The following is a 105,514-nucleotide window of genomic DNA, read 5'->3' as shown; positions in this document are numbered from 1 at the left end:
AGGAGACTACAGACCAAAGCTTTTTAAACATGGACCTCAATTATATGGTCTTTATGTGCTCAGAGAGCTTCTGATCTGGTTTCCAAGCTTCTGTGTTAAAAGGCATACAGACTCTGTGCTCATGTAGCAAAGACATTGTTCTACCAAACCAAGAGGGACCCATCACACATAAAAGCAACTAATTTGAAACTGCCACCTCCTGGGCATCCCTTCCATTCCCCACCTGCTCCAACACACACAGACATATCCCTGGGCTAGACTCTCATGCCTTTTAGGCCTGAAAACAATGCCAGTGCCCATTCAGTCTCTACTTCACAACACTGATGCTTCTCCTGGCATCACAGATGGATTACTGAGTCCATGTGTTTCAGATAACACAGGAGATGGACATGTGACCAGATGTGAACAATGAATCACATGTTCTCCTTGGGTCACAATGGTTCATACTGAGCATATAACCCAAAGCAAACCATCCAAAAATAATCTCTGTGGATGGGAATAGTGAGGAAAATTCTCTCTTTTCTGGGTTTACTAAGCAGGAATACCTGCAGATGGTAATGACCACTTTTGCCTCCATATGGAAAGAACTTTTTTTTTTTTTAATTTTTTTTGGTCATTTTTTATTTATTATTTGAGAGCGACAGACACAGAGAGAAAGACAGATAAAGGGAGAGAGAGAGAATGGGCGCGCCAGGGCTTCCAGCCTCTGCAAACGAACTCCAGACGCGTGCGCCCCCTTGTGCATCTGGCTAACGTGGGACCTGGGGAACCGAGCCTCGAACTGGGGTCCTTAGGCTTCACAGGCAAGCACTTAACCACTAAGCCATCTCTCCAGCCCAAGAACTTTCTTTAGAAGGAATTACCTACCAAAGACCAGCAGGGCTGAGATGGGAATCGGCCCTAGTTTAGCACTTCCACTCAGCTAGGCTCTAGTCTGTCCAACTCTATTCCTGAGCTTTTCAAACATTCTGAACCTCCCTCTCCACCCTCTTTCCAGTGAAATGAAACACGACCTGCCCAAATCAGAATTAGTATTCAGAAGTATTTTCCAACAGGGAAAAGACACAATGGAAGGGTAGCTAATTAAAATGATTTGAGAACCCAGCATTGGACTGCTTTTCTTGTTGTTGCACACTGGTTTTTGTAGTACCGGGGATCCAGCCCAGGGTCTTTGTGCTGCTAGGGACATGTTCTACCACTGAGCTACATACCCAGTCCTAGATAACATGTTGAAGACTTCCACAAATCTTCAGAGCCTTCAACTTTCTGATATGCACTATAAAGTTCTCAGAAGAGTTCGCACAGCAAATAGACTTTTCAAACAATCATTTGACACCTTGAGATCAGTTTACTGAAAGTATTTGGAGTACATTCAGAGCTTTGTCTCTGGGTCCAGGGTTTTATAAAGAAACAGACCATGTTCACAGAACAACCTAAGCATAGGATAACCAACCCCCGCAAAAGGAATAAAATGAAGTAAAACAACAAAAAAACTTGCATACTCTGTCTTGAACTCAGCTAAATTTATTCCAAGAGGCAGTGCTTTTTACAGTAATACTAAGTCTGGAGGTTCAGAGGAAAACCTTAAGTTTCAATTGTGGTCATTAACCTTTGTAGCCCAAATTCACAGCTCAAACTCACTGAAGAGATAAAAATCAAAGGAAAATTTCTCCAGCTAACTGTTCTTAGCAAATCTGCTCCATTTACTTATCAATTCATTACAATTTTGACACAGTAGGTGAAATGGCGCATGATACAGTGAAAGACCAGAGAATGAGGCTGGTAATTTTATAGTTATTTTAATAACCAGGTTTACATTAACAGTCACATCATGAGCTTGTTTTCTTTAATCTCAGCTAACTTAATACACAGTTTTCTTCACGGTTCAAACCAAACAGCTCTTCAGTGTACAAAGCTGCCTCACAGCGAACACAGGTCACAGGGGGACTTACTGTCTGTCCATTTCCACCAGACACAGGACTGAACACCCACACACCACATCTCAAAAGGGGTTACAAGGAATGCTGGCTGCCCAGGCCAGCCCACAACTGCATCGGAACTCATGCTGGGGTTGTCCAGGGGGAAGCCCTGGGAGGCCTGTGGCAGCCATTTGGAAGGGGCTCATCAGGATGACCAAAATGGAGTCAGAGCTAGGATCCAGGCCGTGGGAGAAGGGACTGGCTCTCCAGGGAGTCATTAAGAAAGAGCCAAAGGCTGACTGGACTTTGAAGGAAAACAAAAGCCATTTTTGGAGATGACTATGACTCTATTCATTTTGGAAAATCTAGAAGTGAGGAGGCTGAGGTAATAGCTCCACTGCCCAGCTGCCCAAGCCTGTGGCCCTCTGGGTTTAGAAATAACCTAAAGTGGTGAAAGATGGTAGGACATTGTCAGAGGGGGCCAGGCAGAGAGGTGAGATGGCAAAACCAACACTGGGGATGAGGCAACATCTCTCATGCCCTCCCACATGGAGTGGAGGCCAGTGAACTTAGAGAAGGCCACAATTGACTGCCATTTCCTAGCCCTTCATGCTCTGTATGCTTTGTATGGGCTGTTTGGTAAACACATTTTAACTCAAGTAACATGTTACTTAAAAAAGTTTCTCATATAAGACTATAGTGAGGGAGTTCTCTAGGAGTGATCAGGCATGTCTGTGCTATAATGTTCCTAATGGTGAGGGAGGAAAGGGAGGCACCCTACGATAGTGTTATCCACCCTGAGGGTACTCAGCTTTCTCTACTGAGTAGAATTCTTGGTAGAATCTAGAGTTCCTGTTGAACACTGCACTTTGGAAGTCCCAAGTGCATTGCAGGTGACCACCATTGGCCATGGAAGACTTGCTGTCATGGCACAAACAGGCCATGGAGGAAGGCGTTGGTAACCTCTTAGGTTACCACAGAGCAGAGGGTACAGACTACTTTGTGTGCATGTCTTTTCCTCCTCCATCTGGTGGTCGAGGTTGGTACTACAACTACACTGAAGCCTAGCCAGGCTGTTGAGGTATATGTATGCTTCTGACCTGTTAAACTCCCTTTGTATATCAAATTCATCTCAGTTCCTTGATAAGCCCTCAAATTTTTAAATTTAAATTAAAACCACAATCTATTTCCTTCTTTCTTTTTGTATTAAGTGTTTTCTTAAAATGAAAGCACCATGAGAGCTTTAATATAGCAAGATTCCCTAGTGTGAGGTGAGAGCCTGTTTGATGATGAAAACAGAAGCCACTAGCTGGGGAACATCTTCTTCCATTGCTATTCCTAAATTCCTTTGTAGGTAAGTGTTCATTTTTCTTTTGTTTTCAGGCTATTAAAAATTGCAGTCAGGGCTGGGACATAGCACAGTGGTACAGCATTTGCCTAGTATGTGAAGCCATGAATTAAATTGTCCAGCTCCACTAAATAAAAAACAATCACTAACAAACCAGGTACCACTACAGAAAACCAAAACCTGAAGCTAGAGATAATGGTTTATCCTAAGTACTTAAAAGGTGAATGAGGCCTGCTCTTCTCTTCAAAGTACTTAGTACACAGGGGTGTGTTCTACCAACTGAGTTCTTCAGAGTACAGAAGTATGACCTAAAGTCTATTTTTCTGCATGAGGGAGTGTGGCATGGTTCTATGGGTCACTATCTTGTTCACACAGTTTGCTCCAAAATTGTTTGAGGAAGGGGTGGATCAAGAAATGGGCACTCAGCTCTAACACACAAAGGAAATGCAGACACCCCTCGCTTGTTTCCTTAATGTGCCCATCATGAAGGCTGCACCACATCACCTCATGTGTCTCACCTTTTAGTACCAAAATAAAAAGTTTATTCCTGCCCAAAATCTAATAGAAGAGTAAACACATAACTTAGAATTTTTTTTAAAAAGGCTATGTAATGTGTTCTGGCAGTTCAAGACAGCCTTCTGCAAAACCCTGACTAGTAACAGTGAGGGAACAACTAACAAAGTCAATTTAAACACATTATTTGATCATGGATGTGCCTAGAACTGAGATAGAGAGAATCAGGCACTCACCACTGGCAAGGGAAGCCCTAGACTCTGCCCATCTCAGCGGAGGTCCTCACTTGCCTGGGCAGGCACCAAGGAAGCAGAGGGGAAGATAAGTACCACTGATGGCTCTCCTCGGGTGGTTTCCCAACCCAGAAGACAGAAGGCTATAAAACAGCACTGAGACAGATGCCAAGTCAACACTGGCACCATCAAGCAGGTGGAAAAGAATGGCTTGATTCCAGCATTTAATAAATGTTCAAAATAAAATCTAGTAAGAAGAGATAAGACAAAGCCCAGAATCCAAAGACAGCCTGCCTTCTTAGATCCCAGAAGACAGTAATGTACTGTTGGCTGCCACAGAGGCCATCTTCCATGGGAATTAATGTACATCATCAACACAACACATAAATCCCTTCTGCTCGCCCAGTCCACCACCTCCCTCTTCCATACCCCACCCCAGCCCTTCCGTGCCCTCTATCCCGCTCTGGGCTCCCACCACCCAATCACCCAATTTACCTGTGTGCCTTTTGTTAATTTCCCTGGCCTCCCAGCTTTGTCTGTCCCCTTGTCATTAGATGCAGCACTACACACACTCTCAACACTAAATATAGCAGACTCTTTACCTCAGTGGCCTGTCTGATTGCATGCATGTAAGTGGAGGAGAGGGTCAAATCAAAGCTATGCATAAACAGAAAACAAAGCAATCTTCATAAAGCTAGGCAAGCGAGCATATTGTTGAGAAACATAAGGCTTGAGGCTTATTGATTCTTTAGATCGCAACCATTTGGATTCCTTTTCCTTCTTAAATATCGCTGTACCATTTTGGCTTCAAAAAAATCTCTTCTTGCTTCTGCCCCTCACCCCCTTGGAGAGGCTTTTCTTAACTCAGTGATGTGATATTAGAACGGCCTCCAGGGGGCGCGACGATGCGCTTGCTAGCTGAGCGGATGCCCTCATCCACTTGGGTTCCTATAGGTGGAGAGAAATTCCCAGAGACAAACAAGGAAAGGAGAGGGGTGTAAAAGAGAGTGTAATTAATTTTAAGAGTGGTAGATATTAAGTGTCTCCTGACTTCAGTATTCAAGAAATTAACACTGTGCTTTGACCTTTGCATTTTCACCCCATCTGCTCTGGAAAATCAGTTTCTTGGTAGAAGAACCTGTTTCTCTCTACATTTAACCTGCTCCTGAATATGTCAGTAGTACTTGAAAAGAACACTGATAAGGATACAGAAGATGGCTGCTTACATTGATTGTGGCTGGCCACACATTTTGAGTTCTGTTTGGTTCTCACCAGTGCAGCTTAGGAGCGGCATTACCATGCTCCCTGCTTAGTGGAGTGGGAGGGGCCCGGTCACCAGTCTAAGGCCTCTAAGCTGGAAGTGAGGCACAAGAAAATATCGATTTTTTTTTTTTTTGCCTCTAAACAAAAGGTTCTGGTCTCTCTTATATTTTCCTATTTCTACAATTCCTTACATTTCTGCTTTTTTTCTATATGCCATGGTTTTCTCTTTAAGTATAAGTTTTCTTTCTTCTATGCATCTCTCACATTTAAATTTTTAGTCAAAGGGGCACAAGTCTGCATTTATTGTTTCCATTTGAAGACTTGGCAACGGGGAAAGTGACCAATAATTTCCTACTTCTAGAAGAGTGTTCTTAAATAATAGATAAGATTAATAATATGGGAAAGTCACAGTAATGGTTCAGACCATGGAACTTTTGCTGGCATCATTTTTATTAGGAAAAGAAGAATATACAATATTGCAATATGAACAAAAAATATTCTGAGCTTTCACTTAACAGACATTAAAAGTATTTATACTGCATAGTTCTCATAAGTTGATGTAGAAAATCATTATCAATTCACAGTGGAAACTAGCTGTCTGCCCTGATCACAACCAACTCTGGCTTCTAGGTAGAATTTTGCTATCATTTGAACTTTACCTTAAACTCCACTATGCCCTGTCTCACTTTCCCATGAGGGCCACTGGCTGATTTAGCAAACCTTCCTGCTTGTCCCCTTGCTCTTTTCTCTAAAAGAGACACCACAGCGGGTCATGGAAATGCATTGAAGTCAAGATTACAGAAGTGTTCTCTAGCCTTAGGTTGCTGATCTTCCCCCTTCCCCCCTCTCCTCTCTTGATCACTTGTACCACTCACCTGAAAGGCTAAACCCAGACTGATGGAGGTTCCTCACTGGTGGGTTTGGCCGTGTGGGAGAGCCCCTGGTAGAGCCTGCAGGGGTGCCACCTTTGGGGGTAGTGGTCAAGTCAAACACAGGTCCGTCATACATGCCCCTTGGAACTGCATGCAGGTCTGCCATCTGCAACGAGAGACATGCATGTCACCTTTTGTTCATGCATTCAACAGTTTAGAGTGTGCTCTGGGTAGTGGAATTGTGTCAGTAAATAAGAGTATGTGTAAGGGAAGGCAGGTAGTAACAGTAACGAATGTAAAATAAAGAATAATGTCACAGCAGTTTGAAGATGAAGAGGTATGTTGAAGGCCTGTATAAACATAGAGATGAGATTCCATCAGAGGCTCCAGGACTCCTGTCATGGGGTTGAGCCCGGGGGATGGAGAAGACACAGGGATGCAGCCAAAGGGACCAGCAAGTGTGGAGAGCCAAAGGGACACATGGAATGGGAAAACACACAGTACAGCGAGAAGAGCACCAGCAGGAAGGGCAGGAATCTAAGACGAGGTCATACACGTTGCTAGGGTAACATCACAAGGGGCTCCACCCTCAGACTTCTTAGCACACATCAGGGTTGCCAGGCTCTAAAATGAGAGTCTGTGGTTTGATCCACTGACCTCTAGCTGTGAACTTGCCCAGGGCCTGCGAAGCCAGCCAGCCATGTCAACCAAATGCGTGCTCTGTACTAGTCTTATACAAAGGGCTGGAGTTTCAAGTTCTATGTAACATGGTGCCTCTCCCAAAGACGTCTAGTGTCTACTAGACACATCCCAGGGAGACCACCCAAGACTGCAGTAGTGCTAGCACACAATGTCCCCACCATGTTGTGTCACAGGCCACGATGAGGCAATGTGGACTGGCTACACTTCTGATAGTCAGGATGGGCCACGGTCGACCTCCAAGGGAGCCTGCCCCTGTCTTGTATGTCATGACCAGGCAGGGGCCCAGAAGCCAAGCTCAGCTGGAATGCAGATGCTAATGTTCATGGGATGACGGTGCATTTGCACTCCCCCACCAGTCTCATCAGTCTCTGTCTCAGAGGCTGGCCTAACCTTGCTTTGTGTAGTCCTGAGATTAAAAGAAGTTTACCTGAAACTTGGAAAGGGGAGGAAAAGGAATCTGAAAAGGAATTTCTGGGTCCCATGCCTAAACTAACCCGAACTACTCTGGGTGTGTGTGTGTGTGTGTGTGTGTGTGTGTGTGTGTGTGAATTGAGAAAGCTGGGATAAGGATGGCTGCGTGTATTTTGGTCCTTGTTTTACGACTTTAGGGATACTTTATTTTTATAACATTATTAATATTGTTACATTGAATTATTCAAATTTCAAATTATTTTAAATAAGAGTACTAGAAAATATGGGAAAATTATTTTTAAAAAACTTCCTTTGATCAAAAGGTTTCCAAACACCCTTTTATAGCAATAGCTTCTGTGCACTTTATACACACAGAAGCATGGGCTCTCTGAGGTCCAGCAGATTATTCTCTCTCTCTCTCTCTCTCTCTCTCTCTCTCTCTCTCTCTGTGTGTGTGTGTGTGTGTGTGTGTGTGTGTGTGTGAGAGAGAGAGAGAGAGAGAGAGAGAGAGAGAGAGAGAGAGAGAGAGGGAGGGAGAGAAAGAGAGAGATAGGGAGACAGAGAATGAGAAGAATACAGCTGCTGTGTAGGGTTTTACTGTGAGGTCCAGGGAGTGTAGATTCTCCAGATCTCAGAGCCTGAGACAGACTCAACAGCCTTTCCTTACCTTTAGGCCCCACGGGCTGCCTACCTTTCTCCTGGCTTTAATGCGTTTGTAGACATAGTCAGAGAATGGGCTGCAGGGTATGAAGCGGCCAGCCCCCTGTGTTACATGCAGGTTGCTATCTTCCAGCATGATCTTGCCCTGGCAGATAACCACCAGAGGAGCTCCACGCAGCTCCATCCCTTCAAAGATGTTATACTCTGCAGCCTGGAATCACAGGTCGGGGCAAAACCAGGGAATGGGGCCAGGAAAAACAAAACAACGATCAATGTTAGCTGCTGTGTTTGGGACCCTGCCTTAGTGTCTCTAGAAACTGAATCATTAGTAAGTGAGGCAAAAAACTGGGCACATCTGTTAGCTTTTAGAGGGCATCAGGAGGCTGACACTGCCTAAATTAAATAAAAGTGGCTTCAAGCAGAGACAAGTGTTCCATCTTGCTATGGAGATAGCTCTGTCAGTAAAGTGGTTGCCTCACAAGGATGAAGGCTTGAGTTCAGATCCCTAGCACCCAAATAAATATCAGGAATGGTGCTTGTGCTCTACTTCCAGGACTGAACAGGAGGATCCTTAGAGCTTGCTGACTACTTTGTCCAGCTAAGTCAGTGAGCTCCAGGTTCAGTGAGTGACTCTGTCTCCAAAAATAGGGCCGACAGCTACTGAGGCAAACACTCAATGTCCTCCTCTGGTTTCCACACACATGTAACACATGTATGTGTCCCCTCCACACAAACACAGACACACATGCAACAAAATGTGCCAATCTTTATTAAAATCAATTGGAAGCCTATTTCTATTGCTTGCAGTATTCCAAAAGCAGCTGCATGATCATCAGGGATGCTGTACATGTAGCCTATGTTGAGTAGGTGGGTGGATGGACATATGACCCTGTGGTCCCTACCAACTAAAGATTACATAGTACACAGTGTGGCTCAATGTTTAAGAAAAGGCCAATACAGCTCAAAACAGGATTTCTACCTACCTCCTTTACTTATTCAACAAGGAGATATAGTACAACAGGGCTGAGAACTTCACGTTGGAGCTGATGTATTTGAGTTTGAATACTTATGCCACCACTGACTTTCTGCCTAAGTTATTTAATTCCTCTGCACTCTAGAAGTTAGGGAAATGTATAAAATAGAGAAAATAGAACCTACCTGTGGAAGACTGTTGAAGAGAATTATTTGGTAAACTAAAAACAGTGCCTAACACATATGTGCCTTAAAATGTTAATTACTTTTTACTACTGAGCATTAACTAATTTTTATTATCTTGATGAACAGGAACATACAGTAAAAATACTTAAGCTGGGCTTGGTGGCTCACGCCTTTAATCCCAGCACTCGGGAGGCAGAGGTAGGAGGATCACCAAGAGTTCGAGGCCACCCTGAGACTACAGAGTTAATTCCAGGTCAGCCTGAACCAGAGTGAGACCCTACCTCGAAAAACAAAAACAAAACAAAACAAAAACTTAAACTTTCCCTCCTTTCAAATCATAAAGGTGTCTAGTTTATGCAATCCTGGAAGCTTGAGTAGAGGTATAGCCTCTTTCTCAGGTCCTAGATGGCTAGGAAGGGCAGAACTCCTCTGCAGATCCACCCATGTTGGAATGCAGCACTGAGAAATAAAAAGCTTAGGTTGTAAGCCATTAAGACTCAGGGGAAAGCTGAGTGTGGTGGCACACTCTAGCACTTGGGAGATAGGGGCAGGAAGATCAGGAGTTCAAGGTCATCCTCAGCTAAATAAGGAATTCAAAGCCAGTTTAGCCTCCATGAGACTCTCTTAAGTAAATAGACAAAACCAAATCAAAACAAACAAGTAAAAGCGCTAACAAACTCTCAGAATTGGGTCACTCGTCACAAATATATTCTCCTGAGCCAGCCCCAGCCTCACCGACTGGTGATTCTTGGCAGACACGATCTTCACAGTATCTGGATCCCAGATGACCAGGTCACTGTCGGAACCCACAGATATTCTTCCCTTCCGTGGATACAGGTTGAAGATCTTGGCAGCATTTGTGCTTGTCACAGCCACAAACTGGTTTTCATCCATTTTCCCCGTGGCCTATTGAAATACAAAGATTACACATCTGCCTGCATCTCTATCTCTATAGCATGTCTATCTACCAGTGTAAGGCTTCTTTGCTCAGATGAGAATAACCTGAGATGCTCCAGGCAGTGGTGAGCATGGCAGCCAGACTAGCCAGCTTCAGCAGAGGACTGAGTTTTCTTAGGCAAAGTGGGTAAAAATGGAAGTTATTGTTCTTGAAGTTATCTTTTTTTCTGGATATCTCCATATACTACTTACTTACCTCTTGTAATTACAAGAGGAATTAGAAAGATTTCACAGTAAAAGCAAATTCAACAATGAGCACATTCTTTAGATATGTGTAATTATAAGTGTTCATAATATAAATATATGAAACCCTTATCCAAATGTTGACAATGACTGTCCCTGTGTTGGAGAATCACTAGGAATTGTTTTTTTCATATGTGTAGTTGTCTGAGGTTTCCAAGTGTTCTTTATGACTATGCATCATGATGTCAATTTAAAAGAAAAGATACAGTTATGCATCATGTAATGATGGGGTTATGTTCTGAGAAATTTGTTGGTGATGACTTTTTTCTTGTGTGACCGCCATCAAGTGCTCTTACACAGCAAGACAGCTATGATATCATTAGGTGACATAATCCTATGGGACCCGTATTGATTTTAATATCATATGCAGCATATGAGTGTATGTATGTATGTATTCAGATAGTTCCAGGATACACAGATAGATACACTGGAAAATACAGAACCCTGTAAAAAAGCTTGACTATGAGTGAGAAAAAACACCCCCCCCAAAAAAAGGTAAAGGGGTACACTTTCTATTTTCTCAAACTAAGTGGCCCGAGTATGGAAAGAATGAAGCTTAAAGCCTAGTATTGTGCATCTTGGGATCCAGGAACAAAAGGGTGAATTAACTGCCCCAATAAGAGGAATGGGACACTAGTTCCTATACAATGAGCTGTGGCACTGGACCTAATGAAGTGTTCAAATTAGCCATGAATTTATTATTAGTTTTATTAAGATATTTGAAAAAGTCTTCATATACTTGACTATTTCTTTTATCAATATTTGTGGTAATAAACAAGAAAAATTAATAGAAGTCACTCTGTTAGAAGTCACTGCCAGACCATCTCTGCGTAGCCTTGAGGATGACTACCCTCAGTGTGAGGCATCCTTGATGATCATGGTGACTCTAGGCACAGTCTCATTTCTTTTCACTTTGAAGTGTCATATTCAGCCCTTTCAAAAGCATTCGTAAAATGCTAAACAAAAAGAATTCACCATTTTAAGCACAGATCGCTCATGCAATCAGATGAAAGAGCTGTATGACTCCTAGCTCTTAGCATTTTAAGCGAGGAAGCCTTTGGAAACAGAGACCTCAGGAGTCGTCCTGAAGGATGAATTCCAAAGCCACCTAATTCCTTAGCCATCTAAGTAGATACAGACCTCCTCTGCACCAGGGCTGCCTCACCAGGGTATCTTGGAGGTGTACTGTCCTGGCTTAGGTGGTGCCAGAGGCTCTGATCTGGATATTTTGGCCTTCACCATCCTCCCATGACCTCAGTGCCTTACCACAGCCTTGTCCCAGATGACAGACATCCGCTCTTCTACGCCATTGGTGCCCTCAGGAATGGCCGTGAAGTTGTCCTTTCCGATGGCTTTCTGGGCAGTGCTGAAGGTACAGTGGGCACTGCCAGAGAGCTGTAGGTCCCCACTGGAAAGAACAAAGCTCCATGTGAGCAGGAGAGGTTGCTGGAGCACACTGGGGACCAGAATCCAACATCAGTGCCAGTTTGGAGTCTGATTGCTTCACTTTGGAAACCCTCTGCCTCTTACTTTCAGTGAGAGCTCAGGTAGCTTTTCCCCTTCTCTTTGCTTAGACACCCATCACAAAAATAAGGATATGGGATTAGATCAAGTCTTTTGTAACAAATAAAAGGACTGGTGTGATCATGTGTCTGCAAGGGAAAGCAGCAAATGAGTCTCCCATTGGTCATCATGATTATAGACAACAAAAGTTTTCTGATCTTTAGCTGCCTAATCTGTAGAATGGTGACAGGATCATCTCATAAGTTGTGAGGAACAAAGGATATATATTATAGGGTCTATATAACCTGGCAAGTAACAGGCACTGACTATCATGACCACTGTCAGTCCTACACTATGTCATTGTTTAAAGTGTGATGCGAAACACCAGGCTTTTGCACTCAACACTGCAGAAGAATTTGATGCCTCAGACTGTAGCCTGCCTGACAGATGAGACTACTCCAGCCCCACCCCAGTTGGCCCATGATGATTCCAGAAAAACATCTGTTGTACCAACCTGGCCAGCAAGGAGTTGATGTAGTCAGGAGTGGTTGGGTCAGGGCTCAGAGGTGGGGATGTCACAAATGCGGCTGCCTTGGCCCAGTTTTTGCTCCAGTAATGGGTTCCATCTATTCCAAGGCTGGCAGTGATTGGCTCGCCAAATACCACGTTGCCTGGAAGAACAGGAAATGGCAGTGGATTTGCATCAGGTAAAGACTGCATGAGTTCAGCCTATTTCCTCAGTGTTCTATGCCTATGCAAGGCTGTGGTCCTGAAATGAAACAGGCTTGCATTCAAGTGTATGTTGCCACCTTTATAAGGCCTCTGCTTCTCTATCACATAAATGTGAACAATTTTGTATTCCTGACGTAAAAATAAGTCATTAGTTATAATAGCAGTGTTTATCATCAAATTTCAATGAAAATTAAAATGTGATATGAAGAAATACATGTTCTGATTGTAAGATCACCCATATTTCTAAAACATTAAAATGTGAAATAGATACTTTTTAGAATTGATAAAATAAGATGGTATTTTGACCTCTCAAGCTTGTGAAATGGAAGTACTTAGCATAAGTGAAGGATCTGGAACACAGAAGATCTCTGGAAGTACTGATTACTTCACTGTCTGTTCTTTCCTACTGTAAAGATCCAAAGCCCCTGGTATGCCTCATATCACCAGGAGCTGTTAGCACCTCCTCCTACAAGGTCAGCTTTGATCGTGCAAAGCAAATTCCATGCCAGGGAATCAGAGGCTCTCAGGAAGTTTTTTAAAAATTATTAATAATCATGTCTTTGTGACCTAAGGCAAAAGATAAATTGCTAGTGGAGATCCACCAACATGGGACACATCAACATGAGGCTAGGTTCTTGCATTCTGTGTCAGGATTCAGGTGCTTAACTAAAAAGTGGTATGAAAGGATACTGGAAAATACCCTGATCTGGGATTTTGTTGGGCTTCTTAAAGAAGAGATAGTGATTCAGAAGTCACATGTTATGTCACAGAAAGTTGGTTGGTAACAAGTTTCTCTACACCAACATTCTGGGCAAAGGATCCTCTGAGCAACCTTGGGGCTTTTTAAAGTTTGGTCCTCTGTTTCTTACCATCAAAGTTTGTACTAGGTCACAGTCCAGGAGGTTCCATAGAGAGGTTTGTCTTTGTTTCCACTACAATCAAATGGTAATGAATACTTACAATTCCAGGTAGGGAAGAGTTCCAATAATGCTTCTGGGTCATCAGGAAAGATCCAGGACTGATGCATGTGGTCTCCCACAAGCAGAAGGAGGTGACACTAGTAATGATTTACATATGCTCCTTTGATTTATGAGATGGCAGTGACAAAGATTGACAAAATTATTCACTCAAGTATATGGGACTTCAAGAAAATGAGATTGAAGGCAAGCTCTCAATCATTGCAAGAAATACAACCTTAAGAGTAGACAAACTGTTCATTGGGACTATGTTTAAGATGAAACAGAAGAAAGGAAAGCTTATCATTTCCTGAATTTGAATACTCCCATTTAGGAGATCCTCAACAGGTTGTACCAATTTCTTTATTCAAAATAGAGTGGTAATAATGGCCATTTCACATGCATCAGGGTTGGGCATTTTTTTCACAACAATACATTTTAAAATATTTATCTCAGTGGTGGGCAGAGTTGGTTGTCATTGTATTACAGCTTGCATGCATACATGCATGTATGTGTGTGTGTGTGTGTGTGTGTGTGTGTGTGCGCACGCGCGCGTGTGCGCGCACTTTATTAGATATCAATGCAGGGCCTTGATCATGCTAGGCAAGTGCTTCAGCACAGAGAAAAGACACTGAAGCCTTATGTTGTAGCTTTCTAATATTAAAGCTGAGTAGCAAAGTGCTGAGAAGCAGTAGTGGTGGGTAATTAAACTTGCAGGGACTTGAACAGAAACATGGTCAGCAGTCCCTTGGCCACTGAAACTGTATCTCACTAGGGAATCATAAGCCAGATATCTGACGTGCGACCAGCAGTATCTGAAGCGCCCAAGTTTGGGGAATCCCAATTTATCCTGAATACAGGCCTTAGGCACGATGCAGCCCCTAGCAGAAGGCATGAGAGAGGTGAGGAGAGCCAGAAATGTGTGTGAGCAGGGAGAGTCTGGGGTATTTCCTTCCTACCCCAGTGAAATCACTGAGCTGCTCTCCCAGTTTTCCTTAACACCTCACATCCACTGGCAGCAGCATTAACTAAGAGAAGACAAAAGCAGGCTATCATGACTGTGGGGTGACAGGAGATACTCTAGTACCTGCCAGCTAGAAAGAGCCTTCACACACCATGGCAGATTCTGAGAGGAGTCATTGTTTTCCACAAGCCAGACAGCTAACAATTCACTACAGCTCAGCTTGACTCCTCTTAGCTACTCCCATCACCCACATGCCGTGATCCACAGACCTGTTTGGCAGATGAATCACTCATCTTGGGTCTCTCCACTTCCAGATGGCCACTGACACACAGCAATAGTGAGTGGTGACTAGCCTGGGGAAGCTTCTTTCACAATCCAAAACAGCCCACATCTCCAGTTTCTCAATCACACTGTTCATTTACCCAGCTTTACAACTGAGCCCATGCATCTGCCACCAAGGACAAAACCTGAGAGGACAACTTTGAAATGGGAGTCACTTTAACCAAGCATAAGTTCAAGTTGGCAGAAGTGGAGAATGAAGCAGAGGGAAGAAAGGCGGTGGGGACAGTTTCCTGGGCTATAAAGACCATCAGATCCATAAACTAGGGCTCAGGTGGGGTGAACCGATCCTGCATTCTGCCCTCAAACCTGGCCAAATGATACCATCCTCAGATACATCTGATTCAGAGATAAGCTCAGTACACAAGCCAAAACATTCACAATGCTTCTGGAGACTTCTGCTTTAGTGGTTTCTCTATTATGTCTTCAATCAAGAATTGAAGTTGTCTATACATACATACATACACACACACACACACACACACAGAGAGAGAGAGAGAGAGAGAGAGAGAGAGAGAGAGAGAGAGAGAGAGGGAGGGAGGGAGGGAGGGAGGGAGGGAGGGAGGGAGGGACGGACGGACGGACGGGGAGGCAAATATAGGTAAAACATAATGGTAGAATAGTAAATCAAGAACGAGTAAGGAGAGATGAATGGTAGGAGTGTTAGGGGAAATGGGAAAGGGCACATGACAAGTAAACAGAAGGAGTGAGGGCACTTGGAGGAGTATTGGGAAGAAGAGGGGGAGACAGGAGTAGAATGTATGAAAACAAGTTGTATTTGAAAATGCCAGAATGTATGATACCTACATCTCTTTGTGCTATCTAAAAAAATAAAAATACAAATAAATAAATAAAAGAATTGAGGGCTTCTGTTCTTGTCAGTCTTTGTTCATACTGATTATAAAGCCACAGGGAAGAAAGAAAGCTAAGAAACCAGTGAGAGCAGTACAGTACTGCTGTCACCACTGAAGCCCTTCAATCTACACATGACTGAAGCTTGTGCATCCAGCACAATCTGGATTAGAAGCTCATTTATGAAGCTCAGATAATGAGGACTGAAAATGACATGGAAAGAGGAAGGAAGATGTCACCAAGTCTCAGAGGAACTGAATCAAGTTGTGCCACTGTGAGTAAAATGCTTAATATTCCTAAGCCTCAGTTTACACAGATGTAAGATGAAAGAAACCTCTAGTTCTTAGGCATGGGCAAAAACCTTTTAGAGAGCAAGGCAATGGCCAAAATTGGTGCTGTTTATATTACAGTGGCCATCATGGTAGGGGAGAGGCCATATAGTTGTCCAGGGGCTTTGTGGTCCTGGGAGGACAACCCACCTTTCTTCCTGGCCTGTGAGATGAGATCAGCTGCACTCTTGCTCATGACCTTTGTGACGTAAAGGGGGCAGTTTGTCTGGCTGGCAATGGTGATGGCTCGAAACACAGCCTCAGCCTCCAGCTGCAAAAGCAAGACACCAGGAGTCAATAAGAGAATGAGCCTCTCACCCTTGTCACTTCCTGCCTCCATATGTGACAGTTGAGTGCTGTGCAGTGGCTGAAAACCACCCAGAGGTGTTGGAATTAGATGGCCTGTGTTTGCATCTCTGATTTTCCCTGTCTGCGCTACATCACTTCCATGAGACTCTTGGTGTCCCCTCCCTCCCTCTACAGAAAACAAGAGCAGTATCGCATATGACTATGTATTGGACAATGCCTGGTACACAGTAGGTACCAATTCACTGTCAGCTATGCTTTTCCTTAGCCTCCTCTCTCCTCTCCCATGCTTATCACAAAGGCTAAACTGGAATCAAAGGCTCTTCTCCCCAGTCTTCTTCAGAAAGATTCTCCAGATAAATAAGTCACAGCATGCTCAGATCTAGGAGCAGCAGAGAAGGCAACTGGGCATCCCCGTTCTTCAGGTTCTTCAAATCATTTCCTGTGGCCACGTGGTCAGCAAAGAGTTAATTCCAGGAGGATTTCTTGTACAAACAACTCTCAGGCTTCCTAGCACAAAGACTTCTTTTTCAAAATCATCTCTTCTGTCTTGCCCCAAAGTAGAGTTCACATTTGCAAATATCCAATTCATGCATATTCTTGCATTTTATGAGCAAGAAATAATGTTTCCCCTTATTTGATTAACCATGAAAGGTCAGGTTCCCTGCATGGCTCGAGTCTGAATCCTGGTTCTACTATTTACAAAGCTGATGACCTCATTATGTGACACAACTTCCCAATGCTTCTGTTTTCTTACCTAAGTGGTGGTGTGAATGACACCTTGTACTCAGGACTGTTGAAAAATTAATTAATCCTTGAAATAATTTAGTCTACTCATGAAACTTGCAAAAAAGGGTGGCTATTGGTGTGACAGGTGATCAGTTTCTGAGCAGTGTAAACTATTTCTTCCCAAAGCCGCACTTCAATTCAGCACAGAGTAGAGATACTGGAATTTTTTCCAGCCAACAGCAGCCATTCCTTTTTGTATGGATAGGAATTTTGATTTTTTTCTTTTGATCATCCTGTGTAGACCAATAAAAAAAATAAACACCCTCCAAAATTAGTTTGTGGATACCCAGTGGCTATTGATCCAAACCAGTTACTGTCACGGGTATTGTTACACAGAGATAGGTTTGAAAAACTCCTCAGAAGACCTCAGAGGTCAGTGATCAGTGGTCAATCACCCCCTGGAGCCCCTCACTGGTGTACCATGGAGGCTGATTTGTGCCTTGTGCTCCAGACTGTGCTTTGGACTTAAGAGGAGTGCCTTCTCCTGTGCTTGCTCTGCCCTTCCACATTCTTGCTGACCACTTCAGCTCCCCGTGACCTCAGTCCTGGCCTCTTTGATCTCAGTCCCTCCTAACACTGCAGGTTTTTCTGCACTTCAACATGACTATCTTTGGAAAGTGACATCATCCTCCAACTTCACCCCAAAGGGCTTCCAAGTTGTACAGATTTGCAGCTGGGATGCCTTTTTACTAAAAAGGACACTGGACTGGGAAAGGTTGAGGTGGTGAGGGTAGGGTGAGGTTGAAAAAACAAACCGAGGAACAAAAATAGACTTCGCTCTGAAATGGCCCGGCTGCTGCTGAAGAAGCCTGTCTTGCCAACACATCCCCCAGTGACCAGTATTTATAGTTTCACCAACAGTGCTGCTCATCCAGGCTGCTAACAAGGTGTAAATAATCTTATGGTCAGCCAGCATCTGACCTTCTCTGAGATCTGCACAATAGTGCTAACTACCCAGAGTGGTCTACCCAGGGTGGTGGCAAGGACAACCAAGACAGTGCATGCAATGAGCAGGGTGCCAGGAAAAATGGCCCTTAGGAAGGCCCTGGTATTATTAAGGGGACAAACTTTTCAGGAATGTTGTGTGAGTCGAATTCAAGTGTATCACACACATACCCAATCAACAACCAGGGAATTTCTGGGAAGCTGAAAGTATTCTGTGTCTGCACCCAGGTGCAACTGTTGTGAGTGCATTCGGCTTGTGAAAATGAATAGCATCCTTATGATGGGAACACTTTTTCTCTCTTTGTGTTTCCCTTGAATTTCTTACAATTAAAGTGAAAAACAACACAATGTTATCTTTTCTGGTTCTGATTCTCTCTTCCACCTATTGTAGAGTCTGGCATGACAGGTTAAGAACAAGATTCAGCTCACTGACATGTGGAGCCTCACTCCGAGTGTCAAAACCTAGTTGCTCACCCACAGCCAACTTAGTCTCAACGAGATGGGCAGCCAATGCCCAGCTCTGAGCCCAGTTTTGGCAGAAGTAGCCATCACAGACATGGAATCAGCCACTGAGAATGTTTTACTGTTTCTGCAGTGGTTACACACATGTGCATATCCTCATTTATTTCATGTGTGGGAAACGTCTACATTGGGGTATCACCATCACCTTATGAAAACTGATGGGCATAATGCTTATGAAGAATCCATTCAACTTCCTGCCCACATGGACTTCTATCCATTTTGCAAGAATCAAAATGGTGTAAAATAAGAAGGTAAGTAGGAATGCCTCCATGATGGATGATGATTAAGAAGAGAATGAGAATCGTGGCATCACTGCAACTTGTGCTACTTTTAGAGTAATCACAGGTCAGAAGAAGAAAAGCATCTCCTTCACCCGTCCTTCTAATTTTTCACAAGCCCTTAAGCTAGGGTCGGCAGAAGTGGCTCTTCAAAAGACAAGTTACAATAGTGTATCTGGTACCCATGGAATCTCACAAAATATCTATCGGCAATGCTTATCCCAAAGTAAGCCAAACATAGACACTCTAAATGTACAATGAATTGTAGTCTAGGGCTGTGACAATCAAGTCTCCCAGACGATTCTGGTGAGAACAGGCCCCCACTATGGTGGCTTCTCTCTTTTCTAACCTACCCTGCTCCTCCAACCCTGAGACTCACCTCCTCTGGTCTGCTCAGAACATGGCCTTCTGGGCCAGTTATCCCTATTTCCAGCATCCGTGTCTGCTCCTAAAATGAGGGGAAAAATAGAAAACACTCTTAAGTGAAGTCAGCCAGCCAAGATTTAGAAAAATTATATTGGTATGTTCTGTTTAACAGTTCAGTCAAGGGAGCAGGAAGAATAAAATGTTCATGTTGAAAAACTATATTAATTTTACTTTAGGAATTATAACATAGGGCAAAATTACTTTAAAAAGTTAACTGTGGCTTCCTTTTATTAAAAGGAAGACAGTCTGTTTGTGTCTGACGTGTGGAGCCTCACTCCAAGTGTCAAAGCCTAGTTGCACATCCAGAACCACTTGCTCTCAGCGGGTACTCTCTCGCGTGGGTATTTACTCTTCATCCTTTTCACACTTGCTGATCTGTTGATTTCCTCAATGATGTACTTTAATCTTACATATTCAACAAAATGTATTGACCATCTACTTACTGCTAGGCTTGGCTAAGTGCCTGAGTTAAGTCAATGTGACCTCTGATCTCAGGGAACTTACAGTTTGGTGCCACTTTCTCTAAGTGTGGTCATCCGCCACCTACATCAATTACCTGAGCTGCTTTGTCAGGATGCCAATTTCTAGCCCTATTATGGCTTGGTCAGAATTTAGGAGACTGAATCTTGATAATTCACATTTTAATAACCATCTCTGGATTTGTGCATTATAAATCATAAAGCTACAGATTAAATTAATGGACTAAGTATCTAAGCAGACAAAAATCATACCTGTAGACAGGATTACTTGAGTTAATGTTTTGGTCAAATTTGGTTTAAGGGGCTGGACGTGTTGGTGCATGCCTTTAGTCCTAGCATTTGAGAGGCAGGGGTAGGAGAATTACTGTGAGTTTGAGGTCAGCCTGAGCTACAGTGAGACCCTATCTTGACAATACAAAAAAGAAAAAAATAATAATAATTGGTTTAAGTTGTAGATATTGCAGAGCCACCTGCCTCTGTGGCTGAATGTTAGTTTCCTCAAACTTCTGGGTAGCTGGCATGGAGAAGCAGTCCCTATCCAGTGAACACACACAGAAGCTAATTGGGACTGGAAGAAATCTTCAACCACCAAATCTGCAAGTTTTGCTGGCATCTACCTTGAGATTATTAAGGTTAGTTTCTAAGAACCTCTACTCCAGCAATCTTCAGCCTCATAGCCAGAAGAGATAGCATCTGGAACAAGCCTGTCTCACCTTGCAACTATGAGACAGATGGTTCCCAAAAATGATACCTACCACCTAAAAAGAAGAACCTTTTCAGTTGTTGCCATTGCTGTTAATAATCCAAATGTTTAACAGAGGAATGAAATGGAAAATGCACATTTACTTTCAACTAGACTGAATTTAGAATTACCTAAGAGATTGGTGAGGTACACCTCGGGTATGTCTCTGTGGATTTACTGAACAAGGAGACCCGCTCTGGATGTGGGCAGCTCCATTTCATGGATCCTGAGCAGAATAACACTGGATAAAGCAAAGCAAAGCAGCAGAGCACAGGATTCACTCCCTGTTTCCTGGCCCACCTGCCACAGGGAGAATCACTCTGATCTGCCCTATCTGAAGTCTCTGGAAACTTAAGCCCAAGTAAATCCTTGCTCCTTTAAGCTGTTTCTGTCAATGTTGGGTCATAGTGATGAGAAAACTAACAAATACAATCTAGTGTAGAAAACATTTTTTTTTAATGCAAAGGCTATTATTTTCAGCAAAGCACTGTGAATTGACTTTCTTTTTCTTGTTTTTTTGAGGCAATCACAATAGACTGGCTTTTTTTTTTTCCTATTCAAGACAGGAGAAAGAGAGAAAGAGGGAGAACTGGCATGTCAGGGCCTCCAGCCACTGTAATCAAATTCCAGATCTGTGCACGACCTAGTGTGATGTGTGACCTTGCACACTTGCATCACCTTGTGTCTGGCTTACGTGGGTCCTGGAGAGTTGAACATGGGTCCTTAGGCTTTACAGGCAAGCACCTTACCCACTAAGACACCTCTCCAGCCCTGACGGAGCTTTCTTTATTTAAACCTGAACTGAATACAGTTTCTTCTACAAGTGTCCACTTTGACTTTCCTTGTCACACAAGGGCTAAGGTTTACAACTACAGCAGCCTCTGCCTTATATGACCCTCATCTCTCTTGTGTCCTGTACTGGATTAACACACCAGGATGACGCTGGCTGGCAGTGCTTCCCAAACACATGCTCAACAGTCACATTTTGTAAACATGTGAACTCTACTACTAATCCACTGAGTCAGACTATAAGGAATCAGGAAAATTCACTGGTTGCAATGCATTGCTCATATTGAGAAGCCCTGTCCTAAACCCCACGTGGCATGTAAGGCAGCTAGAAAATTAAGAGTGGCATGTAAAGACCCATGAATACCACCTTACAGGAGGGCCGGGGTTGCCTCAGGTTACTCATCAGAGTTAAAATGATATCATAGTTCTGGTCATAGCATCACTGTGGCTTGCTCCAGTGAAGAAAGAGACCCTGATTTGCTGCATCTTCCTTTTCTGAGGCCTGGCACATGGTAGGTACACAATAAATTTTTCTTAATGAATAGCTAAAGATGCTATCTTTTCAAACTACCTTGCTCAGATGAAATTTTTGAAAGTTGCCTTTGTACATAGAAGAGAAGACTTCTTTTGGTAATTAATTGTTGGTGTTGTTGTTTTAAGGAAGTGTAGCACAAAACTCTGAGGATAGTAGCTGCATTCATTTAGACAGCATGATACAATCTTTTAGCTCAAGCTGAATTTAATAAACAGACATAGGAAAGTAATCCAAATGGAAAAATGCCTTGATTTTTTTTATTACCGAGAACAGATTTTCCCAAGGTAGAGAGAGGGTGGGGATGGAGGGAACAAGAGAACTGACTGTGCTAAGAGCCCTAAGGGGAAAAATGCAGCTATGGGCTCTTACTGAAGCACAATTTCAGCTACAGGGCTAGAACCAAAGCACGGGGTTTGTTTCTAGGGTAGCTGAGGGAGGGCTGGGACCTATGGCAAGTGGACTGAAACAGTGAGAGTTCCAGCACAAGTGGGTGCCTCTCTTGGGAGCAAGGCGATTGGGTCCTCTGTGGAAAATGATCTCATCATGTTTGGATGTGGAGGAGAAATGGGGAGAAGCCACATTGGGGCCTGGCTAATTATGCTTCTTGGTCATTTGTGAGAGGAAACTGTGCGCTTAGTTTGCATCTTCCACCAGCAACACAACACTGAGTCTGAAACAGCAGCACTGTGATGGAGTAGTAGAGGCTGAAGGTCCTACAATGTGGGGCATGAGGAGCAGGGAATACCAGACACAAATCTCAGGGCAACAATGCTCAATGGAGCATATCACCCTAGGAGCTACATTCTAGTTCTTTGTGATCCTTAAGCCAGTGATATCATCCATATAGCCTTGATGCTATCACTTATAAAACAGGGCAATGGCATTTTAAAGGGCTGGAAAAAAGAGAAATGAAAAATAAATAAGAACATATCAAAGCCGGTACCTGGTGCATAGTTGTAAGTAGCTCACCAAGCAGTACCTGCTGTTAAGCTAATGGGTCTGAGACAAGGGCCAGCCTATCCACTGCTCCCACATCTCTGCTGATCATATCCACAACGTCCTAGGCATCTTCTGAAGAGAAGGTCCAAAAAGAGTGGAATAAGCTATAGAAGGCCTCCATTAGGGCTCATATCTATAGCCTAATGCAAGGCACAAAGTGCTCAGACTACACTCTGAAAGAATGAATAGTAGTACTCATAGTTGAAATCATCAAATGGCCTTATAGCCCTTCTTTTCTGACTTTCTCCTCAAAGAAGAGGCACTGTGGAGTTTGTCTAAGAGAAATGAAGCTCTGCATAGGCCATATCTGTATGTTGGATCTAATAAGCAGCCCAGGATATGGAAAGGGACTTCCCTGGTTCTTTAAATTATCCATTTGGGCCACAAGGTCCTTTCTGTTATCAAGTTTCTCAAATATGATTTCTAGGAAACCGCTGGATGCTTGATCCCCACAAGACCTAAATTCATTACCTAAGGCTATGAGCTCTACAGTCCTGGGTAAGATTGTTGGTTTCTCAGAAATGCTGCCTTAAGGTGTTGTTGTTTTTTTTTTTTTTTTGGATATGGAATGTCATGTAGTTTGAGCTAATTTCATTAAAGAATCAGTATATAACAGAAAACTCAAAAATCCTCTCTTCCAAATTGCCCTGATTATCCAGGGCAGCCAGACCTCTTCCTGCCCTATAGCACATTCTATTTTCTCCTTGCTTGACCACAATGCACTTTTATTTCTCCACATAGACTGTGAGGTTGTATTGATTTGCTTGGTTGGTTGGTTGATGTCTGTCTGAGTCAGTCTCCCTATGTAACCCTGTTTTGCCTCAAACTTACTGTAGAGACTAGGCCTGTTTTGAAGTTTTGATGTTCCCCCTTCCTCTATCTCCTGAGTGCTATGATTTTTAAACAAGTGCCACAAAGTCTGGCTGACTGAAGTTTTTAGGATGGCTTTTGTCTTGCAATCCACTGATGGCTGAGCCTTTTCAAGTAATGTAGAAATGAAGAAGCAGATGGGACATGGGTTCAAGCTTGCTCTGTGTTATTACCTGAGCAATGATATCCCCGTTCTCTGCATGAACTTGAGCAATGGCTCCTAGTTCTCCCAAGCATGTGAAAATCTCATACAGCTGAAATGGAAATACATCTTTGTCACCTTCACAGACACTTTCAGCAGTCTCACCAAGAGGTCAATAACTAAAACCAGAGTCTATATGAAGAACATGCCATGGTTCCTCGATAGGTATGACCAGTATATAATGAGCTCTGCCATTGGAAGACATCTTTAACAGAGTAATTTCTCATTGAACTGAGTCATTACTTCAGAATTCTTCCCAACAAGTACTCCAAAGGCCCCTGACAGTTTGGAGAAAACTAACACAAAAACTGAGACTTCTGCTCTGAACCCCTTAAGACAGATCTACTTTTACCTCCTCTCCACAGGGAATGGGTACTACTTTCTTGTGTGTCTTCTGATAATTTTAGATCTACATAAAACAGACACCTGTCATTACTTCCCAGAGAAAGAGTCAGAGGCAAGCTTGTAAAATTGCTACTAATATCGGGATACTTTTCTGATCTTGGGACAAGGAACCCCACATTTTTACTACTTACAGGGGTTTGGCACTTGCTCAGTATTTATAGATTGACATATCATATACCCTTCCTCTTTTCCTTTAAGATAACTGATGCTCAATGGAAATTCTAGATCCACATCTGCCTTACCATAGACACCCTACCCATTAACTTATTTTAAATGAAGTGATGACTACATGGGCTTCAAGACATAGTCTGACACAATGGTCAACCACAGTAACCACAGTGACTCATGCTCTAAGGGCCAAGGTAACAACAAGAGGAACCCAATCCAGATACCCCAAACCACATAACAAATGGGCTGTTACCTCTGTGTTGGATACTTGATACAAATCTTTGTAAGCCATGTAAACCATGAAGGAGTTAACACCTGCAAGACAAATAATGGGGAGAAATCAGGAGAAATAAAATATCACCACCATTCTCCATCCTCTGATACCATTTCTGTCACCCATGGAACCTAATATAAGATAAGTATTTCAAATTCCCAAGAGCATTTTACTATGCCCTCTCCTACCCTAAAAAGTCATAGTTCCCAAATGATGTAACCGAATGGCCTCTTTTTGCTTTGGTATCTTTTGTTGTCCCCACCAATATTTCAGCTCAAAGCAATAAACTTTGATATTTCTTAAGGCAGTGGATGGCACCAGGAATCATTGTAGCATCCAGCTGTATAGAGACATTAGAGGTTGGACCACCTGGACTCACCACACACTACAGTGAGCTCGGAATACTTCCCTTTGGGCCTTAATTTCCTCACCTGAATACTGGAAAAATAATAGCACCCTACTTCATGAGGTGGTTACACCACTGAAGAAGGTAACACGTTGCTGGAGGGATCTTTAAAGGAGGGCTGATGTCTGAAGTGGAGAATGACTACAGAAAAATGAAGCTTCTTAAAAACTGCTTCTGACCTAGACCTGGAAGAACAAGCCTATAACTGCAGCACTAGAAAGGTGGAAGCCAGGAGATGATTGTGAGTTTAGACCTGGCTTAGCCATCCAGGGCTGTATTGTAAAACTCAAAAACAACAACAACAAAATACAACCTTCTCCCCTAACGCCCACAAAAATGTATACTTCTGAAGTGCAGCACGTGATGACATATCTTGTCTTTCACCAAAAATGTTCTTTTGAATACATACATATATGTTTCCTGTAATTCATTTTCCTTCATTCTCTACAATTTTTTAAAGAATATACTCCAAAGTCAAACCTAGTTTTGTTTACCTGAAATATTCTTGATATTTTACAATAAAAGGGTATTAAGTTTAAATTCAGTTTTAAGAATGATTCTTCAATTTAAAAAGTTATGTAAACTTCAATTGTAAAGATAAGACATAAAACTGAACTTCAGGGAATTAGTGAAACAAAAGTGTGGGGGCAGAAAGTAAACTGTGCCTTGTGCTTAAATGCCTAAGTATCAACATTATAAAAAACAGGACTATTTAATTTTCACCCAAAATAAATAGGTGGGACTGGGGAACAGAAAATTATTTTGAGGAAGGAAGATAATTTTGGTCTCTGACCATTGGGGTCATCTTAGCCCACAGTCTCCCCAGCCAAAAGTGGATTATAGTTTGAGAATGTCCCTACCCAGATGGTTCAACTCAGGGCAGTTTTCCCCAAGACTACCCTTCCCAAAAGCCTCAAAGTCATCTATGCATGACTGTTGAACTCCTACTGAAATACCATGTGTGAAAGGAGCAGAAGAAGAGGGAGGGACTGGGTTTGTGGGGTGAAGCATGAGCTGGAAAGAAAACCTGAAGAGGAAAGCTCGGAGGGAGCACCCACTTTCCTCCTCCACCCCAGACACACAATGTGTACCCAACCCCCAAAATTTGTATTTGAACTCCTAACATAACCTCAGGTTTTTGTCTTGTGGCATTCATTCTGATTTCTTCTATGGGACTGCTTCTTTTCACATTGGATGTCCAGGAGTGCCCACTGTTTACATTTATCTGAGTTTTCCAGGTTACCTTACCATGGTACATATTCATGTACAAATGAGTGTATGCATGTGGGAGTTAGGCAGTGACCAAAACAGGAAAAAGAACAGAAGAATCTGATATGATAACAGAACCAAAATCATATTCTTAGAAAATGGATCTCTCTACTTTATGAACATATTTTCACCCTACCGTAAGCTCCTAGCTTGAGTACCAAAACATCCTTCCTTACTCCTGGGCATGACTTAGCCTTCCCTGAGGATGACATTGTTATATAAAGTGACAGTTGGATCTCGAGAAAAACCATAGAGGTTAAAAACAGCTGTTATCAGACATGCTAGTCATGTGACCTCACAGAGGATAAGTTACCTCTCCTCAATTTCTTACTCTGCAAAATGAGCAATATTGCATGGGGGTAAAGAGTCAGTAGCTTTGGAAAAATCTACTGCTTACTTAATGTGATCTTAGGCAGTCTCTGACCCTCACTCAGCTCATTCATCTACAAAGTGGGACTATCAATTTCTATCTCCTAAGGATTCTATAAGAGGTAAGCATAAAGTTTCTGCCCTAAAGTAGAACCCCTACATGCATCACTCATGCCCAAGCTATCAGACTGCAAGCAAGGGGAGTAACTCACATGGGTGGGAAAATGGGAAGGACAGGCACCATGGTCAACCAAGGGCAGCAGGGAAGGAGCATGCTACAGCTCACCTTTGTCCTTGATGAGGCTCTGTACTTCCTGCTTGACACTGTCATTCCAGTGGGTGATGTCCACATGCAAGGCATAGTCACAGCAGCTCTTCCCATCAGCCCACTCACGCCACTTTTCATAGGCCTCAGTCAGGCTGGACTCAGGGTCAGGTAGCACATGGTCAACTAAAAGACAGAGGTGAGAGTGACTCACCTCTTTTATGGCTTTGTTTCTCCTTCTGTGGCCTGCTCCCACTTGCTTAGGTATTGTAATATACCTTAGTATACCTTAACATACCTTAGTATAAGTGTTCCTGGTGGCTTTAAGAATGGTAATGATTTAAATCTCTCAGTTTCTCTACACATCAGTTTTCTTTGAGTGCCACATGGGCTAAGAACAGGGTGTAATAGTACTTTCCTTCTGCATTTGAAATGGAATTAAGTGGGAAAAAGCATGATATGTGTCTTATCTGATGCCTAGCACCTAGCAAGTGTTCAGTAATGCTAGCTGACAATCATTTATGAGCACCTGTTATGCATTGTAATCACTAGGGCTGAGTTCCTTTATAGAGTATTTTATTAGATTAAGGGAGGGAAAAAGGAGAAAATATAAAGAGCTCCTGCCTATGAGAAGGCAAGAGGGGTTCAAGACCCCTGAGTAATTTTTAGCTGTAAAAGTTTTGTTTTTTTTTAAGTTGTATACTCTTGAGCTGGAGAGATGGCTAAAGTGTGTGCCTTGCACACATGAGGGGGTGAGTTTGATCCCCAGGATCTGTTAAAGTGCTGGCCATGGTGGTATGTACTTGAGCTTGTAATCCTAACACTGGTGAAATGACATAAGTGGATCCGTGACCCACCAGTCTAGTCTACTGGCAAGCTCTAAGGCAATGGAGGACCCTGTCTCAAAAAAAAAAAAATGTGGCAAATCCATGAGAAGAACAACCCCAAGGCTGTCCTATGGTCTCCACATGCACATGACCACACACATACACACACACACACACACAGCTGTTCTCTCTTCCGTGATGGAGAAGGAATTTCATAGATATGTCAGGCACAAGTGACCAAGGCCCCTGAACTTCCTTGCAAGACTGGTTTCTCTGAAGCCAAATATACTCTTTCCCTTGCAACTATGGATGACAGAAAGATAGATAGATAGCAAGATAGATAGCAAGATAGATAGCAAGATAGATAGATAGATAGATAGATAGATAGATAGATAGATAGATAGATAATTTAAAGTGAATGTCATTGAGCTATGTATCAAGAACCTAGAGTTTTTCATACTAATTCTAAACTAATTCCATGATTATAAATAAAAACTGAAAACAAAATTGAACAAATAGAAATATTTACTTAAACACATAAGTTGCAATGCCTTCATAAATGATTAGGCATCTACTTTCAATGCTGTGCAGAATAAAAATAAATGAGTAGAATATGTGTGTGTGTGTGTGTGTGTGTGTGTGTGTGTGTGTGTGTGTTTATATCTCCATGATATATAATTTAGTGAAAATGGCAGATTAGGTACAGTAAAAATATGGCAATTTCTATTCTTAAGTGGAGAAAATATGTGTATAAATATGCATAACATTCCACCGGCTTTAACAAAGATTGCTGGCTTTCTGCATATCTAGTGTTTTTAAGTTATCTGTGAAGGGCAAGAATATATTTGTGGTTCCTTGTGTGCTTTACACTTGTACCCTACCTTTGACATTTCTCTTTTCCTTCATTAATTCAGATGACCAGGAACAAAGCACATTGCAAGCACACTATACAGGCCCAAGTCCTATGCCAGAAGGCAGACAGCCAAGTCAAGGTCATGTAGTTCCTCAACCTTCCATCAAAAGAAGCCAGCCCAAGTGTATATACTGGAAAGCAAATGCACTCAGCTACATTATTAATGCCTGTAAGTATGCTAGCTAGGGCTTTTGTGGCCAGGCAACTACCAAGAAGTCAGCTGGCTTCCTCTCCTCAACTGGAGGAGAATTCAGTCCTCCATGATTGCATCTTCTATGGCCTCTGCAGTTTTCTTGGGCTTCCTTACCAAGTTGCTGAAGCTGCACTCTGCTAGTGATTCCATCCAAAGGAATACAAGTAGACAGCAATTCTGGCCCAGGTTCCTCTGTGTCTGCATGTAGATGTATATAATACTAAATAAACTATGGCTCTGACTGCTCAAGTTTGGGGTCAGCTCTAGACTAGGTTTTAATTCAGCAAGAAAACTTCAGGAGAGGAAGGGCTGCCCTGGAATGCTACAGGTTCAGCAAGTCAATGGCATGCCAACTCCCTAGGTTTCTCTGGAATTATGAATTACCAGAAAGAAAACAAAATAAATAAATAAGGGAAATCACTCTCACTGTTTGCCTAATTTTAAAGATGCCACTTGGTCAAAACACGGCATCAATCAAACAGCACAAAATCTGAAGCCAGCTAATGTCCATGAGCAGCCCACTTCCATGGTCATTCTCTATGGGAATTATGGGACTTGTCTTTCTGGTGCTGCTTTCATGGTCATGAGCTTTGGAGGGGTCTCCTCTGTGTAGTCACAGAGAGCTGCCAAATTCCTCACTGTAATCTGTCCCTGTGGTGGTTTGAATGTAAGGCCCCATAGACTCACATCGCCTTGTAACTGAAGTCTCTAGCAGCCTGGCTGGTGCCAGTTGGGGCAGTTCTTTGAATCTAGCCCTAAGGTGTGTTGAGAACCAGTATGGAAGGAAGTGAGCTACCTTTTTCTGCCACTGATGGATTTCCCCTGGAATTATTTAAGCTTGAAATAAACCTTTTCCTCCTATAAGCTGCTTTTGGTCAGGTGTTTATCCAGCAACAAGAAGCTGACGGTAACAGTCCCCAAAGACACAGTATACACAGTACCATCTGGGGGCACTGTGGTCAACACCTTTGTCAATCACCTCTGAGCATCATGAGAACATATAATCTGAGCACTTACTGATCATGGTGGTGCCTCCCGCTAATGCAGCCTTTGTCCCTTGGAAGAAGTCATCCACTGTGGTCATTCCCTTGTATGGCATTTGGAAGTGAGTGTGGACATCAATGCCTCCGGGGATCACCATCTTTCCATTGGCCTCAATGGTCTTAACTCCTCCAGGGACGATTAAATTGTCTCCAATTTGCCTGGCAAGACAGTGCACAACTGACAGTTCACAAGAGCAATTCTCAAGACAAGCACAGAACCATAAGGATTTTAAACAGTGAAATGTATGTATCAACATAGTCTTTGCAAGTAGCACATATATGATACACAATACATATTTATGTATATACATACATATATATATATATATATATATAGACTGTAATTTATTGCCACAAAATGATTTGATATAGGATTGGGTTTATACTTTAACTGGAGATTATATTTATACTGACATTATGATCAGTATCTACACTACAGTATGTGATTAAGATTTTTAAATAAGCATTTCATTATTCCTTTCATTTTGTTTTTTTATTTAAAGATGAAGAATAGGGCTGGAGAGATGGCTTAGTGGTTAAGCGCTTGCCTGTGAAGCCTAAGGACCCTGGTTCGAGGCTCGGTTCCCCAGGTCCCACGTTAGCCAGATGCACAAGGGGGCACACGCGTCTGGAGTACGTTTGCAGAGGCTGGAAGCCCTGGTGCGCCCATTCTCTCTCTCTTCCTTTATCTGTCTTTCTCTCTGTGTCTGTCGCTCTCAAATAAATAAATAAATAAATAAATAAATAAATAAATAAATAAATTTTAAAGATGAAGAATGACACTGACTCAAGCTATGAAGTGTGAGAGATATGAGACTGTTATTAGAGACAAAAGAAGGTAACAATCATGGCAACAACAGGTGTGGGGAGTTAGTTATCTTCTAAGCACATCATCTGGACCAACAAAAGGGTTCTGCTTTGGATCATTTTCCACCTCAGATTTCATTCCCTTCCCTGACAGATGAGAAGCCACCTGTGTCTGACTGTAGATCCACATGGAAGAAGTCAAGGACACAGAAACCTCCAGCACAAGATGCTCTTGTAAGGTAAGCATCTCAGTACAGGTGGCAGACCAAAGAAATGATTGTGACAACCTCCCCAAACTATAGTGTGGCCAAGAAAACTTCATAGCCACAGCATCCCAGGGAGGTAGTGCAGTCAGTCAGAGAGCAACCGAACAACCATCTCAAAAGCACACATCCCTAAGAAAGTAGAAGCAAAACTTCTCCCTGAGCAGTGTTTCTTGCAGATCATCTAGTGTTGCCCAATTTTTATGTGATTTCAAAGCTTTGAGTTAGACAACTCGTTAAATATGTCCTTGAAATACACCTAAGATGTGTAGTTTCTACACTGTCACTAAATATCTCTTACTTTGGGTATAGATTCTCTATGGTGTGAGCACTTTCCCTTCCTGACATAGCCTGCTATAAAAGATTTTCTTAGGGTAGTAAGAAGTCCAGCACAAGCCTGTAAACTATACATTCTGTAATGAAAGTATTCCTGACATCTCTAAGAGTTCAACCTTGCCACATCACCACAAGGCCATTCCAGAGCCACCACAATTCAAAACACACTGTAGAAAAATTGCAGCCTTTGATTGTAATTCTGCCTAGTCCAGACACTGGCCAGTCCTGTTCCCGTTTTTCTTACTAATTTTCCTCCAGGGGAAATTGAAGCCAAAGAAATGAAGAAATGTTGGACCTGTGTGTGTGTGAGTGTGTTTATGTATGTACATTTTCATCCTTTTCCTGGTTAGCCTGAAATTAAGTCTGAAACAGAAATGCCTTCCCTCCCTTTTCCCTATCAAACCCAACAAGATCACATAATCCTTGAATGTTCACCTTTCAAGTTGCTGCCGACAGCCAGGTCGAATAAGCATAGTCGTGCTCTGGATGTAGGCTACCAGTATTGACTCTCTCGGTTACTAGCTCTATGGTCATGTTGTGTAACCTTAACATGCCTCAGTTCTCATCTTTAAAATGCAATAAATATCTTCTCTAAGGAGTTGTATTAATGAATTATTAGTAATTGCTGGTCCCACAGAATAGTGCTAGGCACATTAGGGCTCAGTAAACATCAGCTGTTGTAATTAATAATGAGCCTTCTTCCTTCTTTTTTATTGTATGTATTTATGGAATTTATTTATTTAGAGAGGGAGATAAAGAGAGAGAATGGGTGCACCAGGGCGTCTAGCCACTATAAACAAACTCCAGATGCATGCACCCCATTGTGCATCTGGCTTATGTGGGTACGGGGGAATCAAACCTGGATCCTTAGGCTTCTCAGGCACATACTTTAACTGCTAAGCCATCTTTCCAGCCCCCTTCCTTCTCTGAATTTCACTGGATTTACTAATTTAATGCTTGATATTGCTATTGTTGATAATGGTAGGTCATTAGCGTATGTATGTATTCAACATACAAAAAGATGATAAAAACTAATTGGAAAGAAGCAGGATTTCTGTGGAAAGGGTTTAGGGAAGTGAGGACAAAGGAGGGTGATGGAGGAGAATTATGGTAAGAGATAGACTATGCTGATAGATAGATAGATAGGTAATAGAAAAGTTGTCAATAAAAAGGTATTTGTTTTTTAGTATGATAAGGACCCTGGGAGAAAATCATGTTGGTTTGAACCCCTGAGGCACCTAACTACTATAGCATGTACTAACAGAACAGTACTCAGCACTGGTTTGCATATAGCAAGGTCTCCAATAACCCCATACAGGCAAACAACTGTGCAACAACTGGAAGACATCATTTCTGTTCTTATATTCCATTACTTACAAACCTTGGAGTTATACCAAATTTCAATATCCTCTCTACCACCAGCACAAACAACTGACAGTAATTCCCTTCTACAGCATTATTGGCAAGTGGCCTTGCAGTCATTCTAATAAACACTGCAAAACTGGGCTCATAACTGCTAGTGGATGACTGGAGTGTTATGGATAAAAAGATTCTGAACCTGTTTCCAATTCAACTGTAGAATGTTTCATGGTCAGTTAGTGATGACCACCATGAGGTCTGAAATGAGAAAGCATTAGGTAACAAGTTTTTTTTTTTTCTTCACTTGTACCAGCCTCTGAGTGAAGGAACTGATACCATAATAAAATACATCAGAATTTTAGCACTAGAAATATACATACATATATATAATTACATATACATTATACCACTTTGGCTTGTAGATTAAAGAAATAATTATACCAGTTGGCTTCCTTCTTCTTTCTGCTTCTACTCTGAATATGCAAAGTAATGATGCAGTTGGGAGAAATAATGCTGAATCTTTGTTCTTGCATTCATTCTTTCATTTACCCAAAATTTCAATGTATTTGACTAATTTGCTGGTCTTTCGCACAGTATTTACTGGCTGTATGCCCATTCTTCCTTATTTTAGCAAAGAGGGTAATAGAATACATACCGCATGGCATTTCTGGGAAATTGAATGAGATAAAACACATACAATGTTGATATGGTATTTTGCATATACTATACTCACCATAAAATGAAGCTTTTATTAGACCTCTGTGTGCTAGACTCTTTGGGACACAGAGCTGTGCAAGGTATGGTCTTTGTTCTTAAGGGTGACTGTCACAATTGCTGTGATTCATAAAACATAGGATGTTTTGAGAACATGGGAGAGGAAACATCGACTTGTGACTTGGTAAAGAATATCTGCTCACATAAAGTCATGTTGGAGCCAAGCATTCAAAGGTAAGATGTTTTCTACAACAAAAATATTAAACTATCCAATGAAGTCAAACAAAGTAAATATAAAACTACATGAGATCAAGGGTAGTCAATGGGACTTACTGGTAACTCTTGGCTCACACATTGTATGTATTAATGTAGTGGTGGTTCATGCTATACATGATGAAAGACTATGTGAATAAACTCCTGTTGTGAAAATCACTATTTAAGACACTACACATAAACCTTAACTGGACATGCTTCTTCCTTGGAAAGCCATTCCATATGGAAATTAGACATGTGAGGTGAACACCTGGAGAACATGTGGAAACAGAATGAAATGCATGTCCTGTCTGTACTTTGCCCTTCAATGTCCTGCCATTTTTGTCAAGTTTATTTTAAATACTTCTCTGCCTAAGTCTTTACCTGTCAATAAATTTCCTTTGTTATACTTCTAAATCACTTATCCTCACTTCACCTCTCTTGACACATATTACATAGGCATTCATATTTTTTTGGTATTGGAACTCATGCATATTTCTGAATACCTCAGGGCAGTGGGCATATTGTCCAATATTTTATGAGCCACAGCATGCTCATCAACATACAAAGGGTCTCTCAGAATTATGCTATTAACCAAATACAGATTTGTCAAAGCTTTTATGAAATTCAGGCTTCTTCTGAGGCCTCTCATTCAGATAGGAAGAAAACAAATAGAAGAGCTCTGTATACATACTTTATCAAGCCATCCTCCATGTAAATGTCAGCATAAAAAGACTGGTCATCGTTGACAATCCTGCCTCCCTTGATTAGGAGACGGTCACTCTAGGAAAGAAGGAAGACATGAGTCACTGTCACAGCTACGACTTCAGAGAACAGTGCTTCTCCAGAGTGTTCCCCACTCATTTCTATAGACATTTAGCAGGAACTCAGTTAATACAGTTATCTGTATGCTCAATTCAATCCATATTTGAATGTGATGTAGTTGTTGAGAACTAGCCTGTCTTTTTTGCCCCTAATCCAAATTATCCCAGCACTTCACTTCTTGATTAAGCTTTTAGAAGTATTTTTAATGCCATAAGCACATACTCAGGATATACTCAGCTATGGTAAAATTTTGTCACATACACACATACACATAAACACACACACACACATAGACACATACCATGCAAAGTTGTGAAATTTATAAGAAAACCACTGATGGGAAAAAGACAAAATACCTATAGAGAAATTATGTAGAAATTATATTTACTTCATTATATTTGATATCTCTCATATTTTCTGAATGCTTTTCTCTTCTTATTTTAGTTGGTATATAGTCACTGGAAATAGCCCTATTTCATAGAATATATTTGTTTATTTATTTATGAGAGAAAGAGGGGGGGAGAGAGGGAAAGAATGGGTACATCAGGACCTCTAGCCACTGTAAAATAAAACCCCATATGCATGTACTACCTTGTACAACTGGCTTACATGGGTCTTGGGGAATCAAACCTGGGTTCTTTGGCTCTGTAGTCAAGCACTCTCTCAGCTAAGCCATCTCTCCAGCCTTCATAGAAAATTTTCATACAAGTACCCAATGTACTTTGAACATGAATGAATGCATCTCTATTGCTCTAATCATGAGAAAAGAGAGTCTTTTCTTTCTAAAAGTTATAACTTAGATGAAGTTTAGATAATCAAATGTGATGCAATACAAATATGCTCCACGGTTGCTAAAAATAAATATAAATGTAGTGTATATAAGTCAGAAGAAGTAAAAATCAGTGTCAGTTCTAAGTCACAGATTAAATTGAATGAATGAAGCCTAGACTGGAGTGTAGCCTTATAAGATGGCTTTGCTGGGCACAGGGCAGAACAGTATTCTGAGGAGACTGGATGGAGCTACAGCATGGGTGAAGAATAGGCTGGATTTTGGGAAGAACTCAACTTAGAAACCGCAACTATATTTGTCCGTCCATCCACCCATCCATCCTCCCAATACCTCATGAAATAATTACCTAATGTTTAGCATTAAATTGGGAAAGGCAGCATTGTGGAAAAGGCATACTATATCACTGTCTTGATGAAATGTAAAGGGAAAGTCTAGCAATAAAGAAATAACAAAACCACACTAATGTAAAATTGTATTGTCACAGAATAAAAGGGAGTGTTGCTAATATAAATGGAAGCTATAAAAGATCTTTTCCAGAGGAAACAATTTACGTGCAGTTTGGGATGTAGAACTTCTGCAGAAGGAAAAGCATATATAGAAGCACTAAAGTATGAGTGAGAAAATTTTTCACTGAAAAGCTGAAAACAAATCCATTGTGAGTGAGCTGAGGGTTCAAGGAGAAGGGTGGTAGGAGGTTAAGTGAGCAGGGAGCTAGGCAGGCAGAGTTAGGTTTGAATGAGGATACAGTGCACTGCACGGAGGACTGTGAGCAAGATGTGAAGACCGGTGAGGACAAAGCAGTTCAGGGTTGCAATGGTCAAGGATGATTTTCTTCATGGCTATAAACTTTAGGACAGGAAGTCCTCATATTCAAAACTATTTAATATCCCCATTCCTTTAACGCTCATTCCCTGGCTCCTGTTTGAGAATGAAAGCTTTCAAAGAGGATGTAGATCCAGAGAAGGAAACCCTACTGACAAGTGATGTCTGTTTTTAAAAATGAAAAGTATGTGATCAGGGCTAGAAAATGGGAGGTGACATTTGATCCCCATATGGGATACAGAAAATTACCACTTAGCTTCTCTTGCTGCCAAGGAATTCCATGAGAATACAAAGTTTCATCATGTTATATTGCCAGGGGAAACAATTTTTAAAAGATCATTTAAGTGTTTAGAAAAACACTAGTTATGGGACAAGAAAGATGTGATATGGGGGATGGAGAAATGGTTCAGTGGTTAAAGGCACTTGTTTTCAAAGCCTGATGTTCCAGGTATGATACTTTAGTATCCACATAAAGCAAGATGCATGAAATGGCACTTGTGTCTAGAGTTCATTTACAGAGACAAAAGGACCTGTGGTGCCCATACTTTCTTCTTCCCCCCCACCTCTCTAACTCACTCACTCTCAAATATATATTTTTTCAAATATTTTATTTTTATTTATTTGAGACATACACACACAGAGAAAGAGGCAGATAGAGAAAGAATGGGCATGCTAGGGCCTCTAGCCACTGCAAATGAACTCCAGACACATGCCACCATATGCATTTGGCTTATGTGGGTATTGGGGAATTTAACCTGGGTTCTTAGTCTTTGCAGGGAAGCACTTTAGTGATGGCTAAGCCATCTCTTCAGCCCTAAAATATTTTTAAAATAAAATAAAGATATGATATGGATACCAAATACAAACACAACACACATGATCTATATCACCTTATGTTCTGGGCTCTGCCAAATATCTATCCTCATTCTTGTTATATACCGCCTCATATTCTGTATAGTGATGAAACTATAAACATGTAGTTTTTATCAGACACCAGGATTTGTGACTACCAAGCCTTTGTAAAAATGCTATTTCTACCTTCTTGCAAGTTCAACTAACACCTAGCAACCATCTCCCCTTTCACCAAGCCTCCAACTAAAAGGATTCTCCCCCAGGAGGCATTGCCTGGCTCTCCTGCAAAATTCACCTGCTCCCACTTTAATTAATTTGGAACAATTATAATGTTCTACAGTAGTTATTTACCTCTTGATCAACCCTTGGCCATGCTAAGGACTCATTTGGTCCTGGGACCATGTGCCTTTTGATTTCTAGGATGTCATTTCTGAAGTCCATTTTAGACAGCTGTTAGATGTTGGTCAAGTGAATGAGAGAAGAAAGCATAAGGTTGCATTATACTGGCATAGTAAAAAGGCATCTAAGTTAGAAAATTATAAAAAGTGGCAACATAATTGGACTTTAAGAAGAAGAAAATGGAAGAGTTTTGTAATTTACTGCTATTTATTTATTTTAGAGAAAGAGAGAAAGAAAGAGACACACAGAGAGAATGAATATATGCATCAGGGCTTCTAGCCACTACAAACCAACTCCAGATGCCTGCACCACCTTGTGCAGCTAGCTTCATATGGGTACTAAGGAATCAAACCTGGGTCTTTAGGCTTCTCAAGCAAGCATCTTAACCACTAAGCCATCTCTCCAGCCCATAATTTACTGTTTTGATAGTATGACAAAAGTATGACATAGCCTGAGGCCTGTGTTTCCAAACTTTTGTTCACATTAGAATAATATGTCTTCTCTTGTCATATACATATGTACATTATGTAACAAAGATAGCTCTTACACAGCCACCAGCTAGCCTTTCACCAAATTATAGGATGGTACTAGGACCCACTGCTACATATCCAGGTTTCCAGGCCTGCATGTGTGTTAGGGCAACCACATTCAATGGCAGCTTCTTAATGAACTAATCTTGGGAACTGTATGTGTTCCCTCTCCTAGCTCATTTCTTTACTAATCTTTCTAGCAAAGAGCTGGACTAAACTGCTTTTTCTTTTTTTTAGAAAAGGGTCTGTTTATATCTGAACGAAAACCAGTTACAAAATATGAACAGTCTAAGGGTCCTCAGCCCTGAAGCAATGGTGTGATCTTCACTTTTTGTAACAAGCATCAAATTTACAAAGGGAAAATTCTCTTTGAGGTGCTATGTGCATCATACGAGCTACCTCAAGAGGAATTAACACTACTGAGAGAGTGTCATTGGACACTTTTCAAAAGACAATTAAATAAACCCTTTTGGGACTAATAATGACAGGCCTGGTATAGATTTGAGGGAGGAAAGCAATAGGATCCCTGCTCCATGGGCCATTATTATCATTTATCTTATTTTTGTTTGTTTCCGTTGTATGAAAACCTGAACTCATAGATTTCAAATGTATACTTTCTCCTAAAGGTCTTTAGCTTGCTTTCCACCCTTTCTTCCTCAAACAACCCACATGGTCAATTTTAACTCTCCCCATGCATGAGGGCTCCACTACAGAAGGCAGCCTAAGCAAACACACACCAAAGCCTCATACACAGAAGAATCTGAAAGGAAAATCTTTCTTAATTAAAAAAGTAAAAAAGGGGGCTGGAGAGATGGCTTAGTGGTTAAGCGCTTGCCTGTGAAGCCTAAGGACTCCGGTTCGAGGCTCGGTTCCCCAGGTCCCACGTTAGCCAGATGCACAAGGGGGCGCACGTGTCTGGAGTTCGTTTGCAGAGGCTGGAGGCCCTGGCGTGCCCATTCTCTCTCTCTCCCTCTATCTGTCTTTCTCTCTGTGTCTGTCGCTCTCAAAAAAAAAAAAAAAAAAGTAAAAAAGGGCTGGAGGAATGGCTTAGTGGTTAAGGCATTTGCCTACAAAGCCAAAGGACCCAGGTTCAATTCCTCAGGACCCACGTTAGCCAGATGCACAAGGGGTGCACACATCTGGAGTTTGTTTGCAGTGGCTGGATGCCCTGGCATGCCCATTCTTCTTTCTTTCTCTCTCTCTCCCTATTTCTCTGTCGAATAAATAAATAAATAAATAAATAAATAAATAAATAAATAAATAAAGTAAAATAAATCAGCATCTACAGTATTACATATCATTATGAAGTTTTGAAACAAAAATTATTTTTGTTGTTCTTCCTTCTTCTCTCTTCTCCCCCACCCCTACCTTGTATACAGACACCCCATAATTTCCTTAAAGGCAACACCTGAGCTTGACCCTGAGGGAAGGGATAGCTATAAATGGCAGAACTATTGATTACTCCCAAACCCAATAAAAACAAACTCCATTGTACACAAAATAACACTTGTCTATGAACTCTTGGTTGATCCTTACAGATGTATACATTAGAAGCAAAAACTGGCAGGATGAAGAAACCCAACATCTGTGATAAAGGGCTCTCTTCAACAAAGACTATAGCTTTTATTTTGTAGTCTTAGTACTCAGGCAACCAAGACTCCATGGTCTAGTTTGGAGCCTAATTTGTCATGTAATTATAAAGCTGAATAAAGAGGATATATCTGGAGCATTCTGGAATAATCTGAAAGGTATTTATATTCAAAATGAAGCTTGATATGAGCAACTGGAGACTTTGGGTCTTGCATAGACACCAAGGTCTCAGTGCTTCACCCCCCTCAATGACCAGCAGGATGCCATGTCCCCTGCTGGCTAGCTTGGGTCTGGCTCCTTTTGTCCTCACCCCAACTACTGGGAGAATCACGCCCCTTACATTGGCATGTGATCTTGGGTTAGATTTTACCTTCTTAGATTCCCAGTTTTTTCAGGCATATCATAATACTGAATTTTTCTTCCAAGGCAGCTGCCAGGGGATGGGGATTAAGAAGAGGGAGGGAGAGGTAGAGTGAATAGAGATGGAGGGAAGGAGAGAGAGGGAGGAAGACTGACAGGGAGGGAGAGAAAGAGGGAGGGAGGGAGAAAGTGGAAGCAGAGGCAGCAGAGAGCTAGTACACAGTACTATACCTAACAAGCATCAATTATATTTATTCTACTAATATGATCTGTGGTACAATATATTCTTTAGAAATACAGTATATTGGAGACAAGAGTGTTCGTCTCAGTTTCCAAATAGGGAGATATGTATAGATGTGATTTCCTCCAAATGTCAGAGTCAGTCAGTTATATACAAGCACATCCGGGGCTTCTCCCTTGTGGCAGCACGTGGATCTCCCAGGCTAGTGTCCTAAGAGCATCTATATCTGATTTCAGGAGTTCTTTGTGGCAGGATCCTCTTTTGTGTTAGATTCTGGACCTAATTGTTCTAGTGCTTATGCTGCTGACAAGTTCTCTGCAATAGGTCACTTTAGGAGTCTATTAACTTGCAGACTCTACTTGTAAATCAGTGCATGAAATCTACCCCTTATGCCCCAAATGTGCTAATGCATCTTATAAAAGGCAGTAATTTATAATCCAGGGTCATATGGCTTGAAAAGTATAGTAAAATTCTAACCTTTTCCTTCACTAAGGAATAAAAATGCTTAGGAAAATTAAAAATTATAAGTTTGTGAGGGAAATAGGGAATGAGGGAAAGTAAGGAGAAAGAAGACTGGGAGGGAAGGAGGAAGAAGGGAAAAAGAATAGAAAAGAAACCATTTATGGATGTTGGAACAACAAAATGTTTTATGACTAATTCAAAGTATATTGGGGAAGGAAACACAGAATTTGGAATTCAAGCTGAATGGGTATGTTGGTTCTCATGTTAATTTCCCTCCTCTAAAGAATGCAACTTTCTACTTCTGTCTATCTGAGGTGATGTGGGCAAGCTTCCAGGAGGAAACAGAGCTGTCCACAGACTGGCAGTAAAGTCACCCTAAGAAGTGAACTTAACACACGTCTGTTTTATACTCTGTGGACATTCCAGCAGCTCAGGATGAATAAATCAATCCCATAAAGAGAAGGAAAAAAGTTATAAAAAGAAAAATTTGTCTTCCAAAACCAAGTATTTTGTTACCTGCATTCAAATCACAAAGTACATACTCCAACCCTTGGTGGCAATGGATGTTCTTTTAAAATCTAGAGGAAGGTGCAGGTGACTATTCTAAATAAACTCCTATATGGGTAATTAATGGAAATGCTGTCACTATTAAGAATATGCTATGATGGGTAGACTGAATGCATGGGATCTTGTTGATATTTTTCTTCAAAGTAGAATCATTTAAAGGAGACAGAAAAAAATCAGCTAAGCTAGTTTACTTAAGTTGGCATTCAGGATAAGGTACTGTAAGGCTCTGAGCAGTCCAGGGTGCTCATCTTGGTTCTGCTAACAAATAAAGACCCTTGGTAGAGACTCAACAGTACCTTAACTTTGTTTGGATAAGTGATGTTACTTCTCTAGGCTTCAAGCAAGCCATATGTAAAATAACGGACAATGATGCCATATTCTTAGGGGCTGGTAAGGATTATGGAGTATACTATATATATTATTACACTATATATAAAGGTACACTAAATGCTGAAGTGTATATGAGCAATTATCATTGGCATCATTATCTACACTGAAAAGCTCCTCTCATAAATAATTGCTGAATGAACACTCTGTTACTCAAAATATAAATAACAGACTTTGCTATAAAGGGAATTTAAGAGTCACCATTCCCCAGCTAACCCTCAGCAACTGTTCCGTGTTTCTGCCAAGGTCAACCAAGACTTCTCCTTTTAAGCCTATCCCCAAAGGACATGTTCCCATGGCCCCTCCACATCATTCTTCTTCTACAAATAAGCCCTTATGGAAAGATTACAATCTATTCTCTTCTTGAAGGAGTAAAGAATAGGTGACTGGGTCTAAAAAGTGCCCCCACACCTGCCTTCCCGCTGCCTAGCATTTGGATATATTTCTAGGACCATCAGTGACAAGCATGGCTTTGAGACAGAGAGTAAGGTCTGACACAAGGCAGACTCTAAGAAGCAATGCAGTTTCTTAGGCTCTCAGTCCCTGTTCAAATAGGGCAGTTTGACAAGGTAGACTATTCCAAACCCCTGAACTAGTACTGATGAGAGTCTCAAACACACTCTTCCTCTTATCTTGTAAACACACTTATGACTACCAAGGTATGTTGGATGCAAGTAAACTTGGGTAGCTCCTTTCAAAACACAACCCACCATACAGAATGTACGAGAAGTGCTGTTTTCACTTACCTTTGGTTTGGCCCTGAAAGAATGAAAAATGGAAGAACAACATAAAGATGAAGAAAGCAGTAGCTAAGGGAAGTATTAGCTTGGACAGAGTGAGAGGCTGTTCATCCTTCTGGCCGAGAACATCAAAGCCATCCCTTGCATTCTTCCCTCTCCAAAACTTCATGCTTGCCATTTTAAAGTGGTAATTATCAAAGGGCCTGATGAATGATGTGGTCAGGTCTGGATCACAGTGGATAGGGGAATGAACTATGGATGGCACCTTAATCCTAGTTCCCTGATAACAGCCTGTCAGTCTTCAACCGTGGTCCAGACATGGATAAGCTCAAGTGGATAGCAAGGCCACGGGGAAGAGGACAGGAGGAAGTGACACCTAGCACTGCACAGACGAGTTGCAAAGACATTCCGTTCTTACAGGAAAGTCAGCTGCATCAGACAAACCCAAACTATAGTCACGTACACACGTCTCTCATGACATTTGACATATCCTAGTGCAAACTTTGCTTTTAATTGCTTAATATCCTCAAATGCATGCATTTAAAATGTAAAAACTGGGGCTGGAGAGGTAGCTTAGTGGTTAAGGTACTTGCCTGTGAAGCCTGAAGATCCAGCTTCAGTTCTCCAGGTCCCACATAAAACCAATGCACATGGTGACACATGTGTTTGGAGTTTGTTTGCAGTGGGCAGAAGTGCTGGTGCACCCATTCTCTCTCTCTCTCTTCCTCTTTCCTTCCCTCTCTCTCTCAAATAAATAAAAATAAAAAAATAAAAATTAAGAGTAAACACCGTCTTACTTCTATAAATTCCAAGCTCAAAATAGTAAACCTAGGAATGCATGCAACAAAAACATTACTAAATTTTATCTGTAGTCTACTATCTTTAGAAAAATTTATACTATTTTATTAAGAAGATTATCAAATGCCAGGAAAGTATTTAAAAGATTAAAAATCATCATCAGACTAAGACATTTTTCTTGATCTAATCAGATTTCACAAAGAATTTGTGCAACTCAAAATTATTTTTTTATTTTTTGTTTATTTTTACTTATTTATTTGAGAATGACAGAGAGAGAAAGAGGCAGAGAGAAAGGGAGAATGGGAGCACAAGAGTCTCCAGTCACTGCAAACAAACTCCAGATGTGTGCGCCCACTTGTGCATCTGGCTAACGTGGGTCCTGGTGAATCGAGCCTTGAACCAGAGTCCTTAGGTTTCACAGGCAAGCGCTTAACTGCCAAGCTATCTCTCAGGCCTCAATTCAATATTACTTAATGCTGTCTTCCTGCACCACCTAATGGGACCTGATGTAACAGCAGGAAGCACCTTGACTGAAGCAGGGGCTGAGTCAGCACAGGTTCACATGAGCCACGATGGGCCAATATGAGCCTATCTTGACCTGGGCCAGCAAGGGCCTTCTAAAAGCAAGAGCAGAGTCAAGAGGAACATGGCAAGGACTTCCCAAATATTAGGTGGCACATTAGAGTGGTTAAGTTGTTGGGGAATCACAATAAGAAGTGTGTGTGGTAGGGAGTGGAGAATTATAGGAAGAGACAGGGTCGAGAACAAACATACCTCACAAGAAATTAAGATGGGTCAAATCTGGGTGAAGAAATAGGGCCTGTTTTTAGTTGGTTGAAAAAAAAATGGGAAAGTTGCTATTTGGGGCATAAGCAATGTGAATAGCAGTTTGCAGAGCTACACAGAACTAAGGAGCCAGAGCTGCATTAGCTTCCTGGTCACCACCTTGCTGTGTGAGTTTAAGAAAGGGACTTGCTCTCTCCCTGGTCCTTTGGCCTCCTTGTCTAAGTGAAGTACATCACTCTAAAAAGGCATGCCTATATAAAGCACAGACAAGAATGCTTACTTCATAGACTACTGTGAGAACCAATAACAGGATGCAGTTTTGGACACACAAAAGGCCTATATGTAAAAGACATTACAAATATGACTACAGCTACTGTTATAATTTCTACTTTATTACTCTTATTATGTAAATGTCAGAGGATATGAATCAAAGCTACACCACAGATGTAAAATAGTTATTGCAATGATATGTAAAGTGCCTCATAAGGACTGTGCTCTTGGAGCGTGGTATGAAATCCAGTATGGACTAAAGAAAAAGTCAAGAATCAATGCTTTAGAGAAGTAATTCATACCCATCTTTGGTTTAGCTTCCTGTGATAATTGTGTGTTTCATTACTTTTTGTTTTGTTTTACAATGCTTCTTCTTATTCCTTGTGATATTTTATTTTGATTGTTAATTTGACAGGATTAGGATGTGGAAACAATGAAGACATGCCTCTGAGCAGGTCTTGAGGGAATTTCCAGAAAGGAGCCCCTGAGGAGAGAAGATGCTCCCTAGGGCAGATGGATGAGAGGAAAAGCACAGCTGTTGCCCGCCACCTTCATGTCTTACCGAGGTGTGTCCACTCCTATTGCTGCCAATGCTAGACTCCAGCTTCTTTGCCCTTCCTATGTAGACTAAAGACCAGAAACTTTCCAGGAATTTTCTAGGCCTTCAATGCTACATTGGGACTGCTGAGGCATTCCAGTTCATGGACTGAGCAGCTACCAGGTTCTCTGTCTCTCTAGAATGCATATGACCATTATTGGCTTACCCAGTCCTTTTTATGTAAACCGTAATAATATACCTATCTTATAAATTCTGTTCCTCTAGAGAAGCATGCCCAATATTGACCCTAAATCCATGTCTGGCAGGTGGAAGCTCTCTATATGCGGAAGTAGGATCCATACACATATATCTTATCAGTTCTGCTCCTCTAGAGAATCTTGCCTAATGTAGACCCCAAATCCATGTGGGGTGGGTGAGCACTCTCTATATACAGCCTAGAGAAGCAGGATACAGCTTCTACCAAAGCAGATTCCATGTTCTGTTAGCTCTCTGCGTACTGCATCATGAAAATATGCCTGAAGTTTCCACTCAGGCTTTGATTCTCAGGATAAACGAGTTTAATAATTCATTTCTGAAACATCTGATTGCATGAAAACTAGTTATGTTGTTTTGTGTTAGATGTTTTCAGAAACAAAGATGAAACAGTATAAGCGTAAGTCAGGAACACAAATAAGAATGTGAAGCAGGAATAAAACTATAGCAACAGTAAAATGATTAGTGTTTACCAGCAATGGGGATGGGGCGTAACAGGGAGATGAATTGTTAAAAAAGCAAATACTGAGGATTTTCAGGGTAGGCATATTATTACAGATGATGCTTTAATGGTAGATAAATGACATTGTGGGGCTGGAGAGTTGGCTTAGTGGTTAAGTGCTTCCCTGCAAAGCCAAAGGACCCAGGTTTGATTCCCCAGGACCCACATAAGCCAGATGCTCATGGTGGCACATGCATATGGAATTCATTTGCAGTGGCTAAAAGTCATGATGTGCCCATTCTGTCTCCTTTTTGCTCTCAAATAAATAAATAAAAGAATTTTTAAAATGGCATTATGCATTCAGCATAGAAATTCCTAATGGAAACTATGGACTTTTGTCAACAATAGTATCAGTATTGGTTCATCATTTGTAACAAATATGCCTAACTGTAGTAGGAACCCTCTGACCTCCACACATAAATTTTCTATAAACCCCCAAATACTCTAACAACCAGGCTATATTAACTGAGAGATACGGAGAAATCTACTGTCTGGTGAAAATCAAAAAGGAGTTCACAGAGGCCTTGTCTGATATGGTTCTATAGGAAAAAATAGTGGATTTAAACAGGTATATGGTTAAAAAAGTTAATCAGGGTAGGGAAACTAATATATAAAGTTTAAGTATATATGTATATATAGAAATACACACACACACACAGATTGAGAGAGAGAAAGAATAAGAAGTTGTTTTCCAAAGTGTTACAGATATACGTACCTTTTGTTCAATTAATCCTCAAGAGAATGCTAAGGATGACATACATGCTTCTTCATCCCTAATGAACTGAGGTTAGTTCACAGTCTGATGTCACATGACCAGTCACTGGAATGCCAAGGCAAGATATACACTTCTGTGACACTGAGGAACTAGGTGGGATCCCTAATAACTAGGACTGGAATGGGTGTGGATGTGAAAAGCAGTCAATTGGAAGTTCAACTTTTATACTACGTCTACTAGAAAGCTTCTAGAAGCCATCTCAAGAAAATGAATGATTTTAACCTCAGATGTCAAAATATAATAAGAATCAACTTGGCATATTGGCCATGCTGGAGGTAAAGGAAAGACCCTGACATAGAATAAGAACAAGTGACAGTTTAAAAGACAAGTAAGAAACACCATTCATACTCCCGGTCACCCACAAGAACTAAATTACTGTATGTTAATAAATTACTATATGTTTGGTGTGTGTGTGTATGTGTGTGGTTTATGCATGTCAATGTGTGGGTGCACATGTGTGTGCATCCCTATGAAGGCCAGCAGTCAATGCCAGGTGACCTCCTCAGCAACATTCCACATTATTTTTTGACATTTTCTATCATGGAACCTAGCATTCACCTATTCAGCTTGACTAGTCAGTAAGTCTTAGGGATGCCCGGCCTCCATTTCCCCAGCACTGGGATTGCAGGTTTGTGCCACTGATAAGAGACAAAAATTAACTAGGCAGTCAGGGTAACAAAATCCCAAAAGTGAGTAGGTTTTTATTCCTTGACTAAAAGCAGGAAATGTCACTAAGCTTATAGAAACCTCCAGGGAAGATTTCTAGATTAAGCTTTCACCTTTCCTAAAGGACAGAAACTCTGATTCTTACCTAAGATTACTGGCAAAGCTGTAAAATTTGGTCAGTGTAAATAGGAATCCACCAACCTGGTCTTTCTCATGTAGCCACTCTCCATGAAAACCCAGAATTGGGTCTTGAGGTGGGCTTCTCAAACCCCTTCTTGTCTCTCTAGAAAAGAGCTCTGCCCTCTTCCCTCAGGGTACTTCTCAAACCGCCCTTGTCTCCCTGGGCAAGAGCTGCGCCTTGCTTCCTTCTCTTATGTTCTAGGATCAAGCACCCTTCTCTTTGTCCTCCGCCTTTAAGCTATAATAAAATCTTTCTGAACCTTATTCTTTGGTCCATGGATTTCATTCTTCGAATTTATAGGACAAGGATCTGGAAACACCCCAAATTATTGATGCACTGGTATACAAGGAACCCCAAATTTCTGTATCATCACTACACCTGACAATTTATATGAATACTGGGGATCCAAACTCAGCATCTCATGCTTGTGTGGGTACTCTGCCCACTATGTTTGCCCCCAGCCCCCAAATGAACTATTAAGAAGAGTTTAACAAAGTGATTACTGGACCAAGGGCAGGCAGGGTTTAGAGAAAGTCAATAGATATGCAGTATACATATCCTAGCAAGAGCAGGGAGCTACTGCCACCCAGGCCAGAAGGAGACTGGAGTAAGAAGGGCTGTAGTTCCCAAAACTGGAAAGGGTAGATATATTCAGAAGCTGTGTGGTGGGGAGATGCTCCCATTCCCTAGATGCATGCAACCAGGCCCAGCCAGCAGAAAGGATCAGGGAAAGAATAACCTGATTTCACTGTTCACCATCATCAGCCTATGACTAGAACCACAGAAACTAAACACAGGCCGAGTCCAGAGGCAATGGTGCATACAAGCCATGGAGTCCAAGATGTGGCACAAGGGCCATGATGATGAAACAAGAAATACAAATGGAGAAAATGCCCCACCCAGCTTAAAATCAGCAGTGGGTCATAGTTTAGCAAGTTCTGTTAAAGCCACATTATGGGTTACTACAGTGAGTATTTTCTAAAGGAGTTTATACCTTCATCTTGAGCTAAGAAATATACAAAACAAGTATATTGCAGACCAAAGAGTAAAACAGGATACACTTCCTGAAAAAGCAAACAAGAAGCACTAAATGCACATTTGTTTATCATGTTTTTGTGTCAAGAGGAGAAAGATCTGGACAAACATACATCAGATTATTAACACTGCTGACAGGATTAGGAAAGGATGAATAAGGAATCCCTGTGGGGAACATTTTCCTCTATTTACCTATTTATACTATTCCTTTAGTTGTGAAAGCCATATGATACTCTATAACTTTTCAAAGAAAGTTAGTAAGGAAAAGTACTAAATGGAAAGAGATAAAAGGATTACTATGGTCTGAGGTGACAGAAAGAATATGGGTTAGAAAATGCATGGCATTCTGTTGGGGAAAGTATGAATCACTGTGGAACTGTAGAAGGGATTGTATATCCAAGCTCAGGGCAGCTTCACAGCAGGATGTCCAGGAAGGACCCCTTAATGAAAATGCAGAATAGAAAAAACAGAAGTGACAAAATTGAGGTACATGACAATGAGTGGTTGTTCAGGCACATAGCAGATAGGGAGTCTGGGATTTAGGGGAATGGTGCTAATGGATGAACCCGAGTTAATACTTCACTGAAAATGGCTGTGTCCATGTAGAAGCAACTAAGGGTGGTCAAAAGATCACTGGAACAGCATTAGGCAGCCATAGACTGTGGTCACAGATCTGTGGCTCCTGCACATGATTGGCTCTGTGCTGCTGTGCACATGAATGGTACCCAGCTTGTCTTAAGGAGAAGTTCTCCTCTTTGATCAGTTCTGATTGACAGCTGGTATTAATGAGGTCTTTACAATAAAGAGGGAGTCTAGTAAATTCCCACCCTGTTGCTTTTCAGAAACAAGAAGCCCTTTCACTACATCTGAAAGCCAGCCAAAATGTAATTCCCAGAAGTGGTATGCGGGCTCAAGCCTTTGAATATGTTAGTGGCACCTTCAAATGACAGGCAACTGTTTCTATCTATTTGTACAGACCACAGGGATACTTATCCAAGTCTGACATAGTTTGAAAGTTGGTAGGGACTTCTTGGGGATTGTGGTTAAATGCACAAAATCACTGGTTTATTCAACTTGCTAAAACTGGCCTGTGGTGGGCTAGAGCAGCCTGGCAGAGGGAGGCAGAAGGGCCTTGGAAAGTGAGAACTGCCTCCAGAGGACTTCAGCAAGCTCAGATTCTGGACACAGTCAATGCTTGATAAATGCAGATTCATTGGAGATAGAAACCATAATGACTCAGGACAAAACCATTCACCTGGCTGCCTACTGATGGTCTAGATTTTCCATTATCCTCAGAAGGCAGACTGATTTGTCACTAGTATTTGGTTTAGTTTAGTTAATAAATAGACCTTAACTCATTTGCAGGAAGGATCCCAAAAGAGGAACATGGGGTTAAGAGGGAAGGAGGCCATTGCTTTCTTTAGTTCTCTGACACACAAAGCAGATGTTGGTCATGAGTCATCCTCTTTATCAGGTCCTCCATCTGGCTGAAAACCTCTATATCCACAGCACTGCTTGCACTCGACAGATATAGTGCCTACTATAATGAGAGGTTTCTTCACCTTCAACATACTTCTAAGGCTTTACACATCACAGTCACCTTCCAGACTGTATTCCAGACTGGTTCCTATTTGACAGGACCATGCTGACATCACAGGAACATGCTCTCTGTACTTAGAAGCTAACAGACTCCATCCCAAAGCGCCATCAAGTTATGTTCTCTTCCTTACCATCTCTTAACAGTATGTGTTTCTAATACCAGGATAATAACTTTTTGAGTTGGTCTGAAATAGGCTTTTGTGACATGCATCTGCTCAGAAATGTTTCATATTGAAGTTCACAGTTGCCCATGGTTTATAACTAGCAGAGGAAGATGCATATTGTGAGGTGCATTAAACTGTGTCTGAAAAATAGAAATAGCAAAGTGCATGCAGGTTTTTAGCTCTGTTAACACTTTTTCTGCTGTTATTCCACGCCTTTCTCCTCCACTCACCATCCCACTCCTGCGGGAAGACTAAGACTTTCATGAGACAGTGGGGAACCACACTGACATGGTTCTCCACTGAGCAGATAGTCTAGAAGCTTATTATTATTAATTTTTTAGATTAGTATGCAAAGTAATGGGTTTAATAATGGCATTTTCATGTACATTTATCATTATTTTTTGCTCTGTTCCCCTACTCTTCTCCTTGGGCCCTTTTATCCTCTATGTCTGATTCACTTCTGTGGTGGTTTGAATATGGATATATGTCCCCATAATATGAGGTATTTTTGATTAAGACTGAACTTGCTACTCAAGTTACCAGCAGCCTGCTGGAAGAGATGTGCCATTGGGGGTGGATCTTGAGTCTAGCTCTAAATTTTGTCAAAAGCCAGTTCGAACTCTGGATATTTGTGCTTGTTGGTATTGGTTCTTCTCTCTGCTGTGGATACATGCTGGAGTAAGCCTGAAATAAACCCTTTCTTCCAGTAAGTTGCTTTTGCTTGGATGTTTGCCCCAGCAATAAACAGGTAAGTATGAAAACTTACTGCCCTTAAATAATCCTATCTGCCTTCATACATAACCCTGTTTCATTGACATTTGCTCTCTCCAAACTAAGTGACTAAGGAAAACACATTAGATTAAGACAAAGGGCATTTTGCTCCTTCGTTTAATGTTTGTCAATGCTGCTGTTTATACTATTGGGTGGGGTGGGGGAGAAAGAAGGAAGGGCAGGCACACCACAGTATCCTTCATCTGCAAATAAACACTAGACATACGTGCTAGTTTGTGTGTCTGGCTTGATATGGGTTCTGGGGTATGGAACCAAGGCCATCGGGCTTTACAAGCAATTGTCTTTAACAACTAAGCAATCTCCCAAGCTCCTGATTTACATTTTTAAGGACCACTCTGGTTATGTATGGAGAGTCAATTTAGGGGATAGGCAGAGTGGCAGCATAAAAAGGAGTTCTTACAGTAAGATGGCAGGCTTGAGCTAGGGTATAGCCAATGGTGGGAAATGGTAAAAAGTGTTTGAATTAAAGATTCTTGCAAAGATTAATCCAACATGCAGTCCAAATAAATTTAGTACAACCACTTAAGCACCCATAGACTACATAGCTATGAGATAGGAGAAAGCTACTGCAATAGAGCCACCTAAAGGCAGCCTTCAAAGCACTTCATATTTCTTACATCATAGCATTTGGGTTTACCAGTATCTCACGTCAATTTGTTTTGTACATATGTGTTTAGCCCTTCTCCAGTGCTGTTTAGCCACCACCCCTACAAAAGTTATCAGGGATCCCCATCATTTTGTTGGCTACATAGTTAGCACATGTTATTATTTAAATAATGTCAACACAAGTCTTAAATTTAACTAAAACAAATTCTATAGTAAGTCATTGCAAAACTTTGGCACGGAGTTTTTAAGTCTAATCACAATATGTTTGTGTGAATTTGGTCTCCTGTTTTAGTAAAGGTGACCAGACTGGGTAATTGTCTTCTGGAAGTCAGAAGTCTTCATCACTGTGAATGTAAATTCTTCAATATGTGTAAATGTCCATTTCCACATGTAGATCGCATGACTATCACCAAGAACCCCAATGTTTTGCTTGCTTTCCTATATTTCCCTGATCACAATTTTGATCCTAAATCAGAAACCAAATGTTCATGCCTAATACAATAATTATATTTCAGTCACTGAGACATTGGGGTACTTTGTTTCTTCCTCCAAAAATTAACCAACTTGGTAAGTGATGGCTACTAAAAAATCCTGGAATCATTCCCTTGCTGGGAAGTAACACAATATATAGTAAGAGATGGCATTAAAGTTAGATAGCAAGGAGAGTTTAAACCTAGCTCCATGAATAATAACACACTTTTAACTCTGCGCCTCAGTTTCCTCAACTGCAAAATGGGCCTCACAATGATTATAATCTAGGCATGTTATGAATTTGAATATGGTGTCATGTGTAAAATCATGTTCTGGCATAGTATTATTTCTTAAAAGTATTAATTAGCTTCCCAAGGCGAAGTTTTGAATGTTAAAATTATTTGAACTTTTGAGGTATGGTGGGGTCTAAGGAAAACTAGTGAAACAAGCAAGAGTGCTGTTTTCCTGATGAACCAGATATCAGCACAAGGGGGAAGGAGACCAACAGAGAGAAAAATCAACTCCTACCAAATCAGAGAGCCAGAGCCTCAGAAGCCCCCAACACTTCATTACTGAAGCAGACCAAAAATGAACCCAAGACAGCTCAGGGAAATTTTGAGGAAGAGGGGGTGGAAAGAATGTCAGAGCCACATGTTGGGTCAGGATATGCAGAGACACTTGTACCAATAACTGTGGGCTAACTCCAGAATGCACGACCCATATACCTCAACAAGGAGGAGCCAATGGGGAGGGGGTAGGTCATGGAAGAGCCTAATAATGGCACCAAACTGCCTGTATTTGCTGAATAGAAAACTAATAAAAATAATAATAAATTTAAAAAAATTGTTTGAACTTAATTTGCCCCCATATGACTTTGCAAACAGATGCAGCAAGAAACAGGCAATAGACTAGAGGCTTACACAACGGCCATTTATTCATGGTTTCATAGGCTGAGGCAAGGGATCGGGCCTGACTTCCTCTGCGGCCTCTTGCCTCAGCTTGCTGTGCCTCTTTTCCTCTGTCTTGTAGTGTTCTTTGGTCTGTGGGTCTCCAGACCTAACTTCCCTTCTTATTTATATAAGAATGACCTAATGACCTCACCTAACTTCATTATCTGTTCAAAGACTTCTCCGAAGGCAATTACACTCTAAGGAACTGAAGGTTATGACTTCAACATATGAATTTGATTTGGGGACAATTTAGCTCATAATGTTCCTCCCTCCCCCACCCAGAAATCTGTGAGAAGGAGCAAAGAAGTACAGCAAAGGAAAATGAACCTTATGCCATTTAAACAAACACACACAAATGAGCAAAAATACTATTTTCCAATATGACCTTTGGCATTTTATTTTCCCTTTGGCCTACATCGTCTTAAGCACATAAACCAAGGATTTGGGGTACCTGGTCATTTGTCTTCTAAGCAGACTAAGTAGTTTTCCCTGATAACTTCTTGTGGGGGTGGTGGCAAAACAGCACTGGAGAAGGGCTAAAACAAAAACAAAACATACTATTTCTGTGGAATCACCGGAGAAGTCTCTAGAAAAAGGGATTGATTGTGTTCAATTACCTTAAAACTGTCAAATTGCTTATAGCACTCCTTCTCTATCAGACCATAATTACGTCAAGAACCCCACTCTGAATTTATCAATATCCCCCAATTAAGTAATCTTATGAAGATTTGGGGTTCAAATTGCCTTGAGGAACACAGTGCATGGTTTTCAATAAAGTTTCCCTTGAAAGAATAAAGAGATAAAAATGTTTTAAACACAAACATGCTACACACAAAAAATGCAAAATTAAAAACAGCTTCCAACCTTCTAGGTTAAGCCAATAAGCGGAAGGGGAATAAAGACCCAACAGTTTTTCCTGTCCAGCTGTGCAGCTTCAGGTCCCAGGTCTGTGGACCTCCATAGATGTCAAGAGCTTCAACAAGGCAAAAAGACAAGTAAAGGGCAGTGGTGAGAAAACAAATATGCACAATATGCTCATTCGAGAAGTGAAGAAAACAGAGAGAGCAGTTCTCCATGGAAAATGGCACCATGGTGAGGTGAATGGAATGGGAACATTATAGAAAAGCCATTTGGGATTCAAATCTATAGTCAGAGATTCATGAGCTTCGTGACTTTTGTCAAGTTATATAGTCTCTCATCTTAGGTTGCCTTTTCATTAAATTTCAAATAAGAATCTGCAATTGAAAATTAACCTATCATGTCATCTCTGCTACTACAAAGATCTTGGAAATGGCTAAAACATTTTTATTTATTTATTTTGGCTTTTTGCAGTAGGGTCTCACTATAGCCCACGCTGACCTGGAATTCACTGTGGAGTCTCAGGGTGGCCTTGAACTCAGCAATCCTCCTACCTCTGCCTTCTGAGTGCTGGGATTAAAGGCGTGCACCACCATGCCTGGCTTTTAAAACATTATTAAATAAAATTAATATAACTAGATTCCCCAAGCAATGGGATAATACATAGAGCTAGTTAAATTATGTTATGGGAAAGTATTTAAAACATGAAAAAACTGTATATATAATATATTGTGGAATGAAAAAGAAGACATTAAACAGCTTGGACAATACATGATACAATTATAATAAACAGTATATGTAATCATAGAGAAAAAATAAATCCTAGATGTATACTAATTGGACTCCCAATGGCTATCTCTCAGTAATATAATTGGTTCTTATGTTTATTGTCTTTATTTTCTTCCTAATTTAAGTAGATATTTTTGTAGTAGGAACAAAACTTAGTAACTTTAAACTCTTAGTAGCACAGAATCTAACACATAGTAAGGGGAGTCTTACTTCAATCAGGCCTCAGTTTCCTCATTTGTAAGGGAAGATGAACATTTTAACATATTTCTCAGGCTCACACTGAGTAATACCTTTTCAGAATCTTGCTGAGGATTGATTTCAGAGGATGGAGTAGGGTATGGAATGAGAAGGCAATTTTCATGTTGTCAAGAAGCATCCTTCACTGGCATTTTGCTAATTCAATGTTAATGAGGAGAGTGAGGGATATCTCCTTGCAAAGGAGTCCGTGTAAGTATGAAAGAACAGAATGCCGCAAGAAGGAAGATTGCTCTGAACAGGATGGCTGGAAAGCTGCATATGCCAAGCAGTACTTATGAGTCCAGCCTCCATATGAAGAGGGATAACCACTTAACTGCTTTTCACATCTCTCCCATCACTCAAGCCTGTAGACTTGAGGTAAGTGTGTTAATATTTTGTTAACATACTGTAATGTTATCGCAGAGGTATGAGAAGATCTTTTTTTAAAGGCCTAGAATTTAGGGTAGCACCATAGGGTCAGTTTAAGAATGTGAACTCTCAGTCAGAAAAATTTCAGTGTAAATTTTGGTTCCACCACTCAAGGCTTGTGTAATTATCTTTAAATTTCCTCATCAGTAAAATGGGAATATTTTGTTACAACTCTACCTGATTGAATTGCTTTGAGGATTAAGGGAGATATTAAAATCAGTTAATATGAGGTGCAGTAAATACCATTTTGCTAAACTGATTTATCTATTTTCTACACTTGATGTCCCTATGACAAACTACTAGGCACATAGTAAGCAGTCAAAAAATACTTTTGAATCTATAAAACAAATCAAAATGCTTTTATGATATCTAATTGTATCATGAATAAACCATAGTACATGTAGTACTGCAGATGCTTTCTAACCAAAGGTTTAGGACCTGGAACACAAGACTTTTGCAGTTTATCTTACCAAATAGTGGCTTTCACTAAAAGTAGCTAATGATTATTATTACAAAGACCGGTTGTTGGAATGTAAAATGCTCCCAGTAGGTCTGTGTGTTTGAACCCTTTGACTCTAGTTGGTGTTACTGTTTGTTTGGGAAGGATATCTGACTCTAGCTGGTGTTACTGTTTGGGAAGGATACAGAACTTTTAGAAGGTACAACTTCACTGGAGGAAAAGAGCCAATGGGGGTGGGCCTTCAGGTTTTAGACTCTGGTCCTATTCTCTGCTTCCTGTTCTGCCAAGATGTAAGGTGAGACATCTCAGCTCAGCAGGGGGCCACCTGATGCCATAACTTCTAATCCATGACTTTCAAACTGTGAGTATAAACACTTCCATAAATTGCTTTTGTCACAGCAATAAAAAAATAACTAATGTACCTGTTACAATTATAAATGATATAGTTGATACTGAGAGGAGCTTGATATGTTTTCACTGACTAAAGAATGTGGCGTGGTGGTTAAAATTTACTGTTAGTTTGACTAGATTTAGAATCATCTAGGAGGCACACCTGTGGGCCTGTCTGTAAGGGTGTTCTAGAGAGGTTTAACTGAGGAGGTAAGACATACTATGAATGTAGGCAGTACCAATCCATAGCTAAATAAGAGCCTGTGCTGAATAAAAAGGGGAGGAAGAAGAAAGACAGATAAGGACTGGCACTCCTCTTCTGTTCTGCTGAGACATGAGGAAGTAAGGGAGCTACAGCTGTAAGCTGTAAGCCCCAAAACCACAGAACTGCCTGCCACCATGCTTTTCCCACCAGGATGGACCTTATGCCCTTAAACTGTGAGCCACAATAATTCTTCTTCCCTTAAATGGCTTCTTGTCAGGAATTTAGTCATAGCAGTATGAAAGGTGACTAACACATGAAATTGACAAGTGAGTAAAAGTAAGAGACACACAAATGTGATACAGTCCACTTAAGTGTCCAACTCTAACATGGAAGAGTAAAGATTTTCTCTTTAGCTAATATTTCTAAGAGACTGAATTTGCTCTATGCAGGCCAACTGGCCTATTTGCTGCAAATCACTCTAATGACACTATAGTTTATGTACAAAATCAGAAAGAGGCTTCACTTATGATTTAAGCTGTATCCTGGTTCAGAGTCATGCTGACAATTTTCTTTATTTGAAAAGAAGACTTAAAAGACTGTATAAGTTCTTTTAAGTCATTTATAGTGAGATAAATGATGTGTCTATTTGCAAATTAAGTACCCAAATAGCACCCTGAAATAAGTGGAGAATGAGCTCAGATGCAGAATCTGGAAGGAGAGGAGGGAGGCCAGGGAAGAAAGGAGCACACATGATGGTGGGCTCCCTGGCACCCTTGCTCAGGGCAGCCCTGGACTAAAATAACATGCTTGTTCTTTTAAGCTGCTGCCGAGATTCTCCTCGTCTAGTGATCTGACACCAGTTTCTTAGAGTCAGGCCTTATTCTTATGTTTTACAAGTTAATATTCTAGAAAGGTGTCGATGAAAGGGTGTCTGATGCTCAAGAACAAACTGCCTTAATATGTGCCAGCCAATGATAAGCACGAGAGCTTCAGTGGTAAATTCACATAGAAACTATGACATTCCTAGGCTTTTGAGAGTAGGCTGTTTCCACTGGATGGCAGCCATCATATTTAAAATATTGGCAAGAGCAGTCCAAAAAAGCTTAAGCATATACAGATACAGAGTTGTTTCCTGTCTGCTTATTTGTTTGACTAGTCCGGATTTGGGGCAATCATTGCCTTTGTGCTTTTATGAATGGCAGCTTTCTCTGACAGAAACACTGTCTGTGACAGCAAATGAATCATGGCATCACTTTAATAACCTCATTTTAATTAGTATTAAAGCTCTGGTAAGGAGGACCTATAAATCATCATTACTCCATTGCTCTTGTGCACAGTCTGTTGACCAAGTGCAGTCCATGAATATGAAAAAGGCTGGGATGTGAAGGGTAAAAAGCAACCAGAACCCCCTTATATCCAGCACAGATGTTGGCTGGACCTGCTGAGCTGAAGCCAACAACTGTTGCTCTCAGTCATCTCCCCCCTGCTCATGCTTCTCCGAAAGGAAGGGCCTGTAACTCCTCTCTGTGAACTTGGAACTGAATGAAGAAGTGTCCACAGGGTCATTTGCAGTGGCAAGGACCTCAGGAATCACAGAGTGCAACACTCTCATTTTATCAGTAGAGAATCTGAAAGGGATAGTTAAGGGTTGCCCAAAGTCACAGGTAAACTAGAGGCAAGAGCAGGCCTGTACCATAAACAAGAGGGTTTCTTACTCTCCTAGTTTAAGGGATGCCTCTCTTAAAAATAAAGGCTGGAGAGATGGCTTACTGGTTAAGGTTAGAGGCTCGATTCCCCAGGCCCCATGTTAGCCAGATGCACAAAGGGGTGCATGTATCTAGAGTTCATTTGCAGTGGCTGGAGGTGCTGGCACACTCATTCTCTCCCCTCTTCCCCCTGTCTCTCTCCCTCTTTCTCTCTGTCGCTCTCAAATAAATAAATAAAAATAAACAAAAAATAAAATTAATAAAATCTAGGCTGAGGGAGTAGCTCAATGGAAGATCACTTGACTAGCATGCACAAGGTTCTGAGTTGTATCCCCAGCATTGGGGTTAATTAATAATACCTTAAGATAATCTTACTTCAATTTCATATCACATTGTCTAGTACTTTCAGAAATTAAAAAAAAAAAGGAGTAAGCCATGAGAAAATGTGTCTTTGATTTTCAGGTGTCCCAAGTAAGTGTCTAGACCATTCTATTGTGGACCAATCCCATCTGGCTCAGAGTACTAGGTATGCCTGTGCCTGGCTGGATGGGAAGAGCCTGGCTTCTTCCATGTCTGGGAAGAGGACGTGGACAGAGGGTGAGAAGGGGCCTTGGGCCCAGATCTGCACTGAAGGAGGTAGAAAAACAGCATCTGCTTTTCAACCATGCACTCTACAAACTTTTGGGCAAAAGCCAGGAGGAAACTCAGACAGCTGGCAGGAGCGGAGCATGAACCATGGTTAGGAGGACACACACTCATACTTCTGACATGATGAGATGCATTTACCCAGCCCAGCCCTGTACCTTCCCCAGCTGTGAGCACAGGCCCACATTTGTGAGTTCCAGGTGTGGACCACTGAAAGTGATGAAGAGAGACAGTTGCTACCTTTGTCTTGAAGCGATTGCTTTGTTACCTAGGAAACTATTTCATCTCTAGAGAGAATAATCTTGAGGGATTGCTATATACACATGTGACTTTAGTCAATTTACATCTCTCTGATCCTTCCCCTAGAATGCAAACTTCATGATTGATTCATAATTTCATGTACAAGTGTTATTGTGAGGTGAAATAATCTAAGTAGTTTGTGTGGAGATGATTGGGATAATCTCAATTGTGCTGAGGTACTCAATAAATGGTAGCTATTTTTTTTTATAAATTTTGTTTGTTTTTATTTATTTATTTGAGAGCAACAGACAGAGAAAGAGGCAGAGAGAAAGAGAGAGAGAGAGAATGGGCATGCCAGGGCTACCAGCCACTGCAAACTGAACTCCAGATGCATGCACCCCCTTGTGCATCTGGCCAACGTGGGTCCTGGGGAATGGAACCTTGAACCGGGGTCCTTAGGCTTCACAGGCAAGCGCTTAACTGCTAAGCCATCTCTCCAGCCCAAATGGTAGCTATTAACAATAGCTAACTGTGTTTAGCTCAATTGTCCTACCCCAAGAATTTCTTGTGATATAATTAACAAAAGACATATTCTTTGTTTTTGTTTTATTTTTGGTGTTTTCTTTTGGGTTTTTGTTTTTTGTTTTTTTTTTTTTTTTGGTTTTTCGAGGTAGGGTCTCACTCTAGCCCACAGTGACCTGGAATTCACTATGTAGTCTCAGGGTGGCCATGAACTCACAGCAATCCTCCTATCTCTGCCCCCCGAGTGCTGGGATTAAAGACTTGCACCACCATACCCAGCTTAAAAAGAAGTCCTGGGCATACTGTATTTCATGAAGGGACTGAGACCAAAATAAGAGCTAGGTAGAGGAGCTCATTTTGTGCTACCATACTACCTTTAGTTTGGGGAAAAGTGTTTCATATACTAAAACAGACATGTTGAATTTGATTTGGTGAAAGAGGGACTTCAAGGGCTGGAGAGATAGCTCAGTCAGTAAAGTGCTTGCATTACAAGTCTGAGGACCTGTGAGTCTACAGAATCCACATCAACATGACAGGGATGGGGAGGTGGAGACGGGCAGATCCTGGGACTTGCTGGCTAGCCAGTCTAGCCTGCTTGATAAGTTCCAGGCCAGTGAGAGAACCTGGTTCAAAACAACACCTGAGAAAAGGCACCTGAATTCATCTTCTGCCATATACACATGCACACACACACATGCACACATACACACAAAGGGACTTCACAGCATAAGATTCTCAGATAAGCATATTTCTGTGTATTTTCTACAGGTGGCCCCCCTGTCCTGAGGGAAGCTGGAGTCAGAGAAAGCTGTAAGGACTTAAAAAGTCTCACTAGGGCTGGAGAGATGGCTTAGCAGTTAAGCGCTTGCCTGTGAAGCCTAAGGACCCCGGTTCAAGGCTCGGTTCCCCAGGTCCCACGTTAGCCAGATGCACAAGGGGGCGCACGCATCTGGAGTTCGTATGCAGTGGCTGGAAGCCCTGGCGCGCCCATTCTCTCTCTCTTCCTCTATCTGTCTTTCTCTCTATGTCTGTCGCTCTCAAATAAATAAATAAAAAATGAACAAAAATTTAAAAAAAAAAAGTCTCACTAGTTTTGTTCTTCTATTAGCATTTCCTAGGAGCTGAGAACACATCAAACTCCAGGTCCCTTTCTCACTAAAAGGGGCTAACTGAATCAAACATGGGCATATTTATACCCTGAGAACACATTCTTACCCTTATAAATATTTTTCAGGTTTCTATATGTAATAAGAAGATAAAATGATTCTATAAAATAAGCCAATAGGCAGAAAACAAAGGGCCTTGTAGGACACAAAGGCTTTTTTAAAATTCACTTTCAAGTTCAGTTTTACTTTTCCCTTCACGGAGTAAAAGGGCAGAGAACACATAACTGAGCATTGAGTTGTGAAGGACTGCTGGGAGGGGACTCAGGATCGCGTCACTCTGGGCTGCAGCTGGTCTGGATGGCTAAACAGTGCAGTGCAACTCAACTTTGACTCAGAAGGGGCCATGGTTCCATCCCACGGTGATCTGATGACCTCTATCAGATGGTCAGAAACACATGACAGGTGCAATTCTGCATAACAATTTGTCATAGTTAAGGCAAGAGAACGATTTTACATTTCTATCTTTGAAAAACTGACATGAAAAAGTTTCCCAAGTGTTCTCCTTTCAAACCAGACATTTGCCAAGTATTCCTTTATTAGTTTCCAAATTCCAAAGTAGTTGAAATTTTTATACATAAATTAGATTAGTTATATAATTACTTATCCCACCAATAGAGCAGTGGGATGAGAAAGGGAAATGTTATTTGAATACCATAGTTCTGCCACATAGACTTTGAATTATCTCAGGAAATCTAGTTCTCTAGAATTTCTCCAAGTGCCCAGCTGGCTCAGTCACTGTGATTAATATTCAGAGTTCTTAATACATCTTGGAACTTTTGCTAGTACTTCAAAAAAAGAAAACCTGGCTGGAAATGATGACATACCTGCTCACAAATATAAAGAAAAATATTTTTTAAAAAAAGATGCCCCAGGTAGGGCCTGAGCTAAGGTTTCCATGCTCAGATATTTAACATGCTTTCTATTCCTACGTGATTAATATTTTTCTTCTTTCACTCTCAGTTTCCCTTCCAAGATGCCTTACTTGGATAGTAAGGTTGTGATATCTCCTTTTTGTCTTACAAACTCTGATTCGCCATCTCCTTATTCTCAGGTGAAGCCCATTAAAGCAGGAGGGATGCACATATGCAGGTGTGGATCAACTTGACTCCTTCCTCAGATTCACATTCCGACTGTGTATTCATCCTGTTCATAAAAGCCCTTTACTTCTCAGAAGAGGAGGAGGAGGAGCAGGAAGAAGAAGAGGAAGAGGAGGAGGAGAAAGGGAGAGAAGGAGGAGGAGAAAGAAAGAAAGAGAGAGAAGAGAGAGAAGAGGAAAGGAGAGGAGAAGAGAGAAGAGAAGCAAAAGAGCTTCCATGGTATGTGCAGCACTCACAACATAGCCTTTATAATAAGGTCACCGAGCTTGCACTCCATACTCTATACTGAACTTACCAACAGGTATTCCTAATTATGGTTTCCAGCAATTTCCAAAGATCATGCACATAGCCCAACCTCCACAGAGCAGAAACGTCTGTAAGATGGTTTAAAGAAATCCATTATTGGTAGCAAAAAAGCTCACTTTGTGTCATTTGTCTCCTCAAGAGAATTCCGGAACTCTTCATCCACATGTTTCAAACACGCTCAGCTGCCTGTGCTTCAGGGAGGCAGCAGGTGTACAAGGATGACTTTGACTTTGAAGTTGGATAAGTGCTGGATGGGACTTCTACTTTTTCCTCAAAACTCTTGCTCTATGACTCTAGATAACTGCCTTGACCTATCTGTTTTAGTTTTCTTAATTGGGAAGTGGTTTTCTAAGGACACTAATAAGAAAATTCACATAAAGTGCTAGTACCTTTGTGGTAGTGGTCTCTCTACTCTTGTGGTCAGATTCAAGGTGTAGTTTATATCAGAGGAAAAACATATGAATGGAATTATCATAGTTTCCTACCTGCAAAATTGATATGGTGGCTATTGCTTCAAATATTTTGGCTTTTTAAAATGTAATATAAAAGCAAGAGAGTCTTCAAGATTTTAATCCATAAAATGTGAATAAGTACACTAACATTTGGATTATATTAATTCTAGGGTTAAATAAGGCAATGCTTGTAGGATACAAAATGAAATAACTGACACAAAAATAACACTCAACAGGTGTAAGTTATTATTGAAAGCAATTTGTCCTGATCTATTGAACCACCCAGAATGGCCAGTGTCTAGCACTGACATTCAACAGCTTTTGTTGAGGTTGAAGAAATGATTCATTTTGATGCCCTGAGGAGAAACAATGCAGAATTAGGGTGAGGCCCAGCCAATTCCACCACCAGCAATAAGGATTCCTCCTTCCCTCAGAGAAAACAATAAACACCTGAAAGTAAAAATGCTGTGCTTTCAGATTACCAAAAACAGGTGGAAGGAGGAAATAAAAATAAAATCAATCAAACAAACAAACAAAGAAAAACAAAAAACCTGCTTCCAAGTACAAATGATGGCAGGAGGTGGTGTCTAGGGAGCTGAGCCAGCCAGGCCCAGGGAAGACTGCCCCCTTCAGGCCTCACTTTATGATGACACTTCAGCGACTGGGTGGGGCTGCCCTGACAGAAGAGAGGAAAGAGTATATGAAATTTGATTCACAGTGCAGGGTATTAGCATTTTAAAATGAACCAATATTGATAGTAGTGGCTATATATTATATTTACATCTTTAATGTCACTTTGTTCCAGGTAGATTGACATACACATTTTTATATTTACTTATATCTAGGAGGGGTGCCTCAACACTTGTGGGGTGAAGATAATTATCTTCTATACTTAGGCAAACATATAGAAATATTTTATCCTAAGAATCCTTGTTCAGGCAAATACACACAAAGCATGAGAAAAATCTAGAAACGGATTCCCTATCTCCAAAAACCAAGGCCAACCTCCTGCGGTGCCCCTCCTTGTCGGATCCTTGCTTTAACAATGACTGCTAGGCAGGCAGGGTTGAAGGATCCACAAGCACTCTCCACTCCTGCTCTGGCCACTGGAGACACAGACGGGGTTTGCAGGCACAGGCTGCTGTGCAGCACCACACCCCACGCAGAGAAAGGAGAGTGGAGAGTGGCGCTGAAAAAGCAATGCATACCCTAGAGGGAGCATCCAAGCAGAAACAAAAGGGAGGCCCTGGCAAACCTGCCCAAACATTAGCGCTCAGTCCAAATTCCAATCTCCTATGGCAAGAGATCAGGGCTAAATTCCTTTTTCTTCCCTTCAATGTGGCTTACATGATACCTAGGAGAATGGGTGTGGCCCTGGGTGACATGGCACAACGTAGTCCGTAAGAACAATTGCTGTATCTAGAGAAGAAGGTAAAAAATAATTGGTTCTCTGCCTGTCCCCAAAAGGAGATTTGGCAAGCGCACAATAGGTGTAAATAGGGGCATTCAGCTCACTTCCAGAGGAGAACTGTAGTTCTATCCTGTTCATTAGGGAAATAACTGAAAATTAAGCTGTGGTACCAACCGACTTTTTTTTTTTATACCTTCTTTATGTCAATTCAGACAACTGGCCCCAGAGGACACTGATAATATGAAAGCCACACAATGTTTCCTAAAGAATGGAAAGTGAGTGGTGTTGGACAGTGGTTAAAGGAGGAACCCCTTTATGCCACAGCCTCTGCCAGGCAAAAGGAAACCTACTCAGCTCAGCTCTTCCCCGGGACTAGCTGGACAGGGGAGGGGGGCACATTTTGCAGAGGAAGGTTCAGGTGCATGAAGAAGGTCCGATGCTGCAGCGAGACTCCCCCACTTAGCCACGGTGCACCAGCTACGACAGCCCTGTACAGGGCACTCCAAGTATTAGGGAGAGCAAGTGCAAACAGACTCAGGCCTACAGCAAACCTTGGCAGCTCTCTAGCGATTACCAAGGTGGCAGGTAAAGCTCTGCCCTGGGGCAACTGCAGAGCCTCCCAGGGGCCAACTATAACTTCCTTTGTTCGCCTTGCAAAGATGGAGTAGCCACCCATTCCTCCAAAACACACACACGCATGGAGGGGGAGAGAGAGAAAAGGGGGGGGGGGGAGACACCATCCTATGCACTATAGACAAAGTACAACCATATTGCTTCATGCTAAACTAGCAAACGCCCACGGAATTTTTGTTTTAATACCACCTGCGCTAAGCCCTTACACTACACGGCGAATCCAGTCAGCACCTGAGGGAGGAATCCCAGGATTGGGCGCAGTGTTTTGCCCAGAGAGCACCCTGCTGGGCCACTGAAGAGGGGGCTTCGGTACCTGCTGGGGCAGTGCCTTCTCCGCCCGCCTCGGAGGCTCGCCCAGCGCCAGCCCCGCGCTCGGGCTCGGGCTCGGGCTCGCACACAATGGCAATTGCAAGCCGCGCACTCAGCGTACGACTGGAACTGAGAACGGATTCTGCCCTAAAAGCCCAGCCTTTCCCGGGGCGAGGGCTAGGGACGCGATGCAAAAGGTAACCCAACCCGACTGAAGTGAAGAGGAAAAAAAAAGTTGGTAATTCCCATTGCAGCTACGTTAGCCACCAAGCAACCCGAACATAAACAGGGCCCGGAAGGACCGGGCACCAGTGGGTCATCCAGGCACCCCAGAGCCCCGGTGGCGGGAGGCTCGGGAGTCAGAGCTGTAGGGCTGGAGCTAATGGAGGGGCGCGGTCGTGCCGCCCAGTGTCCCTGGGGGAAAAATGTCATCTCTGTGTCCCTTGCCCAAAAGGACCCTTCAATAAAAAGCACTCGTCTACCTGCAGCAGGCACGAGAGCCCGAGGCGGGGCCGGGGTCTGCGGAGGGCCGTGAGCCATGTGCTCCTGGCGGTGGGCACAGGACAAATAAAGCGAGGTTCACGGCTCCACTATTTCGGTTTCCTCTTTGTTTTGATTCCCCCAAGCCCTAAGGTCGCTCGGGCATCGTGGCGCCCGCTGCGCCGGCCAGACGGACCGCGGATCCCACCTCCCCCGGGACCGGCCGGGACGTCGGCGGGATCCCAGGCACCTCGCCCGCGACGGCGAGGAGCCGCGGAGGGCGGCGGGGGACTCACCGTGATCCGCGGGATGTTCTTCTTGCCTTGGTAGGACATGGTGGCGGTGGCCGCACGCCTGTCTCCTCCCCGCTTCTGCTGCCTGCGCCTGGCTCCGCACCGCGCCCCGAGATCAGGTGGAGCGAATGGAGCTGGCCGCGGCCGCCGCCTCCTCGCCCCCGCCCCCTCCGGGCCCCCGCGGCGGGCGGCTGCCGCAGACAATGGTACGTCGCCCGGGCCCCCGCCGCCCGCGCCCTCCTCCGCTCGTCTTCACGCCCCGGCTTAGGGAAAAAAAATTTTTTTGTTTTGGTTTGTTTTGTTTTGTGGTGCCAGCTGGGACCCCGTAAGAGGAGAATGGCTGATCTGCGACTCCTCCCTCTTCTCTTATCCCTATTGATTTTCCTCCCTGCATCTGCCTCACCCACTTCTTTTTTCCCGGGCTGGTGCGACGCGGGGCCAGCCTGCTGCACGGCCACCAGGGGGCGCGAGGGGCTTTTCGGAGCCGCGACGCCGCAGCCCCCGCGCGCCAGCTCTTCCCGGAGATGCTCTCGCGGCCCCAGGGCCAAGCCCTGCCGAGCGTCCACGCCTCCCGCCAGCCCCGCACGGATTGCCCACCTTCCACAGCCTCGCTTCAGGAAGGACAAGACACCCGGCGCCCCGCCCGGAGCCCGCTTCCCTCGGCCATCCGCAGCCCGAGCGTGGCGCCGCCGCCTTTGTTAGAGCCCAGGGCTGGGCGCTGCCGCCCTGCTGGCCTCCAAACTGCGGAGAGCGCTGACCCACCCGGGCACACCATGCAGCCTGGCACAGCGGCTGGGGTCCCCGGACCGTGGAAATACGTCGTGTAAAATGTAAAACACTTATTATTGGGACGGGGGAGCTGTGAGGGGTGTGGTTGGTTATCTTCTCTAAACATTCAGACGACTTAAAATCAATGGAAGACAGCATTCGCACTGCTCTGTGGGTGCGAGGCAGTGGGAAGCAAGCCCTGGCACGTTCCTGGTGTGCAAGCATGGATGTGTGAATGGCACTACTATTGCTTCTTCTGAGAAACAACCAGGTGTGCTTACAATCCGAGTTCACTGTTGACAGACCCAAGTTATAGCGAAAACCTAGGTTTTAGGTGCTGGGATATAATGTCCTTCGGCTACGTGAAAAAGCCAAATGAAATGGGAGAGGCCACTGTAGATCCTGAGTGGTGGTCAGAGGGGAGGAGCTCTTTGCTGCTTTCTTGAAAATAATTCCGAACATATCATTTAAACAACAACAAAAAATTAGCTACTATGCAAAAGCTATAAAATCCTTTTAAGACAATCTCCTGTTACCCCACCCCCCTTTGTTGATCCTAACGTTCCACTAACCAGGCATTCTGTAGCTGTCACAAACCATGACTAAATCTGTTAGGTATCCAGCATTCACATTGTTATAAGACAGGCCTCTGACCACACTTCTGCACATCTTGCTATTAAGTTGAAGGCATACTTTCAATAGAGAAGCTATATAAAGCTTCCACAGAAAGAGGGTATTGAATACAATAACCAGGGTTTTCCATAAACCTGAAATGAAATAGGCTGGTCACATAATGAAAAGGCACCCTAACTCCCTTAAACACTCCATCTTTACTGAGTTAATCCAAGCTGTTGCTTATTCATGGGTAATTTAGACTGTAGTTTTCAGAGGAAAAGCTGCAGCAGTTTCCACTTTATTTCTGGCCAGGAAGAAAAAATGCCAGACAAAGGTTACTGTTGGTACTCTTTTGCAAAACACAGGAAAAAAGAAAAGAAGAATAAAAAAGAAAAGGATTAGAAAAAGACTGGGTCAAAGATGCTTCCTAAGTATTTTACTTTGTTCTTAAAGCATAGATGCTGAGACCACTAGCCAGGAGTTGTGAAATCACAAAGCATTCTGGGACCAACATGCAAATAAGTAGGATTATATTTAGAGCAAAGTAAAAGAATTAATTACATACTGTGAAAGACTGCATAATTCTCTTTTTTCCCCCCATAGGCTTTTTTGCCTCACACTTGCTGGAAAAGATCATGAAAATTTTGCTTAAGAAGAACAAAAATATGTATTGGATGCTTACAACTTTAAAGAAATACTACTGCATCTTTTTTTGCCCTCTCTTTTTCTTTAATTTCATGGCTTTTCTTGCCATTCTTGCAACTGAGTTATCACCTCTGTTACTGTCGTTAGAACCTGCAACACTCTTTACTAAGCAGATTCATGCCACTTTTTTGATCACTTGATGATTTTATGTATGTCTGTGTTGTTTTAAATTACATGGCTCGAGGAAACCTGTTGCGGTAAGGTTTGCAGGCAGGAGAATTGTGCTCTACAGGAATGGTTGTGTGTTCTTGGAAACTGGCCACTGTGGCAGGCCATGTACAGGAATGCATACCAGCCGTTGCCATCATCTGAACCATACAACAGTTTTCCTGTGACATCCCCTTCAATTATCTTTCACTTTCCTAAATCAAAATGAACCTCAAGATGAACTGGATGCAAAATAAAAAGCCTTCCCTGGCTATTACAGGAATAAGAAAGGCAGCCATCAACTCAAGCCTCCTCTATGTCTGGCCAAGAGAACCACTGTGGATGTTTTCTACAGTAGAATGACTCTGAATGCTTTTCCTTGGATACACAGTAGTATTTGGCTTTTGGTATCTTAGGAAACTGTGAAAGAGGGAGAGTGGGATAGAGTAAAATCCAAAAGAAACTTAGTTTTGACCACTAAACCTGCCATACCCCTAAACATCTATACCTCAGGGTGAAGTACCCTTCCTTGATTTTTTCCCATCAATCACACTCTGAAATTTCATATCCAATTTGTCAGAAGATGCTGTCAGTTCTCTGCTGTACATTTATCCAGACTCTGTTCTCCTCTATGTCTGCAAAGCTTCTTCCTGTCCAGCTACTACCAGCTACTTTTGGCTAAGTGGACCAACTTTTTATAAGTGGGCCCCTTTTTTTGCCACCTTTCATTACCACTTCAGTCCCAAAAGATTCATAATTAGAACAGGCCATTATTTTTCCAGATCCTAGATTTTTCAAGAAGAACAATATTATGGTGCCAAATTTTAAAGGGTCTCCCTATACTACCTGTCACTTGCTGGCCCTCTTCTCTGCCTTTTATATCTTCATAGTATATTTTAGTACATGGTATGTTATTTTACTATTAGGTATTATAATTTGGGATTAGCTTCTGCCTTCACTAGTAAGCTTCTTGAGGGCAGAAAATGTGTCTGCTTTAATTGGTGAATATCTCAAATAGCAATTGCTAAATAGTTATTAGGTAAGTGAATCTAAGGATTTGAAAAAAATGTATCTAAAGAAAGACTAAGTAGATGGAAGGAGAGTCCCCATGTAACTAAAGGGCATATAATCAAAATTGAGATTATTTAACCAATATGTGTGTGTGGTGTGCATGTGTGAATGTAAGTATACATGTATGTATGCATGTGGGTGCACATACATGTGTGCATCTGAGGTTGATATTGGGTTTCACTTTCTCAGTCACTCCTCACCTTGTCTTTGTTTTTTGATACAGAGTATCACACTGAACCTAGAACTCACTGATTCAGCTAGACCAGTTAGGCAGCAAGCCCTAAGGATCGTCTTGCCCCTCCCTCCCCAGTTCTGACATGGCAGGCCTGTCCACTCCAGACTTTTATTTATTTACTTTAAAAATATATTTTACTTACTTATGAGAGAGAAAGAGGCAGATAGAGAGAGAGAGAGAGAGAGAGAGAGAGAGAGAGAGAGAGAGAGAGAGAGAATGTGTGAGCCAGGGCCTCCAGCCACTGCAAAAGAACTCCAGATGCGTGTGCCCCCTTGTGCATCTGACTTACATGGATCCTGGGGAATTGAACCCGATCCTTTGGCTTTGCAGGCTAAGCCATCTCTCCAGCCCACTCCTGATTTTTTTTTTTTTTGTTTGTTTTTCAAGATAGAGTCTCACTCTAGCTCAAGCTGACCTGGAATTAACTATGTAGTTTCAGGGTGGCCTTGAACTCACAGTGATCATCCTACCTCTGTCTCCCAAGTGCTGGGATTAAAGGCGTGTGCCACCACGCCTGGCTACAGACCACTCCTGAATTTTATGTGGGTGCTAGGTATCTGGATTCAGGTCTTCATGTTTGTACAGAAAGTACTTTACCCACTGAACTATCTTCCCAGCCCTGCAATCTAGATTTTTAAATACTTATTTTTACTTCTCTGTGGTTTAGATTATGGTTTCCTGATTCTAGAATTCGGAGCAGGTGAATTCAAGATGATGGAAAGCATTTTGCTAACATGAAAGAGCCCCCAAATTCCACAGCAATACATCATGCAAAGAATGGCTGGGTAGAATATATTTAGTACCTGAACACTGATTAGGAGAATGCGGATTTGAAAGAAGCCAACATCAAAGCTTTCAGGGAAGATCAAAAGCTTTGTCTTCAATTAGGAACTTATTTAAAAAACACTTGATATTGAGTTCCAAGGGAAAACTATGGACTACAGCCAGAAGGGTGTGATATTTAAGGATCTGGACTTGGGAGCAACAGGAACATTGGTCCATATTCGAATTTACTCATTTCCTATTTCTGTGATCTTCAGTAGTTCATGGATACTTCCTGGGCCTTAGTTTCCTCATTGTTAAAGTGAAGCTCTTAATAGCTGCCTCACAGTAGTTTTACAATGACTTGTTATTTAGTTGAACTAATACTATGAACTAGGAACACACATATTTAAACCACACAAAATTTCTGCTCCCTTGAAGCTTGCATGCTAGGGAAAAAAAGATATGAGTCAAGAATACAAAATATAAAATGTAGTATTTAAAATGGCAGTTCAACTTCGAGATGTGAAAGAGAAAGTGGAAGTTCTTTAAATCTACTGAGAATAAAGTGGAATCACCAAAGACTTACTGAGGTGATGGTAGCTTGGACCAAGTGGCCACAGTAGAACAGTAAAAACAGTCACATATTCAGTATCTTTCAAAGTAAAACCTTCAGAGTTGGCTGATGCAGACAATTAGGGTTTGAGAAAGAGGATCATGGATCACTCTCAGTTTTTCTCTACTTTGAGCAACTCGACAAAAGTGAAAGGTACTGGCAGGACTCATAAAATGATACCCAAAGACTGGCACTGTGACTGGTTTCAGGCCCTACATCCAAACAGAGGTGCCTCTGACTTCATTTGCTTCTCACTCTGTTGGCATATGGAAAGCTTTCTGCAAAGTTTCCTCACCTGACCAGCTCTTCCAAGATAAAGACAATTGTCTTCAATATTTGTACTTAAATTTCATTAACCAGAGAAGATGAAACCCACAACACAGGAAGAAACACTAAATTTTATTAGTGCATCTGGATACTTTTGTCACACATTTGTATATTTCAGCCCCAATAACATTACAGCATCTGTTTGGTGGGCCAGATGCCCCATTATTAATATTCTCCAAGCCCATTTGATTCACCTAAAATCACTTAATATTTTTCTAAGAATACTGAACATCCCTACCTCCCTCCTCCCCTGTAGAATAATCATATGAATAATGGAGGGCTGGTGCATAATAATGCTATGAGATTGCCTATACACACACAATAAATGTGTGTCTTTTTTCCAATAACTTTCTCAATTTTTTCTAGTGAACCTTAGAAGGTAGAGGGACATTCTTCATCATCTCTCATGCAGTCCAGTGTACTAACTGGGTATAGGGAAGTTTGCAAAAGAAACAAGATTAGGGAAAAGGCTAGAAATATGTTTGTGAACTTTCCTATCAAGCATCTAAGTGAGATGTTTCTCAGGCAGTTGTTGAAATGAGAAACCTCAGGGAGGAAGATCTGGACTAGAGGACAGACACCCAGGAGCTACTAACTTATAGATGTCATTTAAAGCAACAGGGCTTGGTGAGATGACCCAGGAAGTGAATGAGAGAGAGTAAGATGACCATGAGGGTATGGTATTCTGAAGCAGATAATGATCTCACTTTAAAAAAAAAGACCAAAGTCTTTAGATAAAAGTAGAGAATTAACTTCCCAGTGGATGAAAACACTGTCAAGGTCAAAAAGACCTTGACCAGACTAGTTACAAAATGAACTTATTTTTTTATTATTATTCATTTACTTATTTGAGAGGGGTATGGAGAGAGAGAATGGGTACACCAGGGCCTTCCGCCGCTGCAAACGAACCTCAGATGCATGTATCACCTTGTGTCATCACTCCAGCCCACAAAATGGACATTGTTTCTTTTTTTCTTTTGGTTTTTCGAGGTAGGGTCTCACTGTGGTCCAGGCTGACCTGGAATTAACTACGTGGTCTCAGGGTAGTCTCGGACTCACCTCAATCCTCCTACCTTTGCCTCCGGATTGCTAGGATTAAAGGCATGTGCCACCACACCCAGCTTAAAATAAACATCTTAATGGCTATCTCACATTGTTACATGGAACTTTTATGTTTTGGATATGTGAGGGTGAATTAAATTATTCAAGGAGGGCTGTGGATAATTCAGCACAGAGCATTTGCTAGCATGTGCAAGGCTCTAGGTTTAAGCCACAAATACTCATTCAAGGAATATTTCCTGAGTAGCTAATATGAGCCACAGCAGTTTACATATTACTATGAGCTCAAAGCTTTTCAGGAGAAAAATCAAGGAAGGAACTACAGCCATCTAATTCAGACAGCTCTTCCAAATGATTTCACCATAAATGAAAATAGGGGAAAGAAGCAGATTCCAATTCAACAAAAACAATATATTTGGATACCAAAGGAAATATTCCATCGATGGAGGAAGAAATGAAATAATTTCTATAGGCAAGTTATTAAACAGGTGACATCTAGTGTCCAGTGTAAGGCTTGACCTAAGCTAGGAACCTGAGTGGTTCCTCCACAGTCACTGAAATACACTGGTACTGGGACAGGTAGAGAGGCATGTTTCAGGAATATAGTTTATGGATCTTGTCTTCTAATTACATCTGTTTTTTCTGCCATCCATTAAAACTATCTAGGAGAGAAGATACTGGAAGTTATAGGAGAAAAGAGTTGGTATAAAGTCATTTTCCATCACTGGGGAGCTAAGGGTATGATTGCCTGGCAACACTAAGGATTTTCTTCAATAGTGGCCATACACTCATAAACAGCAGTAACATGGTATGGATGTTCCTTCAGTCAGAAACATCTTCCTATGTGCAGACAGGGTTAGAAGATTGCACAATTTAACAAGAGTTTTAAGAAGGCTGAAAGAAATTCAAGGACAAAGATATAAACTGGTTGAGAAGGGAAAACACAGTATAGATGGGAGTTAAGAGTGGTGACCACACTGAAGATTAAGTAAGACTCTTCATTGAAAGCTCTTAGAACAAAGTAAGTTAATTACATGATAGCTATTGCTACCATTACTTTTCAATGTTTTGCTTATTACTTGCTAAACTCATTTATGTCAGAGATGATGCCTTATTTATCTTTATAGTCCCCAATACTTGTATAAAGATAGGAAGCGATTATAATCAAAAGGTGGGATGTAATTAAGTAGATAAAATGCAAAGTCTAGAAAATTCTTGCTTCCTTTTAACCTCCAAAAAATATCTCAAATAGCTCTGCCATTTCCAAGCTTGACTATTAAGAATAGCTTACACTATAATAAGCATTTATATTTTTCTAAATTAACATAGAAAAACCTTTCCACTTGGCATTTATTTGAAAGATAGAGAATACAAGGATTTTAAAATAAATATATAAGGAATACTGAAGGGACAAAAACTTTGTGTTTTTGTGAAACATAGAGGATATTTCAATGTTACATAAATAAACATACTCACAGGACCTTCCATTTAGTCATTTGATATATTACTTTTTGTTTTAATTCAAACAAAGGAAATCTTATTCATTCAACACCTGTGTTATGGAATGAAAATTAAAAGTGGTGACTCACTTGCTGTTATTTGATATTTGAATATGAACTATAGAAATGAACTGACAAACAAGCTTTCCTTTGATGTACATAATTATACATAAATTACAGCCACAAAAATATCACCATTGGTTGATTCCAAAATCCAATGTACACCAGCTTGGGAACAGGCAGAAGGGTCTTTATGTCTTCATTGAGGGACTTCTTCATTCTTTTCTTCAGTAGACAATGACCCTGAAGATTTCTTATTTGTTCCAAAAGCTTAATGACAGCTCACTTCAAAGCCACAGGCCAAGCTCATGGAGTGAGGTTGGAAAGGAGGGATGGATTATCACATGTTGATCTCCATCTCTGCCCCAGCATATGTCAGATACACAGGAGAGTCTGCAATCACACTAATAAGATTTTGATATCTTTGTCTAGGTATGTCATAGTCTGAGTTATATATACTTCAAAAAAGTGTCACTATTTTCCTAAAGCTGCTCCTATGAGTCACTTTCCAGGAAAGTCACAAGTCTCTGGCTAGGTATGTTACATGTAGCTGAGAAGGAAGGCCCCATGTGTTGCTCCAGTTTGGGTGAGACCATGGGTGCACACATTCACTGCTCCATAGCAGGAGCCTCTGTCCTTCTGAAACCACCATGCTCAGTTGAACTCTCCATGTAAAATAAAGCAGGGAGGGCTGGAGAGATGGTGTAGCGGTTAAGCGCTTGCCTGTGAAGCCTAAGGACCCCGGTTCGAGGCTCGGTTCTCCAGGTCCCACGTTAGCCAGATGCACAAGGGGGCGCACACATCTGGAGTTCGTTAGCAGAGGCTGGAAGCCCTGGTGCGCCCACTCTCTCTCTCTCCCTCTATCTGCCTTTCTCTCTGTGTCTGTTGCTCTCAAATAAATAAATAAAAATTAAAAAAAAAAAGCAGGGAAAGGGAACTGGATGTTTCTTGAAGAGTAGTGGGATTTGAATTTGAGACTCAATATCAATTTGTAGATTTATTTCTTTTATTCACTTATATATGAGAATTTTAACAAATACTACCTAATGATTTTTTAGATAAGGATTGATGGTAGCAATCATTCCTGCCACAATAGAGGCATTTAACCAGATATATGTGATTATTTTAAATGCCAAGGTCATTGAAGTTGCCTGAAAAAATATGGAGATTCTTAACAGATGCATATGTTCTGAGGAGCAAAGGGGATGGAAGTAATGCAGAAATGTGTTGTGTTAGGTAGAATAATGTTCTCCAATGTACTGTCCTCATCTTTAGGATTTATGAAGGTGTTACTTTATCTTTGTAAAGGGATTTTGTGATTTAAGTTAAGGATCTTGATGAGATAAACAGAGAGTGACTGAAAGAAGGAATAGGATGTGGGAGAAGAGGAAGAGAGAAAAGAAGAAGAGGAGAGGGAGAAGAAGAAGGGCCAGAAATGACCATGAGCCAAGGAGTCTTGGCAGCCTCTAGGAGCTGTTAAAGGACAAGAACAGAGTCTCTGCTATCAGAAGGATTGAAACCCTGTGTTGCCTTAATTTTAATTCCAGAAAACACTTCTTAGAGTTCAGATCCTCAGAAATGAAAGAGAATAGCTGCATTGTTTTAAGTCTCTCAGTGTGGCAACTCATCCTAGCAGGAATAAAACCCTATTAACAGGAAATAACATAAATCAAGGATTGATGATAAGGCAGTTGTAGGTATTCACCGCCTAAAATATCAAAACGCTTTATATGACTTTGGGAACTACTTTTCAGGCCTGCCATTCACTAACTGAAGGAAAGTCTGGGTCATTAGGAAGGAGGAGGCCGCACTGCCACACCGCGTGCACACGACCCCTTCCACAGCACCTCCTACAGCCACACTGTAATGCAACTGTAACATGGGAAATGGTTACCATCTCGGGAGCTAACGGACACAGGCTCCCAAATAAAACTTATTTCCAGAGATATGATGATCAGCATAGCCCTTCTGTAAGAATGAAGACATGTGAAGTATGTAATAAATGGATTCCTGTTCTAGATTTGGCTTTTATTTTACCCCTTGGAATCACAGACCTACTTAGTGATCATTTTTCCAAGCCTGTGCTGATTTACTGGAGTAGGCAAATATGGGTATTAGAATAACTTCCACATTGGTTTCTTAGCATTGTGAAAGGAAGAGCACCTACGAGATTAAAAATGAACTTCATTTTTATCCAAGTAGTAAATAATGATCAAATAGTTTTAAGGGAATGAAAGAGATTAGCAGCACACTTAAAATTTCCATTCAATTCACTAGATTAGATACCACAGAAGCCTACAGCCCCAGCACAAGAGAATCAAGTAATAGTCCTAAGTAGCTAGCATGTTTCTCTAGAGCAGATTGTCATGAACTCAAGTATATTGTATTCATCCATTGGTCTAGAAAATGGGTGCTTTTCCATTAGAAAAAAGGAATCAAACACAGATTATGTTCATGTCTTTACTCCATCACAACATAGTCTAAACTGATGCACATTTTGAGCATTCAGTGGTACATTCTATTGATAATGTGATACAGATCTGAGTGAATGAGCAAGGAATTACAAATACACTGATGGCCTTGTTAAGCTGTGTGAACTCTATAAAGGCCTGGAGATAATTTGCAATGCTGTGGGACCCAAAATGTCAGTAAAATTTAAGGATTATAGTGGATTGGACATGCCAGGACATTTTCTCTTGAGTAGAGCAACATTTTTTTTTAATTTATTTTGTTTGAGAGCAACAGACACAGAGAGAAAGACAGATAGAGGGAGAGAGAGAGAATGGGCGCGCCAGGGCTTCCAGCCGCTGCTAACGAACTCCAGACGTGTGCGCTCCCTTGTGCATCTGGCTAACGTGGGACCTGGGGAACCGAGGCTTGAACCGGGGTCCTTAGCTTCACAGGCAAGCGCTTAACCACTAAGCCATCTCTCCAGCCCTAGAGCAACATTTTTTGAAGTAACCATTTTGAAACGCAATGCCCAGTAGGCTTCTGCATGTTTTAAAGAACATATATTTTATACATGAAAATGCATTAAAGCTCATGTATGTAAAATGTTATCCACTTTTAGAAGTGCCTGGAACAAAAAAAGGCTCTGCTGCAGATCAAGCTGAGGTACAAACAGCCCTGCCATAATGCCCAATAACTCCTATGGTAATAGAGGTAGTGGGGGTGGGAAAAGATGATCTTGGAGGCTGCTATAGAACTCCTAATAGGAGAATAATAATTTATATTTCTCTGATTCTTGGACAATAAAATTATGTACTATTTGAAAATCAGATTCTTCAGTGCTGCTGGTCCCTGGTAGAAATGGCAGTCTGAGCAGTCAGAGGCGACCACACAACCAGGAATGCTCATCATCAGCTAGTGGCTATCACCCCATCATACCATCAGTTGGTCCTATCAACAATTTATTAACAGAAATGATAACATTCAGCAGTAGGCACGAGAAAGGCTGACATTCCAAAGCCTGCAGAGCAGACTTACTTCCCCATGTCATTTATTAGTATATACCTGGGGCCTTACAATCATCCTATGGAGGAGAAAATACCTGAGCATGTGTGCAGTTGGCTCATCTTGGTATGTAGTGCAATTGGAAAACTGACATGTGGCAGCCCCATTTAGCAGTGGTCTGAAAGACAATGAGCCAACCTCCTAAAATTTCAGATTGTGTACCTGGTCATCCACTCTCTATGGAAGGAAAAAATATATATGTTTCAAATGTATGTATTAGTATATGTTGTATAATATATAAGAAACAGGAGTGAGTGGCCCCCTTTCCTTCACTCCCAGAAAATAAATGCTTTCTATCTCTGTAATTCTGGGTTACTTACTGCCTTTTCACCAAAGGAGAAATACTTCCACCAGGGGGCATAGCGAGAAGACTACCAAACTAGAAGTTGCATCTCCTACCTGGGGACAGCATTTTGTACCCAGAAAATTAACCAGGCAGGGAGCCAGCATCACTGTAGGACCCTGACTATCACGAGGAGGTAGGGCTACTGGAACCCTTATGGGACCAGGCTACCTAACCTTGATGGCAAATGGACAAGTACGTGAGCCATAACGGATTTGAGCTTGAAATGAGCACAATGACTAGGGGTTTTCATTCCTCACAACGCCAGCTTTGCCACCTGGACCAGAAATGATGCTAGAAGTAAGGAGAGTCTGGAATGGTAGGTAGAGGACAATAGCTGGCATTCGTGTGGGCTTCGGACCAGTTGTGAATAAAAGAGACTCTGAGACCCCCATGAGAGAATGTGGAGTTGGTGCTTCTAGAGCTTACACAGAGAAGGAAGTCTGAGCAGGGTGAAAGTGTTGTCTGCAGCTGACACTGTGCAGCCCAGAAGTAGGCCAACACCCAAGTGCAAAGCTACAATCCCAGTTCTTTTCCAGGTTTCCTGTCTGCCTCCAGGAAGGAACTGTGGTTTCATGTATTTTTCTCTCCTATTTCCTGTCCTCAGCTACAGAAAAGGCTCCAGGCTAAGGGCCCATCAGCTTCAGGCTCCCTATCTTCAGAAAACTAGGAATGGCAAGGTCTAGTCACTAGGTTATACTGAGAAAATTCCTAGGGGAACCATGGCCTAAGAAACAGATATCTATGATACATTAACAATTTATCAAAAAATGAGCATTTCTATGTTGACCTAGTCACCTCTTTGACAATAATTCCAAATAACACCTTGGAATTTTCATCCCAGGATGTCAACTATCATATGCTCACAGGGCTGCAAGCAGAGTACTTGCCCAACTTTAAATATCTAGACACTAATTATAAATGAATGTCAAGAACACAAGGGGCAAAACCAGCAATACTGTTAGATTGTCCATATCCATTTCAAATTATTTGCCATTGTTTCAAAGAATATTAGGGTACTCTCACCACTGGACAGAGAAGCTTCTTTTTGATGGTCAATTACAAGGAGATGCAAAATTTACTAAGGTGCTGAAAATAAGAGGGTGTTGAGAGCTTAGTTCTAACTGAGACATCCTTATTATGTGTCCAAGGCATAGGGAACATCATAGAAGAAGGGGCAGAAAGAATTTAAGAGTCTGACAGCAGAAGAATACTTTGGGACACAATCTTTTGGACATGAAGTGACTGGCACAATCATGACCTCACATTAGAGGTTGCCACATTTGCAAGACCTGTACAATATTGAGCCCATAAACATTTTGACATAGATGATGGAGAAACACACACACACACACACACACACACACACACACACACACACACAAAGATATCAAAATAGAAGGGACTACTTGGAATGAGGAGGGGTTCAATGGAACAGGCTGAAGAAGAGAGACAAAGTAGGGTAATAAAATGATAATCAAATTATAGCATACTCCTGTATCAAAATTCTCAGTAAAAAAATTATTAACCACTGGAATTAACAGCTGAAAAGCCTTTGAGCCTTGCTTCCCTTAACTATAAAAATGGGTCAGTACATAGCTGAGTGGATATGTTGACGCAAACATGAAGAAGCAGGTTTCAGGAAACAGAACAATATGCTGTTGACTCACATGGAGCAGATGATGTAGCAAGTTATATCATAAGGTGATTAAGGAAATAAGTTTTAGAGTCCTTGCAGCAGTGAGTAGATAGAAAATAGATCCCTACACTTCTTATGCCTCCTCCTTGTGTCTTCATAGGCCCAATTAAGTCAGAACTTTCTGGACTAGGAATATACTCTATGGAGCCACTTCCAAAAACAGACACTACTCATTACTGCATATTTTAATGTTATCAGGACCTGTTCTTGGTAATTTATACCGCAAGTAATTTATAATGACTTCCACAACCCTCCAAGCATTACTGACAATGGAGACAAATTATTAATCTATTCCTGCTCTATTTACAAAATACTTCATTGCAGGTAAATTATAAAACACAGAAATTATTTTTCACAGTTCTTAAGATTGGAAGTCCAAAATAAAAGCACCATCAGATATTGTGTTGGTAAGAACCCTTTCCTGACAGATGGCATCTTCCTCGTTCTTGCAGCATGGAATGAGTACACAGCTAGTACCCTTCAACCTCTTAGAGCAGGGCATTAATTTCATGTCTTGCTGTACAACCCTCATAGAGTAATCATTTCCACCAGAGACTTAATACTACTTAATACTTAATACTACTACACTGGGTTTTAGGTTTTTGCATGCAAATCTTGGAGGGGCACTAATAGATGGCAGCAGGGATGCCTAAAAGATATTAGTAGAATGAGGGTTCTGCATGAAGGTTTTAAACTAATTCCACCATGAAAGACAACACCTACTTATGTTTGACTCAGGTCAGAGGTTCCTGTTCATTTTCCAAGCAGAATCACTGAAAATAGCTTATAAGACTAGCTTTAATAAACCATCATAGCAAATAATTTTGTGAGTACAATGCAGTAGATCAGAAGCTTACCTTTGTTTAAAAGAGAAGGGAATGGTTAATGGATATTTATGGGCTTGTACTTTCTATTTAGCCATTATAAAGATGAATTTCTATTTATACCCTCTGATTAAAAAAAAAAAAACAAATCTGTAATATTGATTTTTTTTTTTTTTTGAGGTAGGGCCTTGCCATAGCCCAGACTAATGTGAAATTCTCTATGTAATCTTGGACTGTCCTCAAACACATAGCAATCCTCTTACCTTGGCCTCCTGAGTGCTGGGATCATAGGCATGCACCACCACACTCAGAACAATGTTGACTTTTTTTAAATTGGACTGGAGAGGTGGCTTAGTGGTTAAGGCCTTCTGTGAAGCCTAAGAGCCAATTCAAGTCTTCAGATCCCATATAAACCAGACACACAAGGTGATGCATGTGTGATCTTGCATATAAGGTGGCACATGTGTCTGGAGTTTGATTACAGTGGCTGGAGGTCCTAACCTGCCAATTCTCCCTCCCTCCTCTACTCTCGCTCTCTCTCTCCCTCTCCCTCTCTCTCCCTACCCCCCCTCTCATTCTCGCTTGAGTTAAAAAAAAAAACAAACGTAAACATGTTGGGGTTGCCTGAAAAAAAAAATAGGTCCAAGGTATGTAAACACTTTGACCATGAATGTTTATCCCAAGAAAGTACATATAAACTTATTGGAAAAAAATCCTCTCAGACAAAGGCATCAACTGTTTGCCACAGAAAGTTCGTTCAACTTGTTAATTTTCTGAAGACAACTTTACCATGACATTGTCAACCAAATTCTCTAGCTAGTAAAACAAGATGGTAAGAATTGATAGAGTTAATAATATTCACATAAAATTTATTTCAAGAAAAATAGATAATAAGCAGCTAGTTAACTTGAAAATACAATGTGCTATCCATTTTAAAAATAAAAAAGAAAGAAAGAAATATATAATTACAGGTACTTATCACTATGCCTGGTATTTTTATACAGGCACTGGGGGTCAGAACTGAGGCTGTCATGCTTGTACAGCAAGTCATATCCTCAGCTTTAATTCATTGATTTTAAGCAAGTCACTTAACCTTTCCTTATCTCTTCAGTGAAAATAAAATTTTTGCTTCTAATTTCTTTGGGCTGATGATCAAATGAGATAATGGAAAGACATCTATTTGAGAAAATGCATTTTAAAAGGCTATAGGAACACTAACTCTTAGTAGTATTTTTCCATTGTGTTACAAGCGTATCCATGACTAGTACCTACTCAAAAGACTATTTACTGTCGGTGCTTTCCTAGTATGATCTTGCCTCTGAGTACCCCTCTGGTTTTTATATTGTGTCTTTCCCCAGATGCATGTTTCCAGGTTTCCAGACTGATCTCATTTGCTCATTTCCTGGACATATTTCTAATCTCTATGGCTTGCTCTGTAACGTGTCTCTTCCCCGCTGGTGTCTACAGCACTGTCTTATTTACCCTCATCCGCAGATATAATTCCTCTAATAGGGTTATGGCCGCCTTCCAAGCCATTGCTATCAATGCAAAATGAGATGCATGTGAAGCTGAACTCTGCAGCAGTATCCTGGAACTTGCAACTTACTGTTTTCCCTTCTCTTTGGGCTTTGCAGGCAATTTTAAGGTTAGTTGTCACGGTTCAGAGAAACCTCCTTATGAAAACTAAAACTTTTTGTCCTTTTAACTATATGAGAAACAGACCCTGCTTCTCTTGTTCATAATAAAAAGTAAAGTATGTTACATCACGCTAATACATGAAGCATAAGACTTACAGCCCCAAGCATAAATTAATGGACTCCCACCCAAAGACCTCTGGGCAAGTGTCATTAACCTATGAGACTGCTCAGTGTGAGTCTGCCTCTGAGTTGATCTAGAAATCAGAAAGATCAACATTTTCCAAATAGGGCTCCAAATTCTTGTATTTCTTTCCAATGCAGACCTGCAGCCATGTCCTACCATAAACCTGAAGAGCAAGGCGCACAATTTCTGAGGCTCACTACAGAAAGGGTGAATTTTCTCTGTTGTCTTTCTCAGTTTATTGGCTGACGTTAAAATTTCTCTCTTGCTTCCATTACAGCACTTGGCAAACTCTAAAGAGAAAAGAGTTTGAAGAAGAAAGAACACAGAGAGGAATCCATGGTGAATAAAATTCAGAAATGCCTTAGATGACACTTTAAAGTAGTCAATTTTCTTTTCTGCTTTTGAATTTGGAATTTGTTTTATTTTGTTTTAGCTTTTAATTGAGCCTGGAAAATGGAGTACTAGGTTTTCTTCTTGTTCTTAAAATGTATTTTTTCCATTGCTTTCAAAGTGTTTCTGACAATGTATTTGCCTCCATTTGCAGTTAAATTGAGATTCAACTTCTAGTTATATATTCAGCTTGAATAAAACCTTAAAGCTCTTACTCAACCACTACAGGGTATTTTCAAATCTCTATTTCTCTATTTCTTGCTCTTCCTTCTTCCCTCCCTCCACCCCACCCCCATCTTGTTGTGTAGCTAAGGATGGCCTTAAACTCACAATCCTTCTGCTTCTAAATTCTAAGCATCGACATTGACATATAGACATGTGCCATGATATCTGGCTCAAATTTCTTTTTAATAACATTTTAAATGCAAACATATTAGAGATGTTAATATCTAATTTCTAAATAAAGCAAAGTTAAAATTATTTTAATACACTATTAATTATAGTATCTAATAAAAAGTCTCCCAATTCCTTATGTCTGTGACAGAGGGAAGCCATAATTTTGGACCACAGAAAGATCTAGGGTTTTTTTTGTTGTTTTTTTTCCTTATGTACATGAAATACTTGCTGTTTTGGAACTGGAAAAATTTTCCAACTTCTTGAGATTGTTCCCTCATTTATAAAATGAGGATAAATAGCACACTTGGTCCTATGTCATTTGGATTATATGTACCAAGGGCCAGTATGTATGATATTGCTGCATAGCACAGGATCATAACTGCCAGCTTTCATAGATTAGGTTTCATTAAAAGATACAAATACATATATTTGTATCTTTGCTGGTTTTTAGTTTGATGGTTCTATCAAAATATGTGAGTGGGGTATTAAAGTCTTCCACTATTATGTAAAAAAATGAAGTGAAAAAACAATGGAATGGCTAAAAACATCTTGGCACTAGAGAGATAGCCCACCTTAGAGTTAATATTTCAGATAGAAAAAGAGAGGAGACAAAGGAAGATCTCTTGCAGAGATCACCATGGCTCTGACATTTCCAGAAACATTGAATATATGAATCCTCAGACCTGGAAAGTAGGTTGTACTCAGAGAAAGAAACACAAAAACACCTGTTTACTAAAATTTTAAAACTTTAGCACTGAAATGTCTCTATCACACTTTCTAAGGCTCAGGGTCCATTGCAGAAGAGGTGGCAGAAAGAATGTATGAACCAAAGAAAGGGTAAGACTCCTTACAACGTGCTCCTCCAGACACAAAATGACCTTGATATCCATGACCTCACAGTGTCTGATACTATCTACACAAGACCATCATAAGAGGAGGAAAATATCATGACATTAAAATAAAAGGGAGACTGATTGACAGGCAGAGAGGATATGATGGAGAGTGGAGTTTCAAAGGGAAAGTGGGGCGAGGGAAGGAATTACCATGGGATCTTGTTTACAATCCCGGAAGTTGTCAATAAAAAATAAAATAAAATTCTAAAACTTTAAAGAAAAAATTATGTTAAAGGGAAGTAGAGATAAAATAAAATTACTTGTAATGAAATACTAATGATTCTGAATTCATATCAGATTTTGAGAAACCATTGCATCTTTAAAGAGATATCAAATTTATTTCTATATGATGAGTTTATGAAAATATACTGGCAAGAATTCTGTTATAAGCTTCATGATCTAGACCAACTTATTTAAGCATTTTGTCTTATTTCTTTTATCTACAAAAAAGGAAGTTCTAATAGATTATGATTAAACTTTGTGTCTTGAGTGAAATGATACATATAAAATCCTTAAAACTGCCTGGGCTATAGGAAATGACAAGTGCCAGCTATTATTATTGTGGGTTATTGAGCAAGCACAATGACACAGTAGTGGAAGTTCCATTTCTATTTTCTAAGGGAATTGTATTATTTGAAAGTTAACACTCATTCAGAATGACAATTCCACTTTTAGAACTAGGACTTGAACATATATCTCTTACATCCTAGCATTTGGAGTTTTCTTTTTAATTATTGCTGTTATAAAAATGGTTTTCAAAAAGGCTTCATCTTGGGGTATGCACTACATAAGATAACACGTTCTAGATCTCCCAGAGCTTAAGCAATTCCTTTGTATTTATTCGTCTGCTGGAAGGAGTTCACAGATCATCACACACCACTGACTTTTAAAGTTTTTGAATTTGCAGCCAGCACACATCAATGTCGGTTAGGATTTTCATTGAGATGTGCTTAACTGTGTCCGTAAGGGAGACCAGAAAATGCACTGTGTCAATCAGAGCACACTGAATCCCTCAACAAAACCAGAGTTTCCTTAGTAATAAAGAGGGAGAGAGTTGGGGAGACAATTCAGCAGATTCACTGGCCATGAACTCTGCGGCCAGTAGCTGTGGTAGGCTTCTGTAATGCCAGCACATCTATAGCAAGAAGGGAAGCAGACATGGGAATTTGCAGGAAGCTCATGAAAGGAGCAGAGCAGTGAACAATGAGAAAGCCAGCCTCAAAATGAGGTGAAAGGTGATGACCTGAATGGTGTCCTTTGACCTATATACAAAGGCTCATACTCACACACACATATACATATGCACATAAAGCACACTAAATAAATGAGTGAAGGTTGACAACTCATTATTGATTAGACACACGTCACAAGATCTCAGGGTGTGATCTGAGAAGGAGGTGTCACTTAGGGAAGAAGGTAGCCAGAACAAGAAGTTCTACTCTGCTCCCTGAGGCCCTGCAGATGTAGTCCTGGCTGACCTCTGGCCCTGGCTTTGGCTAAACCTGTGCCCTCATTGTCTATAGGGTTTCAGATTCCTGAACATGCCATATATTATTTTTTATAGATCCTGTTGGAATTCCCTCTAGCCCCACCACCACTTACACCAGCATATTTCCATCATCCTACCACACACACATCTTTCTATGCTATCTCAAATGCGCAGTGAGTTTAGGAGGATTTTTCCTATCCACCCCTCACAACTCCTGATTGGGTTCTCCATCTGGAACTAAGCCTCAAGGGCCCACTGTGCACACTCACACTGCAGTGTGTACCACACTGTACTGTAAGTTTGAACTCATAGTCAGCCTTCCTCTCTCCTGTTTCTCAAACTGTCAGCACCCTGAAGGGAAGGAATTTATTCTGTCAGGCCAGGTTTGATGTTTGCTCTTTTTCCTTCACCGATTATTTGCACAGTATATAGTATTTATAGATGGGTAGTAAACACTTATGAAATTCTTAAATTTATAAACCTGAGTTCATCAAAAATTCATAAAAGTATAAAATAATATACATATGTAGTAATAATATCAAGAATTACTGCAGGTTTACAAAAAATGTAAGACATGCTGGGTGTATAAGGTCATAGGGATTTTCTAATCTTCCTAACAACTTATGCATACAATTACTACAGTCGTTTTACAGAAGAGAAAGATGCAGCTGTCAAAGTTGTCTTGCTTAAGACTTAAAGCTACTAACTCTTGAGCAAGTACTGGAACTCCAGAGTGGCTGCATATGCTTCATATTCTATCTCCTTAAGCTTCAGCTGTATTCTGATGAAATGCACGCGTGGTCCACATGGCTGCCTATCCCCACAGGCTGTTGCAAGGGGACCTAGAGCTCATCACAGCTGCCTGGTAAAGTGAATCTTGTTAACTCCGAAAGGGATACTTTATCTTGTCTGAGTAGACAAGAAAAAGAAAAGAGAGCAAGGCCAGGGTGGGGGGATTATTTCGAGAAAGAGGAAACGGGACGACAAATGCAACTGAGAATCCCACATCAGAGTATCCACAGACCCCATCTAAAACAGGCATTTCATCTATCAACGCCATTCTGACAACCAGCTAATTAAATCTCTCTGGGAGAGGTTCCCATCTTGAATCAGGGGCAAGTGCTGAGGCCTGAGTCTGCCCACCACATGGAGTTTAGGAAGACTAGCTTCCCAGATGGTCTGATAATCCCTCAGCAAGCATGATTCCCAAATCTCACTGGAAAGGCAGTGGCAGCAGATTACACAAAAAGCAAGCTTTGCATGACAAAAAGTAGACTTGCATTTGTTGAGTAGTTGACATGAATCTCAAGCAGAGTGGTTATTTATTCCTCTAGAAGAATTGATGGGATAGATATTATCCCCATTTTACAGAAAGAGGACCAATGACAGCAATGGTGGATGCCATTTGCCCCTCCCATCATGTCTGAGCTCCACATCCATCTGCCTTCTCTGTATACTATCTAAGTTCATTTTGCTCAGACTTTACAATTGTATGACTCAGATTCCTTAACCACTAGCTTCCTATTAGCTTCCACAAAGTGAATGACAAAAAAGGAAAATAAAAGTCCAAAGAAAGAGAAACAGACTTTCTTCTTTCTGCACCCTTCAAGCATCAGCCTTGTAGCTGTGCTAGTCTCCACCTATGACTTCTTTTGTAGTTGCTCCCGGTTTTCCCAGGGCTCTGGGAAGGCCCAGGAGCAGCTGAGGGGTACTCCCTGCCCAGAAACCCAACTCACATCCTTCAGGGCAGCCTCACCTCTGACCACTCAGCTGTGGGTGGGCTGCTTCCCCATGCTACTCTGTGTGGATCAATATGTGTATAATCAATTATCTCTATTAAATACCTGTGGCTGAAGTTCCGAGTAGGTTCTCTGACTTTATGAGTGAACCTGGACTGACTGACAGATGTGGAGCACCTAACACAAGTGCATGCAGCCTATGGCCAGAATGGCTACTACTAAATCCAGCTTGTTCACAGATCTTGAAATAAGCCATTTGGCTATGTGGAGCAAGGACCACTGTAAATACATATTTACAGAAATGAACCAGCTTAGTGTTTACTTTTATAACTATCTTTTTCTTTTTTATTTTTTAAATTAATTAATTTTTTTGTTGTAGGGTTTCACTCTAACTCAGGCTGACTTGAAATTCACTATATAGTCTCAGTAAGGCCTCAAACTCAAGATGATCAGTCCACCTCTCCTTCCCAAATGTTGGGATTAAGGCATGTGCCACCATGCCTGGCCTATAACTGTCTTTTAAAATAAAGTATATCCTGCCTCTGTGGCCATTATTTCTTATAAGTTGGAGAGGAAATATAGACAAAGGTATAACTTTTCACATAATACAAGCTTAATCTTGATTTGGCCATGCAATAGCTACATGAAGTTTGGCAAGTTACCAAACCAAGATGAAACTTACTTTGTTACTTATGTATTATAGTACTAGAATTATATAACTCATAGGGATTAAAATATGTTAATTGTCTAGTTTACTAGACAAAACTGGAACTCACTGGACAATGTGTGCCAAGGTCCCTTTTCCCTACTGAGTTCCTTGAGAGGCCAAGGAAGACCTCCATTCAGGTGGCTCTACTTTTACTGGGGCTATGCATTAGATGATCTCAGATACATTTTTAAAGGGAGGGCATGTGCTGAACAGGGTGGTGTGCACCTGCAATCCCACATACACAGGAGGCTGAAGCTAGAGGATCACTTGAGTCCATGAGTTTGAGACTAGCCATGTAGAACCCATGTAGAAACAAAGGAGTTGTTACTACTGAAAGCTCATATTAAATTCATTTTTGTTTTGAGGTAGGATCTTGCTCTAGCCCAGGTTGACCTGGAATTCACTATGTAGTCTCAGGCTGCCCTCAAACTCAAAGATCCTCTACCTCTGCCTCTCAAGTGCTGGGATTAAAGGTGTGTGCCACCACACCCAGCTTTAGAAACTAAGAACCAGAAGGATAAAAGGATGTGGTCATACTTACACAGTGAATAGCAGAGCCACATCTCACCCTTGCTTTCCTGGATATCAGACAGACAAATGTTTGTTAGACCAGGTTGGGGTGGCTCTCAGTGAAGGATAAGAGCTGTTCTATAATTAGATGTCCTTCTAAGGCAAACAGTGCCAAGCCACTAACAGGAAGTCATGAACTTTGAATTGCCTGGCTAAACATGACAATGAACTTCCACCATCCAAGGCAACATTATGTCTATAGTGAGAAAAGACTGGTGTCACTCATACTCTGATAACACCCAGTAATGAACTGGCTGGTTCATTCACTATTTAATTTCAATGTTTATTGAAGGCCTGTATATACAAGGTACTATGCTTACAACCAAAGATACAACTATAATAATGATGCATTTTGAATGAGCTACTGGGACATTCTTATTCATTCCTTGAGGACTGCTGAGTCAGCCCTATGTTGGTGTCAATTAGATGCTAAGGTGATTCCCTTCACGTGGTTAGAGGATAGTTATTCCACAGAATAATAATTATTAAACAGAGCGACATTTAGGAACACATGGGTGATTCTCATCATGCTTTGCAAACTTGAAAAAGAGGCCCTGGAAAAAGTCAAGACAAAACTGAGATATGTAGGAGACAGAGGGAGAGCAGACCAGTTGGGTCATCTGTAAAATGGGAATAATAGTGTCTTCCCCTCAGGGACACTATAAAGGCAAGATGAGGCATTCACATGAAAGGTCCATTCAGGAACACAAAGGTGGCCTTACAACTTGCCTCCTAATCATATTCTCATATATACTGAAGCTGACCAGGACCTTATATCTATCTGTCTGTGGCTGATCACCTGTGAAATCAGCAGCCCACAGATGAAGAATCCTTTGTCTTGGTCTTTCATGGCACCAGAGTTCCAACAAGTAACCTATTCCAGACACTGGCCCTGGCGAGCAGCCCCTGCAACAGACCTCTTCACTGGGGAATTTCACCCTGTGGCAAAGACGGCACCAAAAGTAATTTTCCTTCTGAAGCATTTTCCTCCCCCACACTCTCCTCCCTCATCAAATGATTTATGCCTCATTGAGGGCCTTTTTCCTTCATAACCCATCTGGCCTTCCTGCTTCAGCCTGCAGGGCGGGTGTGATCCTGTGTTTGCAGCCTACACACTGTTTCTATGGAAATCATGACAACATTACAACCATTGTGGAGACAGATCACTACTGACTGAATAAGGGGATGGAATTTCATGGGGAAATTTGGAATGAATATTAACAACCTAAGTCCTTAGAGACAAAATGACTAGTTTTTAAGAACTTGTTCCTACCAACAGTAACAAATAAGAACATATTGTTTAGGATTAACAATATGAAGGAAGGTTTCTGCTCAAGCCATTTTGTGGAAGCTGAACAACACAGATAGCATCAAGCCCTGGAAAGTGCTCACTGGCGACACTGAGATTGGAACTGACTAAATTTTGGATAAGGAGTAAGAAAACTGAGGCGTGTCAGTGAATGACTTACTGCTTCCTCTCTCCACACTGTCACACAAGACCAGGCTACAACTGCACAGGATTTGACATAGTTTATCAACTATTCTTTCAAACCATCAGATGAAACTGTCACATAGAACATGAATATTTAGGGAAATAGGCTGGTCATCATGCATTAACAGCTCCCAAATTGTGACAATAAAACTGCATACCTCATTTATAGGCTTTCACTAGAATGGCTCCTTGATTTTCTGTGGCTGGATTGCGTTTTCCAGTTGCTAAGATATTGCTGAGGTTCATGAGAAGATTAATCTCTTTCTGTACTCAAGTATGTTTTAATACTGATTTTTCATCTTTGTACTGCTTTTATTTGACTACAAATATTATGCAAGGCATTGGTGAGAATGAGAACAATGTATGAAGAAGGAATAGAAGAAAACACAGCACCCATTACCTCTTTGCTCAGAATTATATCATTACTAAGATTTGGCTGTTTCTATTAAGTTTAGGAGGTTTTTTGTTGTTGATGATGTTTGTTTTTGGAAGTAGAGTCTCACTCTAGCTCAGGCTGACCTGGAATTCACTATGTAGTCTCAGAGTAGCCTTGAACTCATGGAGATCCTCCTACCTCTGCCTCCTGAGTGCTGGGATTAAAAATGTGTGTCACCACGCCTGGTTTCCATTTAGATTTTGATGTAGCTAAGAGTTTGGGTCTAGGGATATAGACAATTCTTAGCTTTGGGGCTCTTTTAGCTCATGCAGATTATTAACCCTCTCTAAATTTCAAGTTTTTTTCTGCTCAAGGAGGTGATAATGTATTCCTCTAGAAAGCTAAAGGAGGAGAACAAACAGGAATATTTGTTTCATTTCAGTATCCTTCTACATTGTCTATCATTCTTTCATGGCTTTATGGTTTGGGTCATACAAATATGCCATACTTTATATTATGATATCTGGCTACTATTTCAATTATTTAACATTATTTATTATTAAAATACATAGGTAACTTCATAAAAATAATCTCTACTTCTTCCTTTTGTTTCCTGTGTCAAATTATACAACAAGACTTAATTAAATTAACTTATACCAAATATATATAGTACATATGATTGGGGTAGACATTGAAGAAAAGCAGCCAGGAACAAGTGGCACGTCATCCCTTGTAGGGTTGAGCTCCGGGGTAGATAGGAAAACAACTATGATCTGAAAGAAGATGCTTTGTTTCATAGATCTATTCCTCCCAAATATTTTTTCAATTTTTAAAAAAAATTCTACTTATCTATTTGAGAGAGAGAGAGAAAGAGAGAGAATGAGGGAGACAATGGACACACCAGGACCTCCAGCCACTGAAAATGAACTCCAAGCACATGCCCCACCACCCCACCTTGTGCATCTGGCTTATGTGGGTTCTAGGATATCGAACCTGTGTCCTCTAGCTTTCCAGACATGCACCTTAACTGCTAAGCCATACCTACAACCCAAATATACTGTATCTCCAATCCTTAGCTACTAATTGTAACTTGAGTAAGTAACCTAATTCCAATAGATGGGTATAACTATAGTTCCTTTAAGGAATTATTGTGAATATAATTTAACTAATAATTGTAAAGTAGTGGGCCCATGAGTGGATAAAAGACCAAATGGAGAGCCACTGATTCAAACTGAATGAAACAGGGAGCACCAACGCTAGCTGAAATTCTGATCTAGGGCAGATTTTCTGAATACGCATCTTCCAAAGGGTAAGGAAGTCATCCCCCCAAACTTCGCATATATCACATTCACTTAATAATGCCACATCCTGTTCATAATTCCAAAAAGTTTTCTTTCCATGTTACTCTCCTTTTTGTAGCCACATGCTATTTACAGCTTTCCTCCCCAGCTCTCCTTTTTCTACACTGCCAGCAAAGCTTTATTTTCAACCTCTCCTTCCTAATCACTCTGACTTCCTTTATTTGTTTCTTTCCCTCTGTAATTTCCAGGTTGTCCTCTTTAATCTCCTCCTTTCTCCTGTCTTTGTTTTCAAACAAACCTTGCCTCATTCCATAAATTTGTATTCTCCAAATATCTTACATTGTTCTCCTCTTCAATGGCAGATACATATTTATTTTTTAATTTCCTCCACTGATCTCAGGCACCCTCAAAAGGAACAAGTTGTTCTAAGCAGTTTAGATTTACTTGCTTTATCAGGTTTATTTGAGATTTATGAATCTTTTCATTAAAAAACTTTAAAGGCTTACTCTAACACACGCATGTGACATAAATAAGAGACATCTCATCATTTACTACAGTCTTAGCTGGTATCATGCACTGTGTGATATAGTACCTACATTTCAGTTCCTTCACACCCATTTCAAACTCTCCACCCTAAATCTCACTGAAAAGTTTCTTAATGTACCAGAGTTTAGCTTCATGGCCCTCCCAGGGTAGTATGTAGAAAAAAATATTACATATGTATGTATAGATAGATAGACAGATATAGTTTTCCATCCCAGCAATTTTATTTCCCTCACTCAACCATATTTTTATTTCCTATTCAATATCCATTTATCACACAATGTTCCATTGCATTGCTTTTATTTATTACTATCTAAGTGGCAGGATATGGGAATATTACCCAAAGGAAAAGAACCCCTCCCTAGTCCATTTCCAGTCCAAAAGCATTACATCTTTTTCTCATTAGGCATAATTTAGTTCCTTGGAAAAAAGCCAAGTGGTTCTGCTTTCAAAAGAGATCATGTAGAACAGCAGCCCCAGGGTCATGTGGACCTGGGGTGAGCTCTGTCTCAGGCATCATCCTTTGAATACTATTTGCTCTTAGTAACTGCTTTTCAATCAGGCAAACACACCAGAAAGCCACATAGGCCAATAAAAAGGATCACAAGGCCAGATGGGGCTATGACACCTGTGTGCGTTCCCTCTCCATCTGTCTATTCCTTTGCTCTATCTCATGGTCTTTTTCTTGGACCTAATGGATTCTGGTCTTTTCTTTCCCTGTTTGAGCTACTATGTTCACCTTGTGGACTCGACCAAATTTTGCTTCCATATTCTGATTTTAATTCCCTCTGACAGATATGCTATATTCAATATTCATCATAGTTAAGCCATTGGCCAAGAGCTGGCTTCCTCTCAGTTTTGATGCTCAGCTGTTCCCAAACTAGAAGATACTAGCATAGTGGCGTATCAAAAGCCACATATACTCTTTGGGTTTGGCCCCACTTCCTTAAGGTTTCTACAATCTCTCCAAATAGCACCATCAACTGAGAATCAAATATTCAACACAGGCACCTGCGAGAAACATTTTATAGCCAAGTCATGATATCTCTGATTCTGGTTTCCCTCTAGATTATGGGGAGGTTTACTTTATAGAATTATCATGAGGGTTGTTATCTGACTCTGTAAGTATAATGTTGAATTCAAATATACCTCTTGCACTTCTTATTTTTGTAAGAGAATTTGTAGGAAAAATAAAATTCTATGAGTGTACTAAGGAAACTAATTTGACAAAGAAAAATTCTGTTCTTTTACTTTGATCTTTTTTTTTTTTTTTTTTTTTTTACCAATTTAGCTTTTTGTTTTTGTTTTTGTCTCTGAGGCTTTTGTGCATTTTGACTCCAAGAAGATAACACAAGATAAACCTAGATGATATGAAAATGATCACTTAATATCAAATACACACTCTATAAAATAAATAACTTGTAAGCTTGGATTCATTAAAACTAAAACTTGGCTAAAATGGTAAAAAAAAAAATCAAAAAAATTTTAAAGAAAAGTTACAGCTATCATATAATGAGATGTTGACAAAAGAACACACACTGATGTGGCTAATGTATTACAAAGGAGGAAGAACATTCATTTCAACAACTGAATATCCATGTGAAAAAGTGAGTATATGGGGACTTGATGTCGTTCACAAAAAAATTACTTCAAATAGAACATAGCATAAATTTAATATAATAAAACCCCAAGAAGATAACACAAGATAAAACCTAGATGATTTGGAATATGAAAATGATCACTTAAAATAATATCAAATACACACTCTATGAAATAAATACCTTGTAGGCTTGGATTCATTAAAACTAAACATTTTCTCTATGAATGATGATATTAAGACAATGAGAAAATCTATAGTTGGAGAAAATATTTACCTAAGGTATAAAGATACACATATAAAACAGTATTTCATCAGGCAAAAGGATACACCTGATGAATAACTGTTCATTAAAATATACAAAGAATTGTTAAATATTTTATTTTTATTTATTTGAGAGAGAGAGAAAGGAGAGAGAGAGAATGTGTGTACCAGGGCCTCCAGCCACTGCAAACAAACTCCAGACGCTTGTGCCTCATTGTGCATCTGATTTACATGGGTCCTGCTGAATAAAACCTAGGTCCTTTGGCTGTACAGACAAGCACCTTAACTGCTAAGCCACCCCTCTAGCCTACAAAGAATTTTTTAAAATCCCAACAATAAGAAAACAAAAACAGTATTGATTAAAAATGGGCCATGCACTTTAACACACAGCTCTCTAAAGAAGATAGGCAGATAAAGGTAAGCATATGAAAAGATGTTTCATATCATATGTCATTGAAGAATTGCAAATTAAAACATGCTCTTACACTTCTATCAGTATGTCCAGAATCCAGAACACTGACACATTAAAGCCTGGTAAAAATGTGGAGTGACCGAAACTCTTATCTATTGATGTTGAGATGCAAATTTGTATAGTCTGGTAGCTTATTATAGAACTAAATCTGCTCTTACCACATGATTCATCCATTATTTTCCTTGGTATTTATGTATATAAACTGAAAATCTGTGTCCTCACAACATCTGCACATGGATGCCTAACACAGCTATATTAAAAATTCCCAAATAAGAGAGGGTAGGATCAAGTCTAACCTAAATCTTCTACATCTTCCCTCTATCCCCCTCCCTCCCTCCCTCCCTCTCTCTCTCTCTCTCTCTCTCTCTCTCTCTCCTCTCTAACTCTTGTATATTAGTTACCTTTTTCCTCATTTTCTTAGTGGGCACTGACCTGTAACTCCCAGTACCAGCATGGGGATATCATCCACAATGAGCTTTTGATTAGAGAAACCTACAAGGTTTTCTAAAAGAATGACAGATTTCTGTCAGAGTACTTGATGACCCACCAAAGGTTAGTGGTAAGACCCTATTGCTGAAGACACCATATGCAGCTGACACGTAAAATAGAACGGCATGGCTGGAAGCCAGGAGAGAGTCAGTCCCCAGACAGTCAGCATATCTAGTGCCAGAAGGTGCTACATGGGTGACTGGGGGAAATGAACAATATCTGTCCAAGCAATCATGGTCTAACCTACTTAGCAAGAAATAACCTGTTGTGATGTCCACACAAGTGCAATAGGGGCACACAGCCATGGTGGGGAACCAACTGCTCTTGATTTGGCTAACTGATCCCCTCAGTGGTATGGGACCCATAGCTGGAGCTGGGAAACAACCATATCCAGACATAAGCCCACTCTCCAATATCAAGCTACCATCAATCATGAGCTACAAGAGGGCCTACACCTATTAAACTCTCTATAAAAAAAGTAAGGGTTATCTCATTTGTCCTGGTGCTAACTTACTCTCCGTTGGAGAATCTGCTTCTCTTTTTCAGATAGGTGCAGATCCTAAGGACAGAGCCACCCCATTGTACCTCAAAAGGGCCCTGGCTGAAACTAAGGAAAATTGGTGAAGCAAGAAAGGGTGCTGTTTTCTTGATGAACTGGATACCAGCACAAGGGAGAAGGAGACCAACACAGAGAAAAATCAACTCCTACCAAATCAGAGAGCCAGAGCCTCAGATGCCACCAACACCTCAGCACTGAAGCAGACCAAAAATGAACCCAACATGGCTCAGGGAAATTTTGCGGAAGAGGGTGTGGAAAGAATGTCAGAGCCACGTATTGGGTCATGATATGCAGAGACATTGATCATACCAATAACTGTGGGCTAACTCCACAATGCACGACCCATATACCACAACAAGGAGGGGCTAATGGGGAGGGGTAGGTCACGGATGAGCCTAATAATGGTACCAAACTGCCTGTATTTGCTGAATAGAAAACTAATTAAAAAAAAATCTGAAGAAAAAAAATGTCCCAAATAAGTCTCTCAGTCTTGAACTAAATGATCTGTGATATGTCCAGACAAGGAATATAATTCAGTACTTAAAAAGAGAGTTTTCAAACTATGGAATGACACAGAGGAAACTTGCATGTATGCAACTAAGTGAAAGAAGACAAGAAAGAAAAGATAAATATTGTATTAATCCAGTTACAACTAACTATCTGTATCCACACATTCCCCATCAGTGGATATAAAGAGTGGATTTAAGGGATTCAGTAGCCTTTTGTATCTGGGGTGGTCCTAGAACCAATTTCCTGGGGGCATTAGTGATACCAAATCCAAAATCCTGGAAAAGGCAAAACTTAACAGTTACATGATTAATAGTAACAAGGGGGGGGGGGGGGTGCTGGAGAGATGCCTTAGTGGTTAAGTGCTTGCCTGTGAAGCCTAAGGACTCCGGTTTGAGGACCCACGTTCCAGGACCCCTGGGACCCATGTTAGCCAGATGCACAAGGGGGTGCATGCGTCTGGATTTTATTTGCAATGGCTGGAGACCCTGGCATACCCATTCTCTCTCTCTCTCTCTCACTCTCTCTCTCTCTCTCTCTCTCTCTCTATGTGCCTTTTTCTCCCTCTCTCTGTCACTCTCAAATAAATAAATAAAAATGAACAAAAAAACTAAAACAATAGTAGCAAGGGGTCAAGAGGAACTTGGAGATTAATAGGCAGAACACAGGATTTTTAAGGCAGTAGAAATATTCTATATGATACTACAATGGTAGAGAAGCATCATTATAACTCCATAGGATGTATAACAGCAAGAACACATCCTACTTGAACTCTGGAGTCTAAGTGATAATAATCTGTCAATGAGGATCATCAAGCATAGGAAATGAAGTACTCTTGTGTGGGATACTGATGGGGAAGAATGTTTGTAGATCTGGGGACAGGGGATATGAGAACTCTGTATTTTCCACTTAATTTTGCTGCAAATATTTGTTCTTTTAAACTAGTGTTTTAGACCTCTCATGCTACTATAACAAAACTTGTTATCTTATAAGCCATATAAATTTATGTCTAGTAGTTCTAAAGACTGAGGCTGCTAATATCAAGTAAGGCAGATTGTGTCTAGCAAAGCCTTGCTTTTTGGCTTAAAGAAGGCACCTTCATGCTCTATTGACACACGGTAAAAGGGGCAAAGTAGCTCTTAGGGACTTCTTTTATAAGGGCTAAGGAAGTTAATCCCATTCACTCAAGAGAACTCCACCCTTGTGACCTAGTCGACCAAAGACCCTACCACCTAATACCATCACATAGAGAATTAGAATTTTGACAAGCAAATGGGGGAGGGGCAAATGTTCAGACTCTGGCAAATGGCAGAAGTAAAAAGCAATCTGAATATAGAAATACTGCACCTTTTAGTGGTGTGTGTGTGTAAAACACATGCACAGATTGAAAAAATACACTATTACGTTAATGGATCTTTCCCTGGAAGATTACGAGGAAGTGCAGTTTATGTTTTGTCACTGCTTATCTGTTTGTTTGTTCCCTCTTTCTTCTTCCTTCGTTCTTTTCTCCTTCCCTTTCTCCCTTTTTTCCTCTCTCTCTCTCTTTCTCTTTCTCTCTCCCTCTTTCTTTCTTTCTTCTTTTCTCTAGTCTCGGTATTACACTCAAGCTGGTCCAAAGTTCTGAGATCAAGCTCTTTCTTGCCTCAGCTTCCGGAATAACTAGAACAGCAGGGTTGCACTACCACATCTTTTTATCTCTAAATACTTGATTTTAATTGTGCAAACTCATAGTTTGGGTTTAATAAATGGTGAATAAATAAGGATTACTAGGTAAAGCGTGTGTGGGGACTCCTCACTGTACTCATGACACTCTTGTAAGCCACACCTTTTTGGCTCAACCCCACACATAGTTATAACATGAGAACACTGAGCAGGTTAAAAAGTTAGGCTGGTAGCTGAGACCGCTGATATATTTTTTGGCTTTGTTTGTTTTTTTCTACTTCTTATTGTTCATTTATGAAATATAACTGTTTTTGAAATGTCATGAATCCATGTAAAGAGCACAGCTATATTTTAATATTATGTTTTTCTAAAGCTTAATCTAGAAAGTGCTAGTATACCTAAACAGACTTTCTGCCTCCTCCAGAAAATGGAGGGCTCAGCTTACAAGCATTTTCCTCAGTCAGCTCACCATTCCTAGTAAGTTTTATCTGTGGTCTCACAGGAACATTACTGTGGGGATACTGTCTAGCAAGAATAAATCATGAAGAGAATAAGCCCCAGGAGTCACTGACAGAAATTATCTCAGACAGCATGCTGGCCATCTTACACATTACAAGAGCAGTCAGCAAACTCAGTCGCCAGGGACCATTACTCTGAGGAACTCTGCCAACTGCACCATTACATGGAAGACACTTTTTTTTTTTTTTAAATATTCCTCAAATGCCTACTGTCAAACTAAACTGAAGTTGACAAAAGTTTCAAACACTTCAAGTTTGTGTACTGAGACACTCCCAGTTTCAAGGAAGGCCTGCAAACCAGGTAAGAAGGAAGTCCTTTTACTAGCCAACTTTCAATTTTTCTGTGTCAGAGTACCCTTGTAAAATTTATCTATGTCACAAGACTTGGATTCTAGAAACTTAGAATGCTATTTTCATCAGTTGTTCATGTCGCAAGACAATTAAAAAGAATGAGATTTGGAAACTTAAAGCCCAGTTCTAAGAATGCAAGGGCCGCATACCTTATTTATTTCAAATTCTCTCCCTCTATACCCAAAGCCCCCACTGATTAGACAAGGGAAACATCCTGCACGAAAGAGACTCCCATGGGAAGCAGAGAACTAACTAGAAATAATGCAAGACTCCCAACAGTGTGTTATCAACAAAGCCATGTACTCTTAATGCCACTACTCTGTTTCAATGGATAACATGGTCTTTTCAGTATCTGCTGCTACTGGCAGACAGTAAGTCATAATTCTCTGCCTCTTGATAACTTTTTTTTGCTTCTGTGAAATTCTGCTTGCATGGAATTGCATCTTAAGAAATAATGAAAATATTTACTCATTATCTAAAATTGCTTTCCTTTGCACTTGTCAAAAATTATACTTCAAAACATGTATGAGCCAACCTTGGAGGACTTTAGCAATGATTGCCTCTCATGAAAAAAATGTAAATACATTTTTTAAGAAAATGGTTATACATACGTCCAGAATGTCAAAATTAACTCACAGTGATGACCTAAATTGAGAATTAGATAGTCAGTGTACAGCTCAGAGATTTTTTTGTACATTTTTATCCTGTCAGACACCTTTGTTATTTAAACTTTTTATAATTAATTAAATAAGCTCACTTCACTAGTGTCGAAGTATTAATGAGGTTTGCCAAAGACAAAGTAAAGTATATTTTATTTTTTTTACATGTGGTATGTGTGTGTAAGTTTGTGTATCTTTATGCATATGGATGCACGTGCATGTGGAGGCCAGATGCTGAAATGAGGTACCTTTCTATCTCACTCTCCACTTTATCTACTGAGTCTGTCTCTCCCTTGGACTCAGACCTTACCAATTCAGCTAGCCTAGCTAACCTACTGGCCCTAGGGATATCTTGACTCTGCCTCAGGGAGGCAGACTTCCCCACCAGCTTGCCTGGCATGCATGTCATCCACTGACCCATCTCCCCTGACTCCATGTATTTTAATTTTATCATGCTATTTTTCAATAATCTCTTTGGACAGCTTTGGACCAACTTAGAAGAATAAGGATTTTGCAGCAATTTACTCACAGATTGAACACAACTGGTCCCTGAGTAAAGGACTAGTAGCAGGACAGCAGACAGTTTCTAGGGGGGCTGATGGAAGATCTGCCTTTGTATGTGTTGTATTAATATGTCAGGTGCTGACATTGGTAAGACTGGTTTAAGTTCAAATAATGAAGCACACTTCCCCTCTGCAAAGAGCATGGACTTGGAATCATTCAAATGAGATTTGGAATTCTGTTGTGCTCCACTTATTAGCTATGCACTTTTGAACTATTTTATCTCTGAATTCTCTTATCTCCACAATAATTTTGAGGGGAAGAGCAATAAATAATTATATGTAATAAATATGCATATTTGCTCAAATATGCTCAAAGAAAATACTCAAAAGTTGTTACTTACCATTATATCTGCATATAGTCCAAAGCTGTGGATCATAGTGCTGTCTCATAGAACACAGACTCAAAACTATGATAGATGAGAGGGGAACTAAGATAATGATAAATATAGAGGGAAGAATACAAAATGTTATTCCTTTAAGTTGATTATGCTTTAAGTTCATGTGCAGCAGCATGAAATGGGCTATCCCAACTGAACAGTAGTTTATGAAAGCTTGAGTGACAGACAGATGAAATCAACAGTAGGACACAGATACTTAATCATTAGGTGTAATCTTGTGCTACATGACCATATGCTGCATGTAAATCCAAAAATCAAGCAGCCCACTCTACTTTGCCATGGCGATATCCCACCTGGAGCACCACATTCAGTACATGAAACAAGGTAGTGTTATCTTCAGGAGAATATTTATAAAACAGTATAGTCTGAAAAAAGAAATCCCAATAGTAAAATGTTCATGCAGGAGAAAGGAGAGGAATCTAGTGATCATAAACTAACAAAGAAATTTAGAGGTATACAATAATTAGCTGGGCTTGATAGCTTATGCCTGTAATCCTAGCCCTCAGGAGGCAGAAGGCAGAAGCAAGAGGATTGTTACAAGTTTGAGGAAAACCTGGGCTACATTTTGAGTTTTTAGAAGGAGGGGGAGAGAGGAAGCAAAGGAGCAAGAGAGACATAAAGGGCCATAAAACTGAAATGTAATAACTAATGATACTTAGTACTTGTTATGAACAAAGTAGTCACTGTCATCTTCATTTTCAGATGAGAATACTGAGGCACATGAAGACTAAATTGCAGGCTTACATGAACATTACCAGTAAGGGGAGACCAGCTTTTCCCTGGTTAGTTCATCTCTAGATGTGGGACAGATACTAGGCCTGTCTGTCAAATATTAATGATCTTACAGATCATGGTGAGAATGTATTTCCCTAATTCGTCTGAAGTTGGATACTTGCTTTGACCAAGGAAAGGCGAGCTTATATCATGTTAATCACTTCTGTAAGAGAACTTAAGTGTCTGTGCAGCAGCATGCCATAGACTTCTCATGACAGATGTATAGAGATGATTGGTCTCTCAGGGACAATCATAAACACTGCTGCTTCCCTACTGACCTATATGGACAACTAATAGGACCAAGAAGTAAGCTGTTATTGTTCTGCTAAGCCACTGAGGCTTAGGGGTCATTAGTATGCCAGTGCCTTTCTGTTCAGATATGAGAGCTCACATACTTAAAATCTTTAAAATACCTCTGAATCAGGAAAGCTTTTTTTTTTTCTTTTACACTCCCAGAAAACACAACTAAGAATCCTTTGCAGAAACTACAGGTAGGCAGATCTATGCTTAATTTCCTAAGCAAAGTTATCCAAAAGTAATTTCATGAGAAGTGGGCTCCCAGTGACGATAACAAAATCTAAGCACAGGCCAGATATAATTTTGTATCTATCCAGCAAAGCAGATGGCTTAAAGTTAGGAGGAGGTTGAATGGGTGGCAAGCATTTCTCAAGCACCTCCAATCCCTGGTGCAAAGATGACTCCAAGCATACAGTCCCCATCCTCAAGAAAATAACTTCATGTAAGAACTGGATAACCCCTGTAGATTTTCTTTTGAAAAACTGTGATTCAACGAAATTAGAGATAATAACATGGCCTGAATGAAGCAGAGAGCAAGCCTGAACTTACAAATGACCGTGTAGCACCAGAAATCCTGCGGATGCTGAGGTTGTATTATTATTTTTCAATCAGGAGCCCAAAGTATAGGGTTTGTGAAAGGAAGCAAATGGAAGAATTTCTGGGTTTAAAGGAAGAACATTTTCCTTTTCTCTAGTTACCATTCTTCAAACTTGCAAAGCAAGCATTTTGTCTGGCTTACATCAAGGGAGTTCCAAAAAAGGGATACACTGACTCACAGTAATTGTTACCGACCTTTTCCATCACTTCCCCCAGCCTTTCATGCCAGGAAGGGAACATTTCACGACTGATCAAGTTAGATGTGAAGAGAAGCAACTATCTATCTACCCAGAGCTATTCTTCAGTTCAGAAATCAGTCAAAGCTTTTCCGAACTATCGGAAGCTTTTCCTAAAAGGACAAGTAGGCAGGGCCTGGAGGAACCCACATTCAAATGGGGATGCGAAAAATCATAAAGTATGAGTGATTTCAGGGGTGCTGACAATGCTTCATAAATGGAACCTTCACAAAAACTATCCTGAATGCTTCCTTTCCCTGGTGGCAAAAAGAAGTACTTAAAGTTCTTTTGTTTGTTTTTTTGTTTTGAGGTAGGGTCTCATTCTAGCCCAGACTGACCTGGAATTCACTATGTAGTCTCAGGCTGGCCTACTACTTACAGCAATCCTCCTACCACTGTCCTCCAAGTGCTGATGCCCAGTGATTTTTTTTTTTTTTAACTATCAAAAACTAAACTAGGGAGAGATAGCTGTCCTTTCATTACCTCACTGTATTTTAATGGAAAAACAACTAGGACCAGGATAAGCATTCACTGTAATCATTGTGAGGCAGACATTTCCATTTCAGGATATTACTCATGACGTCATTATTGTGGAATAACATATGCGGGGAGATTTTACAGCCATTACCTAGACAAGGGGAAGGACCTCTGAGTACTATTGTTCCCCAGCTGAAAGCCTTCAGTTTGAACTTTAAATCCTGCAGTCTTGCACAGGCCCTGGGCCTATGGCTCTGATTTTCTATGAAACAAACATAAATCATCACAGTAAACTGGGTTTCAATGTCATCCCCTCAAATCGTGCAGTATGGCATGAGTGTCTCTAAAATACACGCAGAAGAAACTAGCGTTGACACATGTACGGACAGCAGGGAATCTGTAGCTCATGCGACTTTAATACGCACCCTTAATACCCTTGTCTATTTTCAAATATCTAATATACTTGCAGAGACAGCGGGACCCCCTGAGTCCCAGACTGGTGCCAAGCTATGTACACAAATACATGCTTTACAAACACAGATGTGAAATGTCATGCTACAACAGAAGTGAGGCACAGAGATCCGGGTGTTTAGTCTAGAGACTATACCGGAAAGTTTCCAGGACAGAGCTGGTATTAGAAGCAGGAGAAGGGAGTCCGCCCAACCTTGTACTTTCATCCAGACCCTATGAAGAAGACCCCACTTTCCTCCCATTAGTTTTCTCTCTGCCCTGGTGACCTGGATTGAGATTTCATCCGAGCTAGAGACAAATGTGCTGTTGGTTAGTGGGGGAAGAGAGGGTCTGAAAAATCACCAAGCCTTCCCAGGCAGGCCAGCGGACACACCCACCCAGAACCAGGAGCGGTGGGGGATGCCGGGGTAGGAAGGCAGCCTCAGGCGGGCGGGGAGGGGAGCCGCGACCCTTACAGTGCTCGCCCGCCAAGGGGCTGCAGCTCGGACTCGTGGGACTCCTGGGACAGCCTAAGATACCCTTCTCCTCCTCCTCGTTCCCTGTCCCCTTGAAAAGTGCGCGCGAGAAAGTTGTGCCCAGGCCATGGAGGCCAAGAGCGAGAAGAGACGCGGGCTCCCTTACCTGGTCCTTGGGACCGAGGTTTTGCAACACCTCCTTGCCCGCGGCGCTCCGGATCTCCACCCCGGCGGGCGCGGGCTCCCGGGCGTCCTCCCGGCCCGGGCCCCGGCGCGGCGCGTCCCCCTCGGCCTCGGGCCGGCTCCCCGCGCCGCGCGCGCTGCCCTGGCTGCTCCGGGGAGTCTTGGCGCCCCGTTGCCCCACGCTCAGGGCATCGAAATCCAGCGTCTTGCTCTCGAAGGCGCCCTCCACGTTGCAGAACATGCCGCCGTACTTCTGCCGCGGGACCTGGTCGGTGGTGCCGGGCCTGGCCAGGTACACGGGCAGGTCGTCCTCGTGGGAGCTGTCCCAGCCCCTGCGGCCCGAGGCCATGGCTCCTGCGGACTGCCTTCCCCGAGACACCGCGGGCAGCCGCGCGCCGGGACCGCCGGACGGACTGGGGCGGGAACGGCGCTGAGCCCGCGCGCCAGAGGTGGCAGTGCAGCTCCGAGTGCAGCCGCGTCCGGCGAGCCCCGCGCGCCGCCCCAGCCGGCCGCCGCAGGCCGCACCTCCCGGCGCCCCAGCCCCCGCGGGGCCCGCGGCGCCCGGCTCAAACCCAGATCCAAATTTGGCGCGCGCGCACGCCACGCGCTTCCCGCTCGCGCAGCCAGCTCCGGACGCGCTTCGCCCTTGGACGCAATGCAAACGACTTAGAAACGTGCACGCTGAGGAAGTAGGCTTACGTGAGCACAAATCCAGGCTAGCCCACAGCAACTCCTGAGTTTGCCTCACACGCAAAGCTTTTTCATCCTGAAGGACCTACGTGTGTGTTCGTCTCAGAGCCAAATCCTCAGTCTTACCACAGACTCCCAGTCCTACACGTTATGCCAACCATTGAAACGATCTCACACTTGCACTCAGTTCCAGACTGCCTCACAGGACTGTACCTTCACACCATCGACTCCTGAGCTAGGCTGCTCATCGCATACCCTTCCTTCCCCAAACACAGGGACACACACAAAAGCAGTGGGAGATCATCAAACAGTTGACAATCACAAATACCTATAATTGGCCCCCATAAACCCATTCTTTTTTTTTTTTTTAATTTTTTATTTATTTATTCGAGAGCGACAGACACAGAGAGAAAGACAGATAGAGGGAGAGAGAGAATGGGTGCGCCAGGGCTTCCAGCCTCTGCAAACGAACTCCAGACGCGTGCGCCCCCTTGTGCATCTGGCTAACGTGGGACCTGGGGAACCGAGCCTCGAACCGGGGCCCTTAGGCTTCACAGGCAAGCGCTTAACCGCTAAGCCATCTCTCCAGCCCAAACCCATTCTTATGTATAAAGCATTCTAGACTTTACTTTTTACTCGACCGTAATTTGTCTCAGACCCAGTTAAACTGAATTACAAACAAGCATACAGCCCTATATCTATCTTGCAAATTTTTTTCAGGCGTATACGTTCCATAGCAACTGAAGCCAATACTACCCTAAAACCCCAAACCTGGTTTCATACACAAAGCTAGATTTGCCTCAAAAACGCACAAAGGAAAGCTTTTGCCTCCCATGCCATCTCCAATGTACACAGACTTTACCTAAGTGTGTGCCTACTCTCATGACCTTTTTTCTCACACCTACCCATATATACTCTGACTAGAATGCTGCCTCGTTGAACACAGACTCTACCAACTGTAAAATTTGTGTTGTGTCCTCCATAAATCCAAAACCTTCAGTGTCCAGATTTAACTGAACCCCTTCTCTGAAATTCATTATGTATTCCACTGACAGGAATCAAGTGTCCACTCTGTTCTTCACAAAATACTGGGATAAAAGCGTTAAACAAGTCATATGGGGGTCTGTCTTTATCAAGAATGTAATTTGCACCATCCATTGAGGCATAGTCAGAACAGGTCTCTGGCTTGTTCAGTCGACTTTTGTCTACTTTGGCCTGGAGTATCTATACACACATAGATGCTTCATAATTCCCTCCCTCTCTCTCTCTCTCTCTCTCTCTCTCTCTCTCTCTCTCTCTCTCTTGTTTTTTTCTTTCTTTCTTTCTTTCCTTCCTTCCTTCCTTCCTTCTTTCTTTCTTTCTTTCTTTCTTTCTTTCTTTCTTTCTTTCTTTTTCCGAGGTAGGGTCTCACTGTAGCTGAGGCTGACCTGGAATTAACTATGTAGTCTCAGGGTGGACTCGAACTCAAGATGATCCTCCTCCCTCTGCCTCCCGAGTGCTGGGATTAAAGGCGTGCGCCACCATGCCCGGCTCATAATACTCTCTTAATAAATAGATAACAACACCAAGGGACATTTATGGAGCTATTTCTATGTGCCAGTCACTGTTGAAACTGTTTTAAATATACTCACTTAGTGCTTACAAAGCATTTGGCAGAGTTCCCTATGTACACAGTCTTTGAAGGCATTTCACTGACGCTGATGAATCTAAACTCCAGTGTGGGAGCTGAACATGACACTAGGAACTATGACACAAAGGAACTTCAGTGGCAGGCCCGTGATGGTCACAAAAGCTTGGGGAGTGGAAGTTAGCTTGAATTCAGAGCAAAGGACAGATGTGTTGCCACAAGTTGTGTCATAAAGAGAAACGAACTCACTAAACAGTCTGTGCATTACTGAAATTATTTCTTAAACTAGCGTCTTCTGAACAACTAGTACCTTTGAACAAATGATTAGTGATGAACTCAGAAGTTCTTGTGAGGCATTAGTAATAACAGTATGGCTCCTCAGTCTGTGCTAAGGTCAGTTTCCTGTCT

General features: G+C 41.3%; 1 protein-coding gene across 2 annotated transcripts; it reads right to left on the bottom strand.

Moving 5' to 3' along the window:
* Positions 1–1,783: 1,783 nt before the first annotated feature.
* Positions 1,784–103,153, bottom strand: Dpysl3 (dihydropyrimidinase like 3). Of its 2 annotated transcripts, none has more exons than XM_004664738.3 (14): positions 102,773–103,153; positions 34,394–34,482; positions 29,943–30,127; positions 27,014–27,178; positions 24,663–24,724; positions 23,808–23,888; positions 19,174–19,242; positions 16,105–16,225; positions 12,297–12,453; positions 11,546–11,687; positions 9,815–9,985; positions 7,953–8,132; positions 6,152–6,314; positions 1,784–4,961 (listed from the first exon to the last, which is right to left on the bottom strand). In XM_004664738.3, the coding sequence occupies exons 1-14, from the start codon at positions 103,136–103,138 to the stop codon at positions 4,873–4,875; spliced, it is 2,040 nt and encodes a 679-aa protein (XP_004664795.2). In that variant the 5' UTR covers positions 103,139–103,153; the 3' UTR covers positions 1,784–4,872. The 2 variants fall into 2 exon arrangements, with proteins under 2 accessions (XP_004664795.2, XP_004664793.1); XM_004664736.3 differs by lacking the exon at positions 102,773–103,153 and adding an exon at positions 65,302–65,451.
* Positions 103,154–105,514: the final 2,361 nt, after the last annotated feature.

Source organism: Jaculus jaculus, chromosome 13 (assembly GCF_020740685.1).
Source record: "Jaculus jaculus isolate mJacJac1 chromosome 13, mJacJac1.mat.Y.cur, whole genome shotgun sequence".
NCBI classification, from domain to species: domain Eukaryota; kingdom Metazoa; phylum Chordata; class Mammalia; order Rodentia; family Dipodidae; genus Jaculus; species Jaculus jaculus.
Note: the sequence above shows the minus strand (reverse complement) of the source record. Positions and strands in the feature narration are given on the sequence as shown.

Excerpts from the sequence above, each read along its gene's own strand:
- Dpysl3 (XM_004664738.3), bottom strand. The coding sequence starts at position 103,138 with ATGGCCTCGGGCCGCAGGGGCTGGGACAGCTCCCACGAGGACGACCTG. Across the intron at positions 34,483-102,772 it reads ACCTCGGTCCCAAGGACCAG|AGTGACCGTCTCCTAATCAA; the intron begins GTAAGGGAGCCC and ends CTTCTTTCCTAG. Across the intron at positions 30,128-34,393 it reads ATGGAGGATGGCTTGATAAA|GCAAATTGGAGACAATTTAA; the intron begins GTATGTATACAG and ends CTGTCTTGCCAG.